Consider the following 144,179-nt stretch of genomic DNA (forward strand, 5'->3'; position numbering starts at 1 on the left):
TTTTTGTTCGCTATACAACAGGTCATTGTCGCAATAGATCCAGTGGGCCCCGGCGGTATTTCCCGTGCTCTGGGCGAGGGCTTGCTGTCGTAGTCCCTCGAGGGAGGGACAGGTCTTTTGCTCTTGACGGAACTGTTCCTGGGTGGGTCCCCCTTCTTGACGCCACTGAGCCAGGTCTGGAAGGTCCTGGGGCTGAGCGAGCCTTTCTTGGGTTTGTTCTGGGGGGTGGGTATGGTCGGCGTCCCCCACTGGAGCGATCAGGGGAGGAGGTGCTGGCCATTCGGGTTCTTCAGGTCGGGGGATGGCGCGGCCGGCCATGGACCGGGTGGTTACGCACGCCCAGTCCGGGAGGCCCAACATCCCCAGGTGCTCTCTTCTTTCCACGGCGGCCCACGGGGAGCTCTCGAGATCGTTCCCCAGGAGACAGTCCAAGGGGGCATCATCGCGGACCGTCACCTTCAACATGCCGGATACTCCTCCCCATTCGAATGGGACGCAGGCCATCCGACACAGGCTCTCAGAATTGTCGGCTGAACGGACGGGGCAGAGAACGTTCGGCAGGATTTGTTCCGGGGTCACCAGGTGACAGCGGACGGCCGTCACACTGGTCCCCGTGTCACGTAGGGCTTCAGCCTTGCGCCCATTTATGTTCACCCACTGACTGTATTTTCTGGTGTTGGCGGGTAGGGGAGCCCGCGGGATCATGTCTCTTCCCCCTAGGCACGCCAGGACCATGGCGGCCGGTTCCCACTCTGGTTGTTCCTGTTCGTATTCTTCATGTTCTTCGGAGATTTGCTCCTCTCCCAGGGCGGCGGCAGCTACCTGGCGGGGCCCCGGAGTCTGGTTCTTTGGGCAGTTCGGATCATTGGCGTAGTGGCCGACTCGCTGGCATCGGTGACAAGTGACATTGGCTCGGAACCCCGGGCGCATCGGGGGGTTGCCCCGGCCGGCCGGGAGCAGGGTGCTGGTAGCGGGAGCGGCCGGGATGGCGTCTTTCCCCCGGCCCTGGCCTCCTCCTCCTCCTCGGGGACGGTGATGACCTTGGCTGTTCCTGTTCTGTTCGTTCGGCCCACTCTGGTGCTCTCCCATCGGTCAGCCTCGGCGGCGAGCTGCCGTGGATCAGTCAATTTACTGTCGAGGAGGTGCTGCCTGAGCTCGACGAAGCAGTTGTTGGAGAGGTGCTCCCACACGATGAGGTTGAAGAGCTGCTCGTAGGTCGTTACGTGGCTTCCCTTGATCCACCCCTCGAAGGCTCGGCTGAAATAGTTCACATATTCCACCCAAGTTGTACCCGGGATTCGGGTGCAGTCGCGGAACCTCTGGCGGTACATTTCGGGTGTAAGCCCATATCGAGTGAGGAGGGCGGCCTTCATGTGGTCATAGGACGTCATTTGATGGTCCGGGAGCTGTAACAGGGCATCGTGGCCTTCATTGACGAACCTCCCCCATAGACCGGCTCCCCAGTCACTTCGATCGATCCAGTGGGAGGTCATGGCGATCTCGTAGGCCTTGAACCACTGTTGTATGTCGTCGTTTCGGAAATACTCTCGGATGACATCTTTGGGGATGTGGACCTTTGGTTCTGTAGCTCCTGGTGTGGTCGGTTGCTCGGGCACCCCCAGGTCTTTGTTTTGCTTCCGTAGTTCTATCTCTGCCAGTTTGCGCTCGTGTTCGTATGCCAGTCTCTTTTCTTCGAGTTCTCTTTGTCTTTGCTTTTCTTCCCGCTCTTCTCGGAGCCATAGGTGTTCTAAGTTCAGTTTTTGTTCCGCTAGTTTTAGCTCACCGTCCATCTTGAGCCGTGCCATCTCAAATTCGTGTAGTCTGTTTCTTTCTCTTTCTTGGATCTCTTCCTGTGAGAGACCCGTTCTCCGTTCTTCGGGAGAAGTGGTGTTGATCTCTGATGCTGCAATGTTTTGGTCTGGGGGTCTGACGGCCCCGGTTTCCGCCCAAGACTTGATGGCGTGCTTGAAATCGTCTTTCGTGCTCAGACCGGTGGTAGCAATGCCTAGTTCGATGCAAAATTGTTTTAACTCACGATGGCTGTACTCTTCCAATTTCTCCATCTGGAATTTTTCTGTGCCCTCTTTGGTTGTCATTGTGGTTTAGTCGTGGGGTGAGTCACTATCTGTACGTACGCGTTGATTCGGATCGCGCCGCTGGCCACCAATGTTAGACGGGACCTGGAGGGTCGGCCGAGGACAAGGGGAGAGGTCTCCCGGGAGAGCCGTCTCCAGCGATCGTACAGACCAGACCAGTAACTTCCCCCCCACAGATGGACACCACACAAAGATAAAGTTTAACGTTCTTTATAAGCAATCTTGAAGTACGGTAGAATGGTACAAGGAGGTCAGGACTCAGGGGTCCCCTCGAGTCTAGTCTCTTGGTTGGGGGAAAGAGGGTAGCGGGACAGTCTTGTTACCAATCTGGTAGTTACGATGAGATGATGGGTAGCTCACAATCCTCAAGCTTGGTGTTCTAGGAGGACAGGCCGCGGCAGCGCCAGCAGGTCCCGAGAAGATCGTAGGTGGCAACGGTCCGCGGCAGCGCCAGCAGGTCCCGACGAAGATGGTAGTTACAACGGGCCGCGGCAGCGCCAGCAGGTCCCGACGAGGATGAAGGTTGCAGAGGGCCGCTGCAGCGCCAGCGGGCAGGACGACAGTTCACAAGGCAGGGCTGCGGTAGCGCCAGCAGTCCGTCAAGGATGAGTTCTTCTTGGTGTCTCTCGACTCCAGGATACAACTGCCTTCCTGCTCTGGAGCTGCCCCAGTTATAGGTCTGGCGCCCTTTGATGTCCGGACCCTCGCACTTGGAGGTCGGGAGGTCCGGGATGAGGGAGTCCAGACACCCAGCAGGGGGGTGGAGCCAGCGCCCGGGGAGGCTGGGGGCGATCGGCACCTGGCGGGGGAGAGCCATCAACACTTCTTCCTCCCATTGACCTGCCAAGTGGTCCGTTCACCTCCTGGGTGGATGGTGGTGCCGGGATGTCGGGGCCTGGCCAGGCCCAGGGTTAGGGTCGAGTTGAGGCCTCGTGGTGCAGTGTCCAAGATGGCGGCCGGGCCGGGCAATGGAGCTGACAGTGGCCCGGGCCAATGATACCGAGATGTCCGGGAGCAGGAGTCCCGTAGGGGACGGGGTGCGGGTTGCTTCTGTGGGTAGCACCTGGAGGGCCGGCGTCCGGGCCCTGTCATGCGGGGAGGGAGCGAGCCCTTCATGTGGCCTGTTCAACAATGTGGAGGACACTAAGATCACCACTCTCCACAGACAGACAGACACACACACACACACACACACACACACACACCACCCCCCCCCCCGTTTAGTGTGGCCAAAGACAAAAATGTAGACGCCAAGGATCATGTGGCTGACCTCCTGTTCAAGTCACGGGGATACAGCAAGCTATAAGAGGTCTTTCCTGCAACTGACCAGCTGACTAGTGGCAACTGGACTTGCACTGGATTCTGTCTGACACCCTGTGTGCCTCTCCTGATGTCGGCGGGGGAGGCTTTAGAAGTGTACTTATGTGGTGGATTTGGGCTTAAAGTATTAAAGTCAAAAGGTAAAATCCTCAGCCTATCAAAGTGCATCATCCCCAGCAAAGATCTTATAAGAAAGGTGCTAGAGAAAATGGCGCCCTAACATGGTATCGTGCATGGACTTTTTTTACATTTAAAAAAATACTTTTTCAGGGTGTAGATTTGTGACATTGTTGTGAGCAGTGTCAAGAAGCTGAATAATGTGGAAATGGAACTGTGATACAGCGATGAACAATTTCTTCCATATTCAGATTGTCAATTGCTCTTCCTTCCCTTACAAAGGAGAAACAGTGTTACGCAACACGCCAGTTCATTCTGATGAAGCGGTATGGCGGTGCCCTTTTTTTAAGTGAGTGCATGATACACACAGAAATAGCCATCACGCACATCTCGAGGCCAGACCGAGCACACATTTCTCACATTTGCACACACTTTCAAGCCAATAGTATAAGGGTGAAGGTGGGAGGCCAGTGACATCATGCCAATATGTGTTCTCATTTAGGTTTTAGTTATCATGTATTTAGTTTAGGCTTCACGGGGCATTCCGTCAGTCCTGCAAGTCACTGTTGAACACGTAACTGTTTTGATCTTGTAATATGGTTTCGGAGGGTATTTCTGACTGCACTGAGATTTTGTTTTACTCTAAATCGCACCTTTGCATGTTTTGCAGGTCGCTCTACGATTACTGGAAAAAGAGGTACTGGATAAAAGTGACATGGTTGAACTACTGGGCCCAAGGCCATTTGCAGAAAAATCCACTTACGAAGAATTTGTAGAAGGAACAGGGAGCTTAGACGAGGACACCTCACTACCAGAAGGCCTAAAAGACTGGAACAAGGATCGTGAGAAGGCAAAAGAGGAGTCTTCTGATGAGCAAGTCGCAAGGCAGATCAGTGAAGGGATTCCATTTTAGAGACAAAGTGTTGTGTGTTGAGAACTGTGTGGCATGTTACACACTGTACAGTTACTGTTATTCATAAAATTGAACACTTAATTAAATAATTTACAAAAGAACCGCTTTCAAATCAAGAGATCTTTCACTTAACGGAGTTGGGCATGGTGCAAAACAGTTCTTTTACAAAGTAAAAGTGATATTTCAGAGAAGATCGGGGTATTGCTTTGAAACAAAGTAATGTCTGGTAAGTGTGCTGGAGTTACCATTGAAAATGTGTCTCTGAAATCTTAAATCTTCCTCCAACCCAGAACTAACGACTCATTGATATCTTTAAGGCACTAAATTCAGTTCTATTTGCAACAGCTTTTGGCAAAATTCCACATATTCTCTTGCCCAAGGAAGCTTTTTTGGCAGGACAGAATTTAGCAAGCGTTTAAAGTAATAAACAAAAATAGAGACATCCAGAGATCATCTCTTGCGGTTTTATTTAGATCTAAAGTATTTCTCAAGCACCTGCTATGTAAACTATGAATGTATTCAAATAATTGTGTAAATAGGGTTTATTTGAAGCAGACAACCATTAAAGGTGGCATTTTTTTCTGACATTGGTGTGGCAATATTACAAATCACATCCCTTGCTGTAGTGGTCTGTTATGTTATGCTGATTTGTAGAGTCCGCTGTACCTGGGAGCGGATCCTGGCACTGAGCTGGTGTGAGTCTAGGCACACGTAGACTCACTAGTGGAAAAACCAGATCTTCAGCTTCTTGCGGAAATCCTAAGTGAGAAGGCAGGGCCGGCTTTAGGCATGTGCAAGCTGTGCACCTGCACAGGGCTACCAAACCCCAGGGGCCATCACACCAATATATATCCTTAATATAATAATCCTCTGAGGATGGATACATATTTGCGTGGCGGCCCCTGGCAGGTATTTGGTGGCCTCCGGCTCTGTTCCACTTCCAAACACCCTGACCCCCCTCATCACTGGCCTCCGCGCTCCGCCCCGCCCGGACCCCCTCTTCCAGGGCCCCCTACCTACGCTCCCTGCCCAGGGCCTCCATGAGCCTAGAGCCGCCCCTGGAGAAGGGGACCCTTATGTCTAGCGGTAGATCGTAGCGCGATGGAGGAGAAGGCTTGACTGGCGGATCTAGTTTTCGGTATGTGTGGGATTTGTGTGATTAGGAGTCCATATGAGAGGAGGTGTCTGCAAGGTTTGTGCAAGCAATTGAGATTGAGGTATGCTGGGCAGTGGGATGTGGTGCCTTGAAAGTATGACAATGTGCCTTGACCTCTAGCAAAGTTTTCTTGACTCTGATTATGAAATGTTTAGAGAAATTAAAAATACCTTTACCAATATCAGAAACTATATAATGGGCCTTTTTGCAAGACCAGTTGAAAAACATATATGTGCCTTAGCAGCATAGAGTTTGATCACACCTATGTGGTCACAGTTATTGCATATGACACATGGCCATTTCAAAGATGCATATAGGCACTAGCACAAAGCTTATTACATTGAATCAAAAGATCTGATTTATGTGTCTGCAGGGCACAATATTCATATTTTTGTCCATGTTTCTTTCTGTAGTTTTCCCCTGCCTGGAAAAGGTGTTTTTGATTTGGGTTGTACAATTTTTTGATTGGAGAAAACGAAATGCCTTCTCTTATTACTTGATTTAGTTTTAATCAAAAACCATGTTTGTGCAATTTGATTTTATTGATTTGAATCTCTGGCGAGATCAACATAATTGCCTTATTTTATTGTATCAGCCATTTAAGACGTCAAATACTCTGCTGGGAGAGAAAGACACTTCTCTGTCACTGACCCTAGCGGAGCCAGCATCTCTTGTCTCAGGAATTTTGATTCGGTGAATTCCTGCCGCTTCTCACTGTATTTTAAAAGAGGCAACTAAGAAATTGACTTCTGTCCATGTCAAAAATGGGATCAATACAATAAGTGACTCCGGGCGACCCAGCTTTTCTCACTCAACATCCCACTCCTGAAGGCCTTGTGTTGCAGGCTTTTGCCAGTATAGTGAACGGAAGCTCATTTTTCATTACTGACCCTGACAGGGAATCGAAGAGGATGGAGACTTTTGGTATGAATTTTCTCCTCTACAAGTTTGGCCCTTCACTCTTCTGATACAGCCAAGTTCATTACATGCTGTGGACTGGATACCACTGTCTCCTTCTACAGGGCTATTGGCAGACGTGTGGTCATTCGCAGACATACATGAATGTGGTTCACCAACATTTTTAGAGATGTTCAGGCCAGACTCATGGGCATGCCATTTAATGCCTCTGGACTGTAGATAAAGCAGATTCGGCCCTGGTGCGCTTTAAAGATATCAGTGCCACAGTGCGCTCCCTGCACATTCTGCTCCCTCACACCAGCCACATCGTTTTCGGTCGGCCAACAGGTGCAACAATCTCCACAGCTCTTTTGTGGTTGTTGCCGCAGTATCCATAGGGGAGGGCGAGGGCAACCGTGTACAGCAGACAGCCCAGTCTTTCATACCCCCAGCTATCACCCTCTCCAAACCTCTCCAGTGTGCCCTTGACTACACACAGCCACTTTGTTGCAGGCAGGATCCAACATTTTCTGCCAAGGTAGCAGCCGATAACTTCAGACACGTGGGTCCTGCAAATTGTTCAGATTGGTTATGCTTTGCCATTCCTTCAACCCCCTCCGCACTCTCCACCATCTTCACAATAGCTGAGGAGGACCAGCTGTCTCTCTTGCAACAGGAAGTGCTGACTTTTTTGGCCAAAGGATACACAAAGAGTGTCCCGGAAGTCAGTCATGGTTGTTATTCCCACTTCTTGTTTGGGCTGAAAAAGGACGGGAGCCTCCGTCCCATAACAGACCTTCGCTCTCCCAATGCCGTTCTGAAAAACAGCAAGTTTAAGATGCTCGTCCTGGATCAGGTTTTGTCTTCTTTCGAACTGATAGACCTGATAGCGCTGGCCCTGCAGGAAGCTTATTTTCACATCCCCGTCTTGCAGGCCCAGAGGCATTATCTGTCGTTTGTGGTAGGCCATTAGCATTTTCAGTTTGCTGTGCTCCCCTTTAGCCTTATCAGCGCCCCTCGGGTGTTCACAAAAGTGACAACAGTGGTTGTAGCATATCTTTAGAGGTCTGTGTCCCAGTCTTCCCCAAACCTAGACAACTGGCTGTTGAAGGAAGGCTCACTCACCTCCAGACTTTGGCTCTTAACATCTTTAGAGTTCACTGTCAACGTACCTTAAGTCCAACCTGACTCCTTTGCAGATGCTCCCGTTTATTGGAGCCTCTGCTTTCCTATTGATCATAGTGCGGTTTCATGCCTACCACCCCTGGAACAGGGAGTCAGGACATTTGGGCTATGATCCCAATGTTTCAACCTCTGTCATAGATCTTAGTGAGGATGACTATGAGACTAATGGCCTCCTGCATCCTGCTGATCCATCATGCTAGGTGGCATATGTAGGCTCTGCAGTAGAATTTTCTCTCTAACATATTTACCAACGATATCCCTACAGACTTAAAGAAGACTGATCTGGCTCTTTACGCTGATGATGTTGCAGTCATCTCCCAATCCTTCAGCGAAATAGAAGTGGATAAGAACCTTGTGGCATCACTCAACAGTCTCTCTGAATGGTACAGCGACTGGCAGATCACCCTCAACACAAGTAAAACCACAGCAACATTATTCACCAGGAAACTGAACAGGAAACATCCACAGATCCTCCTCAATGGGGATGAGATCAAATGGGAAAACAGCAGCTCCTACCTAGGGGTGACTCTGGACTCTAAACTCAGCTGGAGAAACCACACAGAGAAGACCTGCCAGAAAGCAGCAGCCAAACTGGCTGCATTATACCCACTCCTGAAGACCAAGTCGATGCCTATGCAGAGCAAGGTGCGAGCAATCACCGCAATAATTCGACCAACAATGACATACGCTTCACCAGTTAGGAGTGGCTGCCCCCCGCAGCTTCGGGAAGACCTCCAGAGACTACAGAACAAGGCCTTACGGATTGCAGCAGGTGCACTTATGTTCACACGTACAGCAGACCTCCACAGAGACCTAGGCATTGAGATGTTGGACGACCATCTCCTCAAACTCAACAGGAAATTCTACAAAGGATTAGATCAAAAGGAAAACCCACTGATCAGGAAACTCGCAGACATCTCTACAAACCCATTTGACCGCTACCCGCGACCCATTGAAGCGATAACCTTGCGAAACTGAAACAGCAGCGCAGCATCCAAAAACTCATCACTGCTTGAAGGCAAACGCCGGCAGGTACGCAAAACTCACCACTGCCAGATGGCATAATCGCCTCGGCAAGCAACCAAAATCCTTTCGCTGTCTGATGGCATAATCGCTGCGGCAGGCACCCAAAACTCAACACTATCAGAAGGCACTAGATAGACAAAGACGAGACTCTCCGGGGAAACATGCTGACAATTCTGCAAACTCAATTGACCGCTACCCGCGGCCCATCACTGAGCTCAGGGCTTTAAGTGGGCCGGGTCTCAAGGGGTCTGAGCACCGGCAGTTTTTTAAAGGGGGCCTCAAAACGGGTCTCGATCGGGCTCTGTTTTGAGCCCTGGCACAGGCGGTCCCTTTTTTCTGGACTGCAGTGACAGCAGTTTGCAGTCCAGAAAAAAGTGCCAGGGTGCAAAACAGCCCAATAGAGACCTGTTTATAGACAGCAGGCACATCGATGTGTGCTGCCCTCACTTCTAACTAGCGGAGAAGTTACGGCATGACGTCATGCCAGGTGAGCGTTGTGGGGGAAGGGAAATCCTTTAAAGAGTCATTTTCTTTCTGGATTTCCCTTCTCTTTCTGGACCGCAAGAGGAGCAACATTGTGGTAGGGTCACCAGGGCTTTAATTGGAAGCTTTTTCAATATTATATGTAAAAAGCCATAGCTGCAGCTTTTTAATCTTATGCAACTAACACCTATTGTCAACGCCAATAGTCCTGACTTGCTGTAGGTGTGATTTTACTTGTTGTATCACATATCTGGATGCACTGACAGAAACAGCAAAATACAAGTTGGGCAGCACACTATGCTAAACACAGATTTTTAGCGTAAGTGTTTTAAAGCCACGCCCCTAATTACACTAGCCACGCCCCTTTGGCCACGCCCCTTTGGTATTTTTTTTCATCTCACTTAAAGCCCTGACTGAGCTGACCATGTGATACAACCTCAACTGTGTCAAAAGAGTCACACATCAATAAGACAACCTAAACAGCGACTAAAAAAATTCAAAATGAATGTGGAGTAATGAGGCTACTGCCTCGGTATCCAAAAACTCATCACTATCAGAAGGAATCTGACAGACGAAAACAAGACAGACGCTTGGCGTCCTATTTCGCGCGCCGGACACGCCCTCCAGGTGACGCCGTCATTCGTGGTCTGGCGTCTGGTTTTGTACCAGTGAGTGTGTTGGTGCTGTAGCCCCCCTTTAGGTCTGTGACTCCAACCACGTGTTGGAGCCTGGTCACACGGGTCGAGCTGGGCGGGGGTTCGGGCCACGGATGTCCCCAAGCCTTTTGGCCAGAGAGTGTATTGTGTGGCGGGGGAAAGCAGCATGGGCCAAGGGCCTGCGGCCTGGTCAGGCACGGCCTACGTGCGGGGCTCATGGTTGGGAGGGTCATGGAGTGAGTTTGTGCGGCCTGATGGTGCCCTTGTCCACAGGTCGTACCGGTCTATATCCTCACGGCTCTTTGTCGGGCAAATGCGGCTCACGAGTTTGGATTGCATGCTATTGTGACCAGTCTAACACGACTCATGGTAGGAATGAGTTAATTTCACAGTACCCAGTGGCATTTATGATTTATACTCTGAAAGGGTATGAAGGTTTTTCCCCAGCGAATCCTCGCTGTGTTAATTTTATCAGTCATCCGGGCTGCCAGTTAGCGGTTGGGGGAGCGAGTTTTAGTGGGCCCATTGTGTCGAGGGCTGGCGGGCAGCATGGGGGACTGGGGTCACGGGTCCGGTTCCGCAAGCGGGGAAAGCTTTAAGCCCCTGCTGTTGCGGTGCTCCAAAGCATAGGGTTTGGAATCGGGTCAGCTTTCCCTTGTTGCTTGAGAGTATGACCTTTGGTGAGTCGGAGCTTTAGTGCCAGTTTTACGGGGCAGAGGTAGTTACAACTCGATTAATGGTATTAATGCACGCGGGCCGTGGTATGTTTCAAGGAGAAACTGCACTGGTACCAGCCTGAGGGGAAACAGGCACAACCGGCCTGCTATGCACACAGGTAGGGAAATAGATGGATAGTCCGGGGCCCGCTGGGGGCAATTTTGTTTGGCCTCCGGGCGCCCGCTTAACCCCCCCCCCCCCCCCCCCCCTTTGTTTCGGGGACTGCCAACCATGTCTCCAGGCTCCTTGGTGCCCAGCACCATCGGAGTAACGATGGGGTTGGTCAGCAGGGTGCCGCTGCACTTTGTCGAGGGAGTCCGCAGTCGGCGGGTGCCCGGTAACAATTAGAGCCGCTTGTTTGTTGCCCGGGGGTGGCTTTGAAAGATCGTCTGCCCGTCGTGGAAAGCATTGGCGGCGATGGCCTCTTCCTGTGGTTTGGACTGTATTCAGGTGCCCCTTTTGAGTGCACCTTTCTGGGCTGGTACAACGAATAGCTGCCCCACAGGAGCTCGGTGGCCGTGCTATTGTAATTTGTGCATTTGGAGGATGCGCGTGAGGTGGTGGCGTGGCGGGAGCTGACTATTTTTGAGCTGGGAGGGCGGGTTGAGCCTCCCGTCTGCTCAGGACATGGGCATGTTCGTGTGAGGCGGACTTGTTCCTAGGTTCAGTTGTATAGGGCTGAAAGGCGGGTTTCTTTCTGGTTGCATCGGAGGCAGAGACATAGGCAGAGTTGGGTTTCCTACCTTTGATTCAACGGGGAAACCCAGAGAGAGAAGAGTCCATCTGTGGTCATTGCTAGGTGCGTGTCCTTTTGTAATTGTAACGTTGAAATGTTATTTTGCGGGGCCTGTGGTTTGGGCTTACCCGGTGCTCTGTCAGTAATGCCAGCATTACGGTAGTGCTCTTCCACATTGGTGTTGGGGCTAACACCGGATTCTCCGCTGGAACGGCAGCGAGTGCCGCGTGGCTCCCCCTCTAGGGTTGGCGTTCCTATAGTCCAGATGTTAAGTAGCGCTAGCGGTGTAAGAATTTGGCCACAGGAACCAACTCTCCTATTGTGTCTCTGGCACGCAATACTTCTTCCTGTGTCTTGTAGAATACTGCGTTTCGTCCTCGAGAAGAGCAGTGGCGCTGGGGGCCAGGGTCAGGGCTCTGGCGGAAGTGTCTCGCTTTACAGCAATATGCTTTAAGTGCGATGCAAAGAAACTGCAGGAGTTAAGGTAGCAGAGTCTCCGGCAGAAAGTGTGCATTGGGCAGGAAAAGCACCTCCGGGGAAGAACTCGCTGTGCAGGAGTTGAGAAGCAAACCTTATCCCTGTGTGATTCCTTCAGCCCGTTTTGCCATTTGTCAAAGAGATGACAAACGTCTAAGACATTTTATGCAGTACAGCTCAATTTCGATGATTCTCTATTGTTTGTTGGGGGGCATAAGCTTTTCTCTAGCATTTCCCCAGTGCTGCGTTTTAGCAGTGCCTGCTTTTACTTTGTGATTCTGGCCAGGCCTATGGGAGGTTGGCGAGGTGCCTTCCTTCTCTATCGTTTTGGCGTGTAGTGGGTGTGTTCCTTTGAGCCCGGTGAGAGTCCCTTCTGACCTAGTGGGCTGGCTCTTAGATTCTCGCTCAAATGGGAGGGAGATGCAGGGATCAGCTTTGCTCCCCCCGCACACAGATTTAATCCTGGTGGATACACACAGCCTTTCTTCCATCTGGGGTCAGCAGTAGGACTCCCTTTGAGTTTGTTACAAGAACCCCTGGTCCTGTTGCGCCAAGTCGGCAACAGGTCACATGCACTACTCATGTCGCGTTACTGTCTGTAGTTAAAGAGATAGGGAGACCCAGCACGGGGCACTGAGACAGGGTGCAGAGCTGCCTTCTAAGGGGCATGCCTCACTGTGTCGGTCGTTGAGTTAGAGGAGGGTGCGTGGCACACCGTGCGGTCATACAGCACACAAATTAAGTCTCATGTGGTCATTACTAGTAAAGAAGAGTTGACAACCAGGGTAAGATGCTGAAATTTAAGGCGGAAGCATGCTCCTGGGCATGGGCCCGGAGGAACTGTGCCTTCTGCCATAAAACAGCCCTGGCCAGCCTGCTGCTTACGGGTTCGCGGGGGCCTGGCTCAAACTGGTTCCGTTTTGCTTTTCCCAACAGCCTGTTCGCGTTATGCTCTGGTGGCTGAACTGCTATTCATGTGTCATTTGTATGTTTTCCCTCATGCAGATGTAATTTAACTGGGGTACTTGCGTTTCTCAGGTACGGGATAGCGCAGAACATGCAGCGTCACAGGATATGTTTGCTGGTTCACAGGCACGCTTTGGCTGCCGGATTATAGGGGTGCAGCGTCCTTGCTAAGCGGAACAGCCCTAGTTCCTGCATAAGGGTGATAAAGCGTTCTGTTCATAGCCATTTGTTGTCACAGGATTATACCACTGTGTTTGTGTTAAAGATTGAATTTTAATAGCACACAGGTGGCGTGTCTGAGGACACCGCTGACTGGCAGCGGTTAACTCCGGGGTATCGCTCCAGGCCTACCAGTGTTCGTTCTTTATGTAATAACAGTGTATGGGCGACGGGCAGTCTTTTTCAGCCTACATTATTCACAGGGTGCACTCAAGGTTCATGTAGGGGCTGTTAAGGTGGGGTCCTTACAGTGGTGCCTTTGTGAGTGACCAGCGCAGCATATTGATTGGTTGTGGTGCCTTTCCTTGGAGTGGGGATGCTTGGTACAAACTTTGGCTGGTCCTGTTGGCGCCTGGGGGCGCTGTGGGGGCCGTGCGCTAGTGCAATTGGTTTTGTTTTATTGCATTGAGTGAAGACTTTGCTGCTTGGCCGAAAGGTCCTTGTGCCACTAGGGTTTATGTAACGTGTACATCGCTCAATGCGCCTCTAAGCACGGAATTGCGCACAAAGGCAGTCTTAAACCATGGTGGACTTATAGTTTCTCGTTGGTCTAATGGGGGTTATTACTGATACCAATATGTCTCCCTCATCTTCAGTGTTTGATTTTGCTCACAAGAAAGTGTCAGTGGCACACTGGGATACCTTAGCAAAGTCGGTATGGGATTCATATGCTGGGTGAGGGACGCCAGCATGGCACACAGCACCAGTCAGTGCAAATGATGGATGGGTCTGCAGGCTATCACCCAATTGGTGTCACGAGTGACCATGTAGTTGGTCATCGTTTCTCTGCCCCCTCCCCTCCCAGCATAAATGCATGTCAGGGGGCCAAGGTGGGACACTCCAGAGAGGTCCACCATCTCTTTAGTTTTGTGGGTTTCGAAGTGGGCAAGAACTGTACCTCTCCCCAATGGGCTTTAAACCGTAGAGGGGTCTTCTGGGACGTGGCATGGCATTCCAGGGGGCCAAGGTGGGGCACTCCAGAGAAGTCCACCTTCTCTTTAGTTTTGTTGGTTTCGAAGTAGGCAGGAACTGTACCTCTCCCCAATGGGCTTTAAACCGTAGAGGGGTCTTCTGGGACGTGGCATGGCATTCCAGGGGGCCAAGGTGGGGCACTCCAGAGAAGTCCACCTTCTCTTTAGTTTTGTTGGTTTCGAAGTAGGCAGTAACTGTACTTCTCCCCCAATGGGCTTTAAACCGTAGAGGGGTCTTCTGGGACGTGGCATGGCATTCCAGGGGGCCAAGGTGGGGCACTCCAGAGAGGTCCACCTTCTCTTTAGTTTTGTTGGTTTCAAAGTAGGCAGGAACTGTACTTCTCCCCAGTGGGCTTTAAACCGTAGATGGGTCTTCTGGGACGTAGCATGGCTGTGTCCGGCTGTCCTTCTGTTTGCTTATATCAATGTGCGGTTCTAATTTAATATTATGCCCGGGTTGCAGGGAGGGAATTTGCACGTTCTTTCACTGTTACCAGAGTCGCCTGTTTGGCACCCGGGTGTATGTCTGGATTGCGGGATTATGGGGGTTATTGGTTTGTGGACGATTTTCAGGGAAGTGGCCCCATTGGCTTGTTCCTGCATGATGTTGGGGCGGGGCTGAGTCATGTGACGCAGTGGAACTTTGCTGCATGGGGTGAATAGTCCTTGGCACAGTCAGTAGTGATGGTTCTGTTTCATCTAGATTTGCAGGAAGCTCTAGAAAGGAGAGGTTACAGGTAAGACTATAGCTGCTTTGGTGGGGGGCTCTGGCGGTGACGTGGCCACCTCCAGAGCTGTGGCGGAGTTACAGGGTGATCTGGAAGCAAATGGGTACAGAAGGGTACCTCTGTGCGGCACCATAGGGGGTGCCGTGTCGGCGCCCTGTTAGTCCTTCGGGCGGCTGGGGGCCTGAACAACTGGGGGGTCTCTATGCTACGCTACGCCCTGAAAGGGGCACGAGTAAGAATGGACCATTTGTCACGTGACCCGGGAAGAGGATCACCAGAAGGGGCAGCACAGATGGGGTTCACCCCAGTGCTGCTTGACTCATCAGGTGGGCAGGCGGCCCAGTTGGTTGCCTGCCCTTGGATCGCCTGTAAGATAACCCACCAATACATAACGGTGTATGTAATAAACCTGCAGCAACTTTACCCAAACAAGAAATGTGTTGTGTGTTTATTAGCATGCATCTTACGTTGGAGGGGTGGGGAAGGCTGCCAATGGAGATACTATGGCTGTGCGTTTAAAAATAGGCAGGGACTGTCGGTTTATGTTTTTTCCCCTCAGTTGTAGATGATCTGCCCGAGCAACATTATTCCTGGTGAATTATTTATAATTTTAAATCGACCGAACTGGCTGATGTTAATTGTAGTGAGCAGATTGCTTCATGTCTCACACTGCCTGTTTTAAAAGTAAAGTTAGGTTCTGTTTATGCAAAGTTAGAAGTAACTGGATAGTTGACTGCGGGGCACGGGGAGGGCCTCTAAAAAAAAGTCTGCATTCAGTGTAAGTGTCTGAACACTGGGCATAAAAGCGTTGGTTACGTGTAAAGTGTTTCTCCTTCATTTGCAATACATGTATCTTGTGGTACGTACATGAAAACCGAGTTTACGTGTCATCATATATTTGTATATGTTGTCAAAGTAGTATCTGTTGATGGATTTCAAAACAAGTATTGGCATAGCCAATAGGTCTAGCTTTTGGGACCTTATAAGTATTTATTTATGCAGCACAATATCCTTGGTGCAACAACATAATGGCTAAACACTTGTAAGGTCCCAAAGGCGAGACCTATTGGCTATGCCAATGCTTGCAGTTTTTTAAGGCTCCTCTGGTTACTGACTCGCCTCCACCCCGCGTCCCATGGGTCACTAACATTTCCCACCCAAGTTACACTCATGGTTTATTCACTTTGTCTTTTAGTACTATGTCATTTATCAACTAAATGCAGCAATTACTGACGAATGGTTAGTTTAAATGTCAAACCCGTTCCAGGACACTCCCGAATTCTGACTGAGTCTGTGGCAATGTGTAACATCCACCAGCCTGCCTCAAAGTATCTGTCACTATCATTCGAAGTATTTTAGGTGCAGTGTTTTCAAGACCGATTGTCCGCATGAAGCACACTAACCATTCTTAGAAGGTGCGGGATCCTCTTATAACCAAAACAGAGCTAGATTTGGCTCTCACTTACTCCCGTTCTCTCATAAATTGAGAGCGATTACCTCTTTTCCATAAATGTAAGCATACACAGCACGCTCCAGACAATCAGCACTTTTGACACACAGAAAGCTTCTGAGACGGACTCTAACTAGGTGTATACACGGTCAAGTATTTTAATGCACCTATCATCCTGATAACCCTGTTCGAACTATAACATTGTGTAGATCAGTGTCTTATGAACATTGCTGTTTGCATTAGTATCTATCGAAAAACACTGTGACCTCCTGTCGCTGTGCATGACACACACAATGTGTGTTGTAGATCAAAATCATAAGGACGAATTACTTACTTTGTTTTTGCTTCATAGGGCACACAACTATGTTTGAATTCACAATTGGGATTCATAAAATGGGAATCATTAACTTGTACAATTTCTATAAATCAGTCTGTTTGTTTTCATTCTTTTATTTCTCAGGGAATAGCAATTCACTTCCCATGTACTAGCGGCTTAAGTTCCAGTAGGGATTGACCCATCTGGCCCCATTGGAGATCGGTACAAAGGGGGGTGGTGATGGATGGAGCATCTGAACCAATCAAATACTCACACCCAGTCAACAGATCTGGGTTTAATCCATCACCATTCTTTAGCCCACTCTGCCACCCCAGTTCAGACATGGCCATATGCAAATCAGTCTGACCCTGTGCCTCATGGGAACAGTCCGGGCAACAAGGAAGGTTCGGGTCCTATCACTGACTGGCTTGGACCACTCCAATGTACCCAACAGATAAAGAGAGACAATCGGGTTTTACTTATTTCAAAATTAGAGACACTCAGCCAACATGTCCTGAGCAGTCAGGAATTTATTTTCAGTTTTTTTCTTTTTTTGGAATTTATGATATATTTACTTTTTTTGTATCGAAGAAAAAGACATTTTGTCAAACAATAAAGAATACATTCAAGAGACAAATGTGCACAATATATACATGTGTTCAAATATGTACATCATCAATATTCAATTTGCAAAAACACCAGAAACACATTACAAGAAATAAATGAATTACATTAATAAAATGCCTAACATTCAATATTTGGAATAGGCCATTTGCTGGTCGACTCAGTTCTGAGAAGGAAGCTCGCCGCTCCATCAGTTCCAACTGAACTTGAACTCTTGGAGCGTACGGCCACACCAATTGAGACTGCGGCCACCCGCCTGACGAAAAGAAATCACGCTTCATGCGAGGCTTCATTCTCCCCGAAAAATACGCTATGATCGCCATTTAAAGTCAGACAACGTGTGCCCATCCGAGGCTGCTGCCCCCATTCACCGCGACCATGAAGTCTAACAGCTACGACCCCACCCAGTCCAAGTCCTGAGGAAAACCCTGAATCGCCGTGTGGTTCGAAACGCGTTGACCCTGAGCCAGGGGTAAAGAGGAAGGGTGCCACCTGGGACAAAAATAATACCATTCTCTCTGTCCCTAGCAGTGCAACCTTACAAACATCCAATCCCTGGCTTAACAAGACTAGCAGGCACTCTCAACGAACTGTGTTGTCCGCCCGTCTTGTGTTCTATTATTTGAAGGACTGGTGCCTATTCCAAATATTGAATGTTAGGCATTTTATTAATGTAATTCATTTATTTCTTGTAATGTGTTTCTGGTGTTTTTGCAAATTGAATATTGATGATGTACATATTTGAACACATGTATATATTGTGCACATTTGTCTCTTGAATGTATGCTTTATTGTTTGACAAATTGTCTTTTCTTCGATACAAAAAAAGTAAATATATCACAAATTCCCAAAAAAGAAAAAAAAAGAAAATAAATTTCTGACCGCTCAGGACATGTTGGCTGAGTGTCTCTAAATTTGAAATAAGTCAAACCTGATTGGACCCTTTATCTGTTTGGTTCATGGGAACAGTCCAGCACCCATTGGAGATCTGGCACATCACGATCCTGAAGAAAGCTGAAAACCTTTCTAGACGCAAGTAGCCTAAAACATGTTGTCCATACTGATAGATGTGAAGGATATATAACTCATCCTTTACACATCTCACTGTTTTTTTTTATCTTACCCGATCCCAGTTTTAGGAAAGAGCTCACTCCTGGAATAGAAGATAATTTTACTTCACTGATCCCACCATGTCTCTACACCTAGAAACTCTTCCTCCTTGTGGAAGAAGGACCCTATGATAAGCTACCGGCTACTAGCAGCATCAGTGGAGATACCATACCGCTGATGGAAATGAGTTGTTGAGGGTCAAAATAATTTTTTTAAGAGACGCCGGTCCCGAGAATGGTATGGTTTCGCTCCCCTTTTAGTCTTTTGTATTGCTATAAAAAGCTGAGTGAACCCTCTTTTCCCGCTTCTCATTCCGGTACATTCATTTCTTTGAACATCGGAACAACAGACGAGGAAATGTAGACTAGCCACCAACAAATACATGAGACAGTGAAAAGAGATCCTTGAGGGTGGGTAATAGGCAACAAGCTGTTGAAAAAGGGCTTTGGTACAAAGGGGATTTCTTTATATGCCAGGATTTAGTTACTACAACCTTTAGATAAACACTTGATAGAATAAAAGGAATAGAGGATGGAGGACCAGCCCAGCTGCTCAGACTACATTATTTTGAGGTTGCACACCTTAAGTCCCAATTGTAGGGCACTTGAGTCCCTGAAAGGAAAACTGAAGTGATGGCCATCTCTGACCGCCAGGCCACAGATTGACACTGCCATAATTAAGGTCAAGGGCGATGCTCATTGGCAGAAACCCCACAGCACAAGATAGGAGTATAAAATTACCTGAGTATTGAGAGCGTTTGTTTAAATTCCATTGTTGCATTTTTCATGCAAGTTACCAAAGTAATTGGTTTTTGGATAGGAAGGTACACTCATTCTTGGTGAGTGAATAAGATGCTCCTGTTTATGATGGGCTGGTTAAGACGCGGAATGGGCAACTTTCACTCCTTTTTTTAAAAAAAATGTTTTAGTATTTACACACGTTTTGGGTTACTTATGGTGGATTGGGGTACTAGTTCGAGTAGCAGGAGTTGTGCTAGTTAATGCTCCAACTCCAAAGAATGAGATCTTCCAACTGTGCACTTCAGTACAACGCTATAATGTTCTGTCTTAAAGACTGATATGCCATTGCTTAAAAGAACGCGTGTCTGTTTACAGATTACAAGAGTTTAGAAGCCAAACTAATTGCTGGGTCATCACACAGTGAAACATGGCTGGACAGGCAACGTACGTATGTGTAAGGGTGGGAGTAAAAAAAAAAATCCTTGCTGCGTGGGGGAAATTAATGAGAAATAACTTCTCGATCCATTCTAAATCCCATTTAACATTTAACAATGCTATGAATTGCATACCATAAAGAAGTATTGGTATTTATTTCATAGCCATACTCTTTGAAGAGACAAAATCTGATTTTCTTCCCCCAAACCATAATCTATTTTCGTTCATACCTAAAAGTTCACTTTAAAGTCTGCTTCATCCATATAAGTTTTGCCTGCAATCTAACATATACTTTCTTGCCTATATGAGAAAACAATGATTCGGTTTTTTTATGTTTGTACAGAGCAGTTTTTTAAATCCAGATTGCCTGTGGATAAATTCTTAAACAGTATATGAATAATCCACCTTTGATTGCAAGTTGCCGCCCCTAACTACCAGTGTTTGAAAGGATGCCTTCCAAAAAAAGAGGCAAACCATTAGACTTTTTTTTTTATTATGAATAAAGTAGCTTCTCAAAAATTCACTACTGCACATATTGCTTTAAATCGCTCAAAGCCTTGTATTGCCCTTCACAGTTTGACTAAAACACAGTGTTCTGCTTTGAAGCAAATTACTTAGCTAACGGCATCCTTTGATTGAGTTCATCAAAACATCACAATTTTTCAATTCTATTTTTGTTCATAAAGATGGCCTTGTATAGTTCTTTTATAGAAAGGGTGTTCTTTATTCAGCAATTTCTTCTTCATCCTCTTCAAACTGTTCCTCCCCATCATTGGCAGTTGCTTCTTGGTACTGCTGGTATTCTGAAACCAAATCGTTCATGTTGCTTTCAGCTTCTGTGAACTCCATCTCATCCATCCCTTCCCCGGTGAACCAGTGGAGAAAGGCCTTCCTTCTAAACATAGCAGAGAACTGCTCTGATATCCTCTTGAAGAGCTCTTGGATGGCTGTGCTGTTTCCAATGAAGGTGCCAGCCATCTTGAGGCCACGAGGTGGGATGTCGCATACTGCTACTTTGACGTTGTTCGGGATCCATTCCACAAAATAGCTGCTGTTCTTGTTTTGAATGGCAAGCATCTGCTCATCTACCTCTTTCATTGACATGGGTCCACGGAACACTGTGGCCACTGTTAGGTAACGTCCATGCCTTGGGTCACAGGCCGCCATCATGTTTTTGGCATCAAACATCTGTTGGGTGAGCTCTGGAACAGTAAGTGCCTGATACTGCTGGCTTCCTCGAGCTGTCAGAGGTGCAAAGCCAGGCATGAAGAAGTGAAGGCGGGGGAATGGAACCATATTTACTGCTAATTTTCGAAGATCAGCATTGAGTTGGCCAGGGAATCTCAACGATGTGGTGACCCCGCTCATCGTTGCAGACACCAAGTGGTTCAGATCTCCGTAGGTTGGGGTTGTAAGCTTTAAAGTACGGAAGCAAATATCATATAACGCTTCATTATCAATGCAGTAGGTTTCATCAGTGTTTTCCACCAACTGGTGAACAGACAGGGTGGCATTGTAAGGTTCCACTACTGTGTCTGAGACCTTGGGAGATGGCATGACACTGAAGGTATTCATTATCCTATCAGGGTACTCCTCTCTGATTTTGCTGATGAGCAGCGTTCCCATACCGGAACCAGTTCCACCTCCAAGCGAATGAGTGAGCTGGAATCCCTGCAGACAGTCGCAATGTTCACTTTCTTTTCTTATCACGTCTATGATTGAATCGACAAGCTCTGCGCCTTCCGTATAATGACCTTTCGCCCAGTTATTTCCTGCACCAGTTTGCCCTGCAGGTGGAAAAGGAAAAGCATAAGGTTACTCAAGTCTATTATTAAATGCAACAGAACCACAGCTTGCATATAAATGGCAATGCACTGCATGGCTATAGCTTTGCTGGGCAGCTAACAATTAATTCAGCACAGTTAAAACACTCGTCTGCCCAAAAGTTGAAATCATCCATCATGAAGAAAGCTGTGAGAGATGGCATTAAATGTGTGATATAGTCTGCTAGGGAGCATGCAAAATCCACGCGGTCTCCAGAAAGCACACGTTGCTGTCGCTGTATTGGGCGCAGAAGGGCAACTACTTTCTGAGATGATGCGCCCCTTTTTAAAAAAAAAAATAAAGCAGGATGCCATCCCACACAGTGAAGTCAGTAAATGACTGGAGTGGACTGACCTACTGCCCCATGGTGTACGTTGTAGTGTGCACAAGAAACATTTGAGTGAGTGGCACTCGCCAATAGCCTTCATATGTGGGTATCAAGTGAAACACAACTCAGTACCACCTCCCCGCTTCATTCTGGTCCATCTTGGCAATATTGCAGGTCGTGTCAGCGACAAAAAGCTTCAACAACTATTCACTTCTTCCAATATTTGATTTTCTTTGCCCAGACATCTTTGTTTCATTTTTCATCGCTCGCACCAAAAGGAGAGGACACTTGCCGTAACATGCCATTTGTTGGACAGTTAAGAAGACACTAGTCTTTGAATGTTATGCTACAAATGAGTGAGATACAAAAACAAAACGTGTAGGGTAGTGGAAGAAAACGAGTTCCAGAGCCCCCTTTGGTGTCTTGATTATGGTACGTTAATGGCTGGAAAGACACCTGGATGAGTCAATCTCCCTCCTAGACTGAAAGGCAGCCCAGTATTCAGATACTTTGTAGCGTGGAGGCTCCTATTTGTCTTTTCATACGATCTGGGCCAATAAACTACCTCTGTGTCCTTGGCTGGCACATTCTGAATGTTTTGGGACAATTGAGACCAAACTGGTTATTTCACAGCACATTGTTTCAAATATAGTGGATGAATAGACGTAGGGTAGGTTTTAGAGGCAGCTCTGAAGAGGAACTACTGAAACACAATTCACAGTCTGCCACACTACCAGACATACACGTTTCCTCCAAGGGAACACTCTTCTGAGAAAATTGTGTGCCACATTGGAAACAGCAGGCAAATAGATTTGTGCCTCAAGAGAACCAGTGCTTCTTTGGACCAGTAAATCCCAGTATAAGGAAAAGTCAATCAAAAATCCCCTACCAAGAAAAATGACTCAAATGTAAAATACTCTGCCAGCATACAAAGCCTGTCACTGTTTCTTCTGGCATGCAGACCATCACAACTGAGCCAGAAAAATAAAACTCATTCAAAACTAATGTCATTATCTGTGCTCACTTAGCATGTAAAAATCTGGCAGCCTCTGCAGACCCTGTCTACCCCCACTCCTACTTCCTCAGCCACGCTCCAGGGCATCCAAGCTTGCACACAATCATAGCCTGTGAGAAATACTGGTCTTTAATGGCTTTTTCTACCAGTTATGCTCCTTTGTGAAGACAACTACAATCTCTGTGTTGTAACTCTTACCACGACAGGTGATTTACGACAGAAATAACCACTGCACTACTTATAATAAACACGCAAGTGGCCGCCATCTAGCAAAGATTAGGAGGGGAAGTCCATAAGGTCATTCATATTGTACCTCATCACTAAAGATTGTAATATTAAAGAACAATCAAGAAATACATGCAAAATAGGCGCCAGTTGACTCAGTACGCATTACGGCAGTTCACAATCTTGGGAAGTAGCCCTAAGCCCAGCCTGTCCATGCTATACCTTACTTCTGCTACATGGCTCGTCTTACAGGGCAAAGGCAATTATTAGCGATTGTAATGCAGATATTCGCTCTCCACCACTCAGTTCTGTCATTTTTAGGTTTCGACTGAAAAGCTGCGCAAGCAGCTTTTGTGCAGGAGAAATCTGATGATTACAGTATGTTGCTGGGAATCCCGCCCTCTGTTCCATTGGCTAGCACCATAAATGGAGGCTAGCCATTGGAACAGAGAGGCGTCCGTCATGGCCGGACCAGATTCGGGGGCGTTCCCGAGAATTTTTGGCTTTTGGCTACGTCATGCTACGTCAGCCAAAAGCCGGGAACGCCCCCGAATCTGGTCCGGCCGGGCCGCAAGCTTTACGTGTGATTGAACGACAGATGTGTGCATGGGCCTCTAAGAGAAGAATCTTTGCAAGAGCTTGGTCACCCCTTGCCAGTCTTCTGAAAGCTGAATGTACCTTGGGGAGATGCTGCCCTCAAGACAGTGGTGAAATGCTTCTCATGCGTCAGCCTGTTTACAACTTTGCTCGTTGAAGGTCGCACGCATCCGAGGCTTCTGGTACCTGCAGCCGGGAGGAAGCGGGGCAGCCACAGGCATCTTATTGCAGGACGTGCGGCTGTTTACTGCCAATTAAGCACCTTTAACAGGGGAGGGTTCTGTCTGCTGCGGGAGAGCCATTGTCCCAGGCAGACGGCCGGTGCGGCCTCAAAGGGCAGAGGCCGTCCCTGCCGCGTTGGAAGCACGCTGCATCCCTGGCATTGGGGCGGCTAATTGTCAATAAACACCCGTACACTGACCCTGTGTGTTTTACACCCCCTTTCTGTTCTTTCTTTTGTCGTGGCTCGTCGTGTTTTTTACTGCATTGTTCTCCAATCTACTTTTTAATTCATTTATTATTCTTAAAAGTGTGCGTCTTTATTTAGCTCCGGCCAGACTCCATGTCTGGTTCTGGTCCTTCTTCGAGGTTCGTGTGTCACTTTGCACCTGGCAGTCTTGCCCTCCGCTCTTCTACCCGACCATGTGTTTGCTTTTGGAATTAGGGGTTGGGGTTTCTTTCACAAGAAATTAAACAGTCCTTGCACACCAACAGTCACGAAGAAATTTGGGGGGGGGGGGCTGGGTCACTTTACAAGTCTCTGACGCAATCTCACTTGTGCGTTCATGTCAACAAATTTGTGTGCGTCCGAGGTCCGAGTAAAGAAGGTACTTCATCGGCTGCCGCAGGTATGGTGACTCCCGGTCATATTGCATGGGAGAAAGGTGGAAAAAAGGTGACACAGGAGACTTGCTGGTTCAGGAAATATCCAAACCTGCTATGTAGGACTATTGTGGTGGGCCCTTGCATGGAGTGATTTAATGGGCCGCCCTTTAAGAGCTTCATAAAGACCCGCGTGGCATTTTGTAGTCTTCCGGAGTTCTGGAAAAAGCCTGGGAGTTTGCTCTAGTGGTAATCAGGGCAGAGTGCTCAGGGGAGCACATTTGAATGCCTGTCTCCTCTAAGTGCAGGAGGGCGCAGGTGCCCCCACCCCCGCGTGTGTGGAAACCACAGCCCACATCAGAGCCTGTCACACGTGAGGAACAGCGGAGGAGCCGCACTCCATATATGGTAACCGGAAGCTTGCACTACCGCAGCATCCCGAGGTGGCGCATGTGTGATGTGTGTACAATCTATTGCACTGAGAGCGTGCTCACTAAACGCTCTACATGGGGTTTTAACTATGTAACACCGACGACATAGTGACACGCCAAGACCTATACATGACATGTGGGTACAATCAGGTGCATTGAGAGGAGACCTAGTCAAGTCACTGCCGTGCACTGCGTATGAGATGCATGTGTGTACCTCCACCTGCACCCCCGAAAAGAGGGTATGGTCCACCACAGGCACACAGACATACACAGATCAAGTGCAACTATCTTGTAAGCGAGTACATGCACACACTCTGCATATGAAAAATGCACCCGGTAGTAAAACTGCGCACTGGATATAATCACTGACAGGCAGGCACACATATAAAATATGTATGCAGTTCATTGCACAGTGTGTGCATGTTACATATGAGATGTGTGTGCAGGCGGTGACCGCAATACACAAAAAAATCATAATACTTGACAATGTCTGCTAAAAGTCCATCAGGCCCAGCTCCAAATTGCAAAGCTATACACATTTGTACAGCGCATACTACAATCGGAAAGGTCTCTAAGCGCTAAAAACCAATTCAGTGTCACTCAATTTATTGTAACCGAAGGAAGGAAGAATGTGTCAGTGTTTGAACTTCTGAGTCTGAACCCCAAATATCTGCAGCAGGTGCTCTGATCCACTAAGGTACTCAAAGCATGCACTAAGTTACATTTCATGAAATGCTCCTAACTGCAACACATACAAAATGGCTGTATTCACTTTTATTTCGGCGGATCCACTCTGTTATGTGCTAGAGAGTAGATGACAAACGACACCAAAACTCTGGCGAATAAATACAGTTTGCTCCTAAATGGGAGGCAGCACGCAGCAGCCCTCTTTCTTCCCTGCACGCATGGAAGTAGCCCGAGGTGTGAGGGTGGATTCCTGAACCTAGTATTCGGTGTCAGCACGAGGCATGTGGGGACACGAGCCCTGAACATGCCTTCACAAGCGAGCGCTGCGAGCCGGTGATGCAGGCTCAGAGGCACTTGGCAGGTGCACTGTGCTCAGCAGGTGCCCGGGCCTGCACGTGCTCCAACTACACGGCTCAGAATCAGGTAGATTTGCCGAAATCAGTGTCACTTTAATGTGCGGCCCTGGCAGCTTTGGGCAGAGACTTTAAACGAACCATTAGCAGCCATTGGATACCAGTATCATTCATTAAAACAATTAAAAAGATGTACAATATTTTTCTATTAAAAAAAAAAACCATATTTGTGGCTATTTTTTTTCAAACTCTTCCTAGCGACGCTTTGAGCACAGAAAGCAGGATCAAAAGCCATTTCTGAGCGTGAGAGTGCGAACTTCCGGTAACGGTATGTTTTGTGCTTATGTAGTAATAATACATATCAAATGTGTATCTTCAAATGTATACACTGACTTGGCTTAGTATATTTTCCCTAATATATATTTTATGTATGTGTTTTCCTTCACTGTCTAGGAAATATATGTAAGAATGCGAAACAATTGGAGTATGATCTGGGGAGGTAAGCGGATAGAAGTGCGCAGGGGGATGCTTATCGGCGCTAAGCAAACCATTCATGCACTTAAGTAAATAATATACACTCACGTGTGTGTATAAAAGTATAGGTGCGTGTGTGTGTCTAAGGTCAGATAAAATACACACGTCCTAGAATAAATAAATATGTACACGTAAACATACACATTAAACACACGCATTATAGTTTACACGTTAGTACGTAACATTAATGAATATACATAATTTGCTGTTTTGAGAGTCTGTATTTAATGACTACATAGCTTGGGTTGGTTGGAAACACGTCTGAAATTAACCAACAAGTTGGGAACAAGGGTGGACTTTTTCACCGTAGGGGTAATCTAGCTCATTTTTAGGTATCTAGCAACGACAACTCGGGCGAGTGTGCATTGATCAGACACCAGACATTTTTGAAGATGTGAAGACTTGACTTGATAGTAGTAGGAATAAGTTCTTGTTACTAGCTACTGGGTTTGAGTTTTTTTTTTAAACTTGGGCTGGGTCGCCTGGGAAGGTGGGATTTTTGTTGATTAGTATTCATGCTGATATATACTATTGACCTATCCATTTAACCTTCACACACCACCGGCAGAGGGCCACTTGAAACCAGATTTCTCCTGGTGCTTTAAGAAGAGTTTTGCTTTGAGTGCTCCTGTTAAACTATTGGACATTGATTGACAGGTACCGTAAGGGCTGTGAGAGCTGTGAGAGCTGTGTGGGCTGTGAGAGCTGTGTGGGCTGTGAGAGCTGTGTGTGCTGTGTGGGCTGTGAGAGCTGTGTGGCAATGTAAATAGCAATTCCATTTATTTATAAGTAAAAAAAAACAATTTTTAAAAATGTCATGAGCAATGCCAATAGCTCTAACTTTTCCAAAGGCGAAACCATTGCATTGTAAATGCTTGTTCAGAAATACAGTCTAGTAAAAAGGGATTCATTCCCCTACCTCGGAGAAACCAAAATGGAATATACATTGTAGTTTGACCCAAGAACCCCCCCAGCTCATTTAAGGTATCATGCCGGTGAGCTAGTGGCCTGTACAATCCAGATAATCAGGGTGATAACAGAAATAATATCTGCAGCTATGGCAACATACCAAATATGAAATTGTCAGGCCGGAAGAGCTGCCCGAAGGGGCCAGATCGCACGCTGTCCATAGTCCCTGGTTCCAAGTCCACCAAGATTGCTCTGGGCACATATTTCTGAGCTGTGTAAAAAGAGAAAGAACTTATGAAATAATTTAAACTTTGGACTAGTGGATTTTATGAAGCTATATATTCATTTATTTCTTTTGAATATTGCGAAGCAGAGAACAAGTATACACGCTCTATGGATTGTTTTAACTTTTTGTCATGTCTGGGTAGAAACGACACATAATGCAGTGGGATGACGGTTCAATGTACTTGGAAGAAAATCGACGAGCAAGTTGATGTACCAATTTACCAGTTTTTGCTTGTAATGTAAAAAAATTTTTAAAACTCAATATTGTTCCTGCAAATGGCTCATACGACGACAAGGGAAAATTATTTCTTTATTTAATTTTACCTCGTGGTAGTCTGTTGAATCACACCCCCAACCCCTAGCCCCCCCCCCCCCCCCCCTCAAAAAAACCTAGCCCCACCGCTCTTACCTGCACGGGCCGCGGCTGCTTGTAAATATTCATTTTGTAACTACTGGGTGTCAGCAAGTTAGGTCTTCACCAACATTTTGGTAAAAACTGTTATGCATGAAGGGAAAATGTTTGGTCCTGCGTGGAAATAATTTAGTTCTCACTTTTTTAATCAGATCAAAATAACTGGAAGCTGTACCAAATGGTGATATTAAGCAGCGGCTTCTTTAATTCAGAAATATTTACAAGTGGAAGTCATCTTCCAGGATTCGGATAGAATCAGCAGTTTGGGATATGTTACCTTTGCCAGCCTGGTCCCAGTGTTATGATTGACAATTGAAGAAACACAGGATATTAACTAAAGTTTATGAGCAAATAATGAGTTCGGCCATATATCAGGAAAAACTCGTGCATACGAGTTATCTTTTGTACTGCAGCATGCTACATGAATTTCAAGTACAAAGAACCATGATGGACCTCAAAATTCCTGCATATCTAGGGCCTGATTGACGACTTGATCCACCAGGCATTTCCCTTAGGGGTAGGGGCTGAGCCATTGGACTGGAGACAGAGGCAACAGCCTTCCCAAGATTAATGACAGAAGGCCATTCACCTTGAAAAAAAGAGTTGGAAAGAAAGAGACAGGAAGGGATCAAAGCCTGTTTTGAACATTTGTGCTCAGACCCTGGTCATACCTTATTTGTGATATGTCTAAAAACTAAAACAAGTAACTGCAAACATGTTGCAGGCATACTATTAAGGCATCTTGGTGGAATCTGCCAGTAACAGATCGAGAGGGCTGCTTGTAAATAAGCTATTAGACCATGGGTGTTTTATAACGTCCTGTGCTCTTAAAATGTGTATCTTAGGGCTGAACTTAACTTGTCCAATAGTGACACTAGAGTTACAGAATTAGACCCTTTTAAGATGAATGATAAATACAACGGGCTCAATTGACAAAGATGTTGCTATCAGTAGATGTAATATTGTCATGGTTTCCTCTTGGATTCTGTAGTACTAGAAGGGTAAGTCGCAGCAAAACCCTTGTGAATTGGGCTCATATAAAGAACTGCAGTTGATTACGTTTGTTTATCTAAGATGTATCTGACCTACTTCAATAGAAAAGCACTGATATAAGTGTTATCAATGACAACTTGTGTCACGTTTGCAAAGCAAGGCTAGTAAAAGTCGGAAATATGTTCTCAAAGAACCCCCTGGGGCATTTATAGGAATTTTCACTAGCCTGTAGATTTCCAGAAGTACTATACCGGACAATGTTTACTCATGCAGACTTTCCAAACGGTGAAAATTCCACGAGTTAATCATAAAGAAATACGTTTCACATGAGGGAGAATATGTTTCTATATTGTGAAAGCTCTATTTAAACAACCTCATGGAATATGAAACTGTTCTCTGCCCCTTCTCAATCTGGAATTGCACTTTCTCCTACTTTTCACTGGAGTAGTTTTACCATTGTTTACAAAGTGGGTGTGACTCTTCCTGCAAAATGTTTGTGTATAGCTACAAACCTACAAGTTTGTGCGTGAAGACTGCATTTTAGACGTGGTAGGCACTATATAAATGCAACAATGCAACTCCAGAACAGCCCATGACCACCATCTTTACCACTGGGAACACCCAGCACTTTATTAGTATCAGTGAGCACTACTAGCACTTATTTTTGGGCCCGGTACTCTTGCTGTCATTCCCCATAAAGAGGGCCAACATTCTCTGTACTAATTGGGACTGCTGTATATAGACCCACCCAAGTGCACTCATGCGTGACACAGCGTATGGTTAGTGAGACCTCACTTAACAAAATCATCCTCATTCTTCAGTCACTGACCACAGCGATACCAGGTCAAACAGTATATTAATGCCTCTTGGTGTTAGGGTACTGACGTGGTCCATTTATATGTGCCCAATTTGATTAATGCCCCAAAAAACACATGCGGAGACCAAGTGGAGTTCAGGTATAGTTCAGCAAACATTAAAAAGAGCACACTGAAGACGAAGCTATTGAGCTAAAGCATAGATTCAGAATAGGAAAGATTGCAGGTGTGTAAGTGTGCGTGAGTCATCGAAGTAAGACCCACAAATCTATGACAGAGCATGCAACAACCATTATGCAGGAGAGAACCAATAACACATGGTGACGTTGTGAACCACGTTCTCTTTGCAGAAAGCCTTAACTCTCCCTGTCCTCTTAATGTACATTTTTTATGAATTATATATATATATATATATATATTTATATATATATACATAATTTATTGAAAAAACCATAGGTTTCACACATGTTATAGTTAGGAATTAACATTTAGAAAACCTTAGACATTCATTGCAAAAACCATAGGTTTCATACATGTTATAGTTAGCTGGACATTTCACTCCTACAAAACCATGGAAATTCCCCCGTTTTAGTTAGTTCAGCTAACTATAACTCGCGCGCCCGCAATGCACTGCTGATGACGGCACATATTACATCACTCATGAAATGGTCAGTGACATCAATCATGACATCACTGATAACATCTCAAATGACATCACTGATGACATCTCAAATGACATCACTGATGACATCACCCAGTGAATGTGTGTCTTTCTGAAAAATAAATATTTTTTATATATGTATACCAAAACGTCGATGGAAGAATAACCGGTTAAATAAGTGTCTAAATGGATGTTTATTTTTGTAAAATTGATTGTAAAACTGACTTATTAAGTGTATCTTACTGAATACATGTATTAGCGAGTAATGCTGTGTATAAATAGCTGCATGGGTTGGTGAGTAGCTACATGAGCGTGTATATGGGTTATTAGTTGTTTTTTTGAGTATCAGAAAGAGTGTCTGTATGGTTTGGTGGGGGGTATTACTTAGCGCACAGATGCATGAATGAGTGACTCACTGTATGTGTTTTGAAGACAGCATGTGTGCAGGACTGTATGGGTGGATGAGTGTGTGTGTATGGGTGTGTTAGTGAGTGAATGACTGTCTCAATAGTATCTATATGAGTAACTACATATGTTTTAAACTAGTATATGTGAGTATTGATGTATATAAGTGAGTATATGTGAGATTGAGAGATTGGAAGAGTTCCTGTATAAATAAGTATGTGTTTCTATAAGTGATTGTTTAAGAGAGTAAGTATGTGTACATTTCTGTATTAGTAAGTGTAGTGGTGTGTGTACAGCTGTATATGCAAGTAAATGGATGTTTGATAGTTTATTTGCATGTGTGAGTAACTCTATGGATGAGAGTCGGTGTGTAACAGGATGTATAGGTGTATGAGTACATATGATGAGTGAGTATATGTATGAGTGATTATATAGAACTGTTGGTGAATGAGTGGATGTGTATGTAGATGTTGGAATTACTGAATAGGTTGTTGTAACTGTTATTGGTATCTCCATTTTTAGGAAAATTTTAGATTCTAATTTTGAATGTGTGTATCAAAGGTTATATTAGGGTGAGAGGAGGTCTGCCACTCTTTCACAAGGATGATGTCATCAGTGAAGTCATGAGTGATGTCATTTGAGATGTCATCAGTGATGTCACTGACCATGTCATGAGTGATGTAATATGTGACATCATCAGCAGTGCATTGCGGGCGCGCGTTATAGTTAGCTGAACTAACTATAACGGGGGAATTTCAATGGTTTTGTATGGGTGAAATGTCCAGCTAACTATAACATGTATGAAACCTATGGTTTTTTCAATTAATTTCTACGGTTTTTTAAATGCTAATTCCTAACTATAACATGTGTGAAACCTATCGTTTTTTCAGGGAATTGCTAAGGTTTTTCAAATGCTTATTCCTAACTATAACGTGGAAACCTATGGTTTTTTCAGTGAATTTCAAAGGTTTTCTAAATGATCATTTTTAAATGTATTAATTGTTATATTTTTTTATACTGATTTACTACATTGTTTTAAACTATTTATTTTTTGATTTTTTTTAATTACATTACATATTTTTAATATAAATTGAAAAAAAGTGTTTAAAAATATTAAAATTGTTAAAAAAATTATATATATTTTTTAATTTATATAAATTTTATATAGCAGGCAATGATATCCTATGGAAGGAAATTTAAGTTACTGGTAAGTATGGTTAAAATTACTTTTCAGGATCAGTAAAGGGCTGAAAGATGCAGCACTGAGGTCTCTCCTGATAACACGTGAGTAAATCGGAATTCGTAGTTCGGCTGATTTTTTAGGAACTTTTTAAAGTTCCAAAACTCCACACTTAGAAGAATTTCCAAGTGAAACCAGTCAATGTTAGCCTACGGAAGGAAATTCAAGTTACTGTAAGTATGGTTAGAATTACTTTTTAGGATCAGTAGTGGGCGGAAAGATGCAGCACTGAGGTCTCTCCTGATAACAGGTGAGTAAATTGGAATTCGTAGTTAGCCTGATTTTAGAGGAATATTTTGCTGAATAGTGAAGGAAGGGGGCAGGGCCTGAGGTGACATGTGCAAACACGCCCTGTGGCGCGTTGTAAGTTGGGGAATTCATTCCTCTTCAATCCTGAGGTCCCCTGTGGGCCAACTAGCCCACCAGGTACCTCCAGTATGCGCCAGGGAGCTGCGTTGCAGAGAGGTGTTCAGAGGCAACGCCCCCTTTTTACAACACTCTGCAACACAGCTCTGTGGCGCTTACTGGAGGTAACTGGTGGGCTAGTTGGCCCTTAGGGGACCTCTGGATTGAAGAGGAATTAATTCCCCAATTTAAAACGTGCCAGAGGGCATGTTTGCACACATATCACCTCAAGCCCCGCCCCCTACCTTCGCCACTGTGCAAACACGCCCCATAGCACGTTCTTAGTTGGGGGACTAAGTCCCCTTGCATGCTGGGGGTCCCTAGGGGCCAACTAGCCCACCAGGATCCTCCAGTATGCGCCAGGGGGCTGCGTTGCAGATAGGTGTAAAAGGGGGCCTGGCCTCTTTACAAGTCTCTGCAAGGCAGCCCCCCTGACATGTTTGCAGAGGGGGAAACTAATTCCCCTTGAATACTGGGGGTCCCTGGGGGCCAACTAGCCCACCAGGAACTTCTAGTATGTGCCAGGGGGCTGCGTTGCAGAGGTGTAAAAAGGGGCATGGCCTCTTTACACGTCTCTGCAAGGCAGCCCCCGGCGCATACTGGAGGTTCCTGGTGGGCTACTTGGCCCCCAGGGACCCTCAGTATTCAAGGGGAATTATTTCCCCCTCTGCAAACGCACCAGGGGGCGCGTTTCCAGAGTGGTGCCTTAATTTTTGGGGGAGGGATCGGCAGGGCACGCAAACCCTACGTGTATACCGAGATTTTTTCAGCAACAAAATCTTTTTTTTTTGCCTTGGGGGTCCTTGTGGACGCCTGAGCAGGCCTAGGGGGTCAGGGTCTTTCTACCCTGCCCCCTTTGCGTCTTTTGCGCACTTGTTTATCACTTTTCTTGTGCCTCGGTTCTACCGAGACACAAGATGGCTGCCAACACTTTCTGGTTTGGAATGTTGACAGTTTTCAGCCAATTAGCATGCAGCTCGTGCTCGTAATGGTTTGCGTACTGTCCTCGGACGGTACGCGTACAGTACACCTTCGCAAATATATCTTTGATTTTACTTTTGATTTTCTAAGGAACTACTGAACGGATTTACAAAAAGCGTAATCTGCGAAATAAACTCTACCTTTTTGCTAAATTTGGTGTAATTCCGTTCAGCAGTTTGGGCTGTAGCCTTACTTAAAGGTTCCTATGGAAAATTGCATGGGAAAAACACGTTTAGGGACCCCCCTTTTTTCCCAGCCCCCACTTGACGAATCACCCTGAAACTTTAAGGGAAGGAGCGGAGCGCTCCATCTTCTTGGAGAATTTCGCGAAGATTCGTCGACCAGTGCCAAAGTTATTCCAAATAGAATGTTGCGGATTTCCTATGGAAACTAGGTCCTAACTATAACTACCTACTGGCAACCGCCAGTAGGTGATTATATATATATATATATATATATATATATATATATATATATATATATATATATATATATATATATAGTATCAATTCATAAATAAACCATTTATTTATACAGTGGCGGCCAGTAAGTTGAGCAGGTGGGGGTGGGGAGAGCAGGCCACATGCACACATCCTCACACTCACCCATCTATATGCACACACACACACACACACACACACATTCACAAGCACGCATGCATACACCCATTCACTGCACGCACCAATCACAAATTTTTCTTTAAATAGCGGCTCACAGTGGTGATTTTGGGTGGTGGAAGGGATCAGAGGTTCCTTGAGAAATAGGACTTCCACTTCCTCTCATTGGCTGACCTTGTTTTGAGCCAGCCAATTGCGTTGAATGCAGCCGTCACTACCCGGATTCCACAGACCTGGGGGGACTCTATCATCGTCCCAATTTACAAGAAAGGGGACAAGGCTGCAGCTAGTAACTACCGCCCGATCAGCTTGTTAGACTCCTCAATAAAAATCATGAGTCGAGTGCTGATGTATAGGCTGGAGGAGTGGGCAGCTGAAAAGGGAATTCTGTCGGATTCTCAATACGGTTTCAGAAGGGAACGTGGTACGCTTGATCAATGCCTGAGCTTAGAATTAATTATCGGAAAGTATACCAGGGCTAAGCCTGGTACCTTATATCTTTGCTTTGCCGATCTGAGTAGCGCATTTGACCTGGTGGACCACTCAATTCTTTGGCCAGTCCTGTTGGAACTTGGAGCACCCGAGGCTATCATTTTCTTCCTAGCTAGATTATATGATAAAATGCAAACTTGTGTGCGCTTTGGGGTTGGGGGGAGTGTACCCCTAACTTCGATGTTAAACGTGGTTTAAGACAGGGCTGTGTCTTAGCCCCTTTTCTGTTTACTTTATTTATAAACACAGTTGATCTGGCCCTGAAAATAGTCCAGGCAGATGCCCCCAAGTTCGGTGGTACAAGTGTCCCAGTTCTGCTATATGCAGACGACGCTGTGCTCCTGTCAAGGACCCCGATAGGTCTGCAGTGGTTGATGAACCAATTTTCTGATTTTATTAGTAAGAGGAGGCTGGTCATAAATAAAAGTAAAACCCATACGATGGTATGTGGAGATAGAAACAGGAAAAACAATGTCTTTTTTATTGATGGGGTGAAAGTTCAGGATGTGGAAAAATGTTGCTATCTGGGCGTCATCTTCTCCCATAATGGTAGTTGGTCCCATGATTTACAGAATGTATGGTCTAAAATGAAGAAAAGTTCCTATGGTATTTTTAAATTTGCAAATAAGATTGGTGATAGAAGAATTAATGATATGATACAAATATGTAAAGCGAAAAGTGTTTCAATTGCTTATATGGGGCAGGGTTATGGGGCGCCTCACTTCGGTTACCTCGTACAATAAATATGTGCAAAGTGGTGGCTTTCAAACGTATCTGAGTGTGGTAACCAAACCAGCCCATAGGTTTGTTCTAACGAGGCGTAGGCTGGGGTTAGCCCATGGGTTGGTGGCTTTTCCACAATAAAGAGACAGCCGGCTGGACCATGCCCATGTGATGGCCACTCGAAGCAGAGTACCCTGCACTTTTTGCTAATTTGCACATTATTCATGAATTTGAGGATTGTCTATTTAAAACCACTTTTCCAAAAATATGCTATTTTTAATGTGGAGGATGCCATGAATATGATCTATGAATTGAACTCGCCGGACAAATGTTTTTTTATTGCAACGTTTTTATGTAAGTCTATTCAACTCAGGAAGAGTATGATTTTTTTAATTCCTTATGTTTTTTTTAACTTATGTGCTTCTCTACTGTTAACATTTTGCTTGCTTACTTTTATGGTCATTACTTTTGAATGCACCGAATAAAGCTTCATGAAATGAAATGAGCCAGCCAATGAGAGGAGAGGTGGCAGGCCCTTATTTGCCACATAGTGGGATGGGGTCAGTGAGACTACTGACCCTATCCCACTCCGTGACAAGTGTTACTGATGGATACTTGGCTCTGTGTGCTTCAGGGCTTGAAGCTGAATCGCCCTGGGCCCAAGGATATCAGTGACGTACCCCCTCGCCATGAGAGGAAGTACTTCAAAGCTCTTAGCTGGGCTGAGGAAGTCATGCCCACAGGACTGTGAAATCCTCAGCCTTGAAGAGTTCAGCACCCGCACCTGCACATTTGGTGCATATACAGTGCCTGGCTGCCTGACCTGAACATGAAGAGTGTGTCAGGCTGAGGAAAGGTCAGCCTAACACACATTTTTCATGCTTGCAAAAAGGTGGGGGTCCCTCCACCCTTAAAGATGGGGCGTGCATATAATTATATTTATCCACTTTTTGTTTTACTATTGATGGGTGAGAGACTACACTAATTTAGATTAGAAATTGATCATCTTCTGAGACCAGTCAGAACGGTTATAAATACATAATTCGGCCATTAGCAGAGGACTCTCCTGAAATGCATTCTGAGAAACCGAGCACGCAAAGACTTCTGAGAAGCAGCCACTTTTTCTGGATAGCGTTTCCCGGACACCACTGTGTGTGGTGCCGCTGTCTCACAAAGAGCTTGGATCTGAGACAAGAGATCATCGTCCCAGACTGATATGATGGGCAAAAGAATGCCTACGGATATACTGTATCTATGATGAGTGACTCAATGCACATAGAGACTTACCCACCATAATAGTAACTATGTTACATGTGTTACGCAGACAAAATGAAGTCCAGAGGACTCAGTTGAAATGTAATCAAGCGTCTGTAAACACACCTTATAAGTCACTTCAACCAGAGAGAAAAATGGCTGGATTCTAAAATATAAACAGAGATGGTTAAACAAAGCCAGCGAGCTACAGTGACTGTGTTCAGGATTAGTCAGTTGACAACACTGAAACCAGAGCATCAGCTCGTTGCCGCTCAGATTTTATACAAAAACAACCTCCGTATTATGTGATGGTGAGGAATCACCTCTGCCCGTTGAGCAACTTAGAGGCAGAATTTAAGTGGCAAGACTCTAGAGCACAGATGAAGGGGACACAAGAAAGTGGAAAACAAAAGACTGCCCTAAGCAATAATACGCTGACCTGAGGAAGGAAGCGAAGAAGGAAGTGGTGTTTTCCGCTCAACTTCTTGCCATTGGCAGAGTCATAGCATTGCAGGAAGAGGAAATGAGGCAGTCCCATGTAAACCACACTCCTCTCTATGTTTGTCTAGTACAGTTGACTGTGTGGTCTTGGCAGAGTCATTTTTAGGTCTTAGCCACTGAAGGCTTTAGGCAGGCAGAGTGCTTCAAATACATAACATATACTTAGGATGGGCTTTGGGTCAGCCTCTTGAGCATGACTGGATGGTGTTGTTGTCTATCTCAGTTGTCTGCTCTTGATTTGATGGATACACTTCCTATTCTTTGTGTCTGTCCCACCCTGGAGTATTTCGGTCGCACACCATTCTTATTGGAAAGTTGTATCCTTACACTGCATACCTCAAGTAGTATCAAGAACTCTCAATACACCAATACCTCAGCCTTTTAAACTAAGGCCTTTTGACATTTCAAGTGCTTGTTTTAAGCTCGTCTTCAGTGGGCACTTGATTATTATTATTTTTTTTAAACAGTTCACACAAATCTTACCCTGACTGGTTTTGAAATATGTAGACACAGCACAGGTGTACTACAAATGGAACACATCCCCTGAACATCCACTGAGATTTCACCTTTCACGAAATGGGTCGTATTGACAGAATCAATTCAATGACCACAGTTTAAAACACCGTGAGTGGCACAGTACCACATGCCAAAGGTGCTGGTGTAACCTGCAGTTGCTGCAGCCCCCAAACCACTGTTTTCTTTAAAGCAACTAGCTGTTGGGGAAATACATTGGTGCGATGCCATGAGAAGCCGGATGTCTGAATTCAGTGAGCGCACTCAAATACATTTCAATTTAACGCAGAAAGGTATTACTCATGGCCGCAGTCCTTACAGGAAAGTCCTCACCTGGAGTGATTCAGGGGTTACCAGGGAGAGAAAGCATCACCTCTCAGTGCATATCCTTAATTGCACAATGATGCAATTAAGGATATGCAATTGATCACTGTCTGGATATTGCTTTGTTTTGCCATTTTTGCATTCCTACAATATCTCCGTGCTCTCTAAAGTGGACACACAGCTCAGCTTGTAAAGTGATTTTAAACACTTAAACAAAGCTTGATGCTCCCGACCATCACTCCTGTGCGTGTCCAGCAGTTGCTACGAGCATAGAGTAAGCACCACGTGCGTTCCAAGGACTTCTAAGCCTGGTCATCTTCTGAAATGGTGATCAGAAAAGGCCCCATAAACCTTCCTATTGCATGTCTCCTTTCTGCCCAGAAGCCATGCATGTGATTTGTTGTCCTTTTTTAATTGGGTTGGTTTTATCCCCCCCTGATTTCAGTTCAACAGTTGTAAACATCTCATATGCAATTTAATATCCAGGAAATATGAGATATGGACATCTGTTCAATAAACATCTGTTATTCAGCGCCAAGATACCTATGGGTGAACGTGCGCTTTACAAATACACGTTATGTTCTGTTATGATTTCAGTTGCATCTTGAAACTGGTTATTGGTGCCTAGTGATGCAGGGTGGTATTCTTATTTAACCGATAGAATTACACTTATTTTTTCTGCTGTAGCTATATTGTCCAAGCCAAAAAAACGCCATGCTGGATTTATTTGTAAGAAGTGAACTGTTGGGTATGGTTGTGTCCTTTACTGCGAGTCGTCTTTGGTTGTTTTATTTAGCCCTGTGCTGTCGATGACTGCAGCGGGGTTAGAAGAAGGAGGTGGAATTGAAAATGTGTGTGATTTATGGGAAGTGGCTACAGCGTTCAATAAAGAGGGAAAAGGTTCTGCCCCAGTCTGCGGTTTCATGTTGGTGTTTTTAATAAATTCTGGACGTACTTACGTTTGTCTATATTCTGTTTACCATTGTAATATTAACAAATTCAATAACATCTATTTGGTGTAAAGAAGAAGTAACAAAAATATGTCCCGTCTAGAAGACCATGCGCACCGACAGGTCTGCCATCCCACCCTCTGTTTACCCAACAATTTAGTGAAGATACCAGAAAGTGAAGGTGACCAACTTGCTAGAATGTGATTGTCAGCAGCATCACAAAGCTGCAGGTATATGCTCCCTCTAAGGCTGTGGGCTCACTGCCATGTGAGCCTGCAGGTAGCGCAATTTACTTAAGAGAACGCAAAACCGAAGGGACTAGCAGAGAGAAATCCGTACCCAGTAACGGGGTGGGGGGAGTGGGGGGGTGGGGGGAGTGGGGGGGGGGGGGGGGGGGGAGTGTGACATGCCTCTTGTTTGATAAAAAGACTAAAGATTACATTTTTTTTTAAACTATGATATGGGTAAAGTCTAGTGGCCCTCTTTCACAACTGCGTCTTTTAAATATATCCACTATTAGCAAGATGCGCAGGCACTAAATTTGCCGCATTTGCTTCAGGGAGAAACACTCTTCTTACAGCTGTCTAGCGTGTGTGACTGGTTACTCCGTTTTGTGTAGGTTTTATGTTTATCACGCCTAAATCCAATTGTTTCTTTGAAACTCTCTTCCTATGCATTGCAATCCACATTTACATCAACAAACAGCGATGAGAATACGACAGAGGTAGCTATGAAAAGGTAGAGGGAGAGAAAGAATGCAGCAGTGAAAGAGGGCAAAGGAGGAGAGAGGAAGAGGAAATACGACAGAGGGGTGGAGAGGAAGAGGCATAGAGAGAGGACAAATGCCAGAAAAGACAGGAATGGAGCAGTAGGGAAAGAGGGGAGACAGCACAGGAGGCGCTGTCTCAGTGTCTTGGAGCAGACAGTAGTGCAGGACAATCCAGACTTACTTCAGGAGGTGATAGCATGTTTGGAACTCAGATCTAATATTAAGCAGTAGTAACACACAAAAACGGTTTTAAATTGTACTCTTGGTTTCCCACTGTTGCATTATACACCACCCCTCTCCCGCCCAGGGGGTTACTACTACTCATGGATCTGCTTGGCCACAACCTACACAGGAACTGGCACGCCTCTACCTATAGGCACACACCATGTTGGCTGTAAATCCTACAAGTGCTTCTGTTCTGGTTGCAGGCCCTGAAACCCCTCATTCGTGTATCCTCCTTATACGAAATGCTCACATGGAGCTATCTACTGCCTCTTCCACTCATTTACTTATAAGGTCCCGGTCATATAAACGTATTACTGGCGCGATTCTCTGGAACGCGCTGTACAACCACTCGCAAGGAGTATGCATAGAGATTCATTCAGCATCTCACTCTCTAGTGCCTCAAGTAAAGACAAGTGGAAAGAGACACCCAAAACCTCTTAGATGGTACACTATGCAGAAGTGCCCTACATTTGTTGCGGTATCTCAGTACGGGGTGATACAACAACTAAATGTTAGAGCTGGTGGGCCCCACCCACCTCCTCTCCCTAGGTCCACATAAATCTCGAGCTATGTCTCTAAGCCCTATTTGAGATGTACACAGCATGTTAAAAAGCCTGTGGTCAAATCTAATAGTAAACACTTTGTCCTGGCAATCTAACATTTCCACAAGAGCCCTGTAGCTCGTCCGACGGTGTTAGTGGCTCTTTGTGATAATTTGCTTTGTTGGGCACTCATATTGGCTATGCAAATTGATAGGCATAGCAACCTCAGTCTGATCCTTGCAATTTGGTGGGCCTCACAAGCATACATGCCAGCAATTTCAAGCTGCAAAGAGGGAGATCTTAGAGAAAAAAATCAGGGCATATATTTTTTGCATTTGCTTATATGGAAGCAGAGGTAAGGTTACAGGAGACCGCTAAAATAAATCCGTTGTGGGCTTAAAAAGTAGGGAGTCTGCCCCGTGAAATGGGTCCGTTGGGAAGTATGCACACTTTTAAATCCTTTTAACTTCTGCTTACCCGTTGCTGCTAAACTTGCTGCTCAATTTGCTATTTGCACAAGGTGGAGGGAGGGAGACGGAAGGAACCAGAAGGGCCGCCATTTTGCCTGGTTAGCGGTCTAGTGGTTGCACGCTAGACTATTTAACAGCATGCTGATGCGGACGCGCAGCCGGTGCAACGCTGGCGTGCCTAAGGCAAGCCCGTCTGCGCCCATCCGTGCTCGGACCGGTCTCAGGGCCAGTCCCCTGGTCATTTATCCTCAGATTTCATGAGTTACACCAAAGGAGAGTTATTTAGGCTGAATCCTGGAAAGGGAACACATAGATGCCCTCCGATTCCCCTAAAAGCCGCAGATATATGCCACAGCTGCCGGCTACACCTCCCACATGTCCTTGACTTTCCAGCTACTGGTCCTGGTGTCAGACCAGTTAAGAACACAAATGTAGCTGATGTAGGTCCTTTAAAATGCGTCTTTTTATATGCTAGATCACTAATTAAACACAGTACAGAATGTGAGTTTTTACTGGGAGAATATGAGATTAAGTTGGCTTTCATTACTGATTACAGATAATGCTTTTGGACCAGATCTAGTGAAGGCAACTCCCCCAGGTTTTCATTGCTATATGCTGGCAGACTACACAAAAGAGGGGGGGGGGGGGCTGGCATTCATCTACCATGACTCACAGGAATCCACTTTCCATATTGCCTCCAAAAATTTTTGTGATGCCTTAGCTTTCAGTATTTATTTGGCACATTATAGTACCTTTAAAGGTATACTGCTTTACCGTCCACCTGGCCCTAAATGCGGATTTCTGGACATGTTAGGCACCCTGCTTGAGGAAGGGCTATGGCTAGACTCTTACACGTGCTGGAAGATTTTTATTTCCATCTGGAGGTCCCCTTGTATCCAGATTCTTCTCGACTGGAGCAAATTATGGGGGCTGTAGATCTTAAGCAGCTTTTAAGGTCCCGACTTATGAAAAATGTCACACTCTGGATGGGATCTATTCTAATAACCAGAACCTAGTTTGTGCTACAGCTCTCCCTCTTCTGTGGTCTGATCACTGTGCCATTCAATTTGAATTGAAGACTTCCTGGGGCCATTTAGCCGGGGTTAAGCTAACCCAGGAGATTGAAACTAGGGCCTGGGGAAGTGTGGACATTGAGAAATTAGGTGAAACTTTGAGGCGCTCAATGCGCCCTCTCCCCCTAGGAGTGAAAGAGGCCACATCAGCCTATACACAATGGTTAGATGCAACCTGCAACATTTTCGCCCCCGTAAAAAAGTGGACCCCCAAAAGGCCTCAACCCTCAGCATCATGGGACTCTGAGGAACTTAAAGCTAAAAAAATGGCCTGAAAGCAATTAGAATGGGTTTGGTGGAGAAAGTACTCAAGTGCTGAAAAGGAAACGTATAGACACGGCATCACCATCTATAAACAACTTCTACTAGAAGCCAAAAGAAAGTTTTTCACAATGTAAATAGCATTAGCCAAATCTAACTCAAAAGAACTTTTAAAAACAATTAAAAAACTTGCCACCCCTAATGTCCCCAAGAGCCTGAGCAACCCTGAACTCTGTGATAAAATGGCCGACTTTTTTAAACAAAAAGTAGAAACCATTTTCTCCTTGTTCACCCAAGCAGACAAAAGGTTACACGTGTGGCCGCACATGGATGGACTTGACAGCCCCTGACCTGTTTTAGAACAATTAGCACCCCTGGAGATACCAGAAATGATCAAACTTCTTAACTCTATTCGCTCTGGAGCCCCCACTGATCCATGCCCAGCGCTGGTTATCAAACAAATCACAGAAGTTATCGGGACAGCACTTACACACTTGCTGAATGCTATATTTAGCTCTGGCATATTTCCAAGAAGTGGAAAAGGCCTTTGTTCTTCCTTTGTTGCAGAAACAGACATTGGACCCAAAAGACCCCAATAATTATAGGCCAATTTCACGGCTTCCACTTCCTGCCAATATTCTGGAAAAAGCCATGAATATCCAACTTAGTGCGTTTCTTCAATCTAATAACTCCCTTGACCCGTCCCAGTACGGGTTTAGAGCAGATCATAGCATGGAGTTGGCTCTAATAAAATCCACTGAGGAAATTAGAGAGGCTCTGGAAAAAGGAGGGAATGCCATACTGATCCTGTTGGATCTGTCCGTGGCCTACAACGCGGTCCATCACGGAGTGCTGATGGACTGGCTGTCTGACGTAGGAATAGAAGGACGAGCATGGAAACTCCTGCAATCATTTCTATCTGACAGATTGCAAACTGTGGATTTGGACAGTAATAAGTCAAAGCCACTTTCCCTCCCATGTGGGGTGCCAAAGGGCTTGTCCCTTAGCCCGACGCTTTTCAATATCTTTGTGGCCCCCCTGCCAGGAGTCATTAAATTCTTTGGCTCCCAACTCACCCCCTATGCTGACGACACTCCAATAGTGTTGTCACTGACAGAGGGGGCGGAAAATGAAACAGGGGCACACTTCCATGATTGTATGGGTGCCATCTCTGGTTGGATGTCCTCCAACTGTCTAAAACTAAACTCTAGCAAAACCGAGGACATAAAGTTTGGAAACAATCCACTTGTGTGGACACCCAAATGGTGGCCGGAAGACCTTGGACCCTGCCCCTCACCCACTAGGAAAGCAAAAAACCTTGGGGTATTGGTGGACAATAAGCTCACCATGGGTGACCAAATAAGTATGGTGATTTCGGCCTGCTTTTTGGCAATGAGAATCATAGGAAAAATCTAGTTTTTCCTCACTGAAAACCTTAAGCAGTGGTAATGGCCCTTATAATGTCACACCTTTACTACTGTAATGGCTTATATCTTAATGTTCAGAAACAACATATTAATCGGCTTTAACTTGCCCAAAATGCAGTAGCCAGACTGCTGTCAGGTACTCCGAAATTTGTCCCTGCAAAGGAGGAGCTTAGGCAACTTCTTTGGCTCCCGGTCAAACAAAGAGAACGCTTCAAAGCACTTTGTACCATCTTTAAGGCCATTAATGGGGTAGGACCTGATTTCCTGAGGCGTACATTTCAATGGTATGTCCCTGGAAGAATGTTACTCTCAACAGGAGCTAAACAAGTGCTAGTCCCCCGCATTCAAAAAAAGTTAACTGGGGAGGCAGGAGCTTTATCACCTGTGCTTCTAGGGCATGGAATGATTTTCCCTTTCATCTCAGGAATGCCCCAGATCTCCTCTCCTTTAGAAAAGGGCTGAAAAATGTCTTTTTTCCCAGTAGCACACAACTTTATGTTCCCCAGCAGGCAGTGCTTAGTGCCAAGACACCCTAGGGTAACTGTGCACTCTATAAGCGTGATTAACATAACAAGGATGGGCTAATTGACAGAGAGAGCCTCTAGGAATCTGCCCACTGGTGCCGCAGTGGGGCCTGTTGCCTGGTGGAAAGCTTTTGCAGGCTAAGACAGAATGCTTCATTCCAGGGATGGTGTCAGGTCCCTTGCAACATAGCAACCATACCCAGGCATAGGTCATGCGGTAGTGCCCACAAGTGCCACTTTCCTCCCTTCAGACACGACTTCTCAACTTGCTTATTATATGGCAAATGTTCACTTGCTCATCAAGTCCTGTGCACAAGCAGATAGCCCATCAGACAATAGTACTACCACCAGTCTTCTGTAACCAGCTCTTGCATCCTCCTTTCTTGAAGAGATACAGTTAGCTTTCTCCAAGGCCTTAACCGCATCGCTGCTGCGGCGATTTTTGCGCTGTGCGGCTTTTTTTTAAAAGCCGCGTTACATGACGAACTCAGCTCGTCATCAGCACACGCCACCCGTGGGTGATGACGAGCTGAGCTCGTCATCGGCATCGAAAGGGTTAAACACATGGCTTGCTTGTGGCCATGTGCCATGCAGGACGCTTCAGTCAACCAGCTACCATGAGTTCCTTCACATGTGTCTGTGGGGATAGTGGGTCTGCGGCCACATTTACGCGGAATTGGGGTAGGGCAGCGGCGCAAGTCTACTTGCTGTGCTGCCCGGTGCCAATGTGAAAGGGCAGGAATTCTCAGTATTTATGAAATATGGTTAATTTCTGTCCCTTCCCCCTGCGCTGGCGCACAATGGGCTGCCTAGTGCCAACGCAGGCACCCTTGCACCATCAGAGGGTGCCTGCATTGCATGCAGGATTGTTTTTGTGCCGGAAGGGACACCTTCCTGGACAAAAACAATTCTGAGAGGCGTTTTTGTCTTTCTAGGTGTTCTGCAAAATGCAGCACACATTAAAAGAGTAAAAAACGAGGAGAAAGAAAACATTTCTCCCCGTTACGCCTGTTCTGGGGAGGCGTAAGAATTTAGCGCTTCCCCAAGTTTATATGATGCTGTAATTCTGGCGCAGTGTCAAAATCCATGGGTGTTGCTTGGGAACACCCATGGTAACGCCCATGGAACACCTTCCTAACACTGAGTAAGATAACGCAGCAACTTGCGCTACTTTAACTCACTCTAGATCTATGGGGCCATTAAAAGCCACAGCGGTGGCTTTGCGTCGCCTCATAGATATGGTTGAGAGGTCTGCACCACCCGATCCTCAGAAAAAGTGACGCTCAGGTGGCACAGGCTGCTCATAAATAAGCCCGTAGGTCTTTATTTATTAGGTACAGTTAGGTAAAGAAAGAAGTTTATGTTACAGTAATGCACAAAAAAAGGCAGACAGAGCTAACACTTTCCGGAGCTAAGATATCAACCCCGGATGGCATTAGAGCTCTTTAAACATTTGACTCTAAGTACTAGAAATTTAGCTATAGGGTGTTTTAGTGCCAGTTGACTGATGTGTGCTGCCTTCAAATGTCACTGTTGCTGTCCTTGGTTAACCCCTTATATAGTGACAAGTGGGTTGATTCCCACAGTTCTTTGTTGCCTATATTTGCTACATAGTTCTGTGACCTGTTTGACTCTTGCAACAGATTCTCCCATGTGTCAAGTAGAGCAGTTTGGTGGGTCTGAGCCCAAGCTGCAGTGACCATGGGAAAAAGCTCAAACCCCTACCACCCAAGCTGAACAGGAAGTCCTAACCACCGAAGGTATTTTTCAGTTAATGGAAATGGGAAGGTGGTTTAAGTCAAAGTCTTACTGACCACTCGCGACAAATCAGGAGATCTAGTTTGAGCTCAAACTAGCTGTCGTCATTGTAGCTAATGGTGCTAGCACCAACAGTGGAAAGTATTGTGCTTCAGGGGCCTCCTTCTCTTAAGCAGTTTTTACAGCTAAAATGTTTCTGTGGTGATGCCACCCTCGAGACCTAGGGCAGACAGTTTCCTACTAGCAAAAGCAGTGCACCTCAATTTAGGGCTTGGTGCCACAGCACCTTTAAATAATGATACCTCTGGAAAGTAAACCGTAGATGGATGGTTCGAATGTTTCCAGAATCAGAGCAACCAGTATCTACCAACAGCCACATCACAAGGACACACTCTCTTTCGAGGATACATTCAGAGACTTGTGTTGCTGTTTTGGCTCAAATTGAACATTGTAGGTAAACCCAGTAGGAGAAATCCAAGCTCTTGAAACAACATACAAACACACATACTACACATAAAACCCATCATTCCTTATAAAAAAGAAAAGTGTACAATGAATGAAAATATACTCATGAATGCAGAACCCTTTAAATGTGACGGGCACTTGGATGTTACGGCGCGCACAACCGAGCCGCCCACCTGTAACCATCACATAATCTTCAACATAACACTAAGAACACATCCATCACAGATAATAAGTCCCTGAAGATGGTTATTTCGAAGATCAGAGCTATTCCAAGTATCAAAATAAATACACAACCCCAGCAGCTCACCCGAGTCACTAAAACACATTTTCATACAACACAGCTCAGAAGCACCACATATTTGAACATCCCTGAGCTCCCAACAGCACCACACTCTTAAAAATACATGGCTCTGACAGCACAGAACACACTAAACGTACACCCACCCAACACCCCAAAGATATCCTCATTTAAAGGGATAATGTGGCCCAAACAAGACGCTTTACTATCAGTTACTTCAGACTTGTACTCCAAGCCAAGCAATGCACACACTAGGGGCCATATATCAAGAACGGGTGATAACATTATTGTCGCTTTAGCAGCAGGAAACGGCTGCTAAAGCGGCGATAAGGGCCTTGATAATATGCCCTATAGAATTCCAATAGAAGCCCAGGTTTGATGTCCTTCACACCAGAACCTGGGCTTCTATTACAATTCTATAGGGCATATTATCAAGCCCATTATCGCCCGTTCTTGATAATATGGCCCTAAGTCTCCAAACAAGCACATTCCCATATTGGTAAAGATCCCCAACTACACACACAAAATAATACTATTACAGCACATATACCACAAGTATATATTTTTAAAATTCGCTTATTGCCACACACACACTATGCATGATCTAACTCACAGTATCAGAAAATAAACAATAGTGTGATTGAGTACTAAAGACCAGGCCTTGAAGGTACCAAACCTACAACAGCAGTGGGACGCCATACTGATGGCAATATAGTAATATACATATCACTATAACACAACCTAATGTAACTCAACATGCCATGAATGTGGACTTTGTAAGGGTTGGTGCAAGAAGGTATCAATCTGATGCTTTTTAGAATGTGTCTTTGTGGAGGACATTATTCACAAGCTTTGTAACATACAAACACATCATGCCACAGAATGTAACCCATCACCTCCATCGGAGGAGATGTGAAGGAGCCCAATTTTGGGGGACTGAAATTTTTTTCATGGTGTGAACAAGTGTTTAATTGGATACTGTGGTTCCCGGTGAGCCCCAGACTAATTTTTGAGGCTCTGCAGTTATTATTGGGGTCTGGGACTCAATGTTCCTCACAAGACTTTGACCGTGAGCAAGAGAGTAAAAATAAAACAGAGGAGAGAAGCAGGAAAAGAATGACGGGAAAACTGTCTCAGAAAGAGAAAGTAGGAACCTGCAAGAGTGAAATAAAGGAGCAGGGCGTGTCAGATAGTGGATGGAAGAGCCATAAGGACGATTGAAGACCATGATCTTACATCATATGCTGATGACACCTAGATTGTGGTGTCTTTACTACCAGGGATGGAAGAAGGAGTAGCAAGGAATTTTCAGGACTGTATGCTGACGGTTTGTAACTGGATGGCAGTTAACTGCCTCAAATTAAATTCATCTAAAACTGAAGTCATAGTGTTTGGGTCAAACACTAACTTTTGGAGCCCAAACTGATGGCCAGAGCAGATGGGCAAGGTCCCTACCCCAGTGGCTAAGGTGAAAAACCTGGGGGTGTCGATCGATGATCAACTCACCTTTCATCCCCAGGTCAATGCACTATCTTCTTCTGTGGCCTATTTGCTCAAATCCATCCATAAGATACTTCCATTTATTCCAGGCAGTGACAGAAAAACAGTGGTCACGACGCTGGTCATGGTAAGGCTGGATTACTGCAATAGTTTATTTCTTGGTGCCCAACAGGGGGTACTTAATAAATTGCAGGTATTACAAAATGCGACTGCCAGGCTCATTTTGGGGATCCCAAAATGTGTCCCTGTGTCCCAGGAGCTGACTAAGCTCCATTGGCTCCCAATGCGAAAGAGGATACTATTCAAAGCACTATGCCTAGTATTTAAGACCTTACAAGGCAAGGGACCCTTATTCTTTTGGCAGTACTTTCACTGGTATCGTCCGACTAGAAATCTTAGATCAGCTGACCTGGGGCTGATCACTGTGCCTCGTATTAGGAGAGCACGCTGGGGAGGCAGAAGCGTTGTGCTGGGCGCAGCCAAAGCTTGGAATGCCTTGCCCCACGCCTTCAGTAATATGACGGACCTTATGGCCTTTAAAAGAGCATTAAAGACATGGCTGTTACCCAACTGATTCCCGATCTGCCTCTACTTCAGGAGTGACACTTAGCGCCAGGACGCCTACGGGTAACAGAGCGCTGTACAAATGTCAAAAATAAATAAATAAATAAACTGCAGCCTTGGTATTATTTGCGCCAATGATTAAAGCACCCACCTTGGGTTTTTAAGCAGAACTTTGGGCACCTGCTCTCATTCAATTGCAAATTGAGCACTGGTGTGGGCCACCACACTCTCTACCCGCACTAAAAATTGGGGTGCGACTACCTACTCATATACTCATAAACTGATGAGGGACCTGTAGTGATCTCCCTTTATGGGTGGTTACAGTGTGAAAGCCTCCCTGGCCATCAGTCATTGAACACCCTCTGTGGACTCCCAGATTGTTAGGGTTGACATAAATTAAAAACAGTGCATGTCAGCGAAAGCTGTACAAGAGCAAGATGGAGCACCGTGGCCTACAGCGCGAGGACTTCCCTTTAAAGAATGGAAAAATTTACCAGAGCCCAAATTTCTTTTTTTTTGTGTGAGTCCCCAACAATAATTTCCAGAGACGCCACCGACAGTGAAATGTCTGCAAAGTATACACATCGGAGAGGGGTCTTTAATAATCGCAGCCCCTGATCCAAAAAATCAAAATAAGAAACTTATCAGACACCAAGACATTTCCTAGAAAACTTGTCATGGTCCAATAGGGGAGGAGGTGACAAATAGTGCCAAAGAAATCCAGTACTATGGGGATGGTAATTGTCCAAGGACAAGCATTTCACTTCATTGATTGAAAAAAACCTACATGAACTGGAGGTCTCACCACAGAAAAAGCTACAACACTAGTCAAAATAAATACCAAAATGACTCGCCAACATGGGTGGTTCACTTCATCACTGAGATGGACATCCGTCTGTTACAAATTAACCCTTAATAATGGCTCAGAACCAGAGTTCAAGTCATTTGCATTACACTAATAATAACTTCAACAAGCCCCCTACAATTACAGATGTAAATTTGGCGTGCTATTGTAAACAGTATCAAATTCCAGAAAATCATGATCACTATTTTGATAAGAAAGATTACAATACTTTTTCAGTGTCACTATCTGGAATGTTTCTGATAACATTCCAACAGCAATACCAGTGATTTCACTTAACAAGGGAAAAACTATGGTAGGTTCATCTGTTTCCCATGTATGTTTGGGGAAACTTCATAGTGCCATACAACAAGCACTTCCTGTGCATTAAAACACTCCTCTTAGATACAAGCCGCAGATGCCGCACACAATACTCAGGTAATGACTTTACCCTGCATATTGCTCTTTCAACACAGTGTCTGGTCGCCATGTTGCTCGTTACACCAGTAGTTTGTCGTACAAACTATTCATGTCCAGACTGGTTTCACTTTTGACATTCAAGGCACTTCTTATTTGATGCCACCTCTGTTTCCTTTCCAGATATTTAAAACACCAATCATGTCCTTCATTAAAACTGTCTTAAGTTCAGATAGCTATATTGACAATAGCATTCCCTGCTTCATGGGTGACCTATACAACAAAGCAAAACAAGGTTGGAAGGTCCATAAATTCTCCCTGAGTAACTAAAAGCACATAGGCCGCAACCAAGCAAGTGACTGACAGTGCTCAAGCCTCGATTCTACAAGACCAGTGGATCTGATTTTTGGGGCTACCACCATAAATAATGCTTCCATGATCAAAGACTTCGCACAAAGCGTTTGTGGCTGCATTTCAACCAAGCTCTTAGGACTCATACTGGTTGGTGAGTCCAGAAGGCTATGTCACGTTAAGGTCTCCCCCTGCCTTGTATTGGGTTGTGGAGGGTTAGTGGAAAAGACAAAAAGGACAAGTACATAGAACTAGGCAGTGCATCTGAGACAATGTCTGTAGGGTGCAATAGAAAGAGAAATAGACCAGAAGCAGGGAAAAGAGCAGACAGTCTCAGTGGGATGCCGAGGTGCAGAGGCAGTGACAGAGCCTTCAGGAAGAGGCCAAATTGTGAGAGGGAGAACCAGGGTACTAGGTGCATGGATCCGTTATGGGTGGGAGAGAAGTGGAAAGAGAACTTTCCAGTAGCGGATTTATAGGGGCTCCCCTGTGTTTTTCTTGCAAGCAACAACTGTCCGTTGACGCTTACCCCAAATATAGAAGTATAGAAATATACAAGCAAACATCGCCTACCACCTCTATGCTGACAACACCCAGCTGTACCTCGAGATATCCTCCCTCAATGACATCCTCCGACTCAACACCACACTTTCAAAAGTAGAAAATTGGCTAGCACTCAACCACCTCAAACTCAACCCATAAAAAAACAAAATCCTTGTCTTCTCCAATCACGAACAACCCCCTCAGATCCCTTGACTCTCTTAAATGCAAACTTACTCCAGCAATCTCAGCTAAGTCACCAGGGATCTCTCTAGACACAAGTCTCAACATGAGTTCCCACATAAACCCCACAGCAAATGGCGCCCTCTACAACGTAAAACTCCTCAACAAGATCAAACCTTTCATACCCCCCTAATGACCTATAAATCGCTACCCAATCTCTAGTTGTGTCCAGACTTGACTATGGAAATGCCACACTAACTGGGACAGCTAAAACACAAACAGTCCCCATGAGAACCACCCTAAACGCAGCAGCAAGAATGGTCACAGGTACCAAAAAATGCGACCACCTCACCCCTGCATTACAGGACCTAAAATGGCTACCCATCAAAGCATGCTGCGCTTTCAAAACTGCCTGTCTCGCCCATATTGCCTTACACACAGGCAAATCGGACTACCTCGCAGCCAAACTCACAAAGCTGGACAATCAAGAATCCTAAGAAGCTCCAACTCGCTCCTCTTAATCCCCCCCAAAAAGACATAAAAAGCCCTCTCCTGCTCTTTCTCAGGGAATGCCCCTAAAATCTGGAACTAGCTCCCTACCCACTCAGGGCTAAGGACTAATCCCTCCTTTACAAACTTCAAGAGACAACTAAAACTATTTCTCCTCAAGCATCATCCTATGCATCTGGTCGATGACCTCGATCTATGTGACCTCCAGTACTCCAGATGCTACTCACTGTATTCTGTAAAACGCTCTGATACCCCTCGGGTCATGCAAGCGCTAGATACAACTCCAAAAATAAAAAATAAATAAATACAGCATAACGCTATTCATGTCACCCATGCTGCCAAGTGCCAACAGCTTTTAATTGTCCTTCCAGTATCCCACTTGCCTTTGATATGAACTCATAATTGTGTAACAGAAAACAAATCTGCAGTAATGCCATCTGGAGAGGGTGGTAAGCAGAGTTAATGTCCGGAGCAGAGAGCAATCACTTTAAAGGATATTCATTGCAGCATGCAGATTACAATACTAAAATGTAAACAACGTGAGGACTTTCATGACAGCAATAAAGATCCTCCAGAGTTTTGATCAAGTCATGCCTGAAGGAAATTTCTAATATATATCAGACAAAAGATCATACTTAGACTAAAAGAACAATTAAAAAAATGTAATAAAATATGAAAACATTTTCAGGACATTCTTCACGACTGGCAGAACTTTGCTTGTGAAAGTGTAGGCTATATTACCCTCATTTATATCTCAGGTCTGCCTTGTTCAGTGGTCAGCTCTTTTTTATATGGGTTTGTTGTCTGCAAATAATATATATATATATATATATATATATATATATATTCATATTCATTCATATTTCACTGCTTTTAGTTCGCCCAGCTCTGCGTATGCCTGCAAAACACAAGGACTGCTATCCTGGTTTCCCCACGTTACATCTACCCAGGTTTGAGGCATCCTGGGAGTTGCAGTTTCAGTACCATCACGCTGCAACTAACGATCACAGGATTGGGGGAGGCGCGCACTGCACAATCACGAGTGCCGCAGAGATCTATAACAGCTGGGCGCACTAACTTCTAGTTGAGCAGAGGCGTCCGAGGAAGGCTCACGCCGAAATGCATCACGCCCTATCTGCACTCAATAAAGAACCTCTTTTCTAAGTCCCCGTGTGTGGCTCCTACCTTCTGCAACGCTGGAGGGTGTTCTGGATGTTATTCGTGTCGACCAGAGACACGATATGGAGCTCACGTTTCTGAAGTTGGCTGTCTGTTTTCTGGTGTCTGCGCAAGCAGTTTGGTTCTCGTCATGGGAGTGACATCAGGCAGCTCACCAGCGGGAAAGCAGGAGAAGCATGGGACGTTGCTGACTGGCAGTCCGTATTTCACACGGACGGTGCTGGTATCAAGTTACCGGCCCACGACCTGGCGGACCTGTGCCCTGCGGGTTGAAACGATTGCGGGGACTCGAGAGGCTCTTGCTGACATTTTCACTGCTTTTAGTTCGCCCAGCTCTGCGTATGCCTGCAAAACACAAGGACTGCTATCCTGGTTTCCCCACGTTACATCTACCCAGGTTTGAGGCATCCTGGGAGTTGCAGTTTCAGTACCATCACGCTGCAACTAACGATCACAGGATTGGGGGAGGCGCGCACTGCGCAATCACGAGTGCCGCAGAGATCTATAACAGCTGGGCGCACTAACTTCTAGTTGAGCAGAGGCGTCCGAGGAAGGCTCACTCCGAAATGCATCACGCCCTATCTGCACTCAATAAAGAACCTCTTTTCTAAGTCCCCGTGTGTGGCTCCTACCTTCTGCAACGCTGGAGGGTGTTCTGGATGTTATTCGTGTCGACCAGAGACACGATATGGAGCTCACGTTTCTGAAGTTGGCTGTCTGTTTTCTGGTGTCTGCGCAAGCAGTTTGGTTCTCGTCATGGGAGTGACATCAGGCAGCTCACCAGCGGGAAAGCAGGAGAAGCATGGGACGTTGCTGACTGGCAGTCCGTATTTCACACGGACGGTGCTGGTATCAAGTTACCGGCCCACGACCTGGCGGACCTGTGCCCTGCGGGTTGAAACGATTGCGGGGACTCGAGAGGCTCTTGCTGACATTTTCACTGCTTTTAGTTCGCCCAGCTCTGCGTATGCCTGCAAAACACAAGGACTGCTATCCTGGTTTCCCCACGTTACATCTACCCAGGTTTGAGGCATCCTGGGAGTTGCAGTTTCAGTACCATCACGCTGCAACTAACGATCACAGGATTGGGGGAGGCGCGCACTGCGCAATCACGAGTGCCGCAGAGATCTATAACAGCTGGGCGCACTAACTTCTAGTTGAGCAGAGGCGTCCGAGGAAGGCTCACGCCGAAATGCATCACGCCCTATCTGCACTCAATAAAGAACCTCTTTTCTAAGTCCCCGTGTGTGGCTCCTACCTTCTGCAACGCTGGAGGGTGTTCTGGATGTTATTCGTGTCGACCAGAGACACGATATGGAGCTCACGTTTCTGAAGTTGGCTGTCTGTTTTCTGGTGTCTGCGCAAGCAGTTTGGTTCTCGTCATGGGAGTGACATCAGGCAGCTCACCAGCGGGAAAGCAGGAGAAGCATGGGACGTTGCTGACTGGCAGTCCGTATTTCACACGGACGGTGCTGGTATCAAGTTACCGGCCCACGACCTGGCGGACCTGTGCCCTGCGGGTTGAAACGATTGCGGGGACTCGAGAGGCTCTTGCTGACATTTTCACTGCTTTTAGTTCGCCCAGCTCTGCGTATGCCTGCAAAACACAAGGACTGCTATCCTGGTTTCCCCACGTTACATCTACCCAGGTTTGAGGCATCCTGGGAGTTTCAGTTTCAGTACCATCACGCTGCAACTAACGATCACAGGATTGGGGGAGGCGCGCACTGCGCAATCACGAGTGCCGCAGAGATCTATAACAGCTGGGCGCACTAACTTCTAGTTGAGCAGAGGCGTCCGAGGAAGGCTCACGCCGAAATGCATCACGCCCTATCTGCACTCAATAAAGAACCTCTTTTCTAAGTCCCCGTGTGTGGCTCCTACCTTCTGCAACGCTGGAGGGTGTTCTGGATAGATAGATAGATAGATATATATATATATATATATATCTAACCAAAAAAGTCGCCTGCTGTAGAAGACACCACTTCACTGGTCAGTATTGCCACAGTTCGTTTATTCAGGAAACAGCAGCCTTCGGGCAATGCAGTGCAAAAATAACATAGTCCAACCCCAAGTCCCTGGTTTGGACTATGTTATTTGTGCACTGCATATATATATATATATATATATATATATATATATATATATATATATACACACACACACAGATATACACAAACACACACAATGGTCGCTAACAGTTCAGAGTAGGCTCAGTGAGAGCTGATCACAAGATTATAATCATTAGATGTACTCTACCAGCCCTTTTGGTAGTCCAACTCTGCAGCAATTTAATAAAACATAAGGGGTAGAAACAGCCCCGATCAAAGGCTTGGAAGCTTCTCACTCTCTCCTGGGTCACATACCATATTTCCCATCTGCCTTACATAGTTACCTAGGGTCATATTTATCAATCTTTCAAGCGGCGCAGCAAGCCACCTTGCTGCGCTGCATGAAATGGAAGGAATGCACTGTATTTACCATTATACAGCGCATTCCTGTTTTTTCCTAGTGCTGGTGCACTTTTTGCTGTCTAGCACCAACAAAGGCACCTTTGTATTGTTTGCAAAGGTGCCTGTGTAGTTAGCAGGATTGTTTTTGTGCCGACAGGGACACCCTCTGTCACAAAACCCATCCCAGGAGGCATTTTCCTCTTTCTATGCATGCTGCAGAATGCAGCACACATAGAAAGAGGAAAAAACAAGGAGAAATAAAAGGTATTTCTCCTTGTTACCCCTCCCCTAGAAAGGCGTTGAATTTGGACACATTCCAAGGTCTACCTCTGATGGTAAATCTGGGAATGCGTCAAAATCCATAGGTAAATGGATGGGAACACCCATGCTCCACCCATGGTACTCCTCCCTGAGGCAGAGTGAAGCAACACAGCGATGTGCGCTGCATTTCATTACTCTGGATTTATCAAGCCATGCAGCGCCACATAAGGTGGCCTTGGTAGCTTGATAAATCACATTAAGCATTGCATCGCCCTTGCGTGGTGTAAGGGCAACGCAAAACCTTCATAAATATGTCCCCTAGTCCCTACCAAAACAGCCTAATTGGATCGTTCCAGTTCATCGCTGGTCGATACTTGGTAATGCCTCTGTCCTTCCAGTATTATACACAATCTGACTCGACCCACCACACCAGTCCCTTAAATACCCTTACAGGCCCTCGTTATGCAGCACTAAAGAGCTGTCACAAGTGGGTTTTCCCGATATAAATACTCATCTAATATAATATTATAGCGCCTGATGAAACACTCCACATGCTGCACTCCAGGGCCGAACCCTCTGGAAGTTAAATCTCTTCAGTATTTCTTTAACCACCACAACTAAGCATCAATGTATGTCAGCCTGAAAGGGTAAAAATGCCAGCTATTCGAAAGTTTAAAAAAACAGTTTCTTTCTGTCAACACATGCTGAACAAACCAATCCTTTGGCTAGAGATCCAGCAAATGTTTGCCAGAGGTTAGCCCCAGAGCTAATTTTAGAGCACCGGAGGTCGTATCATGAACACGTGCGCTCATGTAGGGCACAGCCGTGCACCTGTTTTATGCGATTAGTGTCCAAAGTACATGCATTGTTCTGGGAATTTATCCAATTTAGTGCATGAGCTGCAGAAAGCACTGCCCAAAATCAAAAGAGAGCAACCACTGCTCTTTCTTTCGGTGACGTGTTGTCTGCAGCGCATACACTAACTCAGAGAAATTCCAAGGTAAATGCATGGACTTAGGACAGGGCAATGCCATTAAAAAAGGCGCACAGCTGTGCACTGCGTAAACGCACAGGTTCATTATACGGGCAGCATTCAACAATGTTATTTATTTTGTGGCATTTATATGCAATATCAATTAAAACGTTTAAAAGTATAAAAAAGATATAACATGGAATGAAAGGAGAGAGCTTTCCATTAGTCCTGGCAATGAGGTGCACAACTTATTACGAAATGTACGATTGTGATCAAGCAAAATGCTATCATTAACGGCGCAAGAGAGCCAATGGCTAAAGTTGGCTAACCCATTGCCTATTCTGTATGCAGTGATGGGCAGACGCAAAATGGGAATGACAATTTAACAGACCAATGGATAAACAGGCCTGACCCAAAGTCTCTACATGTATGTATGTATATATGCATACTTAGTTATGTGATTATAGCTTTGTTTTTAAGTCGAGCCTGGGCAGCGCGTATTAGAGTATGGGTTGAAGCCTCGCCCACTCTCCGCCCATATTTGTCATTGGCTTGTGTCATTGCCCTTTGTAAATGCTGGCTTCTTACTCGTTAATAGGTTTGTTAGTCCCTCCTTAGTACCACCGTGTCTTCATTTGTAACCTCCCATGAGGACTGGCCCTTTTTCTTGAATGAATGAAAGAAGCTTTATTCGATTTTGTTTTTTAAAATCATGAAAGCGTACAGAAAAATGTCAGTCAAATTAAAAATAAATATGTACATTCAAGGGTAACATAACTTCAATTTCAAAAAGACATTACCCCACCCTCAGAGTTCAGTGGTGTGACATATTATTCAAGGGGTTTTATCCCTCTCTAGAGTAAAAATACACGGGTTTGTCCTTTAAGGTGAGTAGACTCAAAAATTACGACAGTTGTGCAGTGGATCAAATCTATTGAAAACAGAAAAACTAGTACCACTAGGTACCTGGGCTTCCCCACCCAACCGGTGGTGGTAAGCTATTGTTGGTCCTGACCGGGGGATATTTGGCCTACAGGGGTAAAAATCAAATAAATCCCAAATATGTATTGGGCCATCCCCTTCTTGAAGCGGACAAGATCTTAAATATGATGCGATGTTCCGGTTCCTGAATCTAACAAGTACCAAGTCCCCTGAAATGTTTTTTGGTAGTGGGCCCAACCAGCCCACCCTTCTCACACTCAGGATTCCGCCATCTTTGCCCAGTGGTAGGGGTCTATTTCTTCCCATCCAAAAGATAACTTTGTTTAATAGGTCCTGCTGTCTTTCAGCTTTTCCCATCGCAGGTGCTGGTACTCCTGATAGGACGGACACGTATGGCGCGGCTTCTGGCGGAAGGTGTATGTATGGTAGTTTGCGTACTGTCTTGACCTCTGAGGGCCTTGAAATAACAGATTTGAAAGGAGCTTTTGAGGTAGTTGATTCTGAGATTTTAGGGGATTGTAGGGTGACTTGCATGCTTTTGTGGATGGCAGTTAGCTTAGCTCTTGGAAAAGTGGTAATTGGCTGGGGTCGGTTCAGTGTTACTGGATTGTCGATGGGTTTCAAGATAGCCGTGATTTTATTCTCTAGACCCGAGAGCCTTTCCCCTATAGCGTTGATTTTTTCTGTTAATGGGGAAATGATGGTTTTAACAAGTTGTTCAATCTGAGTCAGAAAAGAGATCTGGGAATAAGATGTTAGATCATCCAGTTTGACATCAGTCTCCATGGTGATAGGGAGATTATGACCAGACAGTGCGGGGCTTACAGATGGTTTGTGGAATTTGGATTCAGTCCTTTCGGCATTGTCCTCATCGTGCTTTCCTTTAACGGGTAATAACCATGAAAGTACAGAGGCTTGTGTGTTAACTTTGTTTGATAAAAAGGGGAATTCATGTGTACTGCCTTTAGTATTTGTAGTACAAGTGCCTTTAGCGAGAGAGGGTGCATCCACACTGACATACTTAGATTTGCATAGACTGTTTAGTTCATCCCACAAGGACAGGTTATGCATTCTTGGGGAGTATAGTGGAGGAGATAGCGTACTAGATGGAGAATAACAGGGACAGTTTATGTCTGTCACATGAACAGTATGCAGGGAGCTTATGGTAGTCGTTTGGTGCATTTGCGCCGCTTGCCCTGAACACCCCTGCGCAGCAAAGTTTGTACCCCCCTTACAGGGCATATTCAAAGGGGAGATGGTGATGTTACAGAAGAGAGGTAAAATAATATATGTACACTATACCTCCTTTAGCAGAAGTTACAAGGGGGGTGGCCCGTCCCGTCCTGATCGGTCCACTGAGGGCCACAGAGGGCCCGCCCTTTGCCCGGGCTTAGCCCCGGGCGCTCCCGCGCGCGACTCACGTTGCGAGAGGTGTTGCTTGTTTTTCAGGCGCCTCCAGGCGCGAAGGTAGCGTCAGGGACGCGACTCGGCCGCCGGGGCACCTGGGGGTTGTTGTTCTTTGTCCCGGTGGAGCTGAGCTAGTTTGCGTGGCTGCCGTTCCCCTCACGGCGCTGGACTGTGCTGTGGTGATCGAGCCGTTGCCCTCACGGCAGTTAGGTAGGGCGAAGCAGGGGGACCCTGAGCGCTCGGCGCTCCTTGTTTTTCAGGCGCCTCCAGGCGCGAAGGTAGCGTCAGGGACGCGACTCGGCCGCCGGGGCACCTGGCAGTTGCAGTTCTTTGTCCCGGTGGAGCTGAGCTGGTTTGCGTGGCTGCCGTTCCCCTCACGGCGCTGGACTGTGCTGTGGTGATCGAGCCGTTGCCCTCACGGCAGGTAGGTAGGGCGAAGCGAAGATATACTGAGTTGTTACACAGTATATCTTATTTAGTCCGTAAGCACTGTTTTTTTAATGAGTTTCTCCTACTGCAGGCACGACATGCGCGCTTTCACTTTCCAAGAAGCCCGGGACAATGGCTGCTGTTTCTTTGAAATGAAATAGGTCTCACATTTACAAGAGTTTGAGCTATTAGCATTGTAAATGACAATGCCTTTTATTTATTTTAATTATCAAAACCGATAAATAAAAGGCATTGGCATTGTAAATGCCAATAGCTTAAACTCTCGCAAATGCAAGACCTATTGCATTACAAATTCTTGTTTTTAAGAAAATCAAGGCTTGCAAGACATCTAAAGCTGTGTCCAGGCCAGACCTAAAAAGGGAGAGGCATTCCCTCCGGAAAGCTGAAAAAAATCCAAATTATTACGCCAAGATGTGCCTGTAACTATAACAAACATAAAGGAGGCTTTGACAATGGCCCACTTGTGCGGACTATTTTGAAGCCTCGGAGCAAAACAATGGAAGCAACTCTTGTGGGAGCAGGATGGAAATCTCCTGCCAAATCAGGACAGATTTCCTTCTGTTAAATCCATAATCTCCGCTCTCACAGCGCCGTGGAACAATGAGTGATTCTGAGTCACTCAATATTGCCATTCCACTGTACATGAGCACTCGATTGATGATTCTGATTCTATATTGATAAAGTATGGTTTGACAATATGCTCATGACTATTTTCATAATAACACAAATTGATCACAGTTGACATTTTGTATTTATATGAATTGAACTGTATTAGTGTCTTATGTATTGCCCTGTTGTGCATTGAATTCTGTTGGTGTGCATTGAATCGTGTGGCTGTGAATTGTATTGTATTGGTGTGTCTTAACATTTATTACTGTAAAATGTACTACACTGGGGCACAAGAAATTGTCTTCATGTGCAATGTAATCTATTAGCATCTATTGGATTATATTAGAATCACCTGTATCGCCTTCCCTACGGTACCACTTCAGCCCTTTAAGAGAGGGCTGGTGTTTCCACACCCGAAATTACTGTGTGAGAATACTTTTCCCAGGTTTAGCTGGTACATTTATTCCCCCAGTAAATCCACCAATTGGCATATTTAAGGAGTTTTATAAAGCGCGAACATGACCCGTCCAGGTATCGGAGTGCTGTACAAATAGCAAAACAAGTTAAACACAAAAAATGCGGAACAAAACTGGCAAAAACAAGTATAACTACAGACAGCACTATGTTGTACAAATAGCAAGCAGGAGACCAATTAAATTTTCCACCCCCTGCATAAGGTGGAAAATGTTGTGTTCAAGTTTCTCAAGTCATTAATCCATATCCGTTTTGATATCTACTAAAAAAAATCTTCGAAAGAGACCTTATGAAACCTAGAGGCCTTTGAAGTCCTCATTTTAACACCTAAACATGGTTTACAAATCTCCAAGCAGTTTAGACAGTTGTCTAGGATTGATACCTTAGCAGACTGTCGAACTTCCTGCCAGTGCCCCAATACACTGCTAGACAGAAATGAGTTACTTTCTGTGGCTTGTACTGCAAAAGACAGCTCCAGTGTAAGGAGTGATACAGCCCTAGGCAAGTGACAGTTAGCCATTTGGGCCCCCTCACTCTCCTAACAGGTAGGCCGATTTAGAGGGCATGTGTTGCAATCTGGCGCCATCTTCAGATGGTACTACAAGTAGCTTACTATAGTGAACTTAAAGTGTGACCAGCCCTGCTTCTAAGCACATGTAGACTTGTTTTGGGGTATAGAATTGGGGTTCAGGCTATGGCCTTTGTGGTTTAGGCTTAGGAATTTCGTTTTAAGCTGAGAGGCTTTGACTCAGGGGTTAGAAATAATCAGCTAAAAGTCAGTGGACTCCGTTTATGGCTTTCAGTTTGTGAAAAAATGTCATTAAAGCAATGAAGCAGGCGGTGCTTGTGCAAAACGTGCTCAGTGCTCTCTTATAAGTGATAACAAAAGTGATAAAAGAGGCTCAACGTGAGTATCAAGAACACAAGAACAACACAGCCCATCAGTGCAATGAACAGAATATAGTGGGTCTGTGAGTAAAGTCGATCACATTCCGATCCCTATGGAAATCATCGTATATGGGGAACCCGAGACAGTGCTGAACAGAAAAAATTAAATTAAAAAAATTAAAGGCATCCAAGAAGGGAAAATATAGGAAATAGACACGTCAGCTCTAACTATTATGCTCGCCTACCTTCATAGAAAGATAAAAAAGGTCTGACTAGAACCGAGAAAGTAATTAAAAAATGCAAGACAAGTTCGCCCAAACAAGGAAGTAGTGACAAATATTGGGCTCACCTGACATTAATTGCAGTCAAAGGAAATCTATGATCGCAAAGAATAGGCCCATAATGCTGGACTAATAAATGAGGATGACCAAGGACCAGGCCTGTAGCACGATCTGTGCAGGAAAAGGGACACCAGTCAGATAGCTGAAAAATCACTTGGGGTTGGGGGAGGGGCAAGGTAGCTGGTGAGGAGGATCATAAATGACATACCGGAATCAGGTAGTGAATTGTCCCCAATATGTAAGAAGTGCTACTGCTGCTGGTGGGATGCAGGCAGCCAGTTGTGCATGCAAGGAATCTGAAATCAGAATGGTTGAGAGAGCTACACTGAAGGAGTGCCCTACAAATAAAGAAGGACTGAGGCCAGAAACAATGGCAGCCATGTTGGCTAAAATGATGACCCATGCATGCAGTGATTACAAAAAATCAAAATAACAGCTGCATCACATCAGGGGATGACTGATCATAAAAGGGTACATTAAGGTCAGGTATTAAAGCAGATATGATTTAATGGAAATTTAGAAAGTGACCAGAGGAAAAACGTAAGTGATGATGAGCCAGGCTCAAAAGTGCCCTAGAAATGAAGAGAGAAGTGTGGCCAGAAAGAATGGTGGTGGTGCTGGGTAAGTCATTGCCTTACCCAACATGACCACCACTGTTCCTGGTCATCGCCTTACCCAACATGGCTGTGACTTTTTCCTAATCATTCATTGCCTTATCCAACATGGTGCTTTGACTGTATGTAATTAATGACATGTGAGCCCAATAAGTACCTCTATTTCCTTGTTTGGCCGTATTGGGACTCTTGTATTTTGTATTTCTTTCTCTGTTCTATTTCCTTTCACAGAGTTTTTTTTCATCTTTCTATGTAAGTAGGTGATTACAATATTACAATATTTAAACTTGACACGTGCCTCTTTTCTAACTTTTTCTCCTTGTGATGCCTTTAATTTTCACTGTTTCAGTGCTCTTAGGTTCCCATTTACCTATAGTCCTGATTATGATCCCCACATTCCCAGAGGAATCAAAACTTTGTTTACTTTAATCATGGTCCCATTATATTCTATTCATTGCATTGACAGGCCTTGTTATTCTTGCTTTCTTGATACACATGTTGATCACATGTTATCACTTTTGTGTATCAATAGGAAGAGAGCACTAAGCACGTTTTGCACTAGCACCCACTATATCACTGCTTTTATGAAATCTTTTGCAAATTGTTCCATGTGTAAGTAAACCATTTGGTACAATTGTGGCTTTGTTTGATATTAGGGATCACTGTCCGTACTGTTATAGCCATACCCCAGGACCCTAGCGATTCTCAGGTTTCTCTTGTTCTGATATTAGGTACCCCTGTCCGTTTTGCTATAGCGTTTAGGGCTTATGTGCTCAGATAGTATTTCTTAGTACAGACCTTCAGGTTTTAGCCTTAAGCAGAAAAGATAAGGTTTAATGTGTTCAGCCAGTGCTTAAAGGTTGTGTCTTAGGTTTATGATATAGGCTTTGAGCTAAATATTATGATTAGGAGTTTAGAGTTACAGGTTTAGGGACTTATGCTTATACTTATCTATTAAGGCCTAAGGGTTAAGCTGAGGCTTGAAGGCATATACTTAGGCCGGACTTAGGGTGTAGGCTTGGACTGAGGATTTCAGGGTTAGGTGCATTATTTGGTTTATGGTTTTAGGGCTGTAACCTTAGATTAGGAAATTCGTAATTTAGGCTAAACCTCAAATGTTTACAAATAGCAGTGCAGCCTTAATGAAGGTACTCAGACTTCGCTGTACAGTTAGTGGCTAGGGGCACATCCCTCTGCACCTTAAAGGGTGTCTGGGACCCTCTTCTTTGCACTCGGACCCAAGCTCTGCCTGGTCCTCATGCCACTTGCTAATCACACAGCAATCCACACAAACTGTAACCTGTCTATCTTTGCTTGTGCCAATACTCCTGAGTATCCTGGGCTGGAAACGCCTGTAAGGTGACATGTGGACACTATACAAAACTAGTAAATTAAAAAAAGTTTGGGTTTGTATTACGACTAAGGGTTGAGGTAAAATGTACAGTTAGGTTATGGTTACTCCAGGTTAACTTTAGACTTTGGTTTGGTATTAGAGTAAATCGTAATTGAAGTCATTAGTTCGGCTGAATAAACCAGGTCTTCAGGGGTGAGTGTGTCACACTGGTTCAGTCTTAGGCCTTTCCAGTGGCCTAGCCAGTGAGTCATGGGTCCCAGTGCTAGGAATGAAATGGGCCCAGTGGCTGCTGTGTAACCTATAAATACAGCAATAATCAGGGTTCCTGGGGTTCAGCTGAGCCCCGGCGCTACTACACCTGCTGCACCACGGGCCTCTCTTCGGAGACTGCTTTCAATGCTGCCACCTGGTGTGTGATGTTGGACTGAACCCGAGCTCCGTTTTCAGCCAGGCTTCTGAACAAAAGGAAACAACGATGTGTTTTCACCCAAAAATTCTGAGCCATCGAGTGCCCCTCAGAAACCCTTCACGTAAACTGTCTTCTGTCCTCCCTGTGGTGAAACAGTCGTGTGTTTCTAAAGAGGGTGGAATGCCTTCCACCTTTTGAGGGGATTGTGACTACTTTCTAATGCCATAAAGCTAATTTTGGATGGACTGTTGGCACCACAGGGCCGGCTGGGTGAACCGCAGGCCCCGCGCGCAGGCGCGAGCAGGGGTGTCCTCGTGACGCACAGACAACTTACAGGACGACTCGTTGTAGTAGACGTTGATTCTCTCCAGCTGCAGGGCGGAGTCGCCGACGTAGCTTCCGGCTGGATCGATGCCATGCTCGTCGCTGATTCCTTCCCAGAACTGAGGAAGAGAGCGGGAGAGAGAGTGAATAAACACAGCTCAGACAATTTTGCGCATTTTTAAAGGCTCCTGTGGTCTTATCTTATGACTACTTCTGTCAAATTACGTCAGCAAGTTATCTTTTCAAGATGTGAAACGGCCATTATAGGGAGGGGTTGTGTAAGTGCACCAGTTAGATGAGGTATAGATGATGTATTCGAAAACAAACTGTCTGAGTTCGGCCTAACTTTACTCCAGACAAGGGAAGGGCTCCCCCTGCCCGACAGTCTGTGGAATCAGTCCGGGAGGGGGCGCTGGGCGCAGGGGCAGGCAGCAGGTGGCAACCGATAATAATGACTGGTGATTTATTCATCGTAGAGCGCGGGGGGCTACGTGGTGACGTCCTGAACCATCTTTCAAGGAGAGCATGCTGGCATCTCCGAAGGGTGTGCAGAGGGCAGGAGAGAGGGCGACAACAGCTGTGGGATTCCAACTAGAGCACAACGGCGCAGCAACGTCCAGCCTGCCCTGTCCGCCCGAGTCTCACTCCCCGACACCCTACGACTTCCATGTCTGCGCTGCCACTTCCTGCCTTCCATCTGCTGTCTCTCCCGCCTTCCAACTCCAGGATTTCACCCTGCCCCTTATCTGTCACCCTCCCCTCTCTCCTCTCACTCGTTGGCTCACCCTCTGCCTCCCCCAGCCCCCCATTACTCGCTGTATCCGGCGGCATGCTTTGATTTTCTACTTCCTCACAGCTGTCTGGCGCATTCCTTCTTTCTGCCTGAGACATGCTGGCCTCATACGCGTGTCATTCCATGTCCCTTCTCCTTGATGTCACTTCCTTCATCCCACGTCTCTTTTTCATCCCTTTTCCCTCACTGCTGCCAGTCCACCAACTTTCTCCTATCACTCAATGATTCACTAGCTGTCAATCCTACCCCCTCTTATTTTCCGTCTCTTTGCCTCCTCCCTCTAGCTCCCTCAGCTTTCACTCCCTTTGCCCCTTCCCACATACTGACTGCTGCTCACTGCCCCGCTGTGTCTCGTCACTAACTGCTGCTCGAATCTCACTCCCTGTCCTACACTGCATGCCCCTTCTCCTGGCTTTCACTTCCTGTACCCCGCACCTGACAATTCCTAGCTCCTTCGGCATGTCACTATCCGCCTCCTGGAGCTGCCTGGCACCCCACTTCACTGACTCCAGTCTGTCACATCCGAACGCTGTGCCCTGACCCCCTTCTGCTTCTCACTTGACCATCCCACCTCCCATTTTGACTGTCACTCATTGGCTTCTAGCGCCTCCCTCCCCCAACGACAGGAGGTCATTTACAATGTCTATGAAAGCAGGGAGCAGCACCCTGCTGTGACCATGCCATGTCCCTACCAGTTGGCACTGGCCTGCTGTCATTTTTTTATAGCTCGCTTCCTTGAACTGGGTGGGATTTCCTTATTGGGTTGGTGTCTCTAAAGTGGATGTTATTAAAAGGCTACATTTTGAAAAAAAGTTATGGAACAGTGGCCTTCTGGCACAAGGGGTTGCAGAAAAGTGGTCCCTCTTGGACTTTTCTATAGGTTGCAGTTTAGATGGCTCAGCCAGAGCGCTCACATTTCCAATTAGCACTCCGGCATGAGCAGTCCTGCTGCTCCAAGTATAAAACGAGGTCTATATTTATCAGAATGCGAAGAAAGAACCTGGAACGGACGAGCTACTCGAGGGCTTTAAGACCAGCTCTGTGGGTGTGACATATTTCCGAAAAACTTTAAGTGAATGTCAGCTGGGCTATACAAGTTCCATGCAACAAAACATGCATTACATCAATGAAGTCTCACTACAAACAACGTGGACTCGATACCACCTGTTCCTGGAAATACGAATATTGTCAAAAGCTCAACCCAATAGCACAGATCATACCGGCGTGGTCTTCCTGCAGCCTGTAGATGCCTCGCTTGGGCGTGGCGGCCTGTCAGCTGCTACCACGTGGCTGGCTGGGTGTAGCACGCCAGACTGAGGCCTAGCCGCCCCGTCACCCCTCTTCGTGCAGGGGACACCCACCCCTTTTACATGGGATGGGGCAGACACACAGCAGACCCCAGGGCCCTGAGAGCAGAACATGTCCCTCTTAAATAAAAGGCGGTAAGAGAAGACAGGCGTGGGCAGAGGGTCACGCGGCCTAAGGAAGAGGGACGAATCGGGTCAAACAGAGCGGGTCCCGCGTGATCAGGAGCCGGGGCCCGAGGTGTGCATACTATCTCGGAAGACGTTATGTCGTACATGCAGAAGGACCGGTGGGTGCTGGAAGAGGGGCAGCCATGAAGAGGTACATGCAGGGTCAGACTGCGGGATGCAGTGCACGGTCAGGAAAAGGACATTTATGGTCAGAAAGAGTGTCACGCGGGGCCAGAAACCAACTCTCCCACGGAGATTCACTCACAGAGATGGGTGGAAAGGATTATCTGAAGAGAGAATGTAGTTTCCATATTCACTGACAGAGATGGGTGGAAAGGATTATCTGAAGAGAGAATGTAGTTTCAAACATGGAACTTTTAGCCAGAGGTATGAGAGATGTCCTATGGTGCACACACAATGCTGGTAACCCAGGCCCCTCTATGTGCTTCTAAAAATGTTCCCAAAGTATGCGCGCTAAATTAACTAGAATGGACGAGCAGTTAGCGCCTCGAAGCTGCAGCGCACAGGGTGCGACCAGGGAGCCCGGAGACCACATGCATAGAGGAGGCATCCCGTTGGCTTCCGTCAGGGGAAGTATCCGAGGACTCGGGCAGAGGGTTGCTTCCTGGTGGTAAAAAGTAATTGGGAAATTGCCAAAATCGAGTGGGGCATGGGGAGATGTCTACGACCCCGGTAAAGATCCTTTCGCCATTGAAAGAGACAGTGGACGGAGTAGCTATCCTCTCTCTGGTGGCTCCGTGGCGAGGCAGTTTAGCGCAAAGGACCCTCTCCTCAGACCCCTACCCTACTTACCTTGGTTCCGATCTGGTTGCCGCACTGGCCGGCCTGGATGTGAACTATTTCCCTCATGGCTGCGCCTGTGCCCTGCTGTTGCACTGGGAGCTCCGGGTGAAGCTGCTTCTTTTCACTCTGCCCTGTGCCTCCTCCGCCCAGCTGTGCGGCTCCTCACCCTCTGCCACTTCACTGCCAAAGCATCCAGCCCTGCCTCCCTTCCCCGCCGCTGAACTCCGGACAGCCTGCCCCCGGGGCCGGGTCTGCAGCTGAGTGGTCCATCCACCCATCCCTCCCGGCAGGAGGAAGAGCCTGGTGACGTCAGAGGGGAGGGTGGGGGCCGTGGCTTACTAAAAAGGCTATACTCGTGGGATTCAGCTGGTTCCCGTTACATACTGGCATTCACCCCCACGCCAGCCAATGAACAGATCATGGGCAGGAACACTGCGGCATCTCCTGTGACCTCACCATAGCGAGCGGCACACCTTGCATGCTTATGCGGAGTGTAAGCCAATGCCCGGCTCACCTCCAGAACGCAGATAATTTGACAACCCCCGAGCTTTACACGCACGTTATATACTCATAATAAAAGCAACATAATAGCCCCACTCTCCTATCACGTGGCTGTGCGAATCGGAATGTGTGTAAAGAAACACAGTGAATTATCTCCTATGTCACTGTATTTAACTCGCACGTTGTTTCGTTAGAATAAAAAAATTTAGATTTTATTGTTATCCCCAGCATTGTAAGGGATATGCAATTTGCTTTTGTTCATAAAATGGTTTGTTGTACACGCTGGGTTTTATTCACTTTTTAGATTTGGGGTTTGGGGGAGGGAGCTGATTTCTCTAGACTCGTGCCCTCACATTGTGAACAAAATCTGATAGAATCTCAGATCACATGCTGTGGCTTCATCAGTTGTGGTCACTGCTTGGCATGGAAAGGCTGTCAATGGCAACTTTGGGAGATAAATCTGATTATACGAAGATATGGCCCCTTTATATCTATTCTCTCCTGTGAGTTTCGAGAATTTACTTGCCCTAAATACCTACGCATTTTGAGATTGATCCTGGATTCTCAAGAGGAGAGTGACGCCACTGGTTCTGCTTCACGGCCTCCATAGCTTTGGTTTTTCTCAGGCAGGCCCTTGGCTCGTCCGGAAGAGCTGGGGTGGGGAGGGTGTGGGCCTTTTCTTTCTTAGGGTTCCTTTTGTTCATTTTAGGTTTTAAAATGGCAAGATATTTGGCTCTGCAGCTATCCCTAGCCGAGTGTAGCATATGGAGGACATAAGCAATGTATAATGACTGCCTCCTTGATTGCATGTATATGGGCTGTCTTTAAACTCTCCTAACTCCTTTGTTGACGCGGCAGGCCCATGGTAGGTTATAGTACATTCACTTCTAGATGAAACAGAGTTCACTTTAAACTGTTCAAATACAAGAATAAATTCCACAATTACTTATGAGAGATGTTGTTTATTCACATCCTCATCCATGCACATTTATGTACAAAACACATTCAGTGTATATAAACAATGTTTATATACACTATCTTATCTTATCTTAAGGGGCTCTTATATAGCGCACTGACACCAAAGGTTTCCTGGCGCTGGCTGAGTGCTGTGAGATGGAGAGATGGGGGTTTAGCCAGTCTGCGTGAAGAGGTAAGTTTTCAGAAGTTTTCTAAATGCCAAGAGGGAGTTGGCAGATTTGAGCGGGAGGGGCAGCTGATTCCAGAAGGCGGGGTCAAGGTAAGCGAATCTACGACCGCCAGTTTTTTAAAGTTTGGTAGAAGGGACAGCTAGCAATAGGCGATGGGAGGAACGGAGATTAAGTACCGGGCAGTAAGGGACGACCAGTGATTTGAGAAAGGCAGGGGAGGTCCCGGACACATCCTTGAAAGTCAGGCAGCCGATCTTAAATGCCGTCCTCTGCTCCACCGGCAACCAGTGGAGTCTGTGAAGCAGTGGTCTCGCAGATTACCACTTCGGGGTTTTATAGGCCAGTCTTGCCGCTTGGTTCTGTACAATCTGGAGCGTATTAAGGAGGAATTTGGGTAGGCCGTAGTAGTACAGGGAGTTTGAAAAATCCAGGCGGGAGAGCACCAAGGCAATCAGGACTTGTATCAGGGCCTCCGGTGTCAGGAGGTGAGAAACTTTCCTGAATTTTCTGAGCTGGAACATGCATGATGACACAACCGCACCCACCTGAGGCTTAAGAGAGAGCTCCGAGTCAATTATGACCCCGAGGCTCTTTGCTGACTTAGCCGGGACGGGCGGGTAGCCAAGCTCAGTCGGCCAAAACTGTGGGCCCCAGTGAGTAAGACTGTTTCCTGGAAGAATTAACTCGGTCTTCCCCGGGTTCAATTTGAGCTGGTGGGAGTTCATCCAGTGTTGGATGTGTAGCATCACTGCTTGGCAATCGAGAGCTGCATTGGGGGGGTTGAGCGGAAAGATGATTTGCAGATCGTCTGCATAGTTGAATACGGTGACATTCCACCTCTTCAAGGAAAAAATGAGCGGCTGAAGGTAGAGATTAAAAAGCAGAGGGGACAGGGAGGATCCCTGAGGCACTCCGCAGATGGATGGGACCTTCGCGGCTGTGAAGGGACCAAGCCGGACCGCCTGCGTTCTGCCCGACAGGAAGGATTTGAGCCAGGCAGAAGCCAGGCCTCGGATGCCGGCTTGCTCGGCACGGTGTATAAGGATGTTGTGGTCGACCGTGTCGAACGCAGCCAACTGATCCAGTAAGACGAGCGCCTGTGATGTCCCTTTATCGGCATTAGCCCTAAGCGTATCCATAACTGCCAGGATCACAGCCTCGGTGGAATGGGCTGGTCTGAACCCTGCCTGATTAGGTTCGAGAAAGTTGGAACACTCGATGAATTCAGATAGGCAGCTAGTACCGTGTGCCCCCAGGAGTTTGGATAGGTAGGGCAAGAGAGAGATAGGCCGATAGTTGGCGAGATCGTCCGAGTCAGCTCCAGGCTTCTTCAGTAAGGGCACAAGGACAGCCTCCTTGAAGGAATTGGGTACTGCTCCTGCCTCCAGTGAAGCATTTAATAAAGGCAAGATGCAGTCCGGTAAAGACAGGCAGATGTCACGAAAGACAGAGGGAGGGCAGCAATCGTTGGGCGAGCCGGATTTGACCAGAGCAGCAAGTTTAGCCAAAGTACTAGGGTCGAGGGCAGGGAAAGAGAGCAAAGAGAGCGGGTTTTCAGGGGGGGAGGCTGGCATATCATCAGGAGGGACTGAAGGGATAGTATTCTTGATCTTAGCGATTTTTTCGATGAAGAAACTATTAAAGGCATTGCAAGATTCTTGCGTTGGAGTCTGAGAGGGGAGAGTCCTTGCATCAGACGTGAGCTCCCTCATGATTGAAAAGATCTCCTTAGGTTTATTATGAGCAGTGAGGATCCTTTCCGAAATGTGAAGAGCTTGTGCTGCCATAATTGCATCTTTATATTTTTTTCTCGCAGCAACATATAGCTCTCTGTCGATGGGCAGGTAATTGCGTCTCCACCTACGTTCCGTTTGGCGCAGTTCGAGTTGCTGAGCTTTCAAGGTGGAGTTAAACCACTTGTGGGACTTACTGTGCCGGGAGCGAGGAAAACTGGAGGGAGGGGCAAAACGATCACTGGCTTTGATGATCCAGCCAGTGAGATCTTCCTCCAGAGTATGGACAGTCGCAGTATTAGACAGCGAAGGACGAGTCTCAGCCAAGAACAAGAGGAATGCCTGAGAGTCAAGAGTACTCCATTTACGGGCAGTCCCACCGGCCATGGGAGGGACCTTGATGCAACCCCTAACTGTGATCACTGTATCGATCAAGTGATGGTCGGACCAGATACAAGGGGTGATCACAGGATAGGAGGGAGTGAGATTATGAGTCCAGATATGATCTAAGATGTGGCCCCCAGTATGGGTGGGAGAATTAACATGTTGGTTCATGTTGAAGCTGGTGAGGACTTCAAATAACTCAGCCGCATGAGGACCAGCTTCATTATCATTATACCAATAGTTAAAGTCGCCGAAAATGGCGACTCGAGCAGATGAAGTAAGTAGATTAGCAGCTAGCTGTTCACTGAAGGCAGCAGGGAACGAGGGCATAGGGTAGGGAGGACGATAGAGGATGACAGTGGTGAGAGCTCCCTCTCCAGTCTCCAGCTTAATGATGAGATTGTCCACGTCAGTAAGGGTGAAAGAAGACGTGGAGATAAATTTAAACTCCTTTCGAATGACAGCTGCCACCCCACCGCCGGCATGACCAGAAGGTCGGTTCGTGTTGAGCAGGTAATAATCGGGGGGCAGAGCTGCTAAGATGTCAGGGAGAGAATCATCAGTCAGCCAGGTCTCGGTAAGTAAAAGGATATCAGGCCTTTCATCGGTGAGAAGGAGAAAGAGATCAACCTGATGCTTGACCAGTGAGCGTGTATTTAAGTATAGGACCAGGATACACGTTTCAGTCGTGCTGGGATCAGATGACTGTTTAGTGCAAGGGGAGGGAAGAGGTACATTCGGCGCAATGCCAAGTGCAGAGATAGAATCTAGGGTCCTCAGGGGTAGTGCATCAGATACACAGTCCAGGTCCCTAAGAGCCTGAGAGGAATAAACAAAGGGGGAGGGGGCCTCCTGCGCCTCCTTAGCGTGGAAGGGCGCAGACGGGCAGGACTCTGGCACGACTCCGGCGCAGGTCCGGCGCGTCCGCTGCCCGCGTCCGCTGCGTGGATGCATGAACGTCCCCTTTTATGCGTGTCTGAACCTGTGACCAACTCCACAGCGTTGATACTCGGCTGGGAGTGGCCCAGGGCAACAAGGAAGAGGGGGAATGAGTCAGCAGTAAGAGCTTCTTAAATCAAGCTGATGGGGTAGTGTTGCTGAAAAGTTTAAAAAACGCCGATTTTTCAGTAATTTTAAATTTCTAATCAAGTTAAAAACACAGCAGCACAACCTCCCGGCTTCCGCCTCAGGAGGGACACAAGAGACACTCAATCAAAGGAGCAAACAGGCTTGGGGAACCCCTTTTATGCGCGACTAGAGCGCAGGGGATTGAAGCCACACCTAATATGGCCGCCACTTGTCTGAACCTGTGACTAACTCCACAACGTCGATACTCGGCTGGGAGTGGCCCAGGGCAACAAGGAAGAGGGGGAAGGAGTCAGCAGTAAGAGCTTCTTAAATCAAGCTGATGGGGTAGTGTTGCAGCAAAGTTTAAAAAACGCCGATTTTTCAGTAATTTTAAAATTCTGATCAAATTAAAAACACAGCAGCACTAGTGATTTTAACTGTCACCTTTGCCCAACTGTGAAAAACACACGGGGTGTCTGGAACTCCTGTCCACTTGAAGAGGGCCCCCATCTAGAACATACTCCAGAGGGAAAGGAGCTCAATAAGGTGCTGGAAAGGCATGATCTCCTACATACTATGGATTTAATCAACGGAGATGATGATGTAGGGCAGATAAATCCAACTTTTAAAGGAAGAGGCTGTGACTCAGTCATTGATTTTATCTTTGTATCTCACATAATGAAACAGGAGCTATTGGGGTTCGAAATACAATCTAGCGCTTTTAGTGACTACAATCCCCTAGTCATTGTCCTGAGGGATCCAAACACTACCAATATCCACGACAAAAGAGGCCCGAAAGGGGAGCTAATGGCGACCGATCAGGGCAGAAGGCTGAGATGGTCCAAAATTGACGTTTATGCCTTCTACGAAGATCTAATGGTAGACAAAGACCACCATATAGGGAGGTGCCTGAATCTAGAAGTGACAGGGGATGAGCTGGTCAAGGCCTATGAAGGGATAACACTGCATATCGATAGACTCCTCAGGGTCAAGTCCGGAAAAAAAGAACCAAGAGAACACGGGTGGTTCGATCAGGCCTGTTCTAAGGCTCTGAGAGAGCTGAAAATGGCTTTGAAAACCTGTCCCAGGGACAAAATTAGGGTCAAGGCGTGTCAAGGCTTATACAAAGATGCGGTTAGGTGCTGTAAATCTTTGCTGCAACAGCTAGCGTGGGAAAACCTGAGGGAAGCAGTAGATACCAAAAACATGACTGCATTTTGGAAGATCATAAATGACCCCTGCTTCCAAGACAGCAATAAACCTAAGATTGCAAATCACATCCTGGCGGAGACTTGGCATGAGCATTTTAATGGTCTATATAATCTTAGCACTCATGAGGTTTGTCTCATGACAAATGAAGTGTCAGGAAGGGGGGAACCCATAGTTTTCTCACTAAATGAGATTAAGGCTGGTATAGAAGGACTGACTAGAAACAAAGCGCCGGGACCAGACGGCGTCCCCCCGGACTTGTTCCTAGAGTATGTTGAGTTGTGGGCCCCCATTCTGACTAGGGTTATAAATGCTGCAGTGTGCACGGGCAGGCCTGAATCTTGGTCAACAGCTATAATTGTGCCAATTTTTAAAAAAGGCAACAGGGAGAGCCTGTCCTGTTACCGACCCATCTCCCTGATAGACGTGTCTGTGAAAGTTCTTGGCAGGGTTATACTTAACCGTCTACTAGACTGGACAGAAGAATATAAGATAATCAAGGACACGCAGTATAGTTTTAGGGCCGGCCGTTCTAGAACGGACCAATTTCTCAACCTGTATCTCCTGACTTCCAAGTACACGATAGCGAGTCAAGGAACTGTGTACTTGGCGTTCATGGACCTTACAGCCGCATTCGATCGGGTAAATAGGAACAAACTGTGGGAACTCATGGAGGGATTGGGAGTGGATCAGGGCTTAGTAAACATCTTGAGATTCCCTACATAGGAATACCCATGCCCAGGTGAGATACAATGAGGAGGGCAGTCTGCCATATCAGTTTCCATGTACGAGGGGAGTCAGACAGGGCTGTATCTTGCCACCTTTCCTATTCACCCTCTATATCAATGGCCTTGAGAAAGCACTGGCTGGGCTGGGAGTGGACTCGCCCAAGATATGTCACAGGGGGGTTCAGGTTCTGCTTTACGCAGATGATGCAGTACTCCTGGCTCGAACCCCGAGTGGCCTACAAACATTGTTAGATGGTTTTATCCACGTCATGGAGAGCCTGGATTTGTCAGCAAATCTAGCCAAATCCTATATAATGGAGGTAGGGAAGGAGCGCCCTCAAAGAAATAGAAATATACGATTGGGGCACATCGTATTGAAAAAGTTCAGTCCTTCTCATACCTAGGGATATTGGTTGACTCAAGGCTCAACTTCAAACCATTGCTGGAGGATAAATGTCGTACACTAACTAGAAGCATGGGGGCGATTATGAATCACGCATATAGGCTGGATTGTTGGGCTCCTGACCAGATCCTGATTCTCTACAATTCAATTTGTTCCGCCAAAGTTCTCTATGGCAGTGAGGTCTGGGGCTTTGTGGACGCAAAGTCGCTCCACACAACGAAGAGAATAAACTCTTAAGAAGACTATTGAAAGTGCCACAAAGTACCCCGGGATTCATTGAACATGAGGAGTTGGGCGCTGTTCATATCGAGAACAGGATAAAACTAAAACTGGTTAGCTGTTGGATCAAGATATGGACAAACCCAGAGGCCACATTGACAAGAGATATCATTCAGGATTGCCTGGCACGGGATAAGGGGATGAATATCCCATGGCTCAAATATGTTAGAGATTCTCCCAAGGCCACGGGTCACCTGGAATTCTTTACTCACCCCACAAAAATATTGGCAAAGGATAAGAACATTGTGAAGGGGGAGTTTATGAATCTATTGGGCTCCAGCAGGGAAGACCAAGAGATAATAAAACCCGCAGTGAGAAGGCACATTTTGAGGAAATCTTGCCCAGGCATTGAACCTTACCTGTATCTCTTTCACAGTGCCCAGGATAGGTTCCTCATGACGCGCTTCAGGCTGAATTCCATGCATCACAGCTTAGCGGTGCCTGCAGGTTTTACTAAAACGGTGGAGCAGAAGGGTCCCTGCGGTTGCGATCTTCGATCTCCGCAGGATACCCTTCACTTCGTGCTGTTATGCCCGTATTACACGCTCCCAAGGAAACATTTTATAAAAAGAGTTTTAAAATAGGCTGGTTTTAGACAGGCCAAGGTGGTTTTACTGTACCTGAAACTCTCTGCGGATATTTTAACTTTGCACTATATTATAAACTTTTTAAGAGTAGCAATGCGTCTCAGAAACACAAAAGGGGACATGTGAACTGTGTATTATGAACGGTTTCTTTTTAATCAGACCTTGTACTGTAAATTTCCTTGGAGGGCCTTAGGGATTCAGGAATATCAGAGGGCACAGGGCACTTGTACTTATGTAATTATCTGAAGTATATGTATTATGAGGTTGCTTTTTGTGCTATAGGCCCATATGCTGTTTACACATTGCACTCGCACTTTATACTACCCTTTGTTATTTACATATTGCATATGCACTTGACTGAATCTGATTCATTGTCCACGTTAGTCCCCGCGTTGCTTATGTATTGCACATGCACTTTAAGTAAATGACATAATTTCAGACTTGCTCTCTGACCCACACAGGCAGACGGGGGAAAGTGGCGCTCTGTATGTATTGTATGGCTGTTTTAATTAGACTAACCAGCTGTTTTTACATTGCAATAACCCTTCCTTTTATCAAATGGATTGTACCGTATTTTTATCTGTGTTTTTATGGCAGTTCAGGCCGAAATAAAGATTCTTGATTGACTGAGTAATCTACCATAAATCAGGGTGATACATTGTGGAGCAGTGCCTTGAACTTTTTAAACATGAGTTAGCTTCAATAATTCTCTCAAGCTGAGAACCCCGGCAGGGGGTAGTGAGGGAGTGGGTTAAAATCAATAATGAAAACAATTAAAGCATATTTTTAAGACCATTTGAGTTTGTCTATAAAAGAAGGGAATAACATCGCTTGACCAAGTATCCGGCCTAGGCCCAGCACTATGATTTGTGAGCAACATTGGTAAAGGCGACAACTATAAAATACACAATGGCTGGAGTTCCTCATTCTTTCACCTGGGGCTACACAGCAGCCAAAGTTGCTGCACTGCGTAGCACCAGGGAAAGAAAGCAGCAGAGAGCCATGTTTATAAAAATAATAAATGGCCTGCTGCTGCTCACATCTACTGTCCAGGGGCACAAACAAGCTGCCTAGCACCACACACTACCTTTGCATCATGTTGCAGAGGTGTGTAACTCTGCCATGGCTGTTCTAAAGCCTAGCTGCGAAATAAGGAGGGTTATGCATGGGGCTAGCTACTCCACCATGTAAAAAAAATCCTAGCTACAGAAACGTCAAATAAAAGACATAACGCCCTTGGGGAGAGAGGAATCTCCTTCATGGACAGCTATGATGCCATGTGGTGAAAACTAGAGACCCCTGTAAACCACAAGGCCGATCCACCAGCTTTCGACCAAGGCCATCACCATCGGGAAATGGAAGATGAGGACCATGTACGAGACCGGCAACACAGCCCAAGTGGCAGCAGACATGACAAAATACAACCTTGCCATGCTTGGCATCAGCGAGACCAGATGGGCACAGTCCAGACTGTGAAAGACTGACTCCAGGACGAATGCTGCTGTATTCTGGACATGAGGAAGAGAACGCCCCACATACTCAGAGAGTAACACTGATGCTAATGCCAGCAATCAACAGCGCTCTGATTGGATGGGAAGCCAACAGTCCCAGAATCATCACAAATACCTTCAGCACAAAGAAAGAGAGGATCAACATGAATGTTATCCAGTGCCATGCACCTACAAATGACAGCAAAGAAGAGTAAACAGAACAGTTTTACAACAGACTCCAGTCCATCCTGCAGAAAGTCCCTGAGAGAGACATCACCATACTGATGGGGGACCTCAATGCCAAGATTGGAAGCAACAGCACTGGGTACAAAGAAGTCATGGGCAACCATGGACTTGGTGACATGAAAGAGAATGCTCAAAGGCTTGCATATTTCTATGTCATGAATAGTCTGTTGATAGGCAGTATTGTATCCCTAAACAAAAGAATACACAATGAAACATGGGTGTCACCAGACCATTCAGCACCGAATCAGATGGACCATGTCTACATTTCAGCAGAGAATCAGATCAACCGTGTCTGTATTGTCAAGACGTTCCTGAGGTCCCTGCAAAATGTGAGAGTGAGGAGAGGGACAGACGTGCTGCTGTCAGACCATCCCCATGTCATATCCATGCTAAACCTAAAGTGAAAGAAATCATGGAAGGAACCAACAAACCAAACGGCAGCGATATAACACCACCCTCTTGGGCGTAAGAAGTGTGGGGGATGCGGGGGATATATCCCCCCCAGATTTTGGAGTGGGAGGGACACGGGGGACAAGGGTGGGGGGGACGAGGGGACAAAAGAATTTCTTCTCTCCCTTCTGGTATCCGCAGGGCCATTAGTGCACGATAGTGCTACCTAATGGCCCTGCACTTGACCTGTCTGCAGTCAAAGAGGTCATCCGCCTTCTGCCCTTTGTTTTGCTGCAGTAAGGTTTGGCCGTTCTGGGAAGGACAGAGAAGGAAAAAAAACAGTCTATTTTCCTTCATGCCCAGAGAGGACAAGGACAGTGTCCACTTCTCCTGATCTGCCTCTGGCAGATGCCCTCCTCCCCTCTCTCTTTATTCCTCCATCTCTTTCTGTCTCTGTCTCGCTCCCCCTTACGTGCTGATTTCTAGAGACAGCTCTTGCCCTCTCTTGCCTTTCCTTTCCTTTCCTTTACTTGTTCCCCTTTAAAACGGATCCAAAAAAGAGTGGAACACTTTGGCTGGAAATGTCCTAATTTTCTAACCGTTTTCTATTCCAAAGTACAACCTCAGGACAGAGAGAAAAAAGTATAAAAATATAATTAAATAACAATAAACAATACAGAGTAATCAGCAGACAGGTCTGATTGTTGTTATTTACACCCACACACATTAGCGCCACTTTACAGAGTTTGCCAGTGAAGCGCTACTTTCTTTTTATCTTCTTTTTGAATAACATTGTTTTCCCAGGGTGGGGAAGTGCACCATTCCTATAGGGACTGCAATACCTGGTTGATGGGTGGAGCGGAAAACGTTTAATATGATCGTTTTCAACTGTTTTAATTATTTTAGCTTATAAAAAGTGCACAAGGGCTCTGTGTTCAGGGATGTGGTCTTTTTGAAACCAAACTTCTTACATTTTGTAAGGATATTTGTATTTGTATTTCTGTATTTATAGAGCGCAACTATCGCTCCGGAAGGAGCATCTTGGCGCTGGTTAGATAGTGCATACAATTACAAAGGCGGAGTTAGATGGCGGCCATGACATATTCGTCTGGGAGATTGAAAATCCATGTTTTTAGTTGTTTTCTGAACTGGATTTCTTTAGTCTGGGACCTGAGATTTTGGGGCATGGTATTCCATGATCTAGAGGACAGGTAGGACAGGGTTTTCCCACCTTTGGTTTTTAGGTTGAATTTGGCTAGTTTTAGTAGATTGTTATTAGAAGAACGTAGGGTCCTCGAAGGGTTGTAGTGGGGGTAACGTCTGGTTAGGTATTTGGGGCCTGTGCAGTTGAAAGCCCTAAATGCAATGATTAGACCTTGAAAAATATCCTTTTATGCAGAGGCAGCCAATGGAGGGTTCTCAAAGCGGCAGATGCTGAGGACCTCCTGGGTAGTTTCAGTACTAGTCTTGCGGCTGAGTGTTGGACACTCTGCAGTTTTTTCAGTGTGGTCTTTTTCACTCCTGCCATCAGACCATTGCAATAGTCTAAGCAGGCAAGGATTAGGACGACTGCTACCGTCTTTCTTGCATCAGTTGGTAGAAAATCGAAGATTTTTTTTAGAGATTTTATGATCCCGAAGTAGCTGCCAGCCACATTCCTGACGTGTTGGTCGAAGGAAAGGTCGGTGTCGAAAAGGACTCCGAGGTTTCTTGCTGTTGCTATGAGTGGTGGAGTCCTCTGGCCACCATAGGCTGGGACTGAAGTTGACGTTTTTCCCCATCGGGAGGATTTCAGTCTTACTGGCGTTGCATTTGAGGTGTTTTTTTTCCATCCAGTGAAAGACGTCTTTCAAACAGTTTTTAAGATTTTGTTCAGCATCAGTTGAGTCTTCGTCTAGTGGAACTATTAGTTGGGTATCATCAGCATACGATGTCACAGGTATGCCAAATGATTCAATCAGAGCAATGAGAGGGATCAAGTACACGTTAAAAAGCAGAGGGCTCAAAATGGAGCCTTGTGGGACTCCAGAGCTAATCTTTTTCTCTTTCGAGGTGAAGGGTCCCAGTGCGATGGTTTGTGATCGGTTTGTTAGGAAGGATGTTATTCACTTCAAAGCCACGTCTGAGATACCAATATCTTTTAATCTATTCAGTAGTATTACGTACGAGATGGTGTCGAACGCTGCTGTCAGGTCCAATAAGATTAGCACGGCGTTCTTTCTTTGGTCTTGTAGCAGTTTTATGGTATCAGTCAGTTCAATCAGTGCTGTTTCCGTCGAGTGCTGAGGGCGGAAACCTGACTGTTGGGGGTGGAGGATGTTGTAAGTTTCTAAGTGGTTTTTTAACACTCTATACACCATCTGTTCCGTGATTTTTCCTAGGACTGGGAGGAGTGATATTGGGCATAGATTGGTAAGATCTGAGGGGGATTTATTAAGCTTTTTCATCAGGGGTTTTACACGCCCTTTTTTCCATTCCCTTGGAACTACGCCTGTGCTGAGGGAGGCGTTTATGATCTTATTTATAATGGGATTTACCACTTCAATTAGCTGGTGTAGAATTCTAGGGGGGCAGGAGTCAGAAGGAGCTCCTGATTTGCACGCCAAGATTACTTCCCGGGTTTGGGATAAACTGACCGGTGAGAACGTTTTTAGTTTACCAGTTGTATTTTCTCCTTTCTCGGAGAGAGTAGAGGGCTGAGAGACTTGGTGTGGAGGAAAGTCTTTCTGAATCAGGTCGATTTTCTGTTCGAAGAAGTCGCTATTTGATTGCAGAATTCTTGAGAAGGAGGTATTTCGGGCTGTAGGGCTTTGGGGTGAGTGAAAGTCTTGACTATTGAGAACAGTGTTTTTTGTTTTTGTTTAGCCTCCTTAATTGCTTTGATATAGAATTCTTTCTTGGCGGTTTTTATACTGGAATGGTAAATCTTCCTAAGCTGGATATAGGAATTTCTATCAGCAGTGTCGTAAGTTTTACGCCAGTTACGTTCTCCTTTTTTGCACAGAAGATGTGCTTTGGCTAATTCTGGCGTGTACCAGGGGGCATTTATCTTTCCTCTTTTATCTGTTTTACGGGCACGTTTGGGGGGGGCGCGTGCTTTGATTTCGTGCTGCATCCAGTTATGGAAGAGCTTTGAGTCGTGTTCTACGTCACCCGTCAGACTGGGGGTCTGTGTCTGGATGATAGGTTTGGATTTAAAGGTATCCTCTACCGTTTTCCAGTTAACGTAGTTCTCTGAGAGTGAACTAGGTTTGGTTAAGTTCTGAGGGTGCGAGGTTCTGATGCAGAACGGGATCAGGTTATGATCTGTCCAGATTTGTGGGACAGGAGATTGGGTTTCTAGAAGGGGAAAGTTTGTGCAGACTCCATCTAATATGTGTCCAGCTTGATGAGTGGGCTGTTTAACCCTTTGTTGAAGGTTAAAAATTTCCAGGGTTTGATAGAAATTTAGTGCCTGAACGTCGGTTTTAGATTCTAGGTGCACGTTGAAATCGCCCAGTATGGTGAAATGTGGGTATCGGATTAGGAGCTGACCTAGTGTGTCACTAAGAGTTTCTAAGAATCTAGTTGCAGTACCTGGGGGGCGGTAGATAAGTCCTCCTGAAAAGGAGGAGGATTCGTTTAATTTGATGGAGAAACCGAGGCCTTCAGCTCCTTTAAGGGAGTCAAGGTTGAAGGTGTGGCATTTGAAGTGGTTACGTAGCAGCAAGGCTACTCCTCCACCTCTCCCCTTCAGTCTATCTTGCCTGAAGATGGTGTAACCTTGAGGGAGGGCTGTAGCTAGGTCTGGGTTACTGTTTTCAGTGAGCCAGGTTTCGGTAATGAGAAGGCAATCAAGGTCTGACTCCGAGATGAGATCTTTTATGTCTTGGTTATGGTTGCACATGGAGCGGGCATTGATCAGCGCTCCTTTGAAAAGTGGGATGCTACCCTCCGGGTTGATTATAGGAACTGTGGTCTTGGATGGAGGATATATAAGAAATAGACATTGAAACAGGTCCCTTCCGGGCCCTGTAGTCATGTCTTTAACTTTTCAGGCAAAATCACATACTAATTTCTGAATATTGAGTTTAAAGCCGTTAAGGTATCCATGTTATTCCTGATTACATTTCACATGCTTTGCTTATTCCTGTATTCCCTATGAGTGTTTGCATTTTCTAGGGTGTTATTCCTATTTGTTCAGGCAGCATTTTACTGTTGTCTAGTGCATAATTTGAATCGAGTCGCAGAACAATTCAGTTGTAACTGAAGGCAGGGTAAGTTTCTCTCAGTGGGGCAGTATGGTGCTCAGTGTGGGAGAGGATGCAGCACTTTGACCCGAGCTACTGAATTTGGAACTGGAGAACCATGTTCAGCCTTCACGACCAGTCCACCAGATCATTCTCCTGACAGAGCACATACCGATGCTACACCTTGGAAGGCCCGATAGCCCTTAGAAGCCCTGGTGTCTTAACACCCGCAGGTGGCAAGTCTGGCAAGTGTGAGTTAACCTTGAAGGCCTGTCCACCACAATCCATCCTGCAGTTCACCTCCAGTCTTGCAGGCAGGCATACGAAGAAGCACACTCTAGATCGACAGTGACTCTGTTACTGAGGTCACAAGACCCTTAAGGCCAGTTCACCTCACCCATTGGTACCTCCATTAGCTTTTTTCAGCAGTAGTAGTGCACCTTACCAGGGGTTGGCAATGATGGATTTTTATGTACACCAGACTTAGGGGGTCATTATAACGACAGTGGGACTGCCCCGTCACCCTGTCGGTGGCAGCCCCATCGCCATCAGTGACTGCATCACCGCCCGCCATATTGCAACGGTGGGCGATTCCCTGGCGGGCGGAAAGACTGACCGCCACACACCCAACGGGCTCCTTGAGACCGCTGGTGCAGCAGAGGGGCTCGAGGTTCCTACAATGCTGGTGGTACGTACCAGGCACCGCAGGAGGGATTATGATGTCCCTTATCCGCCAGCCTATCTACAGCAATTGACCCGCCATGAAAAAGCTAGTGGAAAAGGACATTGGGGGCCGGCAGCGGGCCCCTTTCTCCCCGGCCGCCAGACATGGGGCCTTGACGGCACCTATGATGTCCCCCTACAGCACCATGTGGCAGGCACCGCATTGTACCTGACACATAATGCAGTGATATATGTAACATGTCTCTTTTTTACATTGCGGCGGGTGAAGCAGCCAGCAGCACCTGCCGCAATGTAAAAGATAGGCATTGTGAACTCTGTAGTGGCAGTCGCATTGTAATGCCTATGGTGGGGCCACCGCCTTGTAGGCCAGTGATCCCATTCCCCGATTTGATGGCGAAGGACTGAAGTCCGCCTGCCATCGTAATCAGCCCCTAAGTTTGCAAACTTCATGGTCTCTGCTTCATGCACAAACACTTTTAATTTGTGCAGCCTGCTTTTGGGCCACTGGAGGTATGCAGCAATGGAGGCCAAAATGATGTTGCAATGTTGACTAAATTATGCAACAAAAAAGAGGCTGCAGCGTAATGGGGTACATTTTATGATACTTTATTATTTTGACATATTTATACATACTAACAGCCGCTGCAAAGCTTTTGCCTCATTAGTACCTGTGTAACATACAAATGCAGCAGTGAGAAAGGTGACCAGTCAACCTCTGCAAAGGGCCCTACACTTCACAGCAACATAAGTCACATTTCCTTTAGTAATTTTTGATCTGTTTGAGCTACAAAATTGTTTTGGGTGAAATCATTAGATTATGCAGCAGATGATTTATGTGGCAAATATGGTACAGCCATAATTAAGTGGAAATCATTTTTAAACTAGGATATTGTACCATTCATGTTTGAACTGTACTTGTGGAATAAGGGAGTAGAAGTGCTGATGACAGAAACTGCATGGCTCGGAGACAAATGGCTTGTGATTCCACTTTTAAGCGTATTAGGCACATCCTGGTGTATCCTGCAGCCAGCAACCTCGAAATCCCCGGAGGACCTGTCTACCTTCATCCACAAAGACATTGTCTCCCGTGAACACCACATTTGTTCATCTGCAACCTCTGGCCTTGGCCAGAAACTGCGAAACCGCACCACTCGGCGCCCAACGTCCACGGCCCGAGCTCAAGGGGGAGGTCACCCCGGCGATCCTGACCCGAGATCCATTGACCCCTGACATGCCTCAAGCCTCCAGCCGACGCCTGCAGTCTAAATCCAAAAGGCCCCCCCTAACTGCGAGCAGGAGCTGGTAAGACGATCTGACCCTAAAAGGCAACCCTGCACCCTACGCCCCACAGCCTTGTGTGCCCAAACCGATGGTGCCTAACCAACCCCTAACTTCCTAACTTACCTCTCGAAGTGGTGGTCGCACCCAGAAGACCTTTGTCCCCAAGCCTGCAGTACCTTTGCAAACCGGAGGTTCCCTATTGAAAACAACCGGGTGTCCGACGTTGAAACAGCACCCTGCACCCGACCGCCCTAGTGACACCGAGGGTGCACCTTTGGTGATAATTTGTTTCCCCATTTGCCCTGAGCTAAAGTCCAGGAGCTTTGCCCCAACAAACCAGTGGCCTGCTCGTCAGCAGCCACCAACCAGAGGCCCTCTATCCCCTATTGGATAACATTGGGCCTCAGCACTCTGCACCCGGCCTCCCTAGTGCCGCTGAGGGTGTAACTAGAGTGCATCCTTGACCCTGGGGGAGCCCTGACTGTACCCCCAGAACCTCAACTTGCACAACCAAATACTTACCTCAAAACCAATAACACTATTTTCCTCCATAGGATAACAATGACTATTTTTCTGTGAGAAGTTTCCAAGTGTGAAGTTTGTGAAACTAAAGAAATTCTTTAAAATTGCATAATCTAACAAAAAAGATTTTACTTACCTGTTTCCAGGAAATGTCCCAGAGTAGTATCTAGGTATACTACTCTGTGTAAGCCTAGTAATCTCAAAAGTTACTTACCTGCTATTTTACTAAAAGCCTATTAAAGTATATGTACTGCATGTACTAAGTATTGCATGTCTCTGCATCCGTACTGTAAATCAAACCAAAGTGCATATACAATTATCATTCAAACTGTATTTCAATTGCATTACTACTGTAAAGTATTTATTGCTTACCTGTGCCAGGCTTGCTTGGTGCTAGAACATAAAATAACTAAAAGAATATTTTTAGGAAGGTGTTGGGGGCGTGGCTTCGAGGGCGACAATGGCGGACGTGGCTTTCTAGAGCTCCCGCCGGCCCGTGATTAATCCTCACATTTATCCTATCCCCGAACCCACTACTGGCCACACTGAGACAGCGGCGGCTGTTGGGAACGGGGGGCACCCTCCGGTGCCGCGTTCGAGGTCCCTGGTCCCTGGCTGACGGAACTTTTGGCAGCGACATCCCCCGGCCTACCTGCCGCGTGGAGAGCCGGGGCCTCGATTAGACGCTGGGCCCGACGGACGGCCTTGAGCGCCGGCCGGCTTGCTCGCCGGCGGGCCCTGTGTGCCCCGGGACAGTTGGTTTCTAGCTGCCGGAGTGGGGGCGGCGACGTCCCCTGCCACCTGGAGGGACACCGGCGCCGCTGGGAGCTGCGAGAGAGCGGCGCTGGTGGAGAGCTGCACGGGCCTCGGGGCCGGTCGGGTCCCCCTGGGCTGCCGGGAGCTGTGGCTGTGTCGGGCCGGAGCCGGACCATCGGCGGTGGAGGGGGCACGCTCTGCCCGGTTACCTGCGTGTGTGGGCCCCTGCGGTGTGGCCCCTGGCCGCGGAGAGACCAGCGGAGTGGGAGCAGTGTGGTGCCCACGCCATTTCTTGGGGCTCCTTTCTCCTGGCTCTATCCTGTGCTGGCCCGGACTGGGGGCTGGTGTGGCCCAGAGACACGGCGTCGCCTACCCACTCTGGCCTCGTGTGATCGCCTGTGCCCGTCCTGGCCCGTGGCTGTAAGCGGGTGGCTGGACCTGAGAGACCAGTGGTGGCCGGTGCGGGGCCGGAGAGCCGGGGCCTGGGAGACCGTGGTCCCGTGAAGGTTAGGAGCCGGGTACACTGCAGCACTTCCTCTTGGGGTGGGGGTGCCCTGCCTGAGGCCCCGGGATCGGGGGCTTGCGGTGGCCCAGAGTGACATATGTGGTGGCTGCTCGCTGGCAGCCGGAGCAGTGGACATCTTTTGTAGTGGCGAACTAGTGCACCCCACGGGCCTCCCAGCCCAGGCATCACCTCGGGTGGTCTTTAGCCCTGCGTGGCAGTGAGTGGAGGGTCTGCCACGGGCACGGAACAGCCCGCTCGAACTATCCTGACCATGACCAGGGGCAGAGGTGGCACTGGCTCCGCCAAGCAGGGGCCGATCGACAAATTCACTGGACCCAGCGGGGGGTCGGGGACTGCCGGAGGTGGCCAGAGCACTGGACCAGATAACGCGGCCTTGATGGCGGCCATCACACAATCAGGGGACATGCTCGATGCCAAAATTGTGCGGTGGGTACTGATGTTATGCTATTGCGACAGGACCTCCCCAACGCAGTCGCTCGCATTGCGGAGACCGAGACCAGGATTACAGGAGTGGAGGGAGACGTCGGCGCCCTGAAACAGAAGGTGGCGGAGATGGACAAGATCCAGAAGAGGCTGGCTCTTCGCGTTGAAGACGCGGAGGGGCGAGCGCGAAGGAATAACCTGCGCTTCGTGGGCTTTCCAGAGGATTGCGAGAAGGGGCCCATGGATGCCTTCCTCACAGGGTGGCTGGAGAGCTGGCTTCCCCCGGACGTCTTGTCGCGCTGCTTCGTAGTGGAGCGCGCACATAGAGCCTTAACGCAGAAACCGCCGGTGGGAGAACGGCCTCGGCCTGTCATAGCCAAAATCCTGATCTTTCACGACAGGGACACCATACTCAGGGAAGCGAGGGCCAAAGAGACTTTGCTGTTTGACAGTCACAGGATTATGATCTTTCCGGACTATACCAGGCAGGTACAACAGCAGCGTCATTGCTTCCTGGCGGCGAAGGCCAAACTGCGTGGCCTAAAGATCCAATATTCACTGTTGTATCCGGCCCGCCTTCGCGTTGTCTTCAAATCCAAGACCCACTTTTTCGATTCCTCAGAAGAAGTGTTCAGGTGGACTGATGAGACGGTCAGGATCCGACCAAACGCCCAGCCGGGGCTGGGCTCTGGACCATCGCGTGGGTCATCGCAGGAGAGGGGCGACTCCACCAGCAAGGGCAAACGACATCGGATATCCCGATCACGACGACGCTCCCTGTCCCGTGATGGCCTTCTGGATGGGACGCAACCCGACACTGACCAATCGGGAAAAGAAAACTAAGCACCGTGTGTTTTCAGCCTTCATTGCTTCACCCCTGTCCGCTGGTGGACTCCGCGGATGGCCTGGTGTGGAAGCTCCGGTAGTAGAGCGGACAGCAGCTGGTGCAGTGTGACCTGGTCCTTGGTATGGCGCAAGGGACATAATCCGGGAGGCATCTGACTGCCTCGTTCTTCCTGTGGTCCGAACATTGTGGTACAATGGGATTCGGGGTACTAACCTTTAGGGCGGCCTAATCCTCCCACGGTTGGGGGGTGGCCCTAGGGGTAGGTTCTTTTACTTGGGGGGAGTAGTTGGGATCCATTGGTATGGTGGGCTTTGGGCGCTCTTTTTTGGGCCTGAAACTCCCCATGCGGCGACAGGTACTTCAGTGTTTCATGAGGTATAGGGGTGGGGGGGTGGGGAATTGGAGTTGGGTTGTTGGGGGGGCAGGGTTGGTGGTTGGTAACGGGGGGGATAGTGGGTGTTTTGAAGGGGGTGCACTTGCTTTCTGCTGCATTGAAGTATATGGTATTGGGTGCCGAGGCCGGGTTCTGGGGGCCTCAGAGACTTTTCCATCGAGACAATGGTTGACACTTCAGGGCAGGCACTTGCTAGTGACTCTATGCGAATATTGAGTTGGAATGTCAGGGGGATGTTGGACAAAATCAAGCGTGGGACAGTCTTGCACTGGGGTAAGAGAGACTCAGCCGATGTGATGCTACTCCAAGAAACGCATATGCTGGGTACGAAGGCACTTAGTCTACAGCGGTTTGGTTTCCACCAAGTATTCCATGCGGGGTTCTCCAGGGGCTCGAGAGGGGTGGCCATTCTTATTCACCGTAGGCTGTCGTATACCCATGAACGTCATTGGCTTGATCCCCAGGGTCGGTATGTCTTTGTGAAAGGCCTGATTGGTGCGGAGCCAGTGGTGTTTGGCAGTGTGTATGCCCCCCCCCCCCTCTGCAATGGTCCTTGGCAGAGAGACTGTTTGAATTGTGGGCCGAGATCCCAGACTCCTTGGCTGTGATAGGTGGTGACTGGAACGATGTCGTGGATGCGTGCCTGGATCGGCGGAGGTCGCAGGGGGTCACGGCATCGACCCCCCCTACAAGACTGAAGGCGATGATTGATGGGTTGGGCTGGGTGGATGCCTGGAGACATTTGCATGCCAGGACGCGTGAGTACACATATGTGTCCGCTGTACATGGCTCCTTCTCACGGTTGGACTGTGTGTTTATACCGGGGGCCTTCCTCGACAGGGTGAATCGGGCTGTGATTCAGCCCCGGGGGCTGTCGGACCACTCCCCGGTCGCGATACAGATTGACTTGCACAAGACGCGCCGGCCATTTCGGTGGCGGATGTCCTCGTGGCATCTCCAGCAGGCAGACTACACACAACATATGCGCAGTGCGATTGCCCACTATTGGCAGGAGAATCTGGTCGAGGGAGTTGATGGAGTGACGGTCTGGGAGGCCATGAAGCCCACCCTGAGGAGCATCGATATTGCTTGGTGCGCTGCTGCCCGTCGTACTCGACGGGAAGCCATTGTTGCGGCTGCGGGGCGGGTGGAGGTGTTGGAGAATCGGTGTCGGGGGGAGGGGGACGCAATGGCGCTACGGCTGCTCCTGCAGGCGCAGCAATCCTATGCCTCGGTTTTACTGGACGAAGATAGACAAGCGTGGCTGGCCACGCGGAGCAGGGTGTACCAGTGGGGCGATAAGTCCTGCACCATGCTCCATAGACTATGTCAACAAACGCTGCAACCGATCACTTTACCAGGCCTCACTGACGGGGAGGGAACCGCCATTACAGATCCTGCGACCCTTGCGGCGAGCTTTGCCAACTACTATGCGGAGCAATATGCTCCCCGGGACAGCCTTCCGTCGGATGCTATTGATAAGTTAATTGCTGTAGTGTAGTTCCTAGTTTCCCACTAGGCCCTGCGCATTGGAATAACATAAACAGTAGTATTGACGTGGAACTGCGGATATTCCAGGCCTCCACTGACTATGCTAAACTTAATTGGGTTGTGTTACCAACTAGCTCAGAGGTCACTGGAAACTTTCTTCTCTGCATAGGAAGTGATCAGCTTTCTTGGCACAGACAAGAAGGGATTCAGTTTTCCAACAACCGTGCAACATGACAACTTTGCTCCTCAGATCAAGAGTCGATCTCTAGGGTCGTGTGAAACAATAGACATAGATTTCACTCAGTCAGTCTGGTGCAGTTTACTTTCACGAGATGTAGAGAATAGAGAGACGGGCGTTTGTCAATAAAGGGTTAACATTTATTGAACAGTCTTTCTTCTCGTACAAGAGAAATGTATTGCCACAATTGCAATAACTGTTATTATAAAAAGTACGTACAGTAAGATAAGTATTGCGAAATAGAACTGTAAAAGCATTGATATGGTTTCTTAGCCATACAATGGTTTAAAAGTAATAAAACATATATACAGTCATATATACATTAGGCTAACATACTCAACTGGTGCTTCTAACTAAGCCTACCCCAGTGTGCCTGACCTAAGCCTAACACGTGAGAGGGGGAGTAAGTAAGTAGCTTAAGTTAAGTTGGTTTTGCCAAGGCTTGTTTCAAGAATTCTCGTCTAAGGGTTTAGTCAACACCATACCTCTGAATAGAATGATGGAGGATTGGTATCTCCTTCAGGGGTCTCTCTCGATATCCCAGTCACCCGCGAGGGTAAACCGGAAGCGCCGGGACTGGATTTCTCTGCACGAGAAATGCAGCGGCTTCTCTCAGCGCGTCGAGGAAGGAGGGGGGACAGCGACCGCGGGCAGCTGGAATCGGCTGGATGTCTTCGCAGAGGACGGCTGCTCGGCTCCTCAAGCGTACTGCACCAAAGGTCGCGCTGTAGCAGCGATAATGGTAATCAGCAGCTTCACCACCACAGGATAGCAGGCTGCAGCGACAGACAACGAACTCACAGCTCGTATCTCTCTCATTGCTTAAGGCAACGTTGGTAATATTTATACCTGACAGGTGCCGGGTTTGACGCAAGTTTGCTGGACATAAGACGTCAATTAAAGATGTCACTAGGAAGTGACAGTTATCAGTTGCTCATTAGAGTTCCATTACTAATCAAAACATAGCAAGCGGGGATTTCCAGGTTTGCTAAGTTTTTATCTTGTTGAAGAACTCGGAGTGTTATCTAGGAATATCAGATAGTGACTGCTGCTCTGTCATTGCACTAATTGGTCGCAAAGGAAGTAGCAGAGAGTCATGCTGGAATGTGGCTCTGTTCGTGTGAGGCCAGAGATGACTTTTCAGAAAATCGCACTTGAACGGTTATGCCAATATAGGGAATAAATGGATTTATAGCCGAATAGGGGCATAAGGTCACAGTATCGATCAGGAACCTAGATAAGCACGCAACACCCACTCCACGTTTTCCTGTCCATCAAAATTACTAAAACTAAGCAATTAGATGCATGTGTAACATTGCCCACCCCAAAATACATAAATGCATTCGAAATAGGCGTACTGGTAATACATGGAATTTAGGTACTGTACGTTTTTTAAAGCATAGTAATCATTCAAAAAATATTGCATATGAAATCAATGAACGATTATGCAAAAGGAATTACACATGAAGTATCTCTGACAGAAGAAATGCGAGATAAATCATCACATAAAAATGCATTGTAATAACATGTGTGCTAGAGGCTGGTGTTATGTTGTTATGTCTCTAGATGTGTTTAGAAATAGAAGTGTGAAGCGTCTGTTCTCTAAGAATAGTTTTTACGTTAAGCAAAGAATTATTCGTGCCAAAAAAGGTGAATTATTAAAAATGTCCAATTCAAAAAAATTTTTAATGCTTGAACGGGGAAACATAGAGTTCCAAAGCTTATTGCAGTCTTTGTTGATCAAAACTGAAGGCCGAATTCAGAGTTCATGGGAACACTGTGTGTCGGAAAGCTTTTCAAAAAGTTATTGTTTCTCTGTGGGTAAGAACATCGTATCAGACAGGCTCGCAAAGAATTGGTCTACAAAATCAGGTGATAGTTCAACCAAATTAGATAGCGCTGTAACTTGGCAGGTGTGAGAATGATTGCTGTCATCGAAGGCAGGACCAGCAATGCTCACAGAACGTTGTACCTGGATGATGTTGCTTTTGTCACTCGCTCGACTGTTACCACTTGGCTGTAGTACAGGAGTCTCCACGAATGCCGTCATCAGGATTGGTAGCCGCTGGGGACAACACAATGCGTGAGCCGTTATTGGACTGAGCAAAGTATCGACGTCCATTGGTACTGCTGATGGAAGTGAAAGACAGATGTCCAACACGCATTCATCGCCGCAAAGCATACACCGTAGCACAGGTAAAATGCAATTTTGCCATATCGGTCTGAATGAAAGGAACCAGGTCATGTTTAGATCTCTCAGCCTGGCCAATCCGAGGACGTTAGTTATCCTGTCCCTGTAGCGCATTGCTAGGATTGTCTCTTCCATTCCCATGGGAGCTATGTCTGAGCCGAGGCTTGCCATAACGTAGCAGAAGTGTCAAAAATAGAATCCCTGCGATGAGTCCCAAAAATAGTGGAATGCCGCCAAAAATGGAGTGCACAAAATTTGGAAAGATTCCCAAAATTGCCTGGAAGGGTGTTAGCAGTCCTGTAAAGACTGTCTTAAATATGCCTGGGATGCTTGTTGCACTAGACATGTTAAGGAGTTGGCTGAACATTTCTACGAAATGCACGGGGCAATTTGTTGATAAAAGGTCATGGACTTCAGTAGCCGTCCTTGCGACTAGAAGATCATACGTCTCTTTAGATGACGTTATAGGCACTGTTGTCTGTAAAAGCACAGATTTCATTTTGCTTAATGTATCAATTCGTATAGAATAGAGATTCAGACGAGGCCAGAGGGGAGTCACTATGTCTGGAGGCCCGCTCGGGAACAATGCTTGCATACAACATTTGACCATGGACGTAACTTGTATTAGATAACTTTTCCCTGGCGTCAGGCCACAACATCTGTGATCCGTTCTAAGAATGTAACTCCCGTTCGTGAGTTGCATAAAGAAGGGCTCTATCTGAGTTGCAGGTGTGACTAGCTGGTGGCATGAAAGGTTGTTTGAATTTCCATCACATGCTCCGTGTAAATTAATACCCTGACACAAAAGTATACCACTTAGTGAGTGTTTACAGTTCTCACCACTAAGAAATACATTTTTGTCGCTGTCACTATAGCAAGAATGAGTGTATGGTAATTTCCATTCGGATTTAACATATCCTTTACCCAATTGTTCATATTGGCCAGCAGGTATGTACTCAAGGCATTTATGAAATCGGAAAGTTGTTATCGGAATTGTGATAATTCCGTGTATTATCCATTCAATGACAGGACTCTCTGACATTGTCAATGGTAATCTCTCGAGTTTTTCGATGCTCAGGATTGTATAGTCTGCTCCTTTCTGTGCCAAACTGATCTGTTTATCAGTAAGGTTAAAACTGGAAAATAATGACGTCGTGTTGATTAAACGCCAAGGCACATAGCCTGAACGAAGATTTTGCAGCGTCCAGCCTAATTCTATAATAGAGCGTAATTGAGACTGGCCATGTTGTAACATTAGCAAATCTCTGTCTATCACATCAAAGGCAGAGGATACAATATTGTCCAAAGAATATATTCTGGAAGACAGAGTCATTAACCCATTGTCTACTACAGAAAGTGATTTCTCCAAATTAATACGATCAATTTCTCGTATTTTTTCAGCAGTTTCAATTTGCTTTACTTTCCAAGCCTCGTTGTAAGCAGCATAGATACTGGTCGCTATGAAACGCTTTTGACGCTGTTTGCGTGGTCCAAGAATGAAATCGCGCAAATCAGCACCATCTTTTAATAAAGACAAGTGTTGCTTAATTTCAGCCAGTGTGGATGTAGATAACCATTCTAGGCAGAGTTTCCCTACACTGTATGTTGTTATAATCCCTGGATGTTGTCTCTGGGAGTATCTAGGGTCTAATCTGGTCATTTTTAACCCCTGTGTTTTATTCAGGAACCTATCTTGACAGCTATTTGTGTCTGTAGGCCAGATTAACCACTTTTTCCAATCAGGATGTGTTCTGTTGAAATGTAAAATTTGTGACACGTCTAACTCAATATCAGCTGTTGCATTTTCTGGTATTGGCTTTGGAATAGACGGTGTTTTAAGGTCTTTGATCTTAGCTAGGCCAAGACAGGATGTTTGGTGTACAGTGTCATTTAAAAATAACATTTGTTCTGGTATCATGCAGGTTCTAAATAGTGCTTCTATGCCTTGCACCTGCCAATCTTTTGTACCCCAAATTGTTTTCGTTTCAATATTATTTTTCCAATAATCAAAACCAAATGTCATCATTTTGTCATAAAATGCTTCTGAATATATCAATTTAGAATTTGTCAGCATTGTTTTCATTCCTGTTTTATCTAACAGTTTGTAATAAAACATTTCTGCATCACTGGTGTTAAACCCTGAGAAGTATTTGAATTTCTCAAAAAATGCTCTAGAACTGCTTTTAGGTGGTGTAGCACAATGTTCCCATCGATTATACATAAAAACATTTCTAGGCTGTGCAGATTTATGCAAGTAATGATCCCCATAATGGGTGTAACAGAATAACTGCTCATAACTAGATGAACCTTGTAAATAATCATGATCTGTGAATCTAGCTGACATTACTAAATCAGACATCATGTCATTAATACTGTTAAAGTCCCAATCATCAGAGAATGTACTTGGTGTCACAAAGTCACTTAAGGAAACCTTTAGTTGATGAGGATACTTCAGGATTTCGACCGGACCATAGATCTCATAGTCTGTTTTCTCCCATACTACCCCACCAGGTATTGGAATTGCTGTGACATTTACTGTTGACAGTTCTCTTTTCTTCACGTGGGATGATCTGTGTGGTTTCAGGACTAGGTTGATGTTCTGACTTGCTGTGTCCATTCAATTGTAATGAACTTCCCTAAAATTAAAACTAAAATTAGGCATAGTAGGAGTATGAATACCCCTGAGATAATCCAATGCTCAATCAACGGTGAATCCAGATATAGTTCTTTGATTTGTTGAAGGAGTCCTGTTGTATTTTCTTTAGAATACTTTTTTGTTTCTGGCATCACTTCGGGGTCGTTTAAATCTTCAGAGAAGTTGTCGAAGTTGATGGAATAACCAGAGGCAGTTCTGTTAATTGATGGGATTGTTCTTTCAATCTGTCTCTCGGTAGCACTTTCTGATGCCACATCATTGTAGACTGGTGTTGTTTCTTGACGAACTGTTTCAATCTGTGTTTCAAGAGGCACGAGTTCCATGGCTGTATTGCATAGTCCTTCATTGTGCACTGCAGGCTGATCGAATGTGATTAGTCTTTCAGTTTGAACCTCTTGGATTGTTGCAAGTTTGGGTATTCTGTTGTTTCTTGGGAGTCCACTGGGCCTACTGTTGATTATAGGCCACATGCTTGTGGTTTTACCAGATCGATAGACACGACTCTGTTCTCCTTTTTACCAGCAAGGGGCGGTAGCACAACTGATCTTGTTCCGGTGACTGCTAAGACAGGTACTGCTTTTCTGTAAGAAGGCCCAAATTCCTTCTTAACCGCGATCTTTTCTCTGACTAGATCCCCAATCTTTGGAATCCAGACAGGCCTTGCTGGGGCTGTTGCGGGTGGTGCCTCGTCAGTGGTACTTGGCTGTTGCTTTAACTTTATGTTGCTTAATGATTTTCTTGTTTCATTCAGTTCCTGTAAAACAGCCAAACGGTCTTTTACATCAAACTGCGTTGTTTCTTCTTGTACCACTGACATCTGACTATCGAGGTCCTGAACGTTCATTCTAATTCCGAACAATAGTTCGTATGGGCTGAAACCTTTTAGAGAATTTCTTGGCATGTTGTTAAGACTAGTCTGGACACTTATTAAATGTTTGACCCACCCAGCGCCTGAACCTAATACCTTTGCTGTTTTAGATTGCTTTATATCCCGGTTTTTTCTTTCTATCACACTATTCCCTTCCGGGGTATGACGCACAAGAATACCGCAACCCAATTCCCATGCTGGCCATGGCCTCCCTATAAGCTCGAGAGCTGAAAGCAGGACCCTGGTCAGAATGGAACGTGGTAATTGCGTATATGCCGATATGGACTCGCAAATCTTTTATAACCGTTCTAGCGTCAGCCGAGCGCTGGGGACCTCATTTTTTAAGTGCTTTTCGCCTTAACTGTGTACACTGGGACGCGCTTCTCTTCTTTGATTGCGCAGATAGACCGCCTTATGCTGTCTAGAAGGGAACCTGAAACTACTCTGGCCTGTTCATTTCTGCGATCTCGGTTGCAGTTTTCACATTTTTGAGCAAAACATTGAATATCTATACTCATTCCTGGCCACCAGTACTCTGATTGTAATTCTTTCAGAGAGGCTTTGATTGTTTGGTGTCTCAGACCCAACCCCATGTGTGCTTCCAGTAATAGGAAGCCCCTCCTGCTCCTGTTTGGAATTACTCTGTCCCCCACTCCAGGGATTCGAGCAAAAGGAACGGAGTTTGCATCGATTATGTATGCATAATTGAGTGGATAGTTCACGGGTAGTGCTGCACAGTCGCCTTTTACGGTCGTTTTTACTGCCAGCATGGTTTCCCCGTCTATGTACTTATCTGTACGCTTTTTTGTGGCTACGGAAGCCGGGTTAGTTGCTTCCGCTGTGGCTGTATTAGCCAATGAATTCCCTGCAACGTGAACGCCATCACGTTGAAGACTCTGTGCGTGAATCACGTGAGTCTTTTGTAGTTCTTTGTGTAAAAGAGCTACCTCGTTCCAGAGCAATTTATGCTTTATTGTGGCACCTGTGTCATCTTTGTAGTCGTTTTCGATCCAACTCTGCAGTTTATTGTTGTAAGAGTTGACGCAAAAATGAGAATCGCACACTATAAGTGTCGGGAATTCACGTTCTGCATTTTCGAGCGCCATCTTTAAAGATCTGATTTCAGTTCTCTGAATCGAACTGTTTCTTACAGATTCAGTTTTTGTTACTTTCGGTCTGAATTTACCGCACAGCCAACGACCTTTAATGATCGCACATGCTGCATCGTAGGATTTTCTCTCTACGTTGAAATGCTGTACAAAGCTATCTGTATAGATTATACAGGCATATTGTGGGAGAGGCAGGATTTCGATTGGCAGAGGATATTCTTCTTCATACTCTAAATCATTCAGTTCTTTGTATTGCGGGGCGAAATAGTATTTCACGTCTTCCGCTCCTAGAGAATCTATGCACTGTATCCATTTCGGATCCAGTGACACTGTAGGCAGGTTTACTGGGCTGAATAGCGCCTCGAAGGCGGATTCCGCTGTAAGGATATTAATCCGTTTGCCGTGTGCTAGTTCTCGCTCATTTGCTAATGCTATTTGCACTGCGTTCACAGTTCTTTCTGTGTGACTGAATGTTTTTTCTGCTTGTGTGTACAAGTGAGATTTAATTGAAATTGGTACCTTTTCTCCCTCATTAGAGGTTAGGTACGTGAATCCGCATCTTCCTGGGATGACTCGGATTACAAGATCGATCGTGTTGTCACGTGTATCTAATTTTGTTTTTGCTAACATGTCTGTTTGCAGTGATCTCAAAATTTCTGTGTGTTTTTGAGTCCAATTGATTTGTTTTAAATCAGGTTTTATTAGTTCGTAGAGAGGTTTAACCCTCTCTGCGTAATTGAGGATGTAAGTTCTTCCAAAATTCAGAAAACCTAGTATTGATTGTAAATTCTTCAGCGTTTTTGGAGCTTGGAGTACAGCGCACTTCTCTAAGAAGTTGTCCGCTAGGCTTTTCCCTTCACTTGATAATTCGTACCCTAAAAATAGTACTGTCAGATGGGCAATTCGGGACTTTTTAAAGTTGAATTTGTAACCCTCTGCTGCGAACCCAAGTATAATGGTGTTCACTCTTTTCAAGTGAGTATCCAAGTCGTCGTCTGTGAGATAAATATCATCTACGTAAGATAATGCTTCATCATCATAGATTTGTAGTAACTCTATTACCCTAGCTGAGAATAGTCCTGGGCTGTTCTTGAACCCTTGTGGCAGTCGACAGAATTTTTCTGTGACCCAAATGCGGAGAAAGCGGTCAAATATCTGCTTTCCGGTGCAATGTTTTGACAAAAGAAACCATTAGAAATGTCTAATGTCGTTTTGTATTTTTTCCTAACTATGTTATTCATTAGGGCTGCACTATGCGAGTTTTGTACTGCAAAAGTTTTGCAACATGTATTAAGGTTTCTGTAGTCCAAAACTAGACGATATGAATTGTCTGGCTTGGAGACAGGAAACAAAGGATTGTTCATTTGAGAGGTGCATGTTTCAATCACCCCCTGGTACTCAAGTTGATCTAAGATCTCCCTGACTTGTTTTTTAGCTTCTTGCTTTATGGGATACTGCCGTTGGGCAGTTGGTTCACTTTTTAGTTGGATTTTGTGAGGCGGTGAATCCTCATCCCATCCTACATGATTTTTATACAATGCAGGTGCCTGGGCTACTGCCCATTTCCTTGCATATGTGTATTTTTTTGTGAATCGGAATGTGATTTGAGAAGGCAGGCATAATTACCTCTTCGCCACGAGGGCACTCCCTGACAAACTCCGGGGGCCAATCTTTTTCAGCTAACAGAATATCATAGCCTTTTGAGAGCTTATCCCAAAACAGACCCTTAATTTTCCTAGTCTTATCACCCTCTATACGCAATGTTATTTCGTATATTTTATGGGGCTCGCTAAGCCTGGCGTCGGCAGTTTCAACTTGAATGTATTCATACGTGTCCACTGTCTCCAGATGACTCATCAAGATCTTGCGCGCTATACTGATTTCTGCTGCACTGTCCAACATTGTCAATGCCCACTCCCTGTTTTTCAACTGTGTCCTCAGTATTCTCGGCATGGTTGATTACTCTAATACTGGCTACCTTCTTTTTCTGAAATTGAGATTTCTTATTTTGAGCAGGTTCCTTGTCTTTGGACTTGGTGTGCTCTCCTGGGTCTGACCGTCCTCTTCTTTCCGAATTCTGTGGAAGAGATCGAGAGGGACGTGTATCAATACTTTGATATCTATCAGTTTTTTTTTATATTATCCCTATTTCTAAGGTTATATCTTTTCTCAGAGGGCTCCCGTTGGGAAGACTGGCGTTCTCGAGTCGGAGTTCTTTCCCTCCGTCGAGGAGACCTTCCTCTGGACTGGAAAACTTTTTCCTTGGGAGTGGATTGTTTATTTCCATCCCAGCTCTTTTTAGGAGTGTTTAAATTATTTTTAATAAATAATTTTTCAGGATTTTCGAGCAGTTGGGGCTTAACTGGTTTTCCACCCAAGCTGTCTCTACCTAATTCTTCATAGCATTTTTCTATGATTTTTGCAAGCTCAACAGGATCTTTTATATCTGTTTCCCTCAACTTCTGGCGGATCGCCACAGATGCTGCTTCTCCCTTTACGTTGGCTAATAATATAGCCGTGACCTGCTTGAAGTCTTTCAGTAATTTCATACCTAGATTTAAAGCGGGCTCTGGACCGAATTCATTTTGAATCTGTTTTAGCACTTCTGGTATTACCGCCATAGACGGAACACCGTGTGTTTTTGTGTAAATGGAAGCAAAGACTGTACCCCAAGTGTCACAGTCCTCCACGTGTGGTGCGATTCCCATAGGAAGGCAGATGGTCAAGATTCTGTGTTTCTCAATAGGGGTAGTATCAGGAAATACTGCCTCTATTTGAGTGATTTTCTGGGCTAACCAGAAAGGAATTTGTTCCCGTTTTACGGGTGTTTTACCAAGACATGACTGTATGTTCTGTGGTGTAATTTTATTTGTGTTCCCCTGATGAGGGGTCAGCTGTGGCGTATTAACAGCTGGCTGGACTGTTGCAGTCCGCATTACATATTGGACTAATTGCCTATGTATTTTTATTAATGTGTTTAGCTGTGCTAACAGCTCTTCTCTAGACATTCTTGCAATGTCAGGATGTGGTGTGTAGCTGGCTAGAACCGGCCACGTGGCTCCTGTTCTACCTAGTGGACCGAGCCTGGTAATGTGATCATTGTGTTTTAGGGCGCCATTAAACCAGAGCAGGTGCTCTTGAAATTTAAGTGGGATTTCAATCTCCTCGAAAGGAGCGTACTCTCCCGGAGGTTCCTCTATTTTGTAATAGTGAAACTCTTGTGTTATAGCGTTTACCGCTGGAAAATTTATCCATGTATAGAATACCTCTGTCTGCCGATACTCGTGAGCCTCTATCACGAAAATTACTGTACCACCTTGTGGTGGCAGTCCGTTTTCTATAAGTTTTAAAGTTATAGATCTTCTTAACTGCACCGGGATGATAATAGCACCCGGGTCTGTGTATTCGGGACCTTGCTGAGTCGCATCTGCTGCGGCCCCAGTGGTGCTGTTGTTTTCTACTGACATTGTATAAATGCAGTTTTTGCAGAGTAGGTCTCCAAGGAGACAAAGATTAGGTGCACAATATTTTGGAACACTGTATCCTTCAACGTTGAATAAACCAGAGCTTTACATAGGAATCTCTTCCTACTAAGGTCGGGCGGATTTTAACCTTTCACCCACTCCAGACGTCTATTGGAGTATTTTACGGGAGAAAGGGGTGTGAAATATGCACGACTGAGTTACTCTACAAGTCTTGCGTTAGTTTATCGCCTTACCAAACGGTTGGGCGCCATGTAGTGTAGTTCCTAGTTTCCCACTAGGCCCTGCGCATTGGAATAACATAAACAGTAGTATCGACGTGGAACTGCGGATATTCCAGGCCTCCACTGACTATGCTAAACTTAATTGGGTTGTGTTACCAACTAGCTCAGAGGTCACTGGAAACTTTCTTCTCTGCATAGGAAGTGATCAGCTTCCTTGGCACAGACAAGAAGGGATTCAGTTTTCCAACAACCGTGCAACATGACAACTTTGCTCCTCAGATCAAGAGTCGATCTCTAGGGTCGTGTGAAACAATAGACATAGATTTCACTCAGTCAGTCTGGTGCAGTTTACTTTCACGAGATGTAGAGAATAGAGAGACGGGCGTTTGTCAATAAAGGGTTAACATTTATTGAACAGTCTTTCTTCTCGTACAAGAGAAATGTATTGCCACAATTGCAATGACTGTTATTATAAAAAGTACGTACAGTAAGATAAGTATTGCGAAATAGAACTGTAAAAGCATTGATATGGTTTCTTAGCCATACAATGGTTTAAAAGTAGTAAAACATATATACAGTCATATATACATTAGGCTAACATACTCAACTGGTGCTTCTAACTAAGCCTACCCCAGTGTGCCTGACCTAAGCCTAACACGTGAGAGGGGGAGTAAGTAAGTAGCTTAAGTTAAGTTGGTTTTGCCAAGGCTTGTTTCAAGAATTCTCGTCTAAGGGTTTAGTCAACACCATACCTCTGAATAGAATGATGGAGGATTGGTATCTCCTTCAGGGGTCTCTCTCGATATCCCAGTCACCCGCGAGGGTAAACCGGAAGCGCCGGGACTGGATTTCTCTGCACGAGAAATGCAGCGGCTTCTCTCAGCGCGTCGAGGAAGGAGGGGGGACAGCGTCCGCGGGCAGCTGGAATCGGCTGGATGTCTTCGCAGAGGACGGCTGCTCGGCTCCTCAAGCGTACTGCACCATAGGTCGCGCTGTAGCGGCGATAATGGTAATCAGCAGCTTCACCACCACAGGATAGCAGGCTGCAGCGACAGACAACGAACTCACAGCTCGTATCTCTCTCATTGCTTAAGGCAACGTTGGTAATATTTATACCTGACAGGTGCCGGGTTTGACGCAAGTTTGCTGGACATAAGACGTCAATTAAAGATGTCACTAGGAAGTGACAGTTATCAGTTGCTCATTAGAGTTCCATTACTAATCAAAACATAGCAAGCGGGGATTTCCAGGTTTGCTAAGTTTTTATCTTGTTGAAGAACTCGGAGTGTTATCTAGGAATATCAGATAGTGACTGCTGCTCTGTCATTGCACTAATTGGTCGCAAAGGAAGTAGCAGAGAGTCATGCTGGAATGTGGCTCTGTTCGTGTGAGGCAAGAGATGACTTTTCAGAAAATCGCACTTGAACGGTTATGCCAATATAGGGAATAAATGGATTTATAGCCGAATAGGGGCATAAGGTCACAGTATCGATCAGGAACCTAGATAAGCACGCAACATTTCGGTGGCGGATGTCCTCGTGGCATCTCCAGCAGGCAGACTACACACAACATATGCGCAGTGCGATTGCCCACTATTGGCAGGAGAATCTGGTCGAGGGGGTTGATGGAGTGACGGTCTGGGAGGCCATGAAGCCCACCCCGAGGAGCATCGATATTGCTTGGTGCGCTGCTGCCCGTCGTACTCGACGGGAAGCCATTGTTGCGGCTGCGGGGCGGGTGGAGGTGTTGGAGAATCGGTGTCGGGGGGAGGGGGACGCAATGGCGCTACGGCTGCTCCTGCAGGCGCAGCAATCCTATGCCTCGGTTTTACTGGACGAAGATAGACAAGCGTGGCTGGCCACGCGGAGCAGGGTGTACCAGTGGGGCGATAAGTCCTGCACCATGCTCCATAGACTATGTCAACAAACGCTGCAACCGATCACTTTACCAGGCCTCACTGACGGGGAGGGAACCGCCATTACAGATCCTGCGACCCTTGCGGCGAGCTTTGCCAACTACTATGCGGAGCAATATGCTCCCCGGGACAGCCTTCCGTCGGATGCTATTGATAAGTTAATTGCTGACCTTCCCCCCCGCGCGATCTCGGACGAGGCCAGGAAGGCCTTGGACCTCCCCTTGTCAGCGGAGGAACTGGGGGATGCGCCGGGCCAACTCAACGTGGGTAAAACGCCGGGACCAAGTGGGTTTCCCAGCGAATTCTACAAGAAATTCCACCTGCAGCTTGGGCCGGACTATAGGCGAGCATTAGAAGTGGCGCGGGAGCGTGGTAGCCTACCGCCGGTCTGGCGTCAGGCGGAAATTGTGGTTTTCCAGAAGCCGGGTAGGCCCCCTGATCGACATGAATCATATCGTCCCATATCCCTGCTCAACTTCGAAGCCAAATTACTGGCCAAGGCGTCTTCTCCCGTATGTCACAGATCTGGTCCACCCGGATCAGGCGGGCTTCATGCCGCATCGGGCGACGCGACATAACATCAGGAGTGCACAGGCGGCGGTAGACGCTGTGGGAGCGCCGGGGAGCGGGCAGCGCTGTTGCTGGCAGATATTGACAGGGCGTTCGATTCGGTCAGCTGGGCCTACCTCTTCGCCCTCTTGCCGCGTCTCAACCTGGGCCCGGTGTTCATCTCATATGTTAGGTTGCTGTACACAGACATCACCGCATCGGTACGCATCTCCGGGGCGATTTCAGGGAAGTTCCAAATTTCCAGGGGGACCCGGCAGGGATGCCCCCTATCCCCTTATCTCTTCGCTCTGGCCATGGAACCATTGGCCGCGTGGGTGCGCATCGATGCACAGTATCGTGGCTTTGTATGGGGGGGCGGAACTCTCGGATAGAATCGCGCTATATGCGGACGATGTCCTTTTCTTTATGACAGACCTTCACTGCTCCGGCCCTCGAATATTGGAAATAATGCATGTATTTGGCAAAGTGTCGGGACTCTTCCTCAACCCGCGCAAATCAACCCTGTGGGTGCTGGGTGGAGAGTTGGAGACGTACCCCTGGGCTTCTGCTCTACAGATGGCGGTCGGTGGTCTAAAATACTTGGGCGTCTTCCTATCTGAGTCCGCCGCAATTGCATGGGAGCGCAACGTGCTGCCGGTGTGGGACAGAGTCCAATCGGACATCAAAACCTGGTCTCGCATGCCCCTTAACATATATGGCAGATCTGCAATCTTTAAGATGGTCGCCCTCCCGCGGCTCCTATACCAATTGCAGAACTATCCGTATAGGATTGACCCACAGTGGTTCCGTCGTGTGAATTCAGTGCTGGGCCTCTTTCTGTGGGCCGGTGGCGCCTCTAGGGTGGCGCTGCGGACTTGCTTCCTATCCACGTACTGTGGAGGTCTGGCTACTTCTGACCTCCTGTCCTACTACCAGGCCTCTCATTTATTGGTTCTAAATGAGTGGTGGTATGGCGATCAAAGCGACCCGGCATACGCCCTGGAACACTTTTTGATGGGCGATGCCACGCTACATACACTGGTGTACTCGGCCAGGCGACGCAAGAAATTGCCGCGGGTCACTCAGGTAGTCTTTGTGATCTGGAGGCAGGCGTTGCGCCGCATGGGCTAGTGGGGTAGGCTGACAGCGGAAACTCCACTGTGGAATAACGGACAGCTTCCCGCACTGGCTTCATTGTCAGGGTTTGGTGGCTGGGACGCCATCGGGATTTCCTCACTTGGCCATGTCCTCGCAGGGACTACCCTCAAATCCTTTCAGGACCTCAGCTCCGAATTCAGCATGTCCAAGACCCAATTTTATAAATATCTACAATTCCGCCACGCGCTGCACCGAGTCTGGTGGGGCTGGACCAACTTCCCGAATTTAGCCCTGTGGAGGCCAAGCTCTTCATGGGGGACCTGGGGGATAAGAAAGTCTCCAAAATATACCAAACGCTAGTTACTCACTGCTCCTCTTCTCTCCTGTCGTTGAAGGCCTCCTGGGAGACTGATATTGGCCCTTTGGATGAGGATGGCTGGAGGGAGGCCCTTGAGTCCCCCCGTGGGGCTGCCATTGCTGTGCGACTCCGGTTCATACAGTTTAAATACCTACATAGGGCCTACTACACTGGGGAGAGACTGTGGAGGGCGGGCCTCATTGCTACCCCGCAATGCTTGCGCTGTGGGACTGAAAGAGGAACGCTGCTGCATACGGTGTGGTCATGTGTGGGTCTAACCCGATTCTGGAATGGGGTGTGGAATTGTCTATCGGAGGTACTGGGGTGGGACCTTCCTCGTACACCCAGGCTGGGTCTCCTTCATGTCCTAGAGAATGTAGGTGGAAACATTTACAAGCGTCACCTCCTGTTGCTGGGTCTGGTTGTGGCTAAACGGGATCTGGCGAGAGCCTGGAAGAGTGACCGTGCTCCCCCACTTAGCGCCTGGAAAGCAGGCTTAGACTTTCTTATGGGGCTTGAATTGCCTGTGTTTGAGGCCAGGGGAGGCCCCCGGAAACATTACAAGATCTGGAAGCGGTGGGCGGATTACAGGGGGTTGACCTTGGAACCCCCAGTTGATTTTGATGATGTACAACCTCCTGATGGGGACCTTGGGACCCAGGATGGTATCTGATGCCTTCTGTGCTTTACCTGTATACTTTGGCGGAACGTGAACACGTGCACTGGGTTAGGGTGGGATAATGGGTGGGTAGCGGGGGGGGGGTTTGTTTTTTTGGGGTGGTTAGCAGGGTATGGGGGTTTGGGGGGGGGGGTGATTCAAAAGTTTAGGCCATATATTCATCCTGCTACGTGCTTTCTGTTGACAGTGCCCTCCTGATTGTGGAGAACTGTACCTATGCTATGCCTAAACTTTCAATAAAAGCAGTTGTGAAAAAAAATAATATTTTTATACAAAAACAATTGGTCTGAAGTTCAGTCTTTGAGTGTGTGAATTCATTTGTTGAGTGTGTACAACAAATGCTTAACACTGTCCTCTGATACTGCCTTACTGCTCGGCCACACTACCACAAATAGAGAGTGAGGTGCTATCAAACTTTACCTCTGCCTACCGTTTGGGTTCCACTGGACTCTGTGCCCACTATACCTCACTTTGGTATAGTATATACAGAGCCAGCTTCCTACATATACAAGTTAGATTTTCAGCAGAGTAACTTTAAATTTTAAAGCTCCAAGTTGACAAGAATCACATATGAGGTCATAAGCCAGTCATGGGTCTTTAGCCAGCAGCCTTTTGCATACTGGTACTTGTAATTTTACATATTCTACTAGAGGCATGGACTTTAAAATCCAGGCATGCAAAGTACAGTGGGACAAAAATCCAAAATGGCCTGAAGGGCCTACATTTGACATGTGGCCAATTGACAGCTAGGAGTTTAACAGCTCTAGGCATGAATCTGGGTCCACGATGACAGAGGGATGATGGCTCTCAAAGAATGCCATCTATGGAATTCACTTGTCAAAAACATGGGGCCAGTATGAATACTTCTAGATTGGATATCGAGGTGCAAACTCAGCAAACAGTTGAAAGTTCTGTATACATCACTAGTGAGGCCTCATCTGCAGTTTTAGGCCCAGTCATGCAGTTCACATCTAACAAACAATGCAAAATTATCAATGGGCCAGTCAGGGACATATTCAGACACCCTCATTCAGAGGGACACAGACGTGCAAGAACCAATAAAATGACAAGGAAACAGGCCTACCCCATCCACAGACGCAGGATCTGTAATTACATCCCTGTATCCATTAGGGCCACCCCAAGAATGCTTCAAATTAGGAAGGAGCCCAAGATGCATGTCTTTAAAGAACACTATATCACAACACAGTAAAGAGTCCACCTCCCGTCACAGAACCCAAGACCTCCCACCCAGATTCACTTTCTGGTTGGATCTCTGCCTTTGACCATGTAAAGCACTCCATTGCCTTTCAACTACATGTGCACTTTACATATACAGTTAATGCGAACAGCCGCTGCCTGTACAGGAAAGAGCAGAGGGGCCGGGTAGGAGGGGGAGATTTTGACAGACGACGATGAGGGAAATCGAATTATTTATTTAATTTTCCCTCGTGGACGTCTGTCAAATGGGGAACATCCTTTACAACGCAACTTTTACCACGCAGTGCCTTTACGACGCAACTTTTACAACGCAAACCATTACAACGCATTGCGCTGGGGGGCGCTCTAGGATAGGGAATAGGTTTAATTTACTATCCAACACCTTCCCTACTATCCACGGGGACTGGAGTTGGAATAGTAAATTTAACTATTCACTATCCAGCGCCCCTAAGCACTATGCGTTGTAAAGGCATGCGTTGTAAAAACTGCGTTCTAAAGGCATGCGTGGTAAAAGCATGCGTTGTAACATCATACATCCCTGTCAAATACCCCCCAACCCGGCCCCACCGCTCTTACTTGCATGCGCCACGGCTGAATATTAATATGATGGCACGGGGTTCAAGCAACAAGTCCTGCCTGTGGAGGCTCTATATTCTTACATACTGTGGTAGGATACATGGGGGGGGCATGAATTAGAAATAGCAGAAGCTGTACACAGTGTTGCTGGCAAGCATTCTTTAGTAGTCGAACGTTCCGACAATTACAGACAAGGGCCTGGTAGCTGGTGATGCTCTGAAGCAGCATTCACTCTGATAGAAATAGTAATGTAAGTACCCCAGCAGAAGTAACAAGGATTGGAAAAGATACATTAAAATGGACTCAGATTTACGCCAGAGTCAGTTGTGCTGAGTAAGAACAGTTAACTTAGGAGACTGTTTTGGGTCGAAAGGGGCAGGGGGTGTGAGATGAGGTTGATCTTGTGGTCCTTATTTTAGGTCATATGTAAAGTTTCTGTGCTACGTCATGGGGAAGGGAGAAGGCTGGGGTCCTTATGTCTTGCAGAAATGAGAGAAAAGAGTCTGTCTGCTCTTCAGGCAGGATATACAATGCAGAAAGGGCAAGACTAGCCACTCTGGCATTTCCTTTGTGGGCTGCAAGCCAATGATGCTTAATTTAAGTTGGTGGCTGCAGGTGAGGCTCAAGTGCATTCTTTTTTAGAGACTGTACATTTTTTAAACCATCAGACTGTAAAAACGAACAAGAGAGGAAAAGCCATCAAGGGGTGTGGGCAGAAGGAGGAAGGGAAATACGGAAACAGATAAAAGGGTGAAAGCAAAGATGAGAAATAACCTGCGATAGTGAGATAATATGGAGGGAGAGTGTGTTGGTGGATGAAGGAGGCAGGAACTGAAATCAAATAGACAGTCTTGGTATTCAACAACCCAGCTCCGCCACTGATTCCCTCACTACCACCTTTTAATAGTGCTGCTCGTCTCCATAACCACTCTCTCAGATGCATTTAATTAGTTATATAGCATCACTCATACCAGTGCAGGGTATCAGCACTTTACATCACACACACTACACAGAGGCAGTCAATCATATATGTGTAAATCTGTGTATAGGAAATGTTACATAAAACTACAGGGTGAAGGAGTTACATGTCATCCATACTTGTAGACATTATTGTTTAAGAATGCATAGTCTGGATGTCGGAAAGTGGGTTATTAGTAGGGGAAAATGTATATCTGTCCCCGGCAATAAGGCCATTACCTCAATATAGGACTCAGTACCGGTCTTAGAAAATTATTTCCATGCTCAACTCTTGGTAGCTTGGCTGTGAGCAGGCCGTCTTAACTTCAAAGACAGGTATGTAAAGCATTTAAAAACACCAATTCGCTGGTGAGGACACTTGACCCGTTACTGACAGCAGCGCTGGGGGAGATTAGTGAGTGCTTTTTAAGGATTTGCTGACTCTGCCCTTACCTCGGACATTGCCGATATCGTGAGGAGAACGCTCCCGAAGGATTCGCTGTCCCAGGAGCCTTTGCTGTACCATCACCTGTGCCTGAGGCCCGCCCACAGCCACTACTAAACTCCTCACGGCACCCGCTGCGCGAAACGCACGCGGGCGTGCCCCGGGAGAAGCCCGAGACAAGGGCGGGGCCGTCTGTGGTCGTCCCGGGACAGAGGAGGCCGGGTTGGGCCATCACATTTATTTTTTTATTTTTTGGGGGAAGCGAACATTGGGACTGCTTTTTTCTCTCTTATTTGGCATGGTAATTATTCTTATCTTATTCAGGCAAAGCTAGGCCTCACAGTTTTTGTTTTTTGTTCATTGCTTTTATAAATTCATGTTACTAATCAAAACATAGCAAGCGGGGATTTCCAGGTTTGCTAAGTTTTTATCTTGTTGAAGAACTCGGAGTGTTATCTAGGAATATCAGATAGTGACTGCTGCTCTGTCATTGCACTAATTGGTCGCAAAGGAAGTAGCAGAGAGTCATGCTGGAATGTGGCTCTGTTCGTGTGAGGCCAGAGATGACTTTTCAGAAAATCGCACTTGAACGGTTATGCCAATATAGGGAATAAATGGATTTATAGCCGAATAGGGGCATAAGGTCACAGTATCGATCAGGAACCTAGATAAGCACGCAACACCCACTCCACGTTTTCATGTCCATCAAAATTACTAAAACTAAGCAATTAGATGCATGTGTAACATTGCCCACCCCAAAATACATAAATGCATTCGAAATAGGTGTACTGGTAATACATGGAATTTAGGTACTGTACGTTTTTTAAAGCATAGTAATCATTCAAAAAATATTGCATATGAAATCAATGAACGATTATGCAAAAGGAATTACACATGAAGTATCTCTGACAGAAGAAATGCGAGATAAATCATCACATAAAAATGCATTGTAATAACATGTGTGCTAGAGGCTGGTGTTATGTTGTTATGTCTCTAGATGTGTTTAGAAATAGAAGTGTGAAGCTTCTGTTCTCTAAGAATAGTTTTTACGTTAAGCAAAGAATTATTCGTGCCAAAAAAGGTGAATTATTAAAAATGTCCAATTCAAAAAAATTTTTAATGCTTGAACGGGGAAACATAGAGTTCCAAAGCTTATTGCAGTCTTTGTTGATCAAAACTGAAGGCCGAATTCAGAGTTCATGGGAACACTGTGTGTCGGAAAGCTTTTCAAAAAGTTATTGTTTCTCTGTGGGTGAGAACATCGTATCAGACAGGCTCGCAAAGAATTGGTCTACAAAATCAGGTGATAGTTCAACCAAATTAGATAGCGCTGTAACTTGGCAGGTGTGAGAATGATTGCTGTCATCGAAGGCAGGACCAGCAATGCTCACAGAACGTTGTACCTGGATGATGTTGCTTTTGTCACTCGCTCCACTGTTACCACTTGGCTGTAGTACAGGAGTCTCCACGAATGCCGTCATCAGGATTGGTAGCCGCTGGGGACAACACAATGCGTGAGCCGTTATTGGACTGAGCAAAGTATCGACGTCCATTGGTACTGCTGATGGAAGTGAAAGACAGATGTCCAACACGCATTCATCGCCGCAAAGCATACACCGTAGCACAGGTAAAATGCAATTTTGCCATATCGGTCTGAATGAAAGGAACCAGGTCATGTTTAGATCTCTCAGCCTGGCCAATCCGAGGACGTTAGTTATCCTGTCCCTGTAGCGCATTGCTAGGATTGTCTCTTCCATTCCCATGGGAGCTATGTCTGAGCCGAGGCTTGCCATAACGTAGCAGAAGTGTCAAAAATAGAATCCCTGCGATGAGTCCCAAAAATAGTGGAATGCCGCCAAAAATGGAGTGCACAAAATTAGGAAAGATTCCCAAAATTGCCTGGAAGGGTGTTAGCAGTCCTGTAAAGACTGTCTTAAATATGCCTGGGATGCTTGTTGCACTAGACATGTTAAGGAGTTGGCTGAACATTTCTACGAAATGCACGGGGCAATTTGTTGATAAAAGGTCATGGACTTCAGTAGCCGTCCTTGCGACTAGAAGATCATACGTCTCTTTAGATGACGTTATAGGCACTGTTGTCTGTAAAAGCACAGATTTCATTTTGCTTAATGTATCAATTCGTATAGAATAGAGATTCAGACGAGGCCAGAGGGGAGTCACTATGTCTGGAGGCCCGCTCGGGAACAATGCTTGCATACAACATTTGACCATGGACGTAACTTGTATTAGATAACTTTTCCCTGGCGTCAGGCCACAACATCTGTGATCCGTTCTAAGAATGTAACTCCCGTTCGTGAGTTGCATAAAGAAGGGCTCTATCTGAGTTGCAGGTGTGACTAGCTGGTGGCATGAAAGGTTGTTTGAATTTCCATCACATGCTCCGTGTAAATTAATACCCTGACACAAAAGTATACCACTTAGTGAGTGTTTACAGTTCTCACCACTAAGAAATACATTTTTGTCGCTGTCACTATAGCAAGAATGAGTGTATGGTAATTTCCATTCGGATTTAACATATCCTTTACCCAATTGTTCATATTGGCCAGCAGGTATGTACTCAAGGCATTTATGAAATCGGAAAGTTGTTATCGGAATTGTGATAATTCCGTGTATTATCCATTCAATGACAGGACTCTCTGACATTGTCAATGGTAATCTCTCGAGTTTTTCGATGCTCAGGATTGTATAGTCTGCTCCTTTCTGTGCCAAACTGATCTGTTTATCAGTAAGGTTAAAACTGGAAAATAATGACGTCGTGTTGATTAAACGCCAAGGCACATAGCCTGAACGAAGATTTTGCAGCGTCCAGCCTAATTCTATAATAGAGCGTAATTGAGACTGGCCATGTTGTAACATTAGCAAATCTCTGTCTATCACATCAAAGGCAGAGGATACAATATTGTCCAAAGAATATATTCTGGAAGACAGAGTCATTAACCCATTGTCTACTACAGAAAGTGATTTCTCCAAATTAATACGATCAATTTCTCGTATTTTTTCAGCAGTTTCAATTTGCTTTACTTTCCAAGCCTCGTTGTAAGCAGCATAGATACTGGTCGCTATGAAACGCTTTTGACGCTGTTTGCGTGGTCCAAGAATGAAATCGCGCAAATCAGCACCATCTTTTAATAAAGACAAGTGTTGCTTAATTTCAGCCAGTGTGGATGTAGATAACCATTCTAGGCAGAGTTTCCCTACACTGTATGTTGTTATAATCCCTGGATGTTGTCTCTGGGAGTATCTAGGGTCTAATCTGGTCATTTTTAACCCCTGTGTTTTATTCAGGAACCTATCTTGACAGCTATTTGTGTCTGTAGGCCAGATTAACCACTTTTTCCAATCAGGATGTGTTCTGTTGAAATGTAAAATTTGTGACACGTCTAACTCAATATCAGCTGTTGCATTTTCTGGTATTGGCTTTGGAATAGACGGTGTTTTAAGGTCTTTGATCTTAGCTAGGCCAAGACAGGATGTTTGGTGTACAGTGTCATTTAAAAATAACATTTGTTCTGGTATCATGCAGGTTCTAAATAGTGCTTCTATGCCTTGCACCTGCCAATCTTTTGTACCCCAAATTGTTTTCGTTTCAATATTATTTTTCCAATAATCAAAACCAAATGTCATCATTTTGTCATAAAATGCTTCTGAATATATCAATTTAGAATTTGTCAGCATTGTTTTCATTCCTGTTTTATCTAACAGTTTGTAATAAAACATTTCTGCATCACTGGTGTTAAACCCTGAGAAGTATTTGAATTTCTCAAAAAATGCTCTAGAACTGCTTTTAGGTGGTGTAGCACAATGTTCCCATTGATTATACATAAAAACATTTCTAGGCTGTGCAGATTTATGCAAGTAATGATCCCCATAATGGGTGTAACAGAATAACTGCTCATAACTAGATGAACCTTGTAAATAATCATGATCTGTGAATCTAGCTGACATTACTAAATCAGGCATCATGTCATTAATACTGTTAAAGTCCCAATCATCAGAGAATGTACTTGGTGTCACAAAGTCACTTAAGGAAACCTTTAGTTGATGAGGATACTTCAGGATTTCGACCGGACCATAGATCTCATAGTCTGTTTTCTCCCATACTACCCCACCAGGTATTGGAATTGCTGTGACATTTACTGTTGACAGTTCTCTTTTCTTCACGTGGGATGATCTGTGTGGTTTCAGGACTAGGTTGATGTTCTGACTTGCTGTGTCCATTCAATTGTAATGAACTTCCCTAAAATTAAAACTAAAATTAGGCATAGTAGGAGTATGAATACCCCTGAGATAATCCAATGCTCAATCAACGGTGAATCCAGATATAGTTCTTTGATTTGTTGAAGGAGTCCTGTTGTATTTTCTTTAGAATACTTTTTTGTTTCTGGCATCACTTCGGGGTCGTTTAAATCTTCAGAGAAGTTGTCGAAGTTGATGGAATAACCAGAGGCAGTTCTGTCAATTGATGGGATTGTTCTTTCAATCTGTCTCTCGGTAGCACTTTCTGATGCCACATCATTGTAGACTGGTGTTGTTTCTTGACGAACTGTTTCAATCTGTGTTTCAAGAGGCACGAGTTCCATGGCTGTATTGCATAGTCCTTCATTGTGCACTGCAGGCTGATCGAATGTGATTAGTCTTTCAGTTTGAACCTCTTGGATTGTTGCAAGTTTGGGTATTCTGTTGTTTCTTGGGAGTCCACTGGGCCTACTGTTGATTATAGGCCACATGCTTGTGGTTTTACCAGATCGATAGACACGACTCTGTTCTCCTTTTTACCAGCAAGGGGCGGTAGCACAACTGATCTTGTTCCGGTGACTGCTAAGACAGGTACTGCTTTTCTGTAAGAAGGACCAAATTCCTTCTTAACCGCGATCTTTTCTCTGACTAGATCCCCAATCTTTGGAATCCAGACAGGCCTTGCTGGGGCTGTTGCGGGTGGTGCCTCGTCAGTGGTACTTGGCTGTTGCTTTAACTTTATGTTGCTTAATGATTTTCTTGTTTCATTCAGTTCCTGTAAAACAGCCAAACGGTCTTTTACATCAAACTGCGTTGTTTCTTCTTGTACCACTGACATCTGACTATCGAGGTCCTGAACGTTCATTCTAATTCCGAACAATAGTTCGTATGGGCTGAAACCTTTTAGAGAATTTCTTGGCATGTTGTTAAGACTAGTCTGGACACTTATTAAATGTTTGACCCACCCAGCGCCTGAACCTAATACCTTCGCTGTTATAGATTGCTTTATATCCCGGTTTTTTCTTTCTATCACACTATTCCCTTCCGGGGTATGACGGACAAGAATACCGCAACCCAATTCCCATGCTGGCCATGGCCTCCCTATAAGCTCGAGAGCTGAAAGCAGGACCCTGGTCAGAATGGAACGTGGTAATTGCGTATATGCCGATATGGACTCGCAAATCTTTTATAACCGTTCTAGCATCAGCCGAGTGCTGGGGACCTCATTTTTAAGTGCTTTTCGCCTTAACTGTGTACACTGGGACGCGCTTCTCTTCTTTGATTGCGCAGATAGACCGCCTTATGCTGTCTAGAAGGGAACCTGAAACTACACTGGCCTGTTCATTTCTGCGATCTCGGTTGCAGTTTTCACATTTTTGAGCAAAACATTGAATATCTATACTCATTCCTGGCCACCAGTACTCTGATTGTAATTCTTTCAGAGAGGCTTTGATTGTTTGGTGTCTCAGACCCAACCCCATGTGTGCTTCCAGTAATAGGAAGCCCCTCCTGCTCCTGTTTGGAATTACTCTGTCCCCCACTCCAGGGATTCGAGCAAAAGGAACGGAGTTTGCATCGATTATGTATGCATAATTGAGTGGATAGTTGACGGGTAGTGCTGCACAGTCGCCTTTTACGGTCGTTTTTACTGCCAGCATGGTTTCCCCGTCTATGTACTTATCTGTACGCTTTTTTGTGGCTACGGAAGCCGGGTTAGTTGCTTCCGCTGTGGCTGTGTTAGCCAATAAATTCCCTGCAACGTGAACGCCATCACGTTGAAGACTCTGTGCGTGAATCACGTGAGTCTTTTGTAGTTCTTTGTGTAAAAGAGCTACCTCGTTCCAGAGCAATTTATGCTTTATTGTGGCACCTGTGTCATCTTTGTAGTCGTTTTCGATCCAACTCTGCAGTTTATTGTTGTAAGAGTTGACGCAAAAATGAGAATCGCACACTATAAGTGTCGGGAATTCACGTTCTGCATTTTCGAGCGCCATCTTTAAAGATCTGATTTCAGTTCTCTGAATCGAACAGTTTCTTACAGATTCAGTTTTTGTTACTTTCGGTCTGAATTTACCGCACAGCCAACGACCTTTAATGATCGCACATGCTGCATCGTAGGATTTTCTCTCTACGTTGAAATGCTGTACAAAGCTATCTGTATAGATTATACAGGCATATTGTGGGAGAGGCAGGATTTCGATTGGCAGAGGATATTCTTCTTCATACTCTAAATCATTCAGTTCTTTGTATTGCGGGGCGAAATAGTATTTCACGTCTTCCGCTCCTAGAGAATCTATGCACTGTATCCATTTCGGATCCAGTGACACTGTAGGCAGGTTTACTGGGCTGAATAGCGCCTCGAAGGCGGATTCCGCTGTAAGGATATTAATCCGTTTGCCGTGTGCTAGTTCTCGCTCATTTGCTAATGCTATTTGCACTGCGTTCACAGTTCTTTCTGTGTGACTGAATGTTTTTTCTGCTTGTGTGTACAAGTGAGATTTAATTGAAATTGGTACCTTTTCTCCCTCATTAGAGGTTAGGTACGTGAATCCGCATCTTCCTGGGATGACTCGGATTACAAGATCGATCGTGTTGTCACGTGTATCTAATTTTGTTTTTGCTAACATGTCTGTTTGCAGTGATCTCAAAATTTCTGTGTGTTTTTGAGTCCAATTGATTTGTTTTAAATCAGGTTTTATTAGTTCGTAGAGAGGTTTAACCCTCTCTGCGTAATTGAGGATGTAAGTTCTTCCGAAATTCAGAAAACCTAGTATTGATTGTAAATTCTTCAGCGTTTTTGGAGCTTGGAGTACAGCGCACTTCTCTAAGAAGTTGTCCGCTAGGCTTTTCCCTTCACTTGATAATTCGTACCCTAAAAATAGTACTGTCAGATGGGCAATTCAGGACTTTTTAAAGTTGAATTTGTAACCCTCTGCTGCGAACCCAAGTATAATGGTGTTCACTCTTTTCAAGTGAGTATCCAAGTCGTCGTCTGTGAGATAAATATCATCTACGTAAGATAATGCTTCATCATCATAGATTTGTAGTAACTCTGTTACCCTAGCTGAGAATAGTCCTGGGCTGTTCTTGAACCCTTGTGGCAGTCGACAGAATTTTTTCTGTGACCCAAATGCGGAGAAAGCGGTCAAATATCTGCTTTCCGGTGCAATGTTTTGACAAAAGAAACCATTAGAAATGTCTAATGTCGTTTTGTATTTTTTCCTAACTATGTTATTCATTAGGGCTGCACTATGCGAGTTTTGTACTGCAAAAGTTTTGCAACATGTGTTAAGGTGTCTGTAGTCCAAAACTAGACGATATGAATTGTCTGGCTTGGAGACAGGAAACAAAGGATTGTTCATTTGAGAGGTGCATGTTTCAATCACCCCCTGGTACTCAAGTTGATCTAAGATCTCCCTGACTTGTTTTTTAGCTTCTTGCTTTATGGGATACTGCCGTTGGGCAGTTGGTTCACTTTTTAGTTGGATTTTGTGAGGCGGTGAATCCTCATCCCATCCTACATGATTTTTATACAATGCAGGTGCCTGGGCTACTGCCCATTTCCTTGCATATGTGTATTTTTTGTGAATCGGAATGTGATTTGAGAAGGCAGGCATAATTACCTCTTCGCCACGAGGGCACTCCCTGACAAACTCCGGGGGCCAATCTTTTTCAGCTAACAGAATATCATAGCCTTTTGAGAGCTTATCCCAAAACAGACCCTTAATTTTCCTAGTCTTATCACCCTCTATACGCAATGTTATTTCGTATATTTTATGGGGCTCGCTAAGCCTGGCGTCGGCAGTTTCAACTTGAATGTATTCATTCGTGTCCACTGTCTCCAGATGACTCATCAAGATCTTGCGCGCTATACTGATTTCTGCTGCACTGTCCAACATTGTCAATGCCCACTCCCCGTTTTTCAACTGTGTCCTCAGTATTCTCAGCATGGTTGATTACTCTAATACTGGCTACCTTCTTTTTCTGAAATTGAGATTTCTTATTTTGAGCAGGTTCCTTGTCTTTGGACTTGGTGTGCTCTCCTGGGTCTGACCGTCCTCTTCTTTCCGAATTCTGTGGAAGAGATCGAGAGGGACGCGTATCAATACTTTGATATCTATCAGTTTTTTTTATATTATCCCTATTTCTAAGGTTATATCTTTTCTCAGAGGGCTCCCGTTGGGGAGACTGGCGTTCTCGAGTCGGAGTTCTTTCCCTCCGTCGAGGAGACCTTCCTCTGGACTGGAAAACTTTTTCCTTGGGAGTGGATTGTTTATTTCCATCCCAGCTCTTTTTAGGAGTGTTTAAATTATTTTTAATAAATAATTTTTCAGGATTTTCGAGCAGTTGGGGCTTAACTGGTTTTCCACCCAAGCTGTCTCTACCTAATTCTTCATAGCATTTTTCTATGATTTTTGCAAGCTCAACAGGATCTTTTATATCTGTTTCCCTCAACTTCTGGCGGATCGCCACAGATGCTGCTTCTCCCTTTACGTTGGCTAATAATATAGCCGTGACCTGCTTGAAGTCTTTCAGTAATTTCATACCTAGATTTAAAGCGGGCTCTGGACCGAATTCATTTTGAATCTGTTTTAGCACCTCTGGTATTACCGCCATAGACGGAACACTGTGTGTTTTTGTGTAAATGGAAGCAAAGACTGTACCCCAAGTGTCACAGTCCTCCACGTGTGGTGCGATTCCCATAGGAAGGCAGATGGTCAAGATTCTGTGTTTCTCAATAGGGGTAGTATCAGGAAATACTGCCTCTATTTGAGTATTTTTCTGGGCTAACCAGAAAGGAATTTGTTCCCGTTTTACGGGTGTTTTACCAAGACATGACTGTATGTTCTGTGGTGTAATTTTATTTGTGTTCCCCTGATGAGGGGTCAGCTGTGGCGTATTAACAGCTGGCTGGACTGTTGCAGTCCGCATTACATATTGGACTAATTGCCTATGTATTTTTATTAATGTGTTTAGCTGTGCTAACAGCTCTTCTCTAGACATTCTTGCAATGTCAGGATGTGGTGTGTAGCTGGCTAGAACCGGCCACGTGGCTCCTGGTCTACCTAGTGGACCGAGCCTGGTAATGTGATCATTGTGTTTTAGGGCGCCATTAAACCAGAGCAGGTGCTCTTGAAATGTAAGTGGGATTTCAATCTCCTCGAAAGGAGCGTACTCTCCCGGAGGTTCCTCTATTTTGTAATAGTGAAACTCTTGTGTTATAGCGTTTACCGCTGGAAAATTTATCCATGTATAGAATACCTCTGTCTGCCGATACTCGTGAGCCTCTATCACGAAAATTACTGTACCACCTTGTGGTGGCAGTCCGTTTTCTATAAGTTTTAAAGTTATAGATCTTCTTAACTGGACCGGGATGATAATAGCACCCGGGTCTGTGTATTCGGGACCTTGCTGAGTCGCATCTGCTGCGGCCCCAGTGGTGCCGTTGTTTTCTACTGACATTGTATAAATGCAGTTTTTGCAGAGTAGGTCTCCAAGGAGACAAAGATTAGGTGCACAATATTTTGGAACACTGTATCCTTCAACGTTGAATAAACCAGAGCTTTACATAGGAATCTCTTCCTACTAAGGTCGGGCGGATTTTAACCTTTCACCCACTCCAGACGTCTATTGGAGTATTTTACGGGAGAAAGGGGTGTGAAATATGCACGACTGAGTTACTCTACAAGTCTTGCGTTAGTTTATCGCCTTACCAAACGGTTGGGCGCCATGTAGTGTAGTTCCTAGTTTCCCACTAGGCCCTGCGCATTGGAATAACATAAACAGTAGTATCGACGTGGAACTGCGGATATTCCAGGCCTCCACTGACTATGCTAAACTTAATTGGGTTGTGTTACCAAGTAGCTCAGAGGTCACTGGAAACTTTCTTCTCTGCATAGGAAGTGATCAGCTTCCTTGGCACAGACAAGAAGGGATTCAGTTTTCCAACAACCGTGCAACATGACAACTTTGCTCCTCAGATCAAGAGTCGATCTCTAGGGTCGTGTGAAACAATAGACATAGATTTCACTCAGTCAGTCTGGTGCAGTTTACTTTCACGAGATGTAGAGAATAGAGAGACGGGCGTTTGTCAATAAAGGGTTAACATTTATTGAACAGTCTTTCTTCTCGTACAAGAGAAATGTATTGCCACAATTGCAATAACTGTTATTATAAAAAGTACGTACAGTAAGATAAGTATTGCGAAATAGAACTGTAAAAGCATTGATATGGTTTCTTAGCCATACAATGGTTTAAAAGTAATAAAACATATATACAGTCATATATACATTAGGCTAACATACTCAACTGGTGCTTCTAACTAAGCCTACCCCAGTGTGCCTGGCCTAAGCCTAACACGTGAGAGGGGGAGTAAGTAAGTAGCTTAAGTTAAGTTGGTTTTGCCAAGGCTTGTTTCAAGAATTCTCGTCTAAGGGTTTAGTCAACACCATACCTCTGAATAGAATGATGGAGGATTGGTATCTCCTTCAGGGGTCTCTCTCGATATCCCAGTCACCCACGAGGGTAAACCGGAAGCGCCGGGACTGGATTTCTCTGCACGAGAAATGCAGCGGCTTCTCTCAGCGCGTCGAGGAAGGAGGGGGGACAGCGTCCGCGGGCAGCTGGAATCGGCTGGATGTCTTCGCAGAGGACGGCTGCTCGGCTCCTCAAGCGTACTGCACCATAGGTCGCGCTGTAGCGGCGATAATGGTAATCAGCAGCTTCACCACCACAGGATAGCAGGCTGCAGCGACAGACAACGAACTCACAGCTCGTATCTCTCTCATTGCTTAAGGCAACGTTGGTAATATTTATACCTGACAGGTGCAGGGTTTGACGCAAGTTTGCTGGACATAAGACGTCAATTAAAGATGTCACTAGGAAGTGACAGTTATCAGTTGCTCATTAGAGTTCCATTACTAATCAAAACATAGCAAGCGGGGATTTCCAGGTTTGCTAAGTTTTTATCTTGTTGAAGAACTCGGAGTGTTATCTAGGAATATCAGATAGTGACTGCTGCTCTGTCATTGCACTAATTGGTCGCAAAGGAAGTAGCAGAGAGTCATGCTGGAATGTGGCTCTGTTCGTGTGAGGCCAGAGATGACTTTTCAGAAAATCGCACTTGAACGGTTATGCCAATATAGGGAATAAATGGATTTATAGCCGAATAGGGGCATAAGGTCACAGTATCAATCAGGAACCTAGATAAGCACGCAACATTTCGGTGGCGGATGTCCTCGTGGCATCTCCAGCAGGCAGACTACACACAACATATGCGCAGTGCGATTGCCCACTATTGGCAGGAGAATCTGGTCGAGGGGGTTGATGGAGTGACGGTCTGGGAGGCCATGAAGCCCACCCTGAGGAGCATCGATATTGCTTGGTGCGCTGCTGCCCGTCGTACTCGACGGGAAGCCATTGTTGCGGCTGCGGGGCGGGTGGAGGTGTTGGAGAATCGGTGTCGGGGGGAGGGGGACGCAATGGCGCTACGGCTGCTCCTGCAGGCGCAGCAATCCTATGCCTCGGTTTTACTGGACGAAGATAGACAAGCGTGGCTGGCCACGCGGAGCAGGGTGTACCAGTGGGGCGATAAGTCCTGCACCATGCTCCATAGACTATGTCAACAAACGCTGCAACCGATCACTTTACCAGGCCTCACTGACGGGGAGGGAACCGCCATTACAGATCCTGCGACCCTTGCGGCGAGCTTTGCCAACTACTATGCGGAGCAATATGCTCCCCGGGACAGCCTTCCGTCGGATGCTATTGATAAGTTAATTGCTGACCTTCCCCCCCGCGCGATCTCGGACGAGGCCAGGAAGGCCTTGGACCTCCCCTTGTCAGCGGAGGAACTGGGGGATGCGCCGGGCCAACTCAACGTGGGTAAAACGCCGGGACCAAGTGGGTTTCCCAGCGAATTCTACAAGAAATTCCACCTGCAGCTTGGGCCGGACTATAGGCGAGCATTAGAAGTGGCGCGGGAGCGTGGTAGCCTACCGCCGGTCTGGCGTCAGGCGGAAATTGTGGTTTTCCAGAAGCCGGGTAGGCCCCCTGATCGACATGAATCATATCGTCCCATATCCCTGCTCAACTTCGAAGCCAAATTACTGGCCAAGGCGTCTTCTCCCGTATGTCACAGATCTGGTCCACCCGGATCAGGCGGGCTTCATGCCGCATCGGGCGATGCGACATAACATCAGGCGTGCACAGGCGGCGGTAGACGCTGTGGGAGCGACCGGGGAGCGGGCAGCGCTGTTGCTGGCAGATATTGACAGGGCGTTCGATTCGGTCAGCTGGGCCTACCTCTTCGCCCTCTTGCCGCGTCTCAACCTGGGCCCGGTGTTCATCTCATATGTTAGGTTGCTGTACACAGACATCACCGCATCGGTACGCATCTCCGGGGCGATTTCAGGGAAGTTCCAAATTTCCAGGGGGACCCGGCAGGGATGCCCCCTATCCCCTTATCTCTTCGCTCTGGCCATGGAACCATTGGCCGCGTGGGTGCGCATCGATGCACAGTATCGTGGCTTTGTATGGGGGGGCGGAACTCTCAGATAGAATCGCGCTATATGCGGACGATGTCCTTTTCTTTATGACAGACCTTCACCGCTCCGGCCCTCGAATATTGGAAATAATGCATGTATTTGGCAAAGTGTCGGGACTCTTCCTCAACCCGCGCAAATCAACCCTGTGGGTGCTGGGTGGAGAGTTGGAGACGTACCCCTGGGCTTCTGCTCTACAGATGGCGGTCGGTGGTCTAAAATACTTGGGCGTCTTCCTATCTGAGTCCGCCGCAATTGCATGGGAGCGCAACGTGCTGCCGGTGTGGGACAGAGTCCAATCGGACATCAAAACCTGGTCTCGCATGCCCCTTAACATATATGGCAGATCTGCAATCTTTAAGATGGTCGCCCTCCCGCGGCTCCTATACCAATTGCAGAACTATCCGTATAGGATTGACCCACAGTGGTTCCGTCGTGTGAATTCAGTGCTGGGCCGCTTTCTGTGGGCCGGTGGCGCCTCTAGGGTAGCGCTGCGGACTTGCTTCCTATCCACGTACTGTGGAGGTCTGGCTACTTCTGACCTCCTGTCCTACTACCAGGCCTCTCATTTATTGGTTCTAAATGAGTGGTGGTATGGCGATCACAGCGACCCGGCATACGCCCTGGAACACTTTTTGATGGGCGATGCCACGCTACATACACTGGTGTACTCGGCCAGGCGACGGAAGAAATTGCCGCGGGTCACTCAGGTAGTCTTTGTGATCTGGAGGCAGGCGTTGCGCCGCATGGGCTGGTGGGGTAGGCTGACAGCGGAAACTCCACTGTGGAATAACGGACAGCTTCCCGCACTGGCTTCATTGTCAGGGTTTGGTGGCTGGGACGCCATCGGGATTTCCTCACTTGGCCATGTCCTCGCAGGGACTACCCTCAAATCCTTTCAGGACCTCAGCTCCGAATTCAGCATGTCCAAGACCCAATTTTATAAATATCTACAATTCCGCCACGCGCTGCACCGAGTCTGGTGGGGCTGGACCAACTTCCCGAATTTAGCCCTGTGGAGGCCAAGCTCTTCATGGGGGACCTGGGGGATAAGAAAGTCTCCAAAATATACCAAACGCTAGTTACTCACTGCTCCTCTTCTCTCCTGTCATTGAAGGCCTCCTGGGAGACTGATATTGGCCCTTTGGATGAGGATGGCTGGAGGGAGGCCCTTGAGTCCCCCCGTGGGGCTGCCATTGCTGTGCGACTCCGGTTCATACAGTTTAAATACCTACATAGGGCCTACTACACTGGGGAGAGACTGTGGAGGGCGGGCCTCATTGCTACCCCGCAATGCTTGCGCTGTGGGACTGAAAGAGGAACGCTGCTGCATACGGTGTGGTCATGTGTGGGTCTAACCCGATTCTGGAATGGGGTGTGGAATTGTCTATCGGAGGTACTGGGGTGGGACCTTCCTCGTACACCCAGGCTGGGTCTCCTTCATGTCCTAGAGAATGTAGGTGGAAACATTTACAAGCGTCACCTCCTGTTGCTGGGTCTGGTTGTGGCTAAACGGGATCTGGCGAGAGCCTGGAAGAGTGACCATGCTCCCCCACTTAGCGCCTGGAAAGCAGGCTTAGACTTTCTTATGGGGCTTGAATTGCCTGTGTTTGAGGCCAGGGGAGGCCCCCGGAAACATTACAAGATCTGGAAGCGGTGGGCGGATTACAGGGGGTTGACCTTGGAACCCCCAGTTGATTTTGATGATGTACAACCTCCTGATGGGGACCTTGGGACCCAGGATGGTATCTGATGCCTACTGTGCTTTACCTGTATACTTTGGCGGAACGTGAACACGTGCACTGGGTTAGGGTGGGATAAGGGGTGGGTAGCGGGGGGGGTTTGTTTTTTTGGGGTGGTTAGCAGGGTATGGGGGGTTTGGGGGGGGGGTGATTCAAAAGTTTAGGCCATATATTCATCCTGCTACGTGCTTTCTGTTGACAGTGCCCTCCTGATTGTGGAGAACTGTACCTATGCTATGCCTAAGCTTTCAATAAAAGCAGTTGTGAAAAAAAATAATATTTTTATACAAAAACAATTGGTCTGAAGTTCAGTCTTTGAGTGTGTGAATTCATTTGTTGAGTGTGTACAACAAATGCTTAACACTGTCCTCTGATACTGCCTTACTGCTCGGCCACACTACCACAAATAGAGAGTGAGGTGCTATCAAACTTTACCTCTGCCTACCTTTGGGGTTCCACTGGACTCTGTGCCCACTATACCTCACTTTGGTATAGTATATACAGAGCCAGCTTCCTACATATACAAATTCGATTTTCAGCAGAGTAACTTTAAATTTTAAAGCTCCAAGTTGACAAGAATCACATATGAGGTCATAAGCCAGTCATGGGTCTTTAGCCAGCAGCCTTTTGCATACTGGTACTTGTAATTTTACATATTCTACTAGAGGCATGGACTTTAAAATCCAGGCATGCAAAGTACAGTGGGACAAAAATCCAAAATGGCCTGAAGGGCCTACATTTGACATGTGGCCAATTGACAGCTAGGAGTTTAACAGCTCTAGGCATGAATCTGGGTCCACGATGACGGCTCTCAAAGAATGCCATCTATGGAATTCACTTGTCAAAAACATGGGGCCAGTATGAATACTTCTAGATTGGATATCGAGGTGCAAACTCAGCAAACAGTTGAAAGTTCTGTATACATCACTAGTGAGGCCTCATCTGCAGTTTTAGGCCCAGTCATGCAGTTCACATCTAACAAACAATGCAAAATTATCAATGGGCCAGTCAGGGACATATTCAGACACCCTCATTCAGAGGGACACAGACGTGCAAGAACCAATAAAATGACAAGGAAACAGGCCTACCCCATCCACAGACGCAGGATCTGTAATTACATTCCTGTATCCATTAGGGCCACCCCAAGAATGCTTCAAATTAGGAAGGAGCCCAAGATGCATGTCTTTAAAGAACACTATATCACAACACAGTAAAGAGTCCACCTCCCGTCACAGAACCCAAGACCTCCCACCCAGATTCACTTTCTGGTTGGATCTCTGCCTTTGACCATGTAAAGCACTCCATTGCCTTTCAACTACATGTGCACTTTACATATACAGTTAATGCGAACAGCCGCTGCCTGTACAGGAAAGAGCAGAGGGGCCGGGTAGGAGGGGGAGATTTTGACAGACGACGATGAGGGAAATCGAATTATTTATTTAATTTTCCCTCGTGGACGTCTGTCAAATGGGGAACATCCTTTACAACGCAACTTTTACCACGCAGTGCCTTTACGACGCAACTTTTACAACGCAAACCATTACAACGCATTGCGCTGGGGGGCGCTCTAGGATAGGGAATAGGTTTAATTTACTATCCAACACCTTCCCTACTATCCACGGGGACTGGAGTTGGAATAGTAAATTTAACTATTCACTATCCAGCGCCCCTAAGCACTATGCGTTGTAAAGGCATGCGTTGTAAAAACTGCGTTCTAAAGGCATGCGTGGTAAAAGCATGCGTTGTAACATCATACATCCCTGTCAAATACCCCCCAACCCGGCCCCACCGCTCTTACTTGCATGCGCCACGGCTGAATATTAATATGATGGCACGGGGTTCAAGCAACAAGTCCTGCCTGTGGAGGCTCTATATTCTTACATACTGTGGTAGGATACATGGGGGGGGGGCATGAATTAGAAATAGCAGAAGCTGTACACAGTGTTGCTGGCAAGCATTCTTTAGTAGTCGAACGTTCCGACAATTACAGACAAGGGCCTGGTAGCTGGTGATGCTCTGAAGCAGCATTCACTCTGATAGAAATAGTAATGTAAGTACCCCAGCAGAAGTAACAAGGATTGGAAAAGATACATTAAAATGGACTCAGATTTACGCCAGAGTCAGTTGTGCTGAGTAAGAACAGTTAACTTAGGAGACTGTTTTGGGTCGAAAGGGGCAGGGGGTGTGAGATGAGGTTGATCTTGTGGTCCTTATTTTAGGTCATATGTAAAGTTTCTGTGCTACGTCATGGGGAAGGGAGAAGGCTGGGGTCCTTATGTCTTGCAGAAATGAGAGAAAAGAGTCTGTCTGCTCTTCAGGCAGGATATACAATGCAGAAAGGGCAAGACTAGCCACTCTGGCATTTCCTTTGTGGGCTGCAAGCCAATGATGCTTAATTTAAGTTGGTGGCTGCAGGTGAGGCTCAAGTGCATTCTTTTTTAGAGACTGTACATTTTTTAAACCATCAGACTGTAAAAACGAACAAGAGAGGAAAAGCCATCAAGGGGTGTGGGCAGAAGGAGGAAGGGAAATACGGAAACAGAGAAAAGGGTGAAAGCAAAGATGAGAAATAACCTGCGATAGTGAGATAATATGGAGGGAGAGTGTGTTGGTGGATGAAGGAGGCAGGAACTGAAATCAAATAGACAGTCTTGGTATTCAACAACCCAGCTCCGCCACTGATTCCCTCACTACCACCTTTTAATAGTGCTGCTCGTCTCCATAACCACTCTCTCAGATGCATTTAATTAGTTATATAGCATCACTCATACCAGTGCAGGGTATCAGCACTTTACATCACACACACTACACAGAGGCAGTCAATCATATATGTGTAAATCTGTGTATAGGAAATGTTACATAAAACTACAGGGTGAAGGAGTTACATGTCATCCATACTTGTAGACATTATTGTTTAAGAATGCATAGTCTGGATGTCGGAAAGTGGGTTATTAGTAGGGGAAAATGTATATCTGTCCCCGGCAATAAGGCCATTACCTCAATATAGGACTCAGTACCGGTCTTAGAAAATTATTTCCATGCTCAACTCTTGGTAGCTTGGCTGTGAGCAGGCCGTCTTAACTTCAGAGACAGGTATGTAAAGCATTTAAAAACACCAATTCGCTGGTGAGGACACTTGACCCGTTACTGACAGCAGCGCTGGGGGAGATTAGTGAGTGCTTTTTAAGGATTTGCTGACTCTGCCCTTACCTCGGACATTGCCGATATCGTGAGGAGAACGCTCCCGAAGGACTCGCTGTCCCAGGAGCCTTTGCTGTACCATCACCTGTGCCTGAGGCCCGCCCACAGCCACTACTAAACTCCTCACGGCACCCGCTGCGCGAAACGCACGCGGGCGTGCCCCGGGAGAAGCCCGAGACAAGGGCGGGGCCGTCTGTGGTCGTCCCGGGACGGAGGAGGCCGGGTTGGGCCATCACATTTATTTTTTTATTTTTTTGGGGAAGCGAACATTGGGACTGCTTTTTTCTCTCTTATTTGGCATGGTAATTATTCTTATCTTATTCAGGCAAAGCTAGGCCTCACAGTTTTTGTTTTTTGTTCATTGCTTTTATAAATTCATGTTAGGCCTTAATTTCTTATTATCTTTTATTGCTATTTCTAATAGACTGAGTGCTTGAAGTATAAATATAATTAGGAACTTACCTAGAGCACAATGGGTAAATCCAGTCCCCCAATTTCTCGCCCCTTGACAAGGCAAAAAGCGGCAACAATCCAACCATTGCCGACCCTAACAGCAATTGACAAAATGCTCCAAAAGACAATAGGGGTAGTTGCGTCGGCCATAGAGAACACCGAATGACAATTGTCTCTTAATCCCGCTATCCCCCCTCCTTTGCCTACAGGGGATCTCTCCTTAGCTACGGTGAATTCTCCTGATTCAATACTAATGTCCTCATTTGTTGATCTACCATGTGCACAGATTGTGCCAGATGTTAGTGTCTCTATTGATCCTGCAACGTCCCCAGCTCCCCAGGTATGCAAAAAGGTACATAAACCTCACTGCAAACTTAAGGAGTCGAAACCTGGTAAAAAAGTAGTTAAAAGTACTGTACCTACACCTGATTCTCCACTGCCTGAACCAGGACCAGTTTTTACTTCCCTAGCACCACCGCTCTGTGCTACCCACTTATTAATTGACTTTCGGGCCCAAATAGAACAGCTCATCAACTCTCACTTTAAAATCCTGTTTTGTAGAGTTGATAAGATAGTTTCACTGATAAATAACAAAAGTGCAGGGGGGCGTACAACCATCAACTTCAGCGAGGAACAATGCTGTGAAAACGGCTGTAGGCAAAACTAAGCAGGCCACTAATAACTCTAGCCCCAGTAAAGGCGCTTGTCTAGACAATCCCTTTGAATACGCAGATAAGCACCTCTACCTCGGCCACGATTGTCCCTGGCCCAGCTATTCTACCCACAGTGCTTCCAGATACATCTACCGTGATCCCCCGAGTCCCACTTCTTACTGCAAAAGCCCCTGGAGCACAGCGGTTAGAACCTGGTAGGCCCCTGTACAAACCCGCTGCGAAATCTACTGAAAATGGACCTCATAATCTTCCACCTTGCCCCCAGTTACCGCCCGAAGCATCTCTCTACGTGGTGGTTTAATCGGGAGTTTCTTTGTTGGTTGATAAGTGAGGGGAAACTTTCCCAGAGCTGAAGAACAAAATCATCTTCTGGCTCAACCGATACAGACCTTTAATGGGTGCTGGCCAGGGGGAAATCCTATTCGCCAGAAGAGTCAGCTGGCTAGGGACCAGACCAAAAGTCATTAGGGGGGATTGTGTAATTGTTAATTTTAGGGACCCCGGAGTGGTTGACCACATTCTAGATTATGGAAGTCCCTTCAATGCGGGGTCCATTAATTCCCTCCACTTGGGGTATTTTTACTCTCGAGCATCAGTATTGGGGGGGCCTGTCCAAACCTATTTTCACCAGGACGGACTGGAGCTAGAATATAACATACCTGTAGCTAACAGCTACTGTGCTTTGAGCAATGTAGACTGACTATCCCCCTCTCAGGGGCCCAATGAGATGGGCCCAAATCTTGCGAGGAGTAAACTGGAGATGGGTGTGAGCAATGAGGTGGGGCCACCGGTGTTGGCTATCAGGAAGAAGGCGGCGGGTATGGTAACTTCTCTCCCAAATTCAACTAATAACCAGAGAGGGGTTGGAAGGGAGTTGGATACCGATACTTATATAGGTTCCCCCTCCTAATGAGCCCTGTCCTACTATAGCCACCGTTGAGAGAGCTGAGATTCGTAGTTCCCTAATTAGGTCCTGGAACGTAGATGGGATAGGTTCCAAGCTAGAGAACCCAGACTGGGGAGAACTGATGGCCAGGCATGACTTGTGTTTGTTTCAAGAGACCTGGTCATTGTCTGTCCCTGCTAGGGTGGGATACACAACTTGTAACTCGACAGCTTTGCAGGGACCTAGGGAAAGACCCTCGGCTGGGTTGTGCATTTGGGTGGCCTCTCATTTGGGGTGCTCAGTTAGGGTAATTGACTCCCACTCCCCAGACATTTTGTGCATCACGCTTACATTTTTGGATGGTTCATCGTTGGTAGTGATTAACATATATTTACGCCCGACACCTTATCAATTGGCTGTATCTGTGTTAGAGGCCCTTGAGGAACTTCTCCTATTTCTGCTTACGACCCCTAAAATAATTGGGGGTGATTTTAATTGCCACTTTGAACCACTTGCTGGGATCCCCTCTGTAACTTCAGATGAGGATTCCATCTGGCACAATTTGGAGTGCTCTATGTACCCGGTTAAGCGCATATCGCCGCTGGGGCTCCAGATTAATAAGTTAGTAGTAACCCACTCTCTTAGGGCCTGCAATGGTAGATTGCTTCCCGATGTTCCCGGTAGAAATACCTATAACAGACCAGGGAAACGCACGACCATTGACTACATCTTGGTTAATGTGGAATTTTGGGCCCAAAGTAGAGCATTCTCCGTTATTCCAAGGGTAGATAGCGACCACAACCTTTTGTCTCTAGAATTAAAATGTTTATTGGGACACTACAATGATGCGGGGTCATCGGTGACTCACATTAACACCAATCTAGTCACTGTGGCAGGGGGCAGACGCATTAGGTGGGCATCAGTCGTGCTGGCCCCAGACAAACTAGCTGAGCTATATAATTTTGTTGCCTGCTTTCTAGCAGAGGCTTGTGATCGTGTGGGCTCCAATTATGACTTATCCTACGCCCAGGAGTTACAGCATATACATGATAAGCTCTTTGCCACTCTTGCAGATTATTTTTATACCACTGTTAATGTGCGGCCTCGGGCAAAAAATCAGGCCCACTGGTATAATAAAAATTGTAGGGAGGCTAAAAAAACTCTTGTAGAGGAGGTAAAATCTGGGTCTGTGTCGAGTATTAGATCGGCGAGGCAAATCTATAAAAGAATGACTATGGAGGCTAGGTCGGAGTGGTAGTCTTCAATGTGGGAAAGTCTTAAAGTAGCCCTGGATGGGCGTGATTATAGAGCCTTCTGGAATTTAGTGAGATCAGGAACAGCAGAGGGGTCGCCAGCCATTATCCCTAACTTAAGCGAAGAGGTCTGGCTGGCCCATTTTAAGCCTCTCTATTCCCTTAATGTTCCCGCACCTCTAGTAGAGTTAGTCCCCCTAAAGAATGTATTTGATCTAGTTCCCCCGGATGCAATGAGCCCTGATTGTCCACCTTGTACCATACTTGAAATCCAGGCGGCCCTTAAAAGTTTGTCTCCTGGGAAAGCATCTGTCTGGACAGGATCCCTGGAGACTTATACCTGAGCGAACAGAAGGTATGGGCCCCCTATATATTTGGGTGTATTTTAATGCCATACTACAGGGTATGGAGATTCCTCAATCCTCGTTGGGTGCATAAGTTATCCCCATCCACAAAAAGGCTATAGGGAGGACCTTAGGGACCTTCTGTCCAGAGGAGGTTTGAGAAAAATCCCCTGGCTTAGGTACATTAATTAGTTGAGCTTCGCACTTGGAAGGGGAGACATCTTGTCCTCTCCTGAGGAGACCTGTGTCTTGTTTAACAAGAGGTCGTTGAGCTCCGCACTTAAGCAATATCGAACGGAACTCACACTAATGAACTCCTCTGTGGGTAGGTTGACCAATACCTTCTTGGACATCAAGGTTGTCTATGTGGTGTACAAGAAGAACAAGAATCAACTTAAACTGTTAATCTGTTGCTCCTGCACTAGCACAATCATTGTAACTCAGAAGGTTGCTTACAAATCAACTTGCCCCGGGGGTCTGCTTATTGATTCCCTATTTTTAATCTCAATGGGCTTTTAATATGTCTGTATTATTACAGCAATTTTTTATCCATTTTATGAATTTAGGCTTTTATGTATGTAGTAAATTATTCTAATTGTTTTTTATCTGTTTGTGCTTATTGTGCTTTTATGGTTTTTAACCGATAATAAAGCTTTTGACTGACTGACTAAATAATTAAGACACAACACACAATAAAAATCCAACACCAATTTATAAAAATTGGAAATATTTTTCTCTTTAAAATAAAAAAAATCCAATGTAGGGAACCGGGGATATGACTCTTGAAGGATTTAGCACAATTTAGGACATAGAAATGTATAGCGCCTATTGGTACATCTGGGCATGCTAGACCTGCTCAAAGTCAAAGTTTCAGGCCAACTGTGATGAAGCCCTGTGGGTCTACTCCTTGCGATAGCTCTCAGTCAACGTTTTTACCTTCTGACTAAAAAACTTTTCTGGAACTTTACTTCCCGGGGTCCCTCGAAGCTCACAGCCAGTCCTGATTCAGTGAGGGTTCGCCGGCTTGCCTTGCAATGTGCTCCCGGTCAAACCTATGGAAGTCTAACCTCTGGAGCTTTCCAGCGAGACGAGCCAGGGATCCAGGCTGGCACACAGTCGATGGTGGGTGGCTTGGCTCTTGTGGTTGGTCCCGGTCAGCCCATCTACGTTCTGAAATAGAAACTTTTACAGAGCTTTTTCTTGCAGGGTCCCTCGATGCTCTTCACTAGTCCGGATTTGGTAAGGGTTCGCCCGCCTGGGTTTCCGCCTATGCCAGGTCAAACTCTGGAAGTCGGACCCCTGGAGCTTTTCAGCAGGAGGAACCTGGAAGACAGGCCAACTCATGGTTGAGGGTTGCTGGCTTGGCTGGCTAGGGTGAGTCCGTCCACTTAGGCAGCTTTTTTCCAAAGTTGCTCCAAACTTCTCCAAACCTCTGGAACGTCTTCCTAAAATTTCCCAAAGGGTCTCAAAGTGTCCAAAATGTACTCCAAGGGTCTGGAATCTCCAAGATGGTCCTTGAAAATGACTTCAGTTCCCACAATCCACTTGGACAAAACCCTTACAAATTAACTTGTAGTTCTCCAGGCTGGTGATTCTTGGCGGTGGTGGACCAGATGAGATCTGTTAACCTTAAGCTTGCAGGGAGTCCCCTCTTTAGTCATTTTGAAGCAAGGTAGTCCACAGGGCTGTAAATCCAGAATCTTCAGAGTCCAGGGCCTGGTTGGTGCAAATCAAACTCATCAGAAGGGACATTCTTCTCCCAAGTTTGAAGCAGCATCATCTGAGAGGCTCTGTCCCTTTCAGATACTTATTCCAAGCTCTTTGGGTCAAGAAGGAGGTCACTCCTGTCCAATTAGGTGCAGGGCAACGCTCCAGGATATGACCACATCCTCTAAAGTGTGGCATTATTTTCTCCCAGAAAGCACAATTGCTCCAAAATTCATCAAGGTTGATTTTCCAGCAGAGGGAGCAGAACTAACTAAACCAGCCTACAGGATGGCTTCATCTACATAGGTCCACTCCCCTTACATCTGAGAATTACTCCTTAATCCCCCCATCCAACTGTGGGGCAGGGGGAGACAGGCTAATCCACTTACCTCTGTCCAAGCAAAGAAGAGCACTAGAGGGCTGAATTGTGGCTTACAGACAAGAAAGTATTATAACTTCTTGTCTGTACATTTTAGAATAAATTCAGCAATACCACATTGTTGCATTTATCACTAACATTCTTCTGAGTCCTTTAATCCTAGTTGTATGGCTTTCCTTTCTCCAGTTATTCATTAATAACCTGTTGCAATGTCAAGCTATGGGCTAGGGGTCTACAATGTAAAAATGATCTGGCCAATTTCTCCAATACCATGGCCTATATAAGGACCTATAGGAGCCCCCACCCCTCGAATACCTAGGAAAGACTTTTAGGGTTCTGATTATATCAAAATATTAATATCCTCACTTCACAATGCTCCTAGCACAAAAGCCGATTTTGGGAAGCACTTTACTACAATGTGGGCAGTAAAATTTGCAATTTTACTAAACCCCGGGCATATAAAACTCATTTTATAAGGGTCCTCCTTGTAGATACCTGACCCGCCACCCCTGGGACACTTAAGGGAAACCCTGGGGACACCTAATATGCCCCAACATTGTAGTTTATCAATTTGTAAGTTCCCCAAACCCAAAAGGTGAGTTTGGGCACAATTTGCATTTTAAAAGCAGTCCTACAACACAGGGCTACTTTTAAACTGACCTCAGGCTTCAGCAGTGCACACATGCAAGCACAGAAAGGGCTGCTGGCCTCTAAACTGCCATGCCCTATTATATTCTAGGGACTTAAAGGTAGTTCTAATCCCCTGCCCTATTAGGTACTAGGGCCTTATAGGAGAGGTCATGCCAATCATATGGGTATCCTAACCCATAGTGCACCCTAGTGTATGTAGGTGTTTTCACTGTATTTTTAAGGGTCTCTTCTGGGCCTGGCCAGGCAGAGCCCAGGGTAAGTCAGAGTCAAGTTCCACCAGTACCAGTCAGCATAAAGTTGGGGAGTGCTCAAGGCACAGGATGACTTTGCAACACTAGAGAAGTGCAAAATCTGAATTTAAACATAACACCATGGTTGGGGGGGTTTTCTTTAATAATCAGGCTTGATTTCTTTCCTAATGAACCCATTTTCCAACATTAGGATAATGAAAGACTGGGAAAAAATCATAATGTTCTAATCGATACCTTGCCGTTTTCATGCAGCTCTTTCATTACGGTTAATAGCTCACTGTTCAATGTTAGGATTTTAACTTATAAACTGCGAACACCAAAAGAATCTCTCAGACAAAAGCTCACTGACCTATTGACATTATATGCATTTTGTGATTTGCGTGGTACACGTACTTTGCCGCAGGCATATTATCTCACTGTGGCTACCTTACCATGAATCAAAACTTCCACTAGACAAACCTCCGATCTCTCTCAATAAAGAACATTAATCGCCGAAGTTATCTTCACATTTTTATGGTTGCCTGAAAATTGCTGGAGACCAGGAATGCAGCAGCAGGTACTTTTCAAACCAGAGTGCACTTGCAACCACAACGCCCCCACCCTAAGTCAGCGACCTTTATTTGCTTGGTGCATGAATATGCATGTTTTTTTAAACATTTTGTCTGATTACTATGTGATTGTAAATACCAATCATTTCTGGAGACATAGGTCCTAAGCCTAGAACATTATTTCAAAGAGATGTAATATAGACCACAATCGGAAACTTTATACTCTTTTCTTCTACCCAGCCGGGCAAAGAATTTATTAAGAAGCGCTACCAACGGGGAACCTGTGGATCGGCACGCCGTCCGAGTATCCTTCCAAAGCGGATCGTGTAACATACCGAACGCATCAACGGACCAGCTTCCACTGAAGCGCGGATCGAATATCATATATCGATCATAATATCATATCGAACGCTGCCTTAACAATTGAGGACGGGGCACCCACGCTGAACTCGCCTCAACGTCCAAAAATTCCCCGCCATTTCTAAATAGTCAATAGTGAGCACGAACTAAATCACCAGCCATCCGGCACCTAGGAACAGACCAACGCGCAACCCAGATTACTTCTTCCCTAAGGGTGCATATTCTTTGTTATACCAGGCAATTATTAAGTCCTGATGATGATCCCATTATAATTTTGAGCGCGGGATCGAAACGCCGTCGACTTAGCTTAGTAGACATACAGTTGATTTATGAATATTTCTGTATGAATGTACTACTTTGGGAATTACTGCCAATCTGTATGTTAAGCAGTACCCAACCTCCCTCAACTCTTTTTGTCTGACGTAAACTGTCCTCTTCTCTGCACCCTTCCCCACAACTTTCCTCTACTTTCCAGTACGGCACAGGCTTGTGCCTTACTTCAAACGACAAATGTTTGTTGTCCAATTGTATCTTATACTTTGAATACTTGTTATATTTTCTTAATAAATTCTTTGCCCGGCTGGGTAGAAGAAAAGAGTATATAGTTTCCGATTGTGGTCTATATTACATCTCTTTGAAATAATGTTCTAGGCTTAGGACCTATGTCTCCAGAAAATAACTAATACCCATGGTCCCAAGCCATTTAGTGGGTCCCCCTTGTTTTTTGACAAAATATGTAAATACCAATAAAGCATACATGCAAACTGTGACTACATGCTTGCTTTTCTCAATATTTCACTTCAAAAGTATGTGATTGTATATGTTTTAACGGGTGTTGATTTATATAGGGTCACTGGAAAGTCCACAAGGTTGTCCGTGTCCCCCCCCCCCCCGAATTTTAGTGTCTCCTTTGCCCCTGACCACCCTCTTCAAACATGCACAGAAAACGAGTGAATACTTATTCAACCTCAGAAACAAGTTTAAAGTCCTGCAAGAACCAGAGGAGAACAGAGACCCAGTAGAAAGGCAGTGGGAGAAGATCAAAGAAACAGTGACATCAACCTACTGGGTCCCAAGAAACACCACCATAAAATATGGATCTCAACCAAGACTCTCTGCAAAATCCAAGCGAGAAAGGGAAAGAAAGCTGCAGTCAAAACCAGCCAAACAAGAGCAGAAAAATCGAAAGCTCAAGGTGAATACACTAAAACCAACAAGGATGCAACAAGAACCTTAAGAGCAGACACGCGTAGATTCATCAATGGTCTTGCCAGAAAAGTACAGGAAGCAGCAAGCCATGGAAACTTGAAAGAACTCTACAACATAACAAGGAAGCTCTCCATCACATACTGCAAGCCAGAAAAACCTGTTAAAGAAAAAGGTGGGAAGTCAATCATGGGTAACGAAGGTCAACAATGAAGAACGGTGTAGCAATTTGAAGAACTGCTGAACCAGCCTGTACTGCTGTCTCCACCAGACATACAGCCAGCTGACAAGGACTTTCTAATCGACTGAAGCAGATCAACCAAGGAATGAATATGGCAAGCCATCAAACATCACAGAAATAGGAAGGCACCTACCTGGGCAGTGTCCTAGACAAGCAGGGCGTCACAGACGCTGATGTCACAGCAAGAACCGGCAAAGCAAGGGATGCCTTAATTTAGCTAAAGAAGATCTAGAGCTCTGAAGACCTAACTCAACAAACCAAGATCAGGCTTTTTAGCACCAGCATAACATCAGTCCTTCTGTATGGATCAAAACTTAGAGGACAACAGTTACCGCCACCAAGTCCAGAGCTTCATCAACATCTGTCTGAGAAAAATCCTCCAAATCCGCTGGCCAAACACCATCAGCAACACCTACCTTTGGCAGCAGACTTTCCAACTCCCTGCTCATGAAAAGATGCTTGGGATGGATAGGTCACACCCTCTGTCAATCCACATCAAACGCTACCAGGCAAGCCCTGACCTGGAACCTTCAAGGGAAAAGGAAAAGAGGAAGACGAATAAACACCTGGTGTTGAGGGCTCAAAGCTTACTGTAAAGAGATGGGTACACCTGGAGTCAAACTGAAAGAAAAGCCCAGGGCAAAGATGGCTGAAAGTCCTGGTTGGCTGATACCCCAGAAAGGGTAGTAGGCATAAGTAAGTAAGTTTTTTCATTTTTATTTATTTTGTCTTTTTTTTATTTTGTCTTTTATAAGCATTTTGATGAATGTCGTTGAAGGTATACATGAGCAGGTTGTTGTAATTTATTGACAATAGTCGAATAGTAATTTATTTAGTCTGTTTGGAACCACGTTGTCAATTATAGGTGATAACCAAGTGGCAAAGAATATAGCCGGTCTGGAATTTTATTTTATCTTTGCAGAAATTGACGACTTCGACAGTAAACAAAGTTACTCCAGTGCTTTACCGTCGTGTGGAAATTAATTATTCCACCCACCATGGTAATATTTAAATTCTCCTGTGGTTTGGATAATGTCGTCACATTTTCTCCAATTTGATGGAGAGTACATCACTAATGTATTACTTATTGTATCTTTATAGAATTCGTAGTGTACCCTTGGGTTTCACGTTCTTTGTCCTGATGAAGACCCCGGTGTAAGGTCTCAACTACGCCTACATTTGTAGTGTGGGGTCGAAACGTCGACGACTACTCCCTTTTATCTCAGTTGACGCCGCCCCTATTTTTGGATATAGAATACCAGCGTCACATACATGTTTCTTGATGAACGTTTGGAAATCTGTAATTCCATGTTTTGGCTCAGGGATCTGAAGCCAACTTAGTTTCACTTGTTGATTTTGAAATAATCTGTTGTCACATCTATTATCATTTTTCACACATCCCCCCCTTTTTTGACAGCATCACGCTAATCCCTCCCTTCTCTTTTTTTCTCCTCTTGGGGCACTATTAATGTATTCGTATCCCATGTATTGTAGACCTTGCTCATTGTGATTATTTGACAATGTGCCTTGTTTAATGTCCTTCTTACTTTTATTGTGAATAAATGTGATTAATGTTTAAACAGTTCACTGGGACCCCCTTCTTGTGTACCTTATAGCACCCAGGTCCCCAGTGACTTATTTGGGTAAACCCCCCCTCTATTTATCTAAGTAAGTAAGTAAGCAGAGGTTTGTGTATGATAACTAGGGTAGGATTTTTTACTGGAAGCAAATCCTTCCAGTACAAAATCCCATGCGTAGACAAATTCGAAAACATTCCACACACTGGATGCGACCTACAGAGTGCAACACACATGTAATAAGTGAAATGTTTAGGAGAAATTAAAACATTTCTCCCCGTTAGCACCCGCTTTAAGGACGCGTTATTGTTTTGATGCAAAGCCTGGTCTGATCATTTTAGTAGATTTGTAGATTTAGTAGATCATGTCAGCAGACCCGGTTAGTAATGGCGGCGCATCGAGTTATAGACTGCCTGGTGAAAGAGTAAAGATCGGACGCTATATTCAATCACAGTGTCCTTAAATTCACACGAAGCCCTGGCTTATCCTCGTCTCCCACGTATTCAGTTCCTTCTGGAGATTTTAAAAGAGGGGGCAAAACAGCCGATGAATTGTGGATAATCCGCAATTAAGTGGGGATTTCCGTTGCGAAAAGAGTTTTTCCTTAAACGCCCTAGTCCGGATGAGGCCCGCTACTTGTGGGGCTGAAACACGATGACTGTATTGGAGGACACTTATGTGAATTTAAAGAGTTATAAGAATAGTTTGAAAGTCCCTAAAAATTGTGAGGTTGGAATAATACACCGCGTTGGACCTTCTGGTGATCCTTTTTGAAAGGAATGCTTTTGTTCTAAGAAATGGAAAGCATCCTCAAGTCATTAATAGGGCAATAGGGAACAGGTGGTATTTGTTTTGATTAGAATGAATTAGTTGTTGTAGAAAATACATTGTATTGTATATAAGAAGGATTTTTTGTATATGTGCATACATGAAAAATTGAAAAAATATGTATATAAAAATGTTTTGTCTCTAAAATAAAGTGTTATTTTTGTGTGAATTGCTTATTTGGACTAAGATTGAAAATTATATTTGATTGATCAAGCAAGTAAAATGCATAGGAAGGAATAATTTAAGTTTTTCTTCAGCCTAATAGATAGTAATATATTTGTCCCAAGGCATTATTTGGCATCTATTTTTGTATTACTTACCCAGATGCTGTTGGGTTATTTGGGACACCCCTTTGATATATTGTCATGTTAGTAGATTGGGCTTAATAGATTGGGCTTTGCATCAACAACAGTGGGTGTTTGCGGTTATTCAACCATTTTGCAGCCATGTAACACCCACATGACACAAAGTGGTGCAGAGCGCTATTTTCACCGACTATGGGCATCATTCCACCGGAAAATACTTTTTGTGTTGGAAAATAAATACCCTTTCAAGACTCTGTGCTGATTTCTATCACTTTGTGTGACTTAGAGCGGGCACAAAAGGGCACATTTACAACTAAAGTGGCGGAGCACGACCTTAAGCCAAGAAGGCTAATGCCACGCTCCGTCACTTTAGAAATGCAGGACTGCACCGTATTTACAACAATACGGGTAGCCCTGCATTTCTCCCTGGGCTAAATTTAGCTGCCAACGCAGGCACACTTGCACCATGGTGCAAGGGTGCCTGCGTTGTGGGAGTGAACGTTTATGTGCAGGAAAGTGTCCCTTCTTGCACATAAATGGTGAGTTGTAACTTCTGTATGTGCTGATTGTGCTATTATAGAAAACAATTGGTTCTGTTGGGTGATACAATTGCTGTTATCACTGTATTTAATACAAGGATAAAGGTATTTCACAGTTCCTTATTCACAATAAATGAAAAAATTATTTTGGTTAAGAACACACCAAGAAAACACAGGTAGAGTTGATTTATTCTTATATTTTCAGACGGTATTAAATATTAAATGGCTGTCACAGACACAAGTAAATTGCAAAAATCAAAAGTGAGTATAGAGAGGTGACATGTGGTGACTGGTGAAGTGAACAATACACTATATACAAAACATACATATGTGACATAAATTAAAAGAGTATTTTGAATTCTTGTCCTGTCTCCTTATTTCGCACATGTAATGCAAGACCCAGTAATAATTATTTTTTGGTCAAGAGAACTGTGTATACATGTGTGATGAAAAAGTGTCGACCACCGCAACACCCACTGCCCACTGCTTTCATGCTAATTATAGTGTGAAAATGTGCCTTATTCACAAGGCAGAGTTAAGCCACGTTAAACCTTGCGAAGCCTCTATCCCCACAGGAACATCAGAAAAAGTGACGTTCCTGTGACGATAGGGGCTTGTAAATATGCCCCAAAAGCCTAGTAAATCTGCTTCCTAGACTATCGTCTCAATGCCATAAAAAAATACAAGTAGATCTAACTTCACTGAAAAAACAGTTAGCTTCAATTTAAAGAAAAGGAAACCTAGATTAGCGACAAGGTCAGAGAAATACATTATTAGGTGTATGTCAAAACTAAATCATCATCCCAAACCAGGCGCAATTTAAGAACACATCTAACATGACTAGATCACCCAACTAAATATTGAAAGAGTAACATAGAAATGGTCTGCATAGATGAAGGTAAGAGTATTCTGTTCATGTCTCACCCCTTCTACTGTGTCCCCTGCTCAACAGATCACCTTAATGCTCTTTTGAGTAACCACTTCTTTTTTTGTCTGCTTTAATGATAGGAAACGTCTTAACCCCTTCCGTGCTCATGACGCGATGAGCTCGTCATGAGTTGTGCCGCTCGTCATGTAACGCGGCTTTTTGAAAAAAGCCGCACAGCGCGAAAAAAGCCGCCACACGCATGTGGTTAAAGTGAATAACAGGAGTGTGGGGTCTCACTCTCGTATTCCTACGAAGGCGAAGTCCACCAGAATAGTTTAATATCTAAAATTGGTAAACATATCTATACAGTGAACAAATGCATATAAGCGATTACAAATTAATCAAAGTTCTGCTCTTGTGCCTCTGCTTTATCAGTACCTCCAAGAGATACGTTACAGTGAAGAGATATTACCATTTATAAAAATTATATCATATGCAGGCAGGAGTAACTGTTATTCATTTACTATCTTACAAATGATATGTAATGCATACATATTATTTTGTATTTATATTTTAAACCATTAATAAGTAAGGCACGCATAAACAAATGCACGTTAAAACATGCACTTACTTAGACCTTGTTGTGGGACAAAGCAGAATAGACACTTGTATATTAAGTGTATGGAGCACTCTCTGCTAGATAATATTATTTACGTATTATTTACTTAAAAAATCACAAACTCCTATATGGTTTGATACAAAATGAGTACCTTCTCTCATGTAGGAAATGTTAGAGAGTACCCTCCAGCCATTGAAACTTCGACAACATGCAGAGAACCCTCGTCATCAACGTATGTTTTATGGCCCCACACAAGTGTTTGTTTGTTAAAGCGCATGCTAAGTCAATAATATCATAACACACAGGCAGTGCCCCGTAAAGGTAATGTATAACTGGCTTTTGGAATGCATTGTGGGATATGTAGTTCATATATAAATATGCGACCCATGCTCACACGAGCTGTGTGACAAAAGTGTATTCATGTTTGAAAATGTCCCCAATGTGAAAACTATTTTGAAAGTTAGCCCTTATAATGCCACATCCATTTATAATAACCCTATATACTAAAAGTAAGTATTTGATGTTCATAAAAAAACACTTCACGCCTTGAGTAAGAGGAAGGTGGCAGGGAAAATGAGGTTTAGGGACTGGGTGTGAGGGGAGCAGTATTGCTACAACTGTGCCCATCATACCTGAGAAGCCAAATGTCCTTCAGTGTTCTTTAGTCCAGCGCAGAAACATGAGGATTCCTCAAACGCAGCCTACAACACATACATCGGTGTTTGCTCACATCCACCATATAGACAATTTAGGAGGCACAGTGTGCCAATCAGGTGTTTGCTCACATCCACCATATAGACAATTTAGGAGGCACAGCGTGCCAATCAGGGCAAGTGCACCAAGTCGGGGATGAAGTAGAGGGAGGTGTACCCACTGCCAAGGTTTTCTGTAGACTTGAAGCATCAATGCTGTTTGTACAGAAACAATTTCAAACCTTGTGCCAACTGAGCATAAGAGCTGGTGGCCCACATGAAACAATGAAGGAAGGACTCAAGGGCATCGACGAGGGACAAGAAACATGGAGACTCAGGTAGACTTAATGACAGAGGCCATCACACCACTCTGTGGTTGTTTGAATGATAAAGCATGATCCCAGATATGCAGATATTGTCGCCACCTCAAGCGCAGAGGGTTTTAGAAGATCTGTGGTTAGACTGGAGAATGCAACAAGCTCCCTCTCCAGAAGCACTGTGAATCTCCAAGCCACGTCAAGGCACTACGGTAATAATGTTGCCAAGGCTCTGGTAGGGGACGCATCACACTTGAAAGAACTGTAGAAAGCTCATGTGGGCACCGCTAAGCAGAGCAGAGCTCCTGAGAGTGAAGAGGCTTCACGCCTAAGTAGCGTTTCTGTACCAGTTATACGTAAGGAGTGGTGTGCCAGGAGCCACAGTATCGAGGGAGAGGGAGATGGTGAAGAAGAAGGCACAGATAAGTCATCACTAGTGAGACAATAAAAGGAAATAGAACAGTGAAGTCTAATGTTTGTTCAAATTAATGTATATATCCAAGCCTTCACTGAGCATTACTCCTCAAGACTGGCAGTTGTTTATGTTGTGCTTGTTGCTGAGGCTGTGAGTGAACAGGAAAATTGATAGAAACACTGACACTGTGTACATTATTTTATTTTAGGAATGCATTCACTGTACAACACTAACCTAAACATAGTTGTTGGTGACATCTCCCTGGCATGCCCTCCCTTCAACTGCTCGAGTGGTATCTCAACATATGTAGACACCTGGGGGGTAAGGAGGTTACTATAATCTCAATAATCTTCCTCTTGGTATATTAGAATTATTATGCGCAATTTGTAAAGCGCATGGCTACAAAAAATTAGTTTCGAGCGCTAACTTCAATTACGGAAAATATTTAAAACCAGAGTGGTATAAAGAGGAAATGCAGGGTTAGGAAGATTCCAAAAGTTGAGACAGCCTTGGCTTTAAAGATTTGCGAAAATGAATGACACTCCTGTAGTGTTGGAAGTGGATCATTCCATAGTCTCAGTCCAAGGAAAAAGAATGATCAACCTCCTTTGCGGGATTTCCTAATTTTAGGAATTACGGCCAAGCTCCTAGGACTAGAGCGCAATAAGCGTGTAGGGAAATACAGAGACACCAAGAGGCATATTATCAAGGGCAATATCGCCGCTTTACCGGGACTTTTTCCCGCTAAAGCGGCAATAATTTTATCGCCCTATTAGCAAGCTGTCGCTTACAGCAGTTAGCGATAGCTTCTAGGCGATAGCGACCGGTTTGGGCCCACTTTGCATGTCAGCGATATTTATCGCTAATGACATGCAAAGTGGGCGTACCCAACCTGTTAGCGACTGAAAGCAGTCTCTAACATCGCTATCGCCTATTAGCAAGGCAGGCTGTGCGATTAAAAAAGTCGCGATAAGCGCGATTATCGCCAGAACCCAACGCCTGCTCAGACCATGACTAAACCTGTATATCCAATGGAAGGTGGATATTCAGGTTAAGTCCCCATTTCTAGCGATATTCCCTCATTGAGCCGCTATTGCCGGATATTTTATATCCGGCGATAGGCAGCGATAAAAAAAAATGCGCTAAGCGCATTAGTGATAAATATCGCTATTTGTTGCTAATATGCCCCCAAGTCTCCAAGATAAACAGATCCGGTGTTTGAAACGCATTTGTGCATATAGCACAATGCCTTAAATGTACACAACGCTCAATAGGTAGCCAATGTAAAGTACGTAACACAATGGATGTGGAGGTGAATTTATGAGAGTGGAGAAAAAAACACGCAGCAGCATTTTGAACAATAGTAGGTATCTCCTTCTTGCAATATTGTGTAGTATTCCACCACACACTGCAATCTTGCACGTGGCGTCTGCAGAATACAGAGATATTCCTCCATTTTTGTGGGCAACATAAAATCTGCCTTTGAGCAGCCCAAAGGTAACTTCCACCACTGAGTATATCTTTCTGAGTGGCTTGTGTAAGAAATGGGGTTATTATTGAGAGGGGTAAGAGCCCCACTCAAGTAAAAAACACAATCCTTGTCAGAGAGAACTACAAACATCACTAAATAAACCTGTGCTTAACCACAAAAGCAGTCAGGCTTAACTTAAAGGCAATGTGTAAAATATTTATGCAGCACTCAAACAGCAATAAAGTGAAAACACAACACAAGAAAAATCAAAAAACAACTTAGAAACATAGGGGATGATTTATATTTTGGTGGTCAGGATAATCCACGGCGACTGAGTGTCCTTACTGCCAACATAATCGTCCACCTGCCTGATTTAGATGCGGGTGGACCACAGGTTTTGGTATGGTGGTGACTACTCTGTCACCACCTTAGTCAAACCTCTCCAACAATCTTTCAGAGTAGGGGCTGTTAGAGAAATAGCTATTTGTTTGCCCATTGACTCGCGGTGGGCAGACATATAGCCATTTTTTCTACTGTCCTCCACAGCTTGAAAACCCTGGCAGGGAGATACAGTAAAATGCTAAATATGCACCCCCTGTCATGAGAGATGACTCCTATGGCAAGGAGAGCTTTACATTTTTTTATTTTGAAAAAGAAAACCAAATGTCAGTTTTTTTTCTTTAAATAAAAAAAGAAAACCGTTTTGTGCAGGGCTGCGTCATGCTGACGCAGCGCTGCACCAAACAGAAAAATGCATTTGCAGGAACCGCAGTTCCTGACAAAGCATAATAAATGACAACCTGTTTGGCAGTCACTTAGAAATGTTGTGGGCTGTCCTTATCCCTGGCGGACGGAGTAATTTACTCTGTCTCCCCCAGCAGAACGGCGGGTTATCTGCCAACTAATAAATAAAGGCATTCTGATGTCTCTGGGTTACAGAGCCCTGCTGTATACGTGTCATTTGATGAATAAAATCTGTTTTAAAAAAAATGAAGGCCATAGAATAAAATGCAATAAATAGTATGACGCCAAAATGACAACAACCCAATCAGTAGAACTGGAGCTATGAATTTTTGAAGTTGTAGGTGAAGATGGCACCAAAAAGCACAAAGCACCCCTCATGGGTATCTGGTCGCTCTGGATTGGGAAAAAGACACAAGTTTAGGTCGCCCACAAAGGAACGCCATTTGGATACAGGGACCAGGTTCATCCCAGTGCAGAGTTGACCTTCTCTGAGTCCAAGTACATGTGAGGAGCTTCATATTGGCAGGGACTGCAAGGAGATTGTGCACAGTGCGAGGAACAGTCATCGCTGGATCTTGGAATTTGCGGGCGATGCAGGCAGCCGCTGTTTGCCGCAAAGAGCAGGTTGCCCTTAGAATCTTGTGTTGGCAGGGGACTCTGTGACCATTGCTGTCGCAAAGGAGCCCACTCACTGTTGTGAAGAGTCCCTGACTTCTGGATTTTCACCTGGAGATCGTTTTTGAAGCAGGAGGAATACACTCTGATACCAGGCAAGGGTACAGGAACCTGGTGTGCACCTCATGGGGATCAGGACTCACTATAGCAGAGGCCAGTAGTAGGGCTCAGGCAGGTTTAGTTAGTGCTGCCCAGCTGGGCAGTAGAAGGGAAGACCTCTGGAAGCTTGTTGTGTACCTGTAGCTCAAACAGGAGGTCAGTCAACGGAACCTTGGAGTCACTTCTAGGGAGCCTCTGTTCAAGGCAAGCAGGTCCAGTGTTCCTTCATCAGACAGCAGTGGAGCCCTTCTTCTGCATCTTCATACATCCAGGAGAGTAGTAATGAGAGGTTCTGAAGGTGTCACATATATACCTAGTGGCAGCCGTTGTGTGTGTGGGGGGGGAAATCTCTGGCTTGCTGTCAAACTAGTTCTGCCAGTTCTTCCCCTGGGTTTGGGCTCAAAATGTCTAGGGTGACAAAAGAAAGGGCAGGCGAGTTGTCAGATTCCTTTGTGTGCTGCAAATGTTATCAGGGCAGGGCACTACTCCTCCCAGCCATCCTGTCAGGAAGATCCACTCCCTCTACTCCTAGGCCCTTTTTGTCCCCATGTATGGAAGGAATACACAGTACACCACAGGAGAGCCATTATAGTCTTTTGTCCCTGAACACTAGCAGAAAGGTATATTTGGTTATTTCCAGTGGATGAGATTAATTCAAGCAATCCATCCATCACTTTTTTCTATACTTTAGTGTGTCATCGTAAGTGCACCAGGTATGCCCTGACGTGGATCCTGGGTTCACTGTGCCACTGCAATCAAGCTGTACCTGGCTGAAGAGCCCTAATAAGAGCAGAACCGGCCCTGGGTGGCTTGTGTTCTGGTTCAAGGAGGACCTGGCCTGGCGGTTCAGGCTGGATTGTTCCCATGAGGAGCAGGATCAAGACTGATTTGCATATGGTGAGGTCCAAACTGAGGTGGCATGGTGGACAAAAAACTATGGTTTGGGTTGAGGCCCGAGCGATTGCCAGTGCCTGAGATAAATTCAAGCATTCCAACCACCCCATTGTTGTTTTTTCAACTTTCCAAAAGTGGCTTTTTCAGAATAGTAACGTACAATCCTACTTTACCATGAATGAGAACTTTAAATTACAATTCAAATGATTGAAAGAGACATTTCTCCATCTGTTCCCAAACTAAAGTTATCACTTATTAAGTGTGATAAGGTAACCTGGTGTTAGTCTATGGGAGAGACAGCCTTGCTAGATTGAAATACGACTTGAGGAGTTTTTCACTGTCAGGACAGGTACAACTCAACTACACATGTCTAACATTTTAAAGGGAATGCATCCTGCCCTATGAGCCTTAGGAGCTTAACTTAAAGGTAACGTATAGGTTTTAAAAAGGACAGTC

The 144,179-nt window shown here is 45.8% G+C and overlaps 2 protein-coding genes across 2 annotated transcripts in view; one reads left to right on the top strand and one right to left on the bottom strand.

Annotated features, from left to right (window-relative positions):
- The window catches only part of AFG3L2 (AFG3 like matrix AAA peptidase subunit 2), a 134,284-nt gene extending 129,253 nt beyond the window's left edge, over nucleotides 1-5,031 (top strand). Inside the window, exon 6 of the mRNA XM_086967382.1 lies at nucleotides 4,204-5,031. Coding sequence (XP_086823508.1) covers nucleotides 4,204-4,446 — 243 coding nt within the window. The 3' untranslated portion in view covers nucleotides 4,447-5,031. The remainder of the gene's footprint in view (nucleotides 1-4,203) is intronic.
- A 14,978-nt stretch (nucleotides 5,032-20,009) lies between these two features.
- TUBB6 (tubulin beta 6 class V) lies at nucleotides 20,010-67,514 on the bottom strand. Its single transcript, XM_086965251.1, has 4 exons — nucleotides 67,112-67,514; nucleotides 64,041-64,149; nucleotides 27,224-27,334; nucleotides 20,010-21,125 (listed from the first exon to the last, which is right to left on the bottom strand). The coding sequence occupies exons 1-4, from the start codon at nucleotides 67,166-67,168 to the stop codon at nucleotides 20,062-20,064; spliced, it is 1,341 nt and encodes a 446-aa protein (XP_086821377.1). The 5' UTR covers nucleotides 67,169-67,514; the 3' UTR covers nucleotides 20,010-20,061.
- Between the last annotated feature and the right edge of the window lie 76,665 nt (nucleotides 67,515-144,179).

This window comes from Lissotriton vulgaris, chromosome 4_1, assembly GCF_964263255.1.
Source record: "Lissotriton vulgaris chromosome 4_1, aLisVul1.2, whole genome shotgun sequence".
In the NCBI taxonomy this organism is placed as follows: domain Eukaryota; kingdom Metazoa; phylum Chordata; class Amphibia; order Caudata; family Salamandridae; genus Lissotriton; species Lissotriton vulgaris.

Coding starts and splice junctions, on each gene's coding strand:
- TUBB6 (XM_086965251.1), bottom strand. CDS start 67,168: ATGAGGGAAATAGTTCACATCCAGGCCGGCCAGTGCGGCAACCAGATC. Junction 64,150..67,111: donor GCAACCAGATCGGAACCAAG/GTAAGTAGGGTA, acceptor TCTCTTCCTCAG/TTCTGGGAAGGAATCAGCGA. Junction 27,335..64,040: donor CTACTACAACGAGTCGTCCT/GTAAGTTGTCTG, acceptor CTTTTTACACAG/CTCAGAAATATGTGCCCAGA.